We start from the raw sequence: 139,364 nt of genomic DNA, 5'->3' as shown, positions 1-139,364 counted from the left end.
TGAGGAACTCCTCTCTGATCATACCTGTCCTTGGTTCTTGAGGCCGAGTAAGGACTTACTTTTATGGTGTACTTACTTTTGAGGGGTGTGGGGTTACCTCAATCCTTGTAGTATTCACCTTGGACTCTGGAAAGCCTAGAAATCCTCCCACGACTGGCCTCAGGCCATACCTTTTAGACCAAGTCCCTCAGCCTCATTGTGACACCATAAGAGGTGGTGATTGCATCATCACATCATGCCAACAACACCCAGTGTCCCATGGCAGCAACAAGGGTGGGGTCTTCTGGTGCCCTCATTGTTCTTTGAGGAATGGATTCCCAACATTCTAATTCAGGATCCTCACCTTAACTTCTGGAATATGCTTAGAACTCCTTCCTTTCCTTATTTTGAGACCCTGCAGTACAAGCAAGGCCCTCACATCTCTGACACCCTTCATACAGTCTGTCTAAGGGCCCTGCCTAAGGAATCTCAGGGATGAGGGCTTTGGCAGTCTCTGTGCCACCTCATGGTCTTAGTGTCTACGTTCCCAAGAGCTGTAATTCGTGGTTCTGTCCTTGTTTCCTGGCAGGGCTTAGATTGCCTCCCTGTGCTCACCTAGGTCTCACAGCTGTAGGTCAATGCCCTCACCTCCTGATTTGCCATGAAAGGAGAAGTCAGAGAATGCACATGAGGCTCTCCTGCTAGTTCCCATCCAGGGTTGACATCAGGATTCAGGCTCCTTGGGGCCTGTCTGTTCAGGGTAAGGGTGTGCCCTTAGTGCTTACTCAGGATCCTTCCCTTGACTCCTGGCAGGCCCCTGGAACTCCTCTTTCTTTCACCTTAACATCACCCATGTATACCAAAGCTCTCATGTCCCTAAGAACCCTGAAATTTAGTGAGGGGATGCTAAATCTGACAGCCATTCCTGGGCCTTCTGGGTCTGAGAGGAGATACAAGTCAGTCTCTCTGTAGCTCCAGTTATTATGTGGTGTTTGTCTCCAGTCATCATTCATTAGAATCCTCCTCTTGACGCCAGTCTCTCCTGTGAAAACCTAGACTGACAGGAAAGCACCTTCGCTACATCTTCATGACTTCATTGCACATGCACTCATCTTCCTGTTTGATCCGGTTCCTTATTGGTTTGCAGGGAATGGACCAGTGGTTCCATGGGAACGTGAAACTTGCAGTTTCCTGATGACACTGCCCAGATGAACATGCTTATAATGTCTGCCTTCCCTTTGCTCTCTTCCTAATTTATTTTTTAAATATAAGTTTTTATTGATAGTATCTGAGAACATTTTATATTTATCTTTATTGTGTCCACTTTTTCCCCACTGACCCTCTCTAGACTATGCCCCCCCCCCCCCAGGCCTTCACTGCACTATTGTCTGTGTCCATGGATTATGTATATAGGTATATAAGTTCTTTGGTTGATCTCTTCCCTCCCACCCCTGTCTTCCCTCTGAGATTCCTCAGTCTGTTCCCTGATTCTATATCTCTGAATCTATTTTGTTTGTTAATTTATTTTGCTCATTACATTCTGCATATGAGTGAGATCATGTGATACTTGTCGTTCTCTGACTGGCTTACTTCAATTAGAATAATACTCTCTAGGACCCTTCATGATGTCTCAAAGGGCAAGAGAGGCTTCTCTTTTTACAGCTGCCATAGTTCTCCATGGTGTAAATGTAGCACTGTTTTTTCACCTACTCATCTATTGATGGGCAATGTGTTTCCGGATATTAGCTATTGTAAATTGTGCTGATTTGAACATAGGGTTGCATATATACTTTTTGATTGGTATTTCAAGATTCCTAGGGTTTATTCCTAGAAGTGTGCTCACTGGGACAGATGGCAGTTCCATTTTTAATTTTTTGAGGAAACTCCACACTGTTTTCCACAGTGGCTGCACCAGTCTGCAATCCCACTAGCAATTTAGTGGCATTCCCTTTTCTCCACATTCTCACCAAGACTTGTCCTTTGTAAATTTTTTGATGGTACCTATTCTGGCAGGTGGAACCTCACTGTGGTTTTAATTTGCATCTCTGTAATGATTAGTGACCGAGCATTTTTTCAAATGTTTCTTGTCATCTGTATGTCCTTTTTGGAGAAGTGTCTATTTAAGTCCTTTACCAATTTTTTAAGTGGATTGTCTTCTTTTGTTAAATTGTATGAGTTCCTTAAATATTTTGGATATTAACCCTTTATCAGATGTATCATTGCCATGGGGAGGACATCTTGTGACAATGTGGGGCGGCCATCTTGTGGTGGCCATCTTGCGACAATGTGAGGGTGGCCATCTTGTGATGACATGGGAGCACCCATCTTGTGAGGGTGTGAGGGTCAATTTGCATATTACCTCTTTATTATATAGGATTATTGACTATATTCCATATGCTGTAATTTACAATTTGTACTTAATTCCTTTCACCTTTTTGTTCATCCTCCCAACCCTTTTTCTAAAATCACATTTTCCTTTATTTATTTATTTATTTATTTATTTATTTATAAATATATTTTTATTGATTTTAAAGAGGAATAGAGAGATAGAAACATCAATAATGAGAGAGAATCATTGATCAGCTGCTTCCTGTATGCCCACACTGGGGATCGAACCTGAAATCCAGGCATGTGCCCTGACCAGGAATTGAACCATGACTTCCTGGTTCATAGATTGATGCTCAACCACTGAGCCAAGCCAGCCAGGCCACATTGTATTTTTAATCTCTAATGACTTTTGTTTCTGACTAGAAGAATTCTAGTATGAAGAAAAAAGTTCTACGGTGAAATATTTACAATTGCCATCTTGCTTTCTATAGTACTAAAGAGAAGGTTATAAAAATACCAAAGCACTATCTAATAATCCGTTAGAGCTGCAAATTTAGAATTCCCACTGGAGATGTGGAAAAACTATTATTTACTCCATCAGCATAACGGACAGAGAAAAAAGTGAAAGCATGAAACAATGATGCTTTAGAGGAAAAAAAACACCTGTCACTCCTAATTATTCATATAATCAGGGGAGAAAAAGAAGAATTTCCATTGGAGTTAATTTTTTCCTTTTTGTTTACTTTAATACAACCAACTCGAGGACACATGACTAGTAGAGTGAAGTCATGAAAGTCTGTAACATTTTTCTTTTTTTTTTTCTTTTCTTGAACCATGATGCTTTCCAAGGCATGTTTTCCTACACAATATCTGTTCTGACCTCATAGAGTTGCTATGGTGATTAAGTTAGAAGAATATCCAGAAAGTTATTTGGCAAAGAGTAAGCGTTGCATATGTTTGTGTATTTGTTTATTAAATACATACAGGAATTGGCAAAAGTAGGTTTATAGTTACTTGTATGGAAAAAGACACGAAGATCATAATTATTACAACAGCGTTTTTAACTCAAAAGAATGTCACAGTGCAACAAACTGTAAACCTACTTTTGCCCATGCCTGTGTTTTTAGAAGTCAGTTAACAATAGGTATATTTTTAACAAAATCTGCTACTTAGTACTTTATTAAAGTGAAATCAACTTTTTTGATTCATATAAATGAGTATATTCAAAACTACAGCAATGGTACTGTGGGGGAGGGGAAAATTAAGGCAAATTAACAGTTGAAAATAACCTAATTTAATTATGCATGTAGGTACAGGGGTTCTATATGAATATGAGACCAGAGGATGATTGGGAAGTTAGGCTTATATGCCAACTTGAGCTAAGAATAAGGGGTGGGATGTGGTTTGGGAGTTCAAAAGAGCGGAAGGCAATTCACATGGAGATGAAAAAAGCAATTGTTTGGCAAACGAATTTTTGTTGGGGCATCTTTAACAATGGGACACAGTCTCTGAGCAATTTTCCCTTCTTTCAGCAATTATTTCTGTTTTTTTGTGTCACAAAATTTGATTCAACAGCATTGATGACTTCAATGTTCCAAAGACTTAAAAAAACAACAACAGTTGCCCATTATTTATTTACAGCTCTTACACATGAATATTTTATCCAAATAATCAAAACCAAATTAAAACTGAGTTTCACAAATATTTGCGCAGAAATTATAGCACTGACTTCTGATGGTGTATGTGAATTCTGTTAGAAATTTCACCTGTTAAAGTGAAATTACTGAAGATTGAAATAACCAATGAAGCACCATTCTTATCTTTGCTGAATTCAATGAAATCAACTGCAAAATCAATTACATTTGATTCCAGGAAAAGGATTAAATATATAATATTTGTTCAAACAAAACTGACTTAGTAATAAATGATTACACATTAGGGTGACATGATACTGACAAATCTGTTTTTACTCAAAGGCAAACATTGATTCTTAGTGTTTTTTTTGTTTTGTTTTTTTTTTTTGTCAAGGACTAGCTCTTTCAGACATATCCAGGTGACCTTCCATCCAAACTTACTCTATTTTTTCCTGTCAAAATCTAAACCTCTCATACACTTCACCTAATTATACTTAAGATACTCTAATTAAATTCCCTTTCAATGCAATAGAATCTGAATCTACCAGTTCAAAGCAAAAAGTGTCAACATGGTGGGTCCTGTATATCTCACATCAAGAGAGTATACCATTATTGTCAGAAACTCCCTGGAGAGAGTGTGTATAGAATACCCATTTCTTTACTCTATTTTCTAGCAGAGAGATAATAGCAGAGACTGAGGGCTGAATTGTGTCCCCCAAAATTCATGTTGAGGTCATAACTCCTAGTACCACAGAATGTGACTGTAGTCGGAGATAATGTCTTTAAAGTGATGGTTCAGTTAAAATGAAGCCACTAGGATAGGCCATAATCCAAACTTAGTGGGGTCCTTATAAGACTTTAGGTCACCCAAGGAGACAGCAGGCTTGTAATCACACCAGGGAAAGCCATGAGAAGGGGATAGCCATTTGCAAACCAAGGATAGAGGGCTCAGAGCAAAGCAAACCTGCCAGTACCTTGACATTGGAATTTCAGCCTCCAGAACTGTGAGAAAATAAATTTCCATGGATTTAGCCATCCAGTCTGTGGTATATTGTTAGGGCAACCTGAGATGACTAATACACTGAACCAGATGCAGAGTTTTTTCTAGATTATCTGCCCTACCAAATTAATTCCTAAGAGCATGTTCAATGGCTCCCTACTTGCCCCATGAGGCGTGGATGGGATTTCTGCTTTATGGTTATGTGGTGTTCAAAACCACAACACTGGACCCTGTATAGATGAGCTAGACAGCAATTTCTCAATGATGCAAGCTCACAAGATGGAGGAGAGGGACACCACCTGCCTCACAGTGATAAGTGGGGAGTTGTACTCACGAACAGGGAATGTGCAAGTTCTATGGGAGGGAGGCTGTGGGGTATCAAGGGGATGAGCTGACCCATAATTTCCCTGTAGCCTGTAATCAAATGGTTTACGAAGTCCACAGAAGGGTAGGAAAGAGAAACCCACTACTTAAGAAAAAATAAGACCTGGGCCTTGTCCCCTTCAAAAAAATGGATTTGTGGTAGGGGACTTTATCTGCACATCAAGAATATGAAGGGGAACTTGTAGTTAGGCCATTTGAGGCCTTGCTGTTTTCCTGGCATGTCAACATAGCACATGTTATTGAGCCTTAATTTTAGACCTTACACCACAGAGCTGTTTTCCATGCAAATACTTTCTCAACTCAGACAACACATCTGAGTGTCTGGCTTGTCCCACTGACTCATCTTCTCCACCATGTGGCATAACTGAAAAGGACATCTCAGAGACTGACTTGTGGCATCCAAAATTCTGAACTGCCTTGACTCAGAGAATTTATACTCACTGCTTTCACCTAGAACATCTTCCAAATCACCTACCCTTTTTACTTTTCCTATAAGTCATAAAAAGTATCTCAATGTCCTCCTTATGTGATTGAAACTCCTTAGCTAGCAAAGTTCTATGAAGGAAGGCTGGGTCTTTAGCTTCCTTTCCCCAGTACTAACACAGTGCTTTCCTAAAGGCATATGCTCAATTAAAAGTGGGGAACAGAGGACAAAGGGTGTGAGAGATATAAGTGCTAATATGTACTATATTCTACATCTTTTGACAAGCATATCGAGGTATAAAACAATTTTACAAAAGAAAAGATGGACAAGAGGAAGGAAAATAACAGTTGAAGATAGCTTATTTTTTTTCTATTCTATTATTCCAACAATTTCACTCTGGGATTCTTTCCCATGTCCACACAATATTCTATTATGATGTCATATATTGTTTTCATGCCAAAAATTATTCCTCAGACTATACCATTAGTGGGACACAGGCAGACCAGGCCACAGAACATTTTCTGCCTGTAGTACCAGTGCCAGTCCTGGATGCCCATCTGTCTGTGTTCTTTCTACCTCCTCTCTCAAAGCTTCTTCATATTGTGATGTGAAGGGACTTGCAACCATATCATTGAGCTTGGTCCAAAATTCCAGGATTTTCATCTTGGTTGTTTCTGTGTAAGCTTTGGGACCCCAGAGGAACTCGTAGCATGCAGGATCAGTGTTGGGCACCTGGCGGTACTCCAGGTAGTCTAGCTTGACTAGATCTTTGGTGATAAGCTTCCTGGGTTCACCATAGATAGAGTGTTTCCTCCTACTCACATGGCCTTCATGAATGCCCAGGTCACTTCCTCGCTGGAATGGTTGCCATTCATGAAGATCACACCCAGGACATTCACCAGGAGACCAGTCTTGGGTAAGCCCCTAGCAGTACCCACACTCCCCTTATGGGGAAGTTTAAGTTTGTTTACATGTTTATAGGTGGGTTGGGGTGAGTCCACATCCTTCATGTCAACCACAAAGAGGTAATGCTGTCAGAGGCTTTCTTGAGGATCTCCACAAATTGTTGGAGTTACTTTTGGTCGACAATGGTTAGCATTTCTTCCTATAGATTGGGCTGCTTTGTGCTATACTTGTACAAAATAAACTTCTGAAAGATAGTCACCTCCATAGTTAGAGGATCACAGCATGAGTTCTCAGGAGATGGGACCTCAGAGGAACATGAATGTTCCTCATCTTGGCTGTTCTCAGATCTCATGTGAAAAGCACCTCAAGAGGTCATAGAGGAATTTGGAGCTCTCCAAGACACATGGGAAGTACTATTTGGATCAGTAGCTGATGAACTCAGGAGATTAGCCTCTAAACCAGAAGATGAGAAGGAGAGGGGCTCTTCTATTGTGGCAGCTGCTTCCAATATCCTGCAGCTTCATCTTGGGAATCTTGTTGATTCAGATTAATGCAGCTCTTACTCTTGTGTCTCTGAGGTATAATGACTATGGTCAGAGAAAACGGTCAGGAGGACACTAGAAGGATAGGTAATCAGAGTCCCTGGAGGATGAAGGTCAAGAGTGTACAAGTAGATGCAACTTTGGCATAGGAGTAACATCCTTTTTAAGGAAGTCTATATGTGCAGTTCTCCTCAGGGGAACCTCTCTAAAAACCCCCAGGTTTTCTGTGTCTTGGGTAAACTTTAGGCTGAATCCTGCCAGTCCTGCCTCAGGCATACTGAGGTGATAGTAGGAGCTGGCAGTCTTTGAGTTTGAGGAATCTGTTATTTCATATTCAAGAGTATAATTCAACTGATGGCATGCCATGGGACCAAAACGAATGAAGTGCAGGAGGCCCGCAACTCACCAACCCTGTCCAGGTATTCCTAGTGTTTATTGCTTAGTAGTGGGTTTTTGTTGTTGACTCTTTGGTGTCCTCAGTCCTTACCAAGGTTTATCATTTGGCTTCATATCTGGCCTTGTGCCACCACCCCCCACCTTTCCTTGAATAGTGGCTACACCTTCAAACTAAGGATTTCACCTCCAATAGACTAAATAAAAATAAGTGTTGGGGATCTTCAGTTTGCTAGCCCTGTCCTTGGTCTTCAAGTGCTGAAAGCCAGTGGGGAGTCAGATGAATTGTCATCCCTTCTACTTAGAGGCTTATGGACCCACAGGCCTTGCTTTGACCCAATGTTCTCATGTTCTATAATTCCTCCATCACCCTTATGCCTGTCCCTCATATTAAGGCCAGGTCCACTCTGAGGGCCATCAGGAATATGAGGATCTCCTGGTCTGACCATACCTGTCCTTGGATTCTTGAGGCTGAGTAAGGAATTATTATTATGGTGTGCTCACTGTTCAGGGGCTGTGGTTACCAGAGAACTCCTAGTATTCACCTTGGCCTCTGGAAAACTGGAAATATTCCCACTACTGGACTCAGGCCATACCCCTTAGACCAAGTTCCTCACCCCCCTTATGACACCATAGTAGGTGGTGATTATGTTACATCATGCCAACAATGCCCAGGTATCCCGTAGCAGTAACAAGGCTGGGGTAGTCTGGGGCCCTCACATTTCCGAAAGAAATGGATTCCTAAAATTCTCACTCAGGTTTCTCACCTTGACTGTTGGAAGATGCTTGGAAGTCCTTCCTTTACTTACCTGAGGACCCTACCCTCAGAGAAAGGCACTCACATCTTTAATACTATTATTATGGAGTCAATCTAATGGCCTTGCCTAAGGAATCTCAGGAATGAAGACTTGGGAAGATGCTGTGCCACCTCAGGGTCTTAGGGTCTTTGTTCCCCAGAGCTGTAATTCATGGTTCTGCCTTTGTTTCCAGCAGGGCCTAGATCAGCCATGGGCAAACTACAGCCTGAGGGCCGGATCTGGCCTTTCAGCTGTTCTATCCCACCCACAGAGATGAAAGAGCAGAGGGTTCTCTTGCTCTCCCCTCCGCTCCTTCATCAGCAGCAGTGTTAATATGGCAACATCAGGAAACACCACTGCAGCTCCTTCTTCTGAATGGGCGGATTTATATCCGCCCATTTAGTAGAAGGAACAACCTCTCAATCTTCCAGAGGCTCCTTGTAAAGCTCATGGATGCGTCTCTGGACATCACCCTCGGATGGGTAGACACGCCCCTGGAGAGCACGTATTAGAGCATTAGCTAAAAAGGAGACCAACAACACTGTTCCCACTGAAGTTGATGTTTTAAAGACCAAAAACCTTTCAACCCAGTCTACATTGCCATCTACATCTATGTCCTGGGCATAATTTGGAAGTTTCACTAAAGAAAATGTTTAATTTACTGTTTACACATTTTGTTCTTTTCTATTTGTTTTAGTTTTAAAGTATTTTATTATATTTAAGTTTAATTTGAAAGGCTTTTGTACCTTCCCTTTGTTAGGCAATTTTATTTTGCCTTTGCCATTTTCAATATAAGGTGTGTTATTGTGCTATGATTCCTCCATTTTTTAAAGTTTCAAATTATAATAATTAGTGTTTACATTCTTGTTAAAATGTTTGAAATGAATAAAACTATTGAAATAAAAAAAGGCCAAACCCTTTTATGTAATGATGTTTACTTTGAATTTATATTAGTTCACACAAACATTCCATGCATGCTTTTGTTCCGGCCCTCCGGTCCAGTTTAAGAACCCATTGTGGCCCTCGAGTCAAAAAGTTTGCCCACCCCTGGCCTAGATCCCCTCCCTGAACTCACCTAGGACTCACAGTTGCAGGACAAAGCCTTCATCTCCTGAGGTGCCAGAGAGCAAATGTCAGGGAATGCACATGAGGCTTTCCTGCTAGTGTCCATCCATGGGTGACATCAGATTTCAGGCTCCTTGGGGCCTGTCTAGGCTAAGGATGTGCCATTAGTCCTCACTCAGTATCCTTCCCTTGACTCTTGGCAGGTTCTTGGAGCTCTTATTTCTTTCAACTTGACATTACACATGCAGAATAAAAGTCTCATGTCCCCGAGAACCCTAAAAATTAGTGATGGGATGCTCACTCAATCTGACAGCACTTCCTGGGACTTCTGGGTATCACTGGAGATATAAGATAGTCTCTCTTTTTCCCTCAAGGTTTTGGGGCCCTATCGGAAGTGGAGTCAGCCTGGGGGGCAGGAACTGATTGAGACCCAGATCAGGATGGTTGACTGGTGCAGTGCATGTCATAGCCACCATTTGGTCTAGTTATTCTGGTTGTTCTGCTGTTCTGTTCCCTGGGCTTTTACATAGATAGATAGATAGATAGATAGATAGATAGATAGATAGATAGATAGATAGATACAGATTGATGTGGTGTTTTCCCCTGCCACAATACCTTGATGCATCTTATAGTTTCTAGCATTTAATCAAGGACCAAATCATTCAATCCTTTCCATCTGTCCTTCCATCCAAACCACCTCCATGCTCTTCTTTTTTCCTCACCAAAATTTAGCCCCCTTTTAGAACTCAAAAGTCCACTCAAGGTATTCTAGTTAAAATGCTCTTTTACTACAATGGAATCTGACACTACCACTTCAAGGCACAAAGAATCAACGCCCTGGCTTTTGTTCACCTTCACATCAAGGGAGTATACCATTATTTGTCAGAAACTCACTGAAGAGAGTGCATAGAACACCTCTTTGTGTACTCTATATTCCTGCATTGAGATCATAGAAGAGATACCTTTGATTCTTGATTTGGGGGTAGGGGGTTTCAAGGAAGGGCTTCTCATCATGGGCAGCCACCTTGTCTCTGGAGTAGCTTCCAGAATCACAACTCTAGTCACCCACCCACAGGAGGGCCCGCAACACGCCAGGCGAGTCTTTGAGAACCTGGAGTCAGAGTGGGTGAGAGGGAGTGAGGCCTAGGCCATGGAAAGTCAGGGGCTCCTCCCTGGACTCCAGGAAGCCATCATCACTCTATGGGGGTGTGGGTGTTCCTGGGACCACAGAGTTGGAAGATGCTGTGCCCGCTCAATGAAGCCCGTGGTGGAGCATTACTGGGCAGAAGATGAACAGGGCATGAACCCTTCTTAGTCACAGAGTCAAAAGGGTTTTAAAAGGTACAACAATGCACCCTGGCTGGTGGATTAGGGAGTGGTAGTGTCATCCTGTGCAGTGAATACTTGTAGGATCAATCCCTGCTCGGAGCACATACTGGAGGTAAGCGAACAATGTTTCTCTCTCCCTGTACCATTGTCTTTCTCTAGAAAAATCTATAAAGATATATTCTCAGATTCAGATTTAAAAAAAAAAGAATGACAGGGCAAGTGCTCTATGTGAACTATTCCACCTGAATTGGCAGCCTGGAGTCTGTGACATGAAGGTTGTGACAGGGAGAAGGAAAACCCAACTGTGGTGCTTAGGTACCCAGGGATGAGAGGGTGAAGACAGTAGCGCTGACTGTCAGTGATGAGAAGAGGTAGTCTGACACTAATCAGGGCAGGGGTCCATTGGAAAACAAAGGCAGGTGGAACATAGGCAGGGGCAGACACGGCAGTTTGAGCGAGCCTAACCACCAAAGTGGGCATGCAAGAATAACAGAACGTCTTTAGACTCAGAGGAGAAGGCAAGTGAAAATGGGGAGGACCTGCAGCAATAGGTGAACCGATACATAAGTTCAGGTCCTTTCCTGCGCAAGAACAATTGAGGGAATCAATAAGGTGCAAACAGGGGTAGATATAGATCAGGATTATAGCAAACACATACCCCTAGAGGACAGGGCTTCAATAGGCAACCCATAATTGAGCCTCCTCCCTATGTGGCGAGTCTGAATCTCCTTATAATAAATTTTTCACACTTTTGTTTCAATTTCGGGTCCTCCATGCTCATTCCTCAGCATCGCAAGGCACGACTCTGAGAAAACATCTTGGCTCACCGTTCTGATTATCACTGAGACTGTGAGAAAGGTTACAGGACTGTCAGGTACAGGATCAATGCCCCTGGGATCCCATGCAAGTCTGGTAATGTAAGGAGAGCCTGGTAAAGGAAGCTTAGAAAGTTGGGGGAGGGCAGGGTCTGCAGGGACTATAGTGTCTTCTTGGGAAGGAACAGCAGAAAGAGTTGTGAAGCTTACACCTCCTATTCCGCTCCCCCCTCTCCTGGTCTGAGGAAACAAGAGGAAGAGTTAATGGAATCTAGAGCCACAAAATGGACCTGGGTGGAGAACATTCCAAAAGCAGTGGGGTGCCTTGTTCAGGGTACAGCACCTTGGCATGGAGGAAGCCAGAAAACGAATACCCAGTTCACTCTCCTCCTGCCCTCCATTTCCTACTGATACTTCCCAAGATCCAGCCACCTCGTAGCCAGTGGGAGACAGAACATCCACCTCAACAGAGCTCATTCAGATGTACCTCCCAGGACACAGAGCAGATGCAGGATGAGGCCAGAGTATGGTACACCAGGGCAACCCAAGAGAAGCAGAGCAAGGAGCCAGCTGCAGAAGAAGCCCTCAAGGGCTCATGTTACAAATGCAGACACAGTTCTTCCAATTCCTTGACAAAGGAGCTGAGCAGGAACAGGAGCTCTGGGAGGCCAAATATTGCGGGGAAGTCAGCTTTGTTTTCTAAGACCTTCAAGCAAATCCCTGGGCACAGAAATAGAGTATTGGTTAGAATGAGGACAGTGAAGAAGAGGAGAGTGAGGAAGAGGAGAGTGAGGAAGAGGAGAATCTGGAAGAGGAGAGAGAGGATGAGCAGTGTAAGGATGAGAATGGTGAGGATGAGAAGGGTGAGGATGAGGACAGTGAATTTGAGGAGCATGTGGATGAGGGTGCAGCTACTAGATACAGCTGAAATCTGTGGATAAAGTGGAAGACTGGAGGACTAAGAACCAGGTACAGGGGGACTCCTATCTGGGTGGGGCATTGGGCCTGGGAGTAGATATTTAGGGGGCAGGTTTTCAGAGGCTTAAGGAACTGAGAATTGATGGGAACCAGTGTGCCCTATAATTGGTTGAAATGAATCCTGGGAAGGGTTGTGGGAGCCACTAAGTAAAGGATTGAGAGTCATCATAGTGATTGGGCAATCATGGAGATGTGACAACCTAATAACAGTCAGGGGTGGGAAGAATGATTCAGGAAAGGTTTAGGAGGTGGAGAGGCTGGTGAAGTGGGGAGGGGTATAGACTGAGGCCCAGAGTTTGGTGGCCACCCCCACAACCTGGACATGCAGGAACCAGAAATGTCTCTCTGAGACTTTTTGCACCCCTGTCTACATGGCTTCTGCTCCTTTTGTGGGTGGCAGATGTAGTCTGTGGGAGCAAATCATCCACCAATAGTCCATGGAAACCAAGGCCATAGGGAGCCAAGGGGCTGGGAAGTGGGAGGCATGTGAAGTTGGGACACGAATGTGTGGAGGTGGTGGCTTTGCTCATTTTCACTGTGCATTTGCTCACCGCTCACCATGTGGGTAATTATGGCCACCGGGAGCTCATTCAGATGTACTGGGATCCCATGAAAGTCTGGTCATGACAGGTGCCCACAGGAGGGAAAGGGTGCAATTGTGTCTCCAGAGAGTGTGGGCAACAAGGATTGGGGATCATGGGGACATGGGCTGGGTTGCTGAGGGCTGTCTGCAGAGGGTTTTGAGGGAATTTGGTGGTCCTGGGGTGCAGGGTGATATGGAGTTGAAATGGCACCACACAAGTGACTCTCTGTCAGGAGGGGAGAATATGGGTGGGTGGGAGCTAATTAGCTGCAGTCTGGTCTCTGGGCAGGGCCTGGACTCAAGCCCATGTCTGCCAGCCTCTTGTCAGCTGCACCAACAAAGCTCGTTTTTCCTGTAGCTTCACATCTTCCCCAGAACCCTCCAGCTGCCACCCAGTCTGTGTGATCAGGGTCCTCCCAGTGTTGTCAATGGGGTCAGGGCTGGAGTGGTGCACAGAGAAACATAGGGGAAGGCCAAAGAGGCGTCTCTTTTTTCTCTGGTTCCTGGGGCGGGAGAACAGAGAGCTTGGGGCTCCTGACTCAGCCTAGGAAGGTCCTTCCATGCAGCCCAGTCCATGGTGACTGGTGATAGAACGTGTCAGAGAGAGGATCCAGCTTTCCAGCCCAGCCCTCCAAACCCCAGGACTCTGGCTTAGGCTCCTCTGAGTCTCATATGCCTGAAAAGCCTGGGGCAGTGGCTGGGCTCTCTACCTCTTGATGGTCCCAGGCTTCTCACAGCTTATGCATTCCACAGCCTCAGGACCAGCCCCCAAAGAGCACCCAGCCTACCAGAATTTTATGACAATTAGAAACGGAAAACCATTAGAGAAGGAGTTGGGGCAATCCCAAACCCAGCACAGTGGCAAGAAGGCCTCTCTTTTCTGGCTGGTGTGTCGAATGATTGAGCGTTGACCCATGAACCAGGAAGTCATGGGTTTGATTCCCACTCAGGGCACATGCCTGAGATGAGGACCCAATCCCAAGTGGGGGATGTACAGGAGGCAACCAAACAATGGTTCTCTCTCATGGATGTTTCTCTCTCCCCTCATATCTCTCTCTCTCCCCTCCTCCCTCCCCCTCTCTCTCTTAAGAAAATTAATGATGGAATTTTTTTTAGAGTCCACTGTCGGGACTGGGGTGGGGACCAAGCAAGCGAGCAGGTAGGACTATGGGCACAGACCTGAGAAGGTGAAAAGAGAGCCCTCCCAGGGTCTGAGACTCAGAAATGATTCAGTTAATGGACTAGAATAGGGATGAAAGCTGGCAGCACTGGTAATTTTGAAAAGGGCTGCAAAACAAGAAAAGTGCTCCATACCTGAGAAAATTGGTGACACCCCACAGGAGCCTGGCAAAGGAGCTAAACACAAGGGAAGCCCTGGTAGCATTCCCTAGGCACCTATGGAAGCCTGTTTCCACCCAGGCCTAACTCTCCTGGGGCTAGAGGCATCTGAATTCAAACCATTCACTTTCTTCCTGTGATGAAAGTAGGCAAGCCCTTTGTTTGAGGGTCTGGAGAGAAACCTGAATGGCCTAGGACTGTTGCCCTAGAGACTGAGACAGCCTAGTCTCCTTGCACTGCTGGGATGGCCTGCTCAGCTAAGCTCTTGCTGGGGGCAGCCTGCCCAAATGCCTGTGTGGAGACCTGCTCAGAAGAGACCTCCAATGTCCCCTTGTTCACACATTCTTCAGCAAGCAATGAATCACCTCTTGTGTGCAGGTCCCAGTGTGCCAGGGCCAGAGAATTCCACCGTGGCTGGCAGAGTGAAAGGCTGGGGTGCTGATGCCAGGCCCTGATGCCCAGAGTCTGCGAATATTCCTACTTATGGCAGTCTCCAAGGAGGATGAGGACCCTGAGTTGAGTATGACCCTGGATCGTTTGGGTGAACTCTAAATAACATCACCATGTCCCTGTCAGAGAGAGGCAGGTGAGCATAGACAGAGGAGAAAGAGATGTGGAGACAGAAGCAGAGATGGAAGGGATGCAGCCACAAGCCAAGGTCACCAGCCACCGCAAGAATCTGCCAGAGGCCCCCAGTTGATGCTCCCCAACTTCTGGAGGGTGCCCAGTCTGATCACATTTCCATTTCAGTCCCTTGAGGGTCATGTAGGACTCTGGCTGGCAGACTACAAGTGTGTACATTTATGTCATTTTAAGTCCCTAATCCTGAAACAATATATGTACAGCAGCCGAAGAGTTGGGGTTCTTCAGAGAAACTGAAGCAATAGGATGAAGAGACAAAGAGAGGTTGGTTCACATGATTACAGGTACTGGTTAGTCTCAGGATCTGCAGGGTGAGTCAGCCAGCTGGAGGCCCTGGGGAGCCAAGGGTTTCATTTTCAACTCTCTTGATCATTTCGGCTGCTATGACAAAATATCAGAGACTGGGTGGCATATAAACAACAGATATTGATTTCTCACAGTTCTAAAGCCTGGAAGTCTAAGATCAGGTGCAATGGTTGACTGAGGACTTCTCCTTGTGTCCTTACATGGCCAGAGATACTATGTCTTTAAAGTGATGGTTAAGAAAGAAGGAGGCCATTAGGATAGGACATAATCTAAATTTATGGGGTCCTTATAAGAGTGTAGGTCACCCAAGGAGACAGCAGGCTCACACAAGGGACAGCCAGGAGAAGATGGAACCATTTGCAAGCTAAGGAGAGAGGGCTCAGAACAGACCAAAAACTGCCATTACCTTGACATTGGAATTCCAGCCTCTAAAACTGTGAGAAAATCAATGTCGGCGGTTTTATGCAACCACTCTGTGGCATATAGTTAGGGCAGCCTGAGGTAACTAATACTCTGTCCTGGATGCATATTGTTTTTTGGATTATCTGCCCTACTAAATTAATTCCTAAGTGCATGTTCAGTGGTCCCCTATTAAACCCATGAGATGAGGATGGCATTTCTGCACTATGGTGATGTGTAGTCCAGAACCACAACACTGGGCCCTGAAGGGAGGAACTAGACAGGAATTGATCAATGATGCATGCTCACAAGATGGGGGAGAGGGACACCACACACCCCACAGTGGCACTCGGGTATGTTAAACTCAGGATCAGTGAATGAGCAAATTCTGTGGGAGGCAGGCCATGGGATAGCAACAGGATGAGGTGACCCCTGATTCCCCTGCAGTATGCAACCAGATGGTTTGCAAAGTCTACAGGACGGTAGGGTAGAGAAACACACCATTTAGGAATGCATAAGATGTGGGCTTTGTCCCCTCCAAAAGGATGGATTTTGGTAGGGACTTTATCTGCAAATGAAAAATATGGTGGGGAACTTGCAGTTAGGCCATTTGAGGCCCTGCTGTTTTCACAGCGTGTCAAGGAGCACATATTATTAGGCATTTATTTTGGACCATACACTGCAGTGCAGGTTTCCATGTAAATATTTTCTCTCTCAAATCAGACATCTCATTGGAGTGTGTGGTTCACCAGTCCCTCAGCCTCATCTCCTTCACCATGTAGCCTAACAGACAAGGACGTCTCAGAGACTGACTTGCTGTGTCCCCAAATCTAAACTGCCTTGACTCAGACAATTTACACTTACTCCTTTAACCTGGAACACCTCCGTAATCACCTACCCTTTTAATTTTCCTATAAGGCAGAGAGTACCTCAATATCCTCTATAAGTGATTGAAGCTCCCAGCTAGCAAAGTTCAATGAAGGGAGGCTGGGTCTTTATCTTGCCATCCTCAGTACTGGCAATGAACTGTCCTAAAGGCATATACTCAATTAATTTTTTGGAATAGAGGAGAAAGGGTGTAAGAGATCTATTGTGTTAAGATTTACTATATCTTACAACATTTAGTAAGCTGAGAATATGTATCTATGTATATAAAACCTAAGTGACCCTTACATTGGAACGACCAGAACATCCAGAAGACAGGTCACTATGAAGTGCACTGAGCAGGCAGGCAGGCAAGAAGGTGAGCGGTTAGGGGTGAGCAGGCAGGCAGGCAGGCAAGTTTTTTGAGGTGAGCAGGCAGGAATCTGAGCAGATAAAGGCAAGCAGGCATGTGAGAAGTTAAGGGTAAGTGGTCCCGGCTTGCGAGAGGGATGTCCGACTGCAGGGATTGGGCCTAAACCTGAAGTCAGACACCCCCCAAGGGGTCCCAGATTGTGAGAGGCTGCAGGCTGGCCTGAGGGGAAACCTCCCCGCCGCTGTGCACAAATTTCCTGCACAAGTCCTCTAGTAGAGGTATAAAACAATTAAGTTTGCAAAAGAAAGGATGGTAAAGACAAAGGAGAATCAAGGTGGATGAAATTTTATTTTTTTCTATTCTATTGTTTCAACTATCTTACTGTGCGATTCCTTCCTATGTCAAGGCAATATTCTATTATGAAGTCAGATATTTTCTTCATGACAAAAATTAACCCTTAGATTTCACTAGTGATAGAGAAACTCCTGAATCAGGCCATGGAAAATTTCCTGCCTGTGGTATCAGTGTCAGCCCCAGCTGCCCATCTGGTTTGTATACTTTCTACCTCCTCTGTCAAAGATCCTTTGTATTGTGATGTGAAGGAACTTGGAAACATACTGTTGAAATTCACAAAAAATTCCAGGATTATCATCTTGGTTGTTTCTGTTTAAGCCTTGGGACCCCAGAGGAACTCATAGCATGGAGGATCAGTGTCAGGCACCTAGAGGTACACCAGGTACTCCACCTTCCCTAGATCATTGGTGATAATCTTCTAGATTCCCCTTTGATGTAGTGTTTCCTCCCAGGGTACACTCACATGCCTCCACTCTAAACACCCACAGGGCTCCTGTGCCTTAGGAAAACTTCAGGCTGTATCCTGCCAGTCCTTCCTCAGGCATACTGAGGTGACAGTAGAGGCTGGCAGTGTTTGAGTTTGAGCAGTCTGTAATTTCACATTCAAGAGGACCATTCAACCGGTGGCAAGCTATGGGACCAAAAAGAATGAAGTTAAGGGGGCCCTCAACTCATTCACCCAGTCCATGTATTCCATCCTTTGACTGTTCAGTGATGGGTTTTCTGTCCTGGTTTCTTTGGGGCTCGCAGTCTTCACTAAGGGTCCTTATTTGATTTCATATCTGTCCTTGTGTCCCCACCCTTTTAGTTGAAGAGTGGCTACACCTTCAAACTAAGGATTTCCCTTCCTTAGACCAGGTAAAATAAGTGTTGGGGAAGCTGAAGCTTGCTAGCCCTGTCCTGGGTCTTCAAGTTCTGAAAGCCAGTGTGGGGTCAGATGCATTGTCATCTCTTCTATTTAAGGATGGATGCACCCTCTGCCCTTGCCTTGACCCACTGCTCTCTTGTTCTATGATTTCTCCCTGACACTTGGGCTTGCCCTTCATATTAAAGCCAGGTCCACCCTGAGGGCCCTAGAGGAATGTGAGGATCTCCTGATCTGAACATACCTGTCCTTGGATTCTTGAGGCTGAGTAAGGACTTACTTTTATGGTATACTGACTATTGTGGGGTGAGTGGTTACCTCAGACCTCCTAGTATTCACCTTGGCCTCTGGAAAGCCTAGAAATCCTCTGACTACTGGCCTCAGGCATACCTTTTAGAACAAGTCCCTCACCCCCATTGTGACACCATAAGAGGTGGTGATTGCATCATCACATCATGCCAACAATGCCCAGTGTCCCATGGCAACAGCAAGGGCATGTTACTCTGGGGCCCTCACAGTTCTTAGAGGAGTGGGTTCCCAACATTACCACTCAGGGTCCTCACCTTGACTCCTGGAAGATACGTGGAACTCCTTCCTTTCCTTACCTGAGGATCTCACCTCAGAGCAAGGCCCTCACATCTCTGACACCCTCCACACAGTCAGTCTAAGGGCCCTGTCTTAGGAATCTCACGGATGAGGGTTTTGGCAGTCTCTGTGCCACCTCATGGTCTTAGTGTCTACGTTCCCCAGAGCTGTAATTCATGGTTCTGTCCTTGTTTCCTGGCAGGGCATAGATTCCCTTCCTGTGCTCACCTAGGTCTCACAGCTGTAGGTCAATGCCCTCACCTCCTGAGTTGCCAGAGAGGAAAAGTCAGAGAATGCACATTGGGCTCTTCTGCCAGTGCCCATCCAGGGTTGACATCAGCATTCAGGCTCCTTCGGGCCTGTCTGTTCAGAGTAAGGGTTTGCCCTTAGTCCTCACTCAGGATCCTTCCCTTGACTCCTGGCAGGCCCCTGGAACTCCTCTTTCTTTCACCTTAACACCACCCATGTAAACAAAAGCTCTCATGTCCCTGAGAACCCTGAAAATTAGTGAATGGATTCTCAATCTGACAGCCATTCCTGGGCCTTCTGGTTCTGAGTGGAGACACATGACAGTCTCTCTGTGCCTCCCCTGTCTACATTCATTAGAATCCCGCTCTTCACTCCTAACTGTTCTGTGAAATGCTTCCTTGGAAATGCCATATTCTTGAGAACTCTTGATTAGTTTTCTAAGAAATGCAGTCAATGTGTCAAGACATTGTTTCCCTTTAGTATCCACCACTCCATCGTTGCATTTTAAGGGGCAGCATGAGCATGGTGACCTCAATCTTCTGTTGGGGCTAAGAAGCCTTCTCAATTTTTATTTCAGTCTATTTTTTGTTGGAAGAATCAGAGTGACCATTGAAGCTCCTTACCTGCAGGCTTGGAAACCGCATGTGACCAAGAATACTCGACTTTCAAGCTCACTCAGTTTGTTGGACAGAATTCATTTCCTTTTGCCTATAGCATTTAGAGTTATTTCCTGATGTGCTTAAAAACTAATCTTCATACCTACACACAGCCTGCACTTTCATACCACATTTTGTACTCCCTGACCCAATCAAATATGGTTGATTATTTCTTCACAACATGTAGGATAGTAATATCACTCCTGATAGCAAAATGGTGTCTTATATAATGTCTGTTAGCAGGGGAGTGACATCCAGCACCTTTGTCATAAACGATTCCTTTCAATCAATTCACAGGTCTACCCTACCCTTGAGGATGGGAGTACACAAAGGCAAAATCACCAGGACGTAAAGATCATGTGTCCCCAATAAAATTCTAGGTGCCACAGTCTTCCCTGGAGACCCTATCGTTTCATATTCCTCTTTTGTACAAATATGTGTCACCCTCCCAAGATCCAACTATGTTACTCTTGGCACTTGGCAACAATGAATGCAATCTTCTAAGTAAGTAAGAACATCCAGACATTCAACATTAACATCTCAAACCATTAAAGGTAATTTACATTTGGTTGTAGATATTGCAAAGGCTCTGGAAATGGACAGTAAATGTCATTTTTAAAAATTTTCATATTTTAAAAATCACAGTGGTTACAGTAAGACCATTTGTGGGATGCAAATAAGGAAAACGAAGAACCTAGCCTAGTGACCTTGAGATGCTGAAAACATTTATAAAACTACTAGAGGCCCAGTGCATGAAATTTGTGCATGGGTAGGGTCCCTAGGCCTGGCCGATGATCAGGCTGATTAGGGCCTTCTGGCTGCCAGCAGGGGCTGCCCTTCTCCACTGCCAGCTGCTGGCTGGGGCCTACTTAACCTGGCTGCCAGCTGCCGACCTGGGTCTTCCTTCATTCTATGCCGCCCCCTGGTGGTCAGCACACATCATAGCGAGCGATCGAACTCCTGGTCTCCTGGTCGAACTCCCGAGGGGACAATTGGCATATTGAGCTTTTATACATTTATAGGTAGGATCAGAAAGGGACTCGGGTATTAGAAGATACTTCAAGTTTACCTCTCCCAAAATAGAGAATAATGGGGCTAAGGCAGGAGGACACCGGAAGAAGAAAATTGAAGCAAAAGAGAGACATTAGGAGTGAAGGAGGGTCGGTTCCAAAGCCCAACAGAGCAGAAAAAAGGTACCACAGGGAGAGAGGTTGTCTGGAAAAGTATTAAGTCCATGCCATCTTGTGAGTCACTGCAGCCACCAGCACAGCAGAGAGCAGTGCACCTGGGATAGCCCTGAAACACTTTGCTGTACTCACTAGAATGCTGAGGTGAGAACAGGGTGTGTCAGTTACCATGTTCCCTGTTCACATGTTTAAAGAGCCAAGAGAGGGCTCTCTGAGTCTCCCAAGCTTCCCTCAGTCGGGCAAGCTCCCCTCTGTCTCCCATGCTCACCTCCATCTGGCAAGCTCTCTTCTCCAGAGCTCTCTTCTTGTGCACTCTTGCTCTCCCATGCTCTGACTCTCTGTTGTGCTCTCCACCTGGTTCTCAGGCTCCCACGCCCTAGCTCTCTGGCTCTCCACCTCTACTCCTAGCACTTGGGCTCCTCTACTGTTGTTGGCATGCTCTGGACCAGTAATGCTATTGCCCTCTTGTACTTCTTGTGTTAGGAAAAAGAGCTGTGCCAGGCAATGGCACTTGTTTTCGGTTTATGGTCCTCAATACGTAAATAACCTCACATTTGTATGTTAGAATGGGTAGGAACAAGTTTCAGATCCAAGCAGATCAGGCTAGACAACTAAAATTTTGAGTACTACCTCCTTGTTCAGTTCTACTTGCCATTTCTAATCTCATTTTTAAAAATCTTATTTTAATCATTTACATTTTTAATTATTATGTTACCTTAATTTAAAGTCTTTTTCATGTAAACATAGTTAAATTGTTTCTGGGACAACTAGAAGAAAACTAATTTAATTAATAAATAAAGTAATATTTTAAATGGAAGAGAAAAGGTATAAGGAATGGCACGGACATATTTTTGTATAGTATTAAAATCACTGTATTGGACACCTGAAACTATGTATATATTATATGCTAACTATACTTAAATAAAAATTAGTTAAAAAGTAACATTTGTCAAAACGGGAGATATAAAAGAGAGAAATGTAATTTTAGATGGTGTGGGGATTGTTATACTTCGATGCTCAAACCAGAATAAAATGCAGAAGGGGTAGGAAATTTGCTTGTTAACTGCCAGAGGTTCAGGGACACAGAATCTCAATAACTAGTGTGTGCCTGAGAAATTCACAAAACAGAATATGGAGCAGCTAAAAGTATAGGAAACTGTGCATGTTCAGCAAGGAATATATAATACAAGGTTGTGGAAAGCTAAAATGCAGAACATATAATTGTGGAGAATACTAACGACTTCCTTATAATCCAGTAGTAATGTGTAAATATTTGAAGAAAAATAAAAGAAAAAATGGACAACGAGTTTTGTAGATGTTCTGCAAATGCAAAATAAAAATAAAAAAAGATGATGAAATGGAAAAAGAAAGAAGGGTTATTATTTTCAGGAATGAAATGCTGATTGAAATAATAAATATTGCATAATCTCACTCATTTATGGAATATAACGAACAACATAAGCTGATGAACAAAAACAGATCAAGAGAGAGAGAAGCATAGATCAGATGCTCAAACCTCAGAAGGAAGGTAGGGGAGGGTGGGAGTTGGGGGAGAGATCAAGCAAAGGACTTGTATGCATGCATATAAGCAAAACCAATGAACACAGATCCCAGGGAGTTGAGGGCATGAGTGCGGGGGGAGGGGGAATGGGGGGATAAAGACACATATATAATACCTTAATCAATAAAGAAAAATTATTATAAAAAATACTGGTGTTTATTCATTACTTTTAAACTTCTATTGTAAATACCGACACATTTTTAAGAAGAGGTAAAAATATTATGAGAATTACATTGCAAAGTAATATGTACATGTCACCTATGACAGAAAATTATCTTTGGTTAAACTTGGAGATCAATGAGGCACTGAAAATGGGTCACGGTTGGAAAAGACAAAAAAATAAAAATACTCAGTGGGTAAGAGTGAATATAACTATTGGTTATGCTACAGGGAAAAAATCATGAGGTATCAAAGAATATGAGATTGTATCAACATGAGCAAAATCATTCATGCCTTTGATTGGAGGACAATTTTTGAATGAGAACTTTAAGATTCAAGGACGTTGAGACCAGAAAATAAGTATAAGAGATGTAATTACCAAGTGGGAAGTAACAATATTTACAGGAGAAAAGAATTAAGAAATCATGAATAACGATAACTGCTCGGCGCCGCAAGGGCAGGATTGCTTTCTTGGGCTCCCCAGCACCAAGGGGCTCAGAGCTGCTTGAACACACGGGAAGCATTGCCAGTTCAAGCAGCAAAGCCCAGGCACAGGCCCAGGGCACTGCAACCACGTGAACAGCAGACACGTGAGCAGCCCGCCCCTGTCCAAGGAGCAGCAGCCCTGCAAGCAAGCCGCAACAGGCCTAAGAGCAGCAGTTTCATGTGGCCTGCCCTGTTCAAGGAGCAGAAGCTGTGTGTGCAGCCAGTTCCCCCATCTGAGGAGCAGCAACCACATGAGCAGCTCGCCCCATCCAAGGAACAGCAGGGGCTTGAGAAGCACACCCACTACTGAGGAGCAGCAGCCCCACACAGCCGGCCCCCCTCTGAGGAAGAGCAGCTGCATGCAGCCCACATCCTGCACCTGTCCGAAGAGCAGCAGCTGTGCCACATGAGCAGCCAGCCCCCTTCCATGAGCAGCAGCTGTGCAAGGAGCCCACCCCCTTCCGAGGAGCAGCAGTTGTGTGAGTAGACCATCCCTTTCTGAGGAGCAGCAGCTGCACGAACCGCCTGACCCCATCCGAGGAGCAGCAGTTGTGTGAGCAGCCTACCCTCTTCTGAGGAGTAACAGATGCACAAGTCGCCGGCCCACATCCCAGGAGCAGCAGCTGTGTCAGCAGCCCACCCACTTCCGAGGAGCAGCTGCTGTGTGAGCAGCCCACCGCCTTCTGAGGAGCAGCAGCCACATAAGCAGACCGCCCATGACCAAGGAGCAGCAGCCCTGTGCACTCCGCACTGGTCTGAGGAGCAGCTCCTTCTATGAAGCCAGCATCACCCTAATACCAAAACCAGATAAAGACAACACAATGAAAGAGAATTACAGTCCAATATCCCTCATGAACATAGATGCCAAAATCTTCAACAAAATTCCAGCAAATTGGATCCAGCAGTACATCAAAAAGATCATACACCATGATCAAGTAGGATTTATCCGGGGGATGCAAGGATGGTACAATATTTGCAAATCAATAAACATGATACATCACATAAACATATTGAGAGCTAAAAATCACATAGTCATATCAATTGATGCAGAAAAAGCATTTGACAAAATGCAACACCCTTTCTTGATAAAAACTCTGAGCAAGGTGGGAATAGAAGGATCATACCTCAACATAATAAAAGCCATATATGACAAACACACAGCCAACATCATACTCAATGGGCAAAAACTAAAACCATTTCCCCTAAGATCAGGAACAAGACAGGGATGCCCACTCTCACCACTCCTGTTCAACATAGTGCTGGAAGTAATAGCCATTGCAATCAGACAAGAAGAAGAAATAAAAGGCATCCAAATTGGAAAAGAAGAAGTAAAGCTGCCCTTATTTGCAAATGACATGATACTGTACATAGAAAACCCTAAAGACTCCATCAAAAAATTTTTAGACTTAATAAATGAATTTGGCAATGTAGCAGGATACAAAATTAATGCCAAGAAATCTATGGCATTTCTATACACCAATAATGAACTTACAGAAAGAAAGACTAAAAAAGCAATCCCATTTACCATTGCACCAAAAAAAATTAAGATACCTAGGAATAAACATAAATAAGGAGGTAAAAGACATATACGTGGAAAACTACATGACACTGAAAAAAGAGATAGAGGAAGACATAAAAAGATGGAAGAACATACCATGTTCTTGGATTGGTAGAATCAACATCATCAAAATGTCCATACTACCCAAAGCAATCTATAAATTCAATGCACTTCCCATTAAAATACCAACAGCATATTTCACAGACCTAGAACGAACTTTCCAAAAATTCATCTGGGATTTAAAAAAAAGACCCCAAATACCTACAGCAATCCTGAGAAAGAAGAATAAAGTAGGTGGGACCTCAATACCAGATATCAAGCTGTATTACAAAGCCACTGTTCTCAAAACTGCCTGGTATTGGCACAAGAACAGTCATATAGATCAATGGAATAGAAAGGAGAACCCAGAAATCGAACCAAATCACTATGCTCAATTAATATTTGACAAAGGAGGCATGAACATACAATGGAGTTAAGACAGTCCCTTCAATAAATGGTGTTGGGAAAATTGGACAGATACATGCAAAAAAAAATGAAACTAAACCACCAACTTACACCATAAACAAAAATCAACTCAAAATGGATCAAGGACTTAAACATACAATGGGAAACCATAAAAATACTAGAGGAATCCACAGGCAGAAAAATCTCTGACATATGCCAAAGCAATTTCTTCACTAATATTGCACCTAGGGCAATAAAAACTAAAGAGAAAATAACCACATGGGATTACATCAAAATAAAAAGCTTTTGCACAGCAAAGGAAACCATCAATAAAACAACAAGAAAGCCCACTGCATGGGAGAACATAATTGCCAATGATATCAATGATAATGGTTTAATCCCCAACATTTACAGGGAACTCATGCAGCTTAACAAAAAGAAGATAAACAACCCAATCAAAAAATGGGCTACTGATCTAAATTGACACTTTTCAAAAGAAGACAGAGGGAAGGGCAAGAGACATATGAAAACCTGCTCAAAGTCACTAATCATCAGAGAAATGCAAATCAAAACAACAATGCTGTACCATCTCACACTGGTCAGAATGGCTATTATCAACAAGTCAACAAATGACAAGTGCTGTCGAGGATGCGGAGAAAAAGGAACCCTCGTGCACTGCTGGTGGGAATGCAGACTGGTGCAGCCACTGTGGAGAACAGTATGGAGTTTCCTCAAAAAATTAAAAATGGAACTCCCATTTGACCCAGTGATCCCACTTCTAGGAATATATCCCAGGAAACTAGAAACAAGAATCAGAAAGGATATATGCAATCCTATGTTCATAGCAGCACAATTCACCATAGCTAAGATTTGGAAACAGCCTAAGTGCCCATCAGCAGATGAGTGGATTAAAAAACTGTGGTACATCTACACAATGGAATACTATGCTGCAGCAAAAAAGAAGTTCTTACCATTTGCAACAACATGGATGGAGATGGAGAGCATTATGCTAAGTGAAATAAGCCAGGCAGAGAAAGATAAATATCACATGATCTCACTCATTTGTGGAATATAATGAACAACATAAACTGATAACCAAAAATAGATCCAGAGACAGAGAAACATCAGTCAGAACGTCAAATCTCAGGGAAGGCAGGGGACAGTGGGGGTACGGGGGAGAGATCAACCAAAGGACTTACATGCATGCCTATAAGCCTAATCAATGGACACAGACTACAGGGGGGTGAGGACATGAATGGGAGGTGTGGGGTAATGGAGGAATAAAGACACATATGTAATACCTTAATCAATAAAGAAATTTAAAAAAAAAGAAATCATGAATCCCAATCCTCTTTACCTGGTATTTATTTTGTGAAAGGTACATTTTAGCTCAAGAAATTTTGTGTTAAATAAGAGCCTATGAAGGAAAATCTGTTTCTTTTTGCATTGTTTGCCTACAAATCAATTACATTTTAAAAATTACATTGTCAATCACTACTTGGAATTAGTGGCAGCAAGGAAAAATTACAATGTTTTAAGTAGCACAGTTGCTTTATATGAGCTTGAACAACAAGCACATAAACACAAGCTTTTTCAATAGTGACAGCATTCTATGTCACTTACTGCTGCCAATATTAGTTGCATACTGTCCTTCATGCACAAATTGAATCCAATTATGTCAGGGAGAATTTTCTTTAGATATATCCCCAGGTGTTGGCTTAGCTTGGAAAACAAACATAAACCACATGGCAAGATCGCTACCAAATATTGCCCCATATTTTTAAAATGGCAGCTAAGAGTATTATTTTGATTGCAGATGATGTCCCCACCTACTCTGGAATTTGTTTGAGTCCAGGACATGTCATAGAAGACATAATTATCTCAGACAAAGAACACTCAGTAAACCAAAAATGGTCCTACCTAAGGAAACTAAGTAAAGTTTCCACATTAGAGTGCCTGTCATTTAATTCAGGTGAGCAGTTGCCTTCCCCAGCTGGATGCACCTCAAGCTTCTAGAATTGCTGTCAAGGAGCAAGTCCTTCCATCCTTGGCAGTGACCCTTCCATCCACACCACCTCGGTTCACATTCATTATACCATGGACAAAAGCTAGCCCTCACTTAGAGTTTGCCAAACTCCCTCAAGATAACCTGAGTGAAATACCCATTTAAGGGAGCAGGTTCTCCTTTCCAACTCAGGGTAAAGCACATCAGCACAGTGGCTTCTTGGCATCTCACCTCAAGGGAATGTCATCTCTATTTCTCAGCAACTGCCAGGAGATGATGAGCATAGAACACCGAGTTTGCACATTGTGTCCACCTGCACTATGACAAGTACAAAGGGTACCTTCCTATCCTGACCCAGGAGAATTCTCTCTGGTTTACCCACAGTGCCAGAGTAACTTGTAGCAGCAGTTGTCATTTAGAGACAAATGGTGGTGTCCCCCTTCTGCATCACCCCAATTAACATGCTGCAGCCCTAACCCCGAGTGTGATGGATGGTGTTTGGAGGTGGAGATTTTGGGAGGTACTTAGGTTTAGTTGCTGTCATGAGGATGGGGTGGCCAAGATGACATTAGTGTTCTTCTAAGAAGCACAAGAGAGAAAGAGAGATGAAAACCTTCTGTCTACCTGGCCAGGGCACTGGGAGAAGAAGGCCATCTGCTAGCAAGGAAGAGAGCTCTCACGGGAAACAGAATCCACAGGCACATTGATTGTGGATTCCCCAGGCCACAAAGTGTGAAACGTTTCAGCCACCCAGGCTGTGGTATTTTGTTAGAGCAGCCAGAGCAGACTAACTCACACTTTGTCTCCCAATTCTCCAGCACAACATAGGAGGGTCAGGCCTCTGCTCACCATTTCCACAACCTCCATTGGCCCAGCACATAGTATAAATGAAAATTACAACCCACTAAGGACTGACAGTTGCCTAAATTCCCAAACTGCCTTGCTCAGGAAATTTCTGCCTAACTGCTCTCATAATGAACACCCTCTTCCTCACCCATTCTTTTTACTTTACCTTTAGGTCCTACGGGGTGCTTCAACATCTTCCTCATGTGAGTGCAACTTGCAGGTGACAAAATTATATGAGAAGAGGCTGCATTTACTTTAATATCCCCAGTCCTAACAATGAGACTCCCCAAGAGCAGATAAAGAGCCAGTGGTGGATAAAAGAGTCAGCAAACACAACTTCTAATTTATTAAGCTTTAATTTATCCTACTTCTTCAATTAACTTAAAACATCATAACTCAGTTAATTTTACAAAACTGGAGACTAAAAGGAACAAGGAAAACTAAGAATAATCAAGTTTTTTTTTTAATCTCTATTCCATTATCCCAACAACTAGAATAGGGATCCTTGTACCCTTCCAAGAATATTATTCCTATTGTGATGTTAGATATTCTGGTGTGAAGGAAGAAAAGCTTTAGATTTCTCCATGGGTGGAAGGGTTGTGCTGGCCATGGCCCTGAAAGATGCTCTGACTTGGGCAGTAGTGGCAGCCCTGGCTGCATCTCTGGCTTGGGCTCTCTCTTCCTTATCTCTCAAAGCTTCTTCATAACACAATGGGTAGGCACTGGGGTGGGTACCATTGACCTTTGCAATAATCACCAGCACTTCCATCTTGCTGGTTTCAAGGTGTGCTTTTGGACCCCACAGAAACTCAGAGCGTGGAGGATCACTGTCGGGCACCTGGTGGCACTCCAGGTACTTCAGCCTCACAAAATCTCCGATGAGCTTCCTGGGCTCCCCAAAGACGAAGTGCTTCCTCCCAGGGTACACTTGCTTCAGACGCAAATCTCTCCAGATCACTTCCTCAGAGACACAGTTGCCATTCATGAAGATCAAACCCAGGATATGCATCAGGAAACCGGTCTTCGGGAACCCCCTGCCAGGACGCACCCTCCCACTATTGGGGAGTTTCAGTTTGCTGACAAGGGCATAGGAGTGATTGCTTGAGTTGACTTCATTGATGTGTAATGCAAAGAAGGTTTCCATTTCATCAGATGCTTTCTTGAGCATCTCACAAAATCGGTCTTGGTAATCTTCCCCGACAATACACAGCAGGTCTTTCTTCATAATGGGTTGTTTCAGCTTATACTTTGACAGAAGGAATAGCTCCAAAGCCTCAGTCCTCTTTTTGAAATCATCCACCACTGAGACCCCAGTGAAGAGTGTGGTCGCAGAGGAGACAGCCTCATCCTCTTCTTGGCTGCTGGAAGCTTTATCAGATCCAGGGCAAGAAATAGCTACAAAAGAGGTTGGGGTGGTTGGTGAGCTTTGAGGGCCCTGGGAAGTGTTAAATGACCCACCCACAGGCAGACCCTGGCTAATACCTTCACACTGAGTAGAGGAGGAGGGAGGGAACTCTTTTGCTGCTGCTGCAGTGGCCTGAGAATTGCCACAACTCTGAGGGTCAATTTTGGCACGGTGGTGTTTTTTGCTCTTGTGACCAAGTGGCATGATGTCACTATAGTCAGGGACAGCAGGCAGAAGTCTGGACAGGAAATCAGGAGATGGAGATACCTGGATAAAGGAGAAACAGATCATGTGAGTGCCTTCAGTCAGTGGTGAGATGGATTCTACCTTGGCTTTAGCTAAGGCTGCCTCTCCGGGTTTCCTAGAGGGCACTGCTCTAGCAACCCACAGTGCTTCCATTCTGATCCATGTGTTCCTTGAGAAACCTGGAGAGGCACTTGCAGGGATCCTTAGACTACATCCTGGCAGCCCTTCCGAGGGGGTACTGGGCTGACAGCAGAGGGATTTCCAGTGGGGAGCCTGTGTTCTAGGGTGTCAGATTCTTCTCAGTTAACTACCAGAATCATCATGTCAAATATTGGCAGGTCCTGGGCCCCCTCTGTTCTGCTCCTCTGAAATGGACACCTCAAACCAAACCTAGCAGATCTCTGTGACCAAAAGGTCTCCTTCATGTGCTGCTTGGGTCCTTGAGTACTCATGCAGGGTTCTCACCTGGTCTCTGGGTAGTAGCTGGAATCCCGCTCTTCTGCTGACTGGTGGCTGCACTTTCCCTGAAGGCCTCTTTTCTGTTACATTGGATGGAAATAAGTGAGGGTGAGTCTAAGCATGGCAAGCCTACGCTGAGCTGAATGCAAAGGTGGGGCTCAGGATTCTTATCTTATACCATTACAGGCCCTGGGCACAAATTCTTGCACGAGGGGAGTCCGGTCGGCCCACCCTAAGATCAGTTAGGGCTCCCTGGGGGGAGAGGCCAAGGGCAGTTGGGTGGCAGACCTCAGCCTGGATCAGAAAGTGGGTGGCAATTGGGGTTGGGGCCAGCCAGGGGGAGGGCCCATAGTGGGTCAGGGGGAGGGGCTGAGAGCAATTGGCAGGTTACCTCTACCCCTGATCAGGGTGGGATTGGCACATCAGGGGCAGGAGTGGCTGGGGGTGGGGCATGGCATTTTCAGGCCAGCCCTGTCCTCTGGGCAAATTCCCTGTGAAACTCCCAGTGAAGGGGACAATTTGCATATTAGCCTCTTATTATATAGAATGATGGGTGGGCCCCTCAATCTTTCATTTGACTTTTGGTGTAGTAACCTGGGACTCCTCTCTCCTTCCAGCATTTCCTCAGACTGGGCTTCCATGAGGATGAGAGTCACCAAACCTGCCCAGGTTCTCAAGGCTGAGAATAGGGGTTCTCTTACTATGGTCATGGGTATGATATGATGGCCCAGGGAGATGTCCCCTTAACTTCTGGAAAGTCCTGGATATCCTCCTACGGTGAGGGCAAACCGTCCCTCATAAATGAAAGCTCCCAATCCCCGTACCCAGCACCCACCATCCCCTGACCCCCCAACCAGCTTGCAGGACACCCAAGGAGAAAAGGAGTGTCAGCCATCTTTTCCGGAAACCTCCTGGCATCCTAGTACAGCAGCGGGATGGGGACTCCCTGGGTCCTCACAGAGGCCTGCCCCCTGCCCCACCTGGGATGCTTCCTCACTTGAGGGCCCTCCCTCTCGCCAAGGCCTCACACCCTGTGACTTGCTCCCAGAGGCGGCCTGACAGCCTCGCTGCCCGGGCCTCCCAGGGTGGAGGGCAGCGGCAAGGTCCCGGCCTCCTCACTGAGGGGGTGGGCCGTCCCCGGGGGACCCTCCCACTTCCCACCCTGACTTCCTTCAGGACGGGGTCCCCTCCTCTCACACCAAGGCCATCACCCCTCTCTGTCTTGCTAAAGAGGTGGCCTGACAGCGGCAAGGTCCCGGCCTACTCACTGAGGGGGTGGGCCGGCCCCGGGGGACCCTCAGACTTCCCACAGTGACATCCTTCAGAACGGGGTCCCCTCCCCTCAGACCAAGGCCCTCAGTGTCCGATCCACCGAGGGGGGCAGGAAGGCCCACCCCACGGGCCCGCCATGTTTGGGTCCTCAGGGAGCCATGAGCAGGCCCGGGGCGGATTTCTCCCACGTTCCCTCACCTTGGCTCCGGTGGGGGTGTCACTCACTCTCCCCTGCGGAACTGGGCCGCCCCCGCATCCCAGGGCCCACACCTTCCCGAGACCCTTCCAGGGGATCGCCCTCAGCCCCAGCGCTGTGCCCAGGGTCCCCCAGGCCTGAGAGCAGGGGCAGGGCTGGAGGGTGGGGGAGGGGCGGGACAACCGGGGAGGGGCGGGGCCCCGCACAGAGGGGGTTTGCTCACTCCTCTTTCCTTCCTCCTTGACCTGAGCTACAGCCTGTGCCTTCTCTCCTTCTGCCCTCAGGGTGCTGTCCCCTCAGGTAAAGTCTCCCTTCCAAGGCGCCCCAGGAGGGAGCTGGCGTGGTGCCCCTCAGTTAAAGAGACAGGGCCTCTCCACAGCAACAGTTGGTGGGATCTCTGGCGCCCCCTGTGTTGTAGCGTGGAAGCACCCTCCCTCTCACAGGGATTGTCACCTGCACTCCTCTCAGGACCTGGGACACTTCCCTGGGCCCCAGCCCTTAGGCAAGGCCCTCACCTCCCAGGGGAGTCCCTGTCCTAGTCAGCCCCCAGGGAGATCTAAGAGCAGATGAGGGAAGGGTCTGCAGGACTGGCTCGGTGATTGGGTCATTCATCTGGGTCCTCATCTGGGCTGCTGTCTCTTTAAGAAAAGGCTTCCCCAAGAATGCCACATCCCTGACAACTCTTGACTAACCTGCCTACTGCAAGGTCTCACAAAAAACAGGTCTGTGTCCAGGAGTGATGTGAGATGGGGAGGCTGAGATCTTGGATATCCTCCTATGGTGAGGGTAAACCGTCCCTCAAAATGAAAGCTCCCAATCCCCGTACCCAGCAGCCCCATCCCCTGACCCCCCAACCCAGCTTGCAGGACACCCAAGGAGAAAAGGAGTGTCAGCCATCTTTTCCGGAAACCTCCTGGCATCCTAGTCCAGCAGCGGGATGGGGACTCCCTGGGTCCTCACAGAGGCCTGCCCCCTGCCCCCTGGGATGCTTCCTCACTTGAGGGCCCTCCCTCTCGCCAAGGCCTCACACCCTGTGACTTGCTCCCAGAGGCGGCCTGACAGCCTCCCTGCCCGGGCCTCCCAGGGTGGAGGGCAGCGGCAAGGTCCCGGCCTCCTCACTGAGGGGGTGGGGTGGCCCCTGGGGACCCTCAGACTTCAGAGCCTGGTTTCCAAGAGGGCGGGGTCCCCTCCTCTCAGACCAAGGCCATCACCCCTCTCTGTCTTGCTAAAGGGGGGCCTGACAGCCTCCCTGCCCGGGCCTCCCAGGGTGGAGGACAGCGGCAAGGTCCCGGCCTCCTCGCTGAGGGGGTGGGCCGGCCCCGGGGGACCCTCAGACTTCCCACCCTGACTTCCTTCAGAACGGGGTCCCCTCCTCTCACACCAAGGCCATCACCCCTCTCTGTCTTGCTAAAGAGGTGGCCTGACAGCCTCCCTGCCCGGGCCTCCCAGGGTGGAGGACAGCAGCAAGGTCCCGGCCTACTCACTGAGGGGGTGGGCCGTCCCCGGGGGACCCTCAGACTTCTCACCCTGACTTCCTTCAGATAGGGGTCCCCTCCTCTCAGACCAAGGCCTCACACCCTGTGACTTGCTCCCAGAGGCGGCCTGACAGCCTCGCTGCCCGGGCTTCCCAGGGTGGAGGGCAGAGGCAAGGTCCCGGCCTCCTCGCTGAGGGGGTGGGCCGGCCCCGGGGGACCCTCAGACTTCCCACCCTGACATCCTTCAGGACGCTGTGCCCTTCCCTCAGACCAAGGCCCTCAGTGTCCGATCCACCGAGGGGGGCAGGAAGGCCCACCGCACCGGCCCGCCATGTTTGGGTCCTCAGGGAGCCATGAGCAGGCCCGGGGCGGATTTCTCCCACGTTCCCTCACCTTGGCTCCGGTGGGGGTGTCACTCACTCTCCCCTGCGGAACTGGGCCGCCCCAGCATCCCAGGGCCCACACCTTCCCGAGACCCTTCCAGGGGATCGCCCTCAGCCCCAGCGCTGTGCCCAGGGTCCCCCAGGCCTGAGAGCAGGGGCAGGGCTGGAGGGTGGGGGAGGGGCGGGACAACCGGGGAGGGGCGGGGCCCCGCACAGAGGGGGTTTGCTCACTCCTCTTTCCTTCCTCCTTGACCTGAGCTACAGCCTGTGCCTTCTCTCCTTCTGCCCTCAGGGTGCTGTCCCCTCAGGTAAAGTCTCCCTTCCAAGGCGCCCCAGGAGGGAGCTGGCGCGGTGGCCCTCAGTTAAAGAGACAGGGCCTCTCCACAGCAACAGTTGGTGGGATCTCTGGCGCCCCCTGTGTTGTAGCGTGGAAGCACCCTCCCTCTCACAGGGATTGTCACCTGCACTCCTCTCAGGACCTGGGACACTTCCCTGGGCCCCAGCCCTTAGGCAAGGCCCTCACCTCCCAGGGGAGTCCCTGTCCTAGTCAGCCCCCAGGGAGATCTAAGAGCAGATGAGGGAAGGGTCTGCAGGACTGGCTAGGTGATTGCGTCATTCATCTGGGTCCTCATCTGGGCTGCTGTCTCTTTAAGAAAAGGCTTCCCCAGGAATGCCACATCCCTGAAAACTCTTGAGTAACCTGCCTACTGCAAGGTCTCACAAAAAACAGGTCTGTGTCCAGGAGTGATGTGAGATGGGGAGGCTCAGGGACCAGGCAGAGGACCCAGGGCAGATGGCAGGTTCCAGACAAAAACAAAAACACACACATACAACCAGGATCTTGTCTTGCTTCTCTATAGGACCCAGACTTGGCCATTTATGAACTCCTGTTCCTAAAGATTAACTTACCATAAGAGACAGGCTGAGCCAGGTAATCTGGTAACGTCCCATCTCACATGATCATATTATCACTGGATATTATCTCCTGCCTTTCATTATTCACCTTTCTCAATGGTCTCTTATGTTTAGTGCTCTGACTATGCATTCCAGTCCACCACATGCAGCACAAAATTTTTAATTAATTGTCTGAGATGTATTTTGGATCACTGAGAATAAAAGTGAATGCAGACATACAACATCTGTGTCAGAGTGGCAGAGGTAGGACAGTGTGTGCCCTGGGTGAATTCAGACCAGGGGTCTTGTCTACTTCTGTCACTTACCTGCTTGTGAGTATCAGCATTTGCTACGTTCACACACTGAAAACTGAGTGTGATAAACCCTATCTTTTTAAGACTGTGGGAATAGCCCTAACCAGTTTGGCTCAGTGGATAGAGCGTCGGCCTGCGGACTGAAAGGTCCCAAGTTCGATTCCGGTCAAGGGCATGTACCTTGGTTGCGGGCACATTCCCAGTAGGAGGTGTGCAGGAGGCAGCTGATCGATGATTCTCTCTCATCGATGTTTCTAACTCTCTATCCCTCTCTCTTCCTCTCTGTAAAAAATCAATAAAATATATTTAAAAAAAAAAAAAAAGACTGTGGGAATAAGTGCTGTATGTGAAGCATCTGTCAAGATGACTAGCAAACAATGTGTTTTTTTTTGTTATTGTAGTTTTTAAAAATATTTTTATTGATTTCAGGTAGAAAAGGAGAGGGAGAGAGAGATAGGAGCATCAATGATGAGACAGAACCACTTATCCGCTGTGCGGATTAAGCCCACAACACAGGCATGTGCCCTTGACCAGAATCAAAGTCTGGACCCTTCAGTCCTTAGGGCGACTCTCTATCCACTGAGCCAAACCTGCTAGGACAACACTGGGTTTTTAATGAATGGCACTTACTATTTTTACCTACACAGTGTCATTGTGCATTTTTTAAGTCCAGGATATGTCGGATAAAATGTAATGTTCTCAGATACAACAATACCAAATCATCCAACACTTCACTTTGAAATGTAAATTTAAATAGCTTTTCTCCATTAGAGCGTTTATTATTTAACATTGGTTTGGTGCTGTTTCCCCCTGCCCCCACATCTTGCTTCAACTTATACTTCCTAGAATTCAATCAAGGACCAAATCATTCAATCCTTTCCATCCGGCCTTCCATCCAAACCACTTCCACTAGCTTTTGCTTCCTTTCCCACCAAAATGTAGCCCTCTCTTAGAACTTGCAAATTACACTCAAGGTATTCTAGTTAAAATGCTCTTCTAATATAGTGGGATATAACTCTACCATTTCAAGGCACAGAGACTCAACACCCTGGCTTCTGTTCATCTTCACTTCAAGGCAATTTACCATTATTTGTCAGACACTCCCTGCAGAGAGTGCATAGCACACCCCTTTGTGGACTCTATATTCCTGCATTGAGATCATAGAAGAGACACCTTTGATTCCTGCCTGGAGGGTGGGGAGAGGCTGCAGGGAAGGGATGCTGGGTCCTGGGCAGCCATCTTCTCTCTGGAGTAGCTTCCAGAATCACATCTCCAGCCCTGCCACCCACAAGAGGGCCAGCAACACCAGCGTGGTTTCTATGAGAAATGGAGTTCCGAATGGGTGAGGAGGGGTGAGACCTAAGCCATGGAAAGCTAGGGGCTCCTCCCTGGAACCCAGGTAGCCTTCACCACTCTATGGGGTGTAGGCTTTCCTGGGACCACATGGGTGCAAGGTGCTATGTCCCCTGAGAGCCGTCCCTGGTGGAGCATTACAGAGTAGAGGAGGGAGGGAACCAGACCCTTTCTTAGTTATGGTGGCAAAAAGGGCTTAAAAGGAACAACAGTGCACCCTGGCCAGGTGGATCAGGGGGTTGTAGTGTTTTCCTGTGCACTGAAAAGTTGTGGCTTAGATCCCTGGTCGGGACACATAATGGAGGCAAGTGATCAATGTTCCTCTTCCTCTCCATTTGTCCCTTTAAAAACACACAATAGAAACATATTCTTGGGTGCGGATTTAAAAAAAGAAAAAGAATGACAGGACAAGTGCTCTGTGTGAGCTATGCCACCTGAATTGGCATCCTGGAGTCTGTGACATGAAGGAAGAAGGGAAGCCCCACTGTGGTGCTTAGGTGCCCAGAGAAGAGAGGTGAGGACTGTAGTGCTGACTGCGCTGATGAGAGGAGGTAGTTTGACACCCAGGAAGTCAGGGCAGGGGTCCAGTGGAAAACAAAGGCAGGTGGAACATAGGCAGGGGCAGACACAGCAGATTGAGTGAGTCTAACCACTGAAAGCAAGCATGCAGGAATAACAGAACATTTTTTGACTCAGAGCAGGACGCATGTGAACATAGGGAGGACATGCAGCAATAAGGTGAACAGACACTTAAGTTCAGGTCCTTTCCTGGGCAAGAACAATTGAGAGAATCAATCAGGTGGCAACTGGGGTAGATAGAGAGCAGGCATGTTGCAAATATATACCCCTAATGAACAGGGCTTCAATGGGCAACCCATAATTGGTCGCTCTCCCTGTGTGGGGAGTCTGAATCTGCTCATAACAAATTTTTCACGCTTTTGCCTAAATCTTATGGTCCAAGGTACCCAATCCTCATCATCCCGAGGCACGGCCCTGGAAAATAACCTTGGCTCACTGTTCTGGTTATCATGGTGACTGTGAAAAGAGTTCCTGGACTGCAGGATGCAGGAACTTGCCCCTCATGTCCCAGCAGGAGACTACTGGCCATGCAAGTCATGTGATGTAATGGGAGCCTAGTAAAGGAGGCTTAGAGAGTTGGGGAAGGGAAGGGGCTGCAGGGACTGTAGAGTCTTCTTGTGAAGGAACAGCAAAAAAGTTGTGCAAAGTACACCTTGCATTCTGCTCCCCCCTCCCCTGGTCTGAGGAATCAAGGGGAGGAGTTACTGGAATCTAGAGCCACAAAGTGGACCTGGGTGGAGAACATTCCAAAAGCAGTGGGGTGCTTTGTTCAGGGTACAGCTAGAACCCAGCACCCTGGCGGGGAGGAAGCCGGAAAACCAATACCCAGTTCACTCTCATCCTGCCCTCTATTTCCTACTGATACTTCCCAAGATCCAGCCAACTAGTAGCCAGTGGGAGCCAGAACATCCACCTCAACAGAGCGCATTCAGATGTACCTCCCAGGACACAGAGCAGATGCAGGGTGAGGTCAGAGCATGGTACACCAGGGCAACCCAAGGGAAGCAGAGCAAGGAGCCAGCTCCAGAAGAAGCCCTCAGGGGCTCATGGTACAAATGCAGACACAGTTCTTCCAATTCCTTGACAAAGGAGCTGAGCAGGAACAGGAGTTGTGGGAGGCCAAATATTGAGGGAAAGTCAGCTTTGTTTTCTAAGACCTTCATGCAAATCCCTGGGTACAGAAATAGAGTATTGGTTACGTCCTAACCATTAGGAGAAGGACAGTGAAAAAGAGGAGAGTGAGGAACAGTAGGGTGAGGAAGAGGAGAGTGAGGATGCGAGTTCAGCCACTTGACACAGTTGAAATGTGTAGGCAACTTTGAGGAATGGAGGCCTCAGAACCAGGTACAGGGTGACCTCTGTTTGGGTGGGGCATTGGACCTGGGAGTAGATATTTGGGGTGCAGGTTTTCAGAGGCTGGAGGAGATAGTTGATGGATACATGTTTGCCCTGTGGTGGGTTGAAATGAATCCTGGTAAGGGTTGTGGGAGAGACAGAGTCCAGGATGTAGAGTGATAGTGGTGACTGAGCACTCATAGGGATGTGACAATCTAAGTGGCAATGAGCCTATGGGGTGGGAAGAATGATTCAGGAAGGGTTTTGGAGGTGAAGGTGGGAGAGGGCACAAACAGGCACCTGAATTGGAGTAGAGGGGCCAGGTCTACCTCAGTAGGAGAAGGGGAGGAGGATATGCAGCTGTTGGCACGCAACCCCAGGCTCCTCGGTATCATCCGCCTACTGCACAGATGGGGAGACTGAGGGCCACAGTGGGCTGTCCACACCACAGCCTGGATCTGCAGGAACCAGAAAAGTCTCTCTGAGACTTTTGTAGCCCCGTCTACATGGCTTCTGCTCCATATAAGGGTGGGGAATAGAGTCTGTGGGGGCAGAGCTTCCACCGATGGTCCATGGAAACCAAGACCACAGGGATCCAAGGGGCTGGGAAGTGGGAGGCATGTGAAGTTGGGACACAAATGTGTGGAGGTGGTGGATTTGCTCAACACTCACTGTTCATTTGCTCACCCCTTACCATGTGGGTAATTATGGCCACCAGGTAGGAAAGGGTGCAATTGTGTCTCCAGAGAGTGTGGATAACAAGGATTGGGAATCATGGGGACATGGGCTGGGTTGCTGAAGGCTGTCTGCAGAGGATTTTGAGGGATTTTGGTGGATCTGGGGTGCAGGATGATATGGGGGTGTATCGGCAGGACACATGTGACCATGTGTGTGGCAGGAGAGGAGGATGTGGGTGGGTGGGAGCTAATTAGCTGCAGTCTGGTCTCTGGGCAGGGCCTGGACTCAAGCCCATGTCTGCCAGCCTCTTGTCAGCTGCACCAACAAAGCTCGTTTTTCCTGTGGCTTCCCATCTTCCCCAGAACCCTCCAGCTGCCACCCAGTAAGTGTGACCAGGGTCCCCTCAGTGCTGTCAATGGGGTCAGGGCTGGAGTGGTGCACAGAAGACCATAGGGGAAGGCCAAAGAGGGGTCTCTTTATTCTCTGGTTCCTGGGGCGGGAGAACAGGGAGCTTGGGGCTCCTGACTCAGCCTAGGAAGGTCCTTCCATGCAGCCCAGTCCATGGTGGCTGGTGATAGAACGTGTCAGAGAGAAGATCCAGCTCCCCAGCCCAGCCTTCCAAACCCCGGGACTCTGGCTAAGGCTCCTCTGAGTCTCCATAAGCTTGGGAAAGCCTGGGGCAATGGCTGGGCTCTCTACCTCTTGATGGTCCCAGGCTTCTCACAGCTTATGCATTCCACAGCCTCAGGACCAGCCCCAATGAGCACCCAGCCTACCAGAATTTTATGACAATTAGAAACGGAAAACCATTAGAGAAGGAGGTGGGACAACACAAAACCCAGCACAGTGGCAAGAAGGCCTCTCTTTTCTGGCTGGTGTGTCTAATGGCTGAGCGTTGACCCATGAACCACGAAGTCATGGGTTTGATTACCATTCAGGGCACATGCCTGAGATGAGGACCCAATCCCAAGTGGGGGATGTACAGGAGGCAACCAAACAATGGTTCTCTCTCATGGATGTTTCTATCTGCCCTCATATCTCTCTCTCTCTCTCTCTCTCTCTCTCTCTCTCTCTCTCTCTCTATCTCCCTTTTCTCTGTCTCTCTTTCATCGCTCTCCCTCTCCCTCTCTCATAAAAAATTTAATAAAAGTATATTTTAGAGTCCACTGTTGAGACTGGGGTGGGGACCAAGCCAGGGTGCAGGTTGCACTATGGGCACAGACCTGAGAAGAGAGCCCTCCCAGGGTCTGAGACTCAGAAATAATAGAGTAAATGGTCTAGAACAAGGGTGAAAGCCGGCAGCACTGGTACTTTTGAAAAGGGCTGCAAAGCAAGAAAAGTGCTCCATACCTGAGAAAAATGATGAGGTTCCACAGCAGCTTGGCCAAGGAGCTAAACACAAGGGAAGCCCTGGTAGCATTGCCTAGGCGCCTATGGAAGCCTGTTTCCACCCAGGCCTAACTCTCCCGGGGCTAGAGGCATCTGAATTCAAACCATTCACTTTCTTCCTGTGATGAAAGTAGGCAAGCCCTTTGAGGGTCTGGAGAGAAACCTCAATGGCCTAGGACTGTAGGCCTAGAGACTGAGACAGCAAAGTATCCTTGCACTGCTGGGAGGGCCTGCTCAGCTAAGCTCTTCCTGGGGGCAGCCTGCCCAGATGCCTGTGTGGAGACCTGCTCAGAAGAGACTTCCAGTGTCCCCTTGTTCACACATTCCTCAGCAAGCAATGAATCACCTCTTGTGTGCAGGTCCCTTTGTGCCAGGGCCAGAGAAGTCCACTGTGGCTGGCAGAGTGAAAGGCTGGTGTGCTGACGCCAGGTCCTGATGCCCAGAGTCTTGGAGTGGTCCCACTAGGGCAGCCTCCTAGGAGGATGAGGACCTTGAGATGATGGTAACCAAGGATCGTTTGGGTGGATCCTAAATGCCATCACACATGTCCCTCTCAGAGAGAGGCAGGTGAGCGTAGATAGAGCAGAAAGAGATGTGAAGACAGAAGCAGAGATGGAAGGGATACAGCCACAAGCCAAGGTCACCAGCCACCACCAGAAACTGCCAGAGGCCTGGAGTTGATGCTTGCCCCAGTCTCTGGAAGGTACCCATCCTGATCACATTTTCATGCCTTTTAGAGTCCTGTAGGACTATGGCTGGCAGGCTACAAGTGTGTACATTTATGTCACTTTAATCCCCAAAGTCTGAGGTAATCTTTATATTAGCCATACATTTGGGGTTCTTCAGAGAAAAAGAACCAATAGGATGGAGAAAGAGAGGTTGGTTCACAGGATTACAGTAATGGCCAGTCCCACGATCTGCAGGGTGTGCAAGCCAGGTGGGAGTCCTGGGGAGCCAAGGGTTGTATATTCAACTCTCTTGATCATTTGTGCTGCTATGACAAAATATCAGAGACTGGGTGGCATGTAATCAACAGACATTGATTTCTCAGAGTTCTAAAGGCTGGAAGTTTGGTATTATGGTCAAACAAGGACTCATGGATGTGTCCTCACATGGCTAGAGATATTATGTCTTCAACGTGATGGTTAAGGTAGAATGAGGCCATTAGGATAGGCCAGTGGTTGGCAAACTGCAGTTTGCTGAACACCGGGATAGGCCATAATCCAAACTTATGAGAATTTAGGTCATCCATGGCGACATCAGGCTCAGACAAGGGATGGCCAGGAGAAGTGGGAAGCCATTTGCAAGCTAAGGAGAAAGCGCACAGAGCAAACCAAAACTGCCATTACCTGGACATTGGAATTCCAGCCTCCAGAACTGTGAGAAAATCAATTTCTGTTGATTAACCATCCACTCTGTTGCATATACTCTGGGCAGCCTGAGATAAACAATACTCTGCCTAGGATGCATATTGATTTACTGGATTATCTGCCCTACTAAATTAATTCCTAAAAACATGTTCAGTGGTCCCCTATTTACCCTGTGAGATAAGGATGGCATTTCTGCACTATGGTGATGTGCTCTCCAGAACCACAACACTGGACCCTAAATAGATGATCTAGACAGGAATCTATCAATGATGCATGCTTCCAAGTTGGGAGAGAGGGACACCACACCCCCTACAATGGCACAGTGGTGGGGGGTTTACACTAAGGAACAGTGAATGAGCAAGTTCTGTGGGAGGCAGTCTGTGGGGTATCAAGAGGTTGAGGTGACCCCTGATTCCCCTACAGTATATAATCACATGGTTTGCCAAGTCCAGAGGATGGTAGGGAAAAGAAACCCATTACTTGAGAATAAATGTGATATGGGCCTTATCCCCTTCAAAAAGATCAATTTGGGGTACGGGACTTTATCAACAAATGAAGAATATACAGGGGAATTTGCTGTTAGGAAATCTGACAACCTGTTGGTTTTAAGGCATAGCAAGGCAGAACATATTATCAGGCCTTCATTTTGGACCTTTCACCACAGTGCAGTTTTCTATGCAAATATTTTCTCTCTCAACTCAGACATCTCATCTGAGTTTCTGTCTTCTGCTCACCACCTCGTAGCCTAACTGACAAGGATGTCTCAGAGGCTGACTTTCAGTGTCCCCAAATCTAAACTGCCTTGATTCAGACAGTTCACACTTACTCCTGTCACCTGGAACACCTCCGGAATCACCTACCCTTTTAAGTTTCCTATGAGGCATAGAGAGTATCTGAACGTCCTCTTTAGGTGATTGAGACTCCTAGCTAACAAAGTTCTATGAAGGGAGGCTGGGTCTTTATCTCACCATCTTCAGTACTGATACATGGCTTTCCTAAAAACATATGTTCAGTTAGGTTTGTGGAATAGAAGAGAAAAGGTATAAGATCTTTTATATTAAGATTTATTATATCCTACACCCTTGAGTAAGCTAATCATATAGAGGTATGAAAGGAGTTTACAACAGAAATGATGGTAAAGACAAAGGAGAATCAAGGTGGATGAAATTATATCTTTTTCCTATTCTATTGTTTCAACTACATTATTTTGGGATTGTTTCCCCTGATGTCAGATATTTTTTTCAAGACAAAAATGAATCCTTAGATTTACTAGTTGTGGAGACACCCCTGGACCAGGCCATGGAACATTTCCTGCCAGTGGTATCAGTGTCAGCCCCGGCTGCCCATCTGGCTTGTGCTCTTTCTACCTCCTCCCTCAAAGATGCTTCATATTGTGATGAGAAGGCACATGGAATCCTATTATTGAGCTTAGGTCAAAATTCCAGGATTTTCAACTTGGTTGTTTCTGTGTAAGTTTTGGGCCCCAGAGGAACTCATAGCATGGAGGATGACTGTGGGGAACCTGTCAGTATTCCATGTACTCCACCTTCACTAGATCTTTGGTGATAAGCTTCCTAGATTCCCAATTGATGTAGTGTTTCCTCCCAGGGTACACTCACATGCCTCCACTCTAAAAACCCACAGAGCTCCTGTGCCTTGGGAAAACTTCAGGCTGTATCCTGCCAGTCCTGCCTCAGGCATACGGAGGTGACCATAGGGGCTGGCAGTGTTTGAGTTTGAGGAGTCTGTTATTTCACATTCAAGAGCATCATTCAACTGGTGGCAAGCCATGGGACCAAAAAGAATAAAGTGAAGGATACCCCCAGCTCATCAACCCAGTGCAGGTATTCCCACTATTGACTGTTCAGTGGTGGGTTTTCTGTCCTGGTTTCTTTGGGGCCCGCAATCCTCACTAAGCATACACAATTGGCTTCATATCTGGCCTTGTGTCCCCACTCCTTCAGTTGAATAGTGGCTACAAATTCAAACTAAAGATTTCACCTCCACTAGACCACGTAAAATAAGTGTTGGGATAGTTAAAGCTTGCTATCCCTATCCTGGGTCTTTAAGCACCTAAAGCCAAAGCCGCTGTGGGTTCAGATGCATAGTCATCCCTTCTATTTAAGGGTGGATGTACCCTCTGCCCATGCTTTGAGCCACCACACCCATGTTCTAAGATTCCTCCATGACCCTTAGGCCTGCCCCTAATTTTAAGTCCAGGACCACTTTAATGGCACTACAGGAATATGAGGATCTCCTGATCTGGACATACCTGTTATTGGATTATTGAGGCCAAGTAGGAAATTACTTTATGGTGTACTCAATATTGGGGGGGTGTGGTTACTTAGGACCTCATAGTGTTCACCTTGGCTTGTGGAAAACCTAGAAATCCTCCCACTACTGGCCTCAGGCCATACCTTTAACACCAAGTCCCTCACCCTCTTTATGACACCATAGGAGGGTGTGATTGCATCATCACATCATGCCAACAATGCCAAGATATCTCATGGCAGCAGCAAGGGCAGGGTCCTCTGGGGACCTCAGAGTTCTGAAAAGAATAGGTTGCTCACCTTGACTACTGAAAGATGCTAGGAACTCCTTCCTTTCATTACCTGAGGACCCTCCCCTCAGAACAAGGCCCTCACATCTCTGACACCCTCTTTACAGAGTGAGTCTAAGGGCCCTGCCTAAGGAATGTTAGGAATAATGGCTTGGGCAATCTCTGTGCCACCTCATGGTCTTAGTGTCTATGTTCCCCAGAGATGTAATTCATGGATCTGCCCTTATTTCCTGACAAGGCCTTGATCTCCTTCCTGTGCTCACGCAGATCTCACAGCTGCAGGCCAATGCCCTCACCTCCTGAGGAGCCATAGAAGGAAAGGTCAGGGAATGCACATGAGGCTCTCCTGCTATTGCCCATGCAGGTGTGACATCAGGATTCAGGCTCTGTGGGGCCTCTCTGTTCAGGGTAAGGGTGTGCCCTTAGTCCTCACTCAGGATCCTTCCCTTGACTCCTGGCAGGCCCCTGGAACTCCTCTTTCTTTCACCTTAACATGACCCATGTACACCAAAGCTCTCATGTCCCTGAGAACCCTGAAAATTATTGAGTGGATTCTCAATCTGACAGCCATTCCATGGCTTTTTCGGTCTGAGAGGAGACATCAGCCATTATCTCTGTGGCTCCCCTGTACTCATTCATCAGAATCCTCCTCTTGATTCCCGTCTGTCCTGTGAAAAGCCTTTTTATAAATGCTATATCCTTGAGAATTATTTTCTAGTGTCCCTATTGTAAACCGAGAATAGGTTGGTTTCATACCAGGAGTGTTTTGGGATGGAGTTGCTGCAGCCAAGCTAGGGAGCAGAGGACAAGTGATGTGCTGTCAGAGAAAACACGCTGAACTCTTCCTCCCTTTCAGTAGCCATACTTAGCCTCTTAGCTAACTTCGCTTCTAAGAGTTTTACTCTCTACAGAGGGGCTGAGCCAAGTGACTGTGATCTCTGTGCTTTAGTGGTTTACTGATATTTGCCTTGTAGATTTTGATGTTATCCCTGAGTACCATCTTTTTCTTTCTTTATTCATATCTCACATATATTTAGGTCATTTTATTGCTTGTTCCTGGGGCTGTGGTTTTCAAATCAATATATTGAGTATGTAGTCCTGTTTTTTGACAGAAGTACATTTTGAAATCCAGAGCAGGAAAATGAATTAAGTGGCATGTGGTGTACCACAGACTTGAAGGAGTGCCAGAGGATGTGCTCTAGAGGAATTAAGTGCCATGCTTAAGTCCTACTATGTCAGTTATAGCCTTGAATGTGAGACTATTCTAAGTTCTTTATCTACAAAATGAATCTGGTAGTCTTTCACACAGGACTGTGGATATTCACTTGTGATGAATATAAACCATATGGCAAAGTATTAGGTGAATTTGGTGCTTGTAATCTATGGCAGTTATCTCTAAGATGCTTTGACCCCAGATGATAACCACCTTTCATCACAGAATTTAATTTCCATGCTCTATTACAGAACATGGAACTGTATAAAAGTTAGAAAACCACATCAGGCAAAATGTTGCTACCAAGTAGAACTAAGTAGAATTTCCCCTATAGAGCATTTGTTGTTTAATATGGATGTGGGGATATCTTCTCTGGCAAGATGCAACTCAATGTTCATTAGTCCCAAGGACCAACCACTTGTCTTCCAAACGAACCCTAATTTTATGAATTTCATTGCCACCATAAATAGAGCCTGCCCGTCCTTTTTGCCAAGTGAAACTCAAATTCTCTACATGAAGTGCCATTTTCATGGAGTGAGATCAGGCTCTGCCAGCCCATGAAAAGTCAGATTTTCCAGTGGCTCCGTGGCATGTCACTTCAAGGGCTATCACACTTATTTTTCAGAAACACTCTAGACATCCTATGCTCAAAACACCTAGTTTGAGCACTATGTTCTCCTGCCCTGGAGCAAGTGGATTAGACCCCTTCCAGTCTGGCTTGAGGTGAGGATTTCTCTCAGCTTTTCCCAGATCCAAAGGTAAAGTTTAAGATCTGTTTTCCATTCCAGACTTAGTCTCTCAACTCTTAAGACCCATTACCTGAGTGTTTGGCCCCTACTTCACAACTCCTCATCTTCATCCAGCCCATCATGCAGCCCAACTGAAAATTACCTGCCCCCCACACCCTCAAGGACTGGATATTTCCAAGGCCAAACCCTGCCTTGCTCACATGATGGACAATAAATTGCTCTCTTCCACACCTCTTATGTTACTTGTCATTTACTTATTTCTTACATTGGATGACACCATTTGCGATCTATGACCAATGCTGCTGATAGACTCTCTAAATTTTATGGACAGTGGCTATTAGGCTTTTTTTTTCTTATCATCACTAATAATTTTAGATATTTCCAAAGAGCAGATGGCCTAGTAATGCTGGAGGGTAAAAGAAAAGACATGAGCAAGAATTCAAATTTATTAGGATTTATTTTCTCAAAAACTCTGAAGAGATAAGCAAATCCAGGTATATGCTATTTAATTTTATAAGAAAAGAACAAGGAGAATAAAGAACACTAAAAATTAATCAGCCTTTACTTTGTTTGTCCATTTTGTTGTCCCAAATATTTTCATAAGCCCTGTAAAAATCCTATTCCTGTGCCTTGCACTGTAGGAAAAAAAAAAAAAAAACATATTGAAGGCTTTTCAATCAGCTTGTAATAAAAAAAACTCTTAATATTAAATTTCATCTTTAATAAGTGTGACATACATGACATTAAGAAAAATAGATTCTGAAGCAAATAAACCTTTACTTAGAAGGAACAACTTTTGAAAATACATACAACCCTAAAAATTAGTCATCTGCAGAAGAAAAAGAAACCCAACCGCATAAATGTTTTGTTCTCTCCTGAGCCCACTACTCTACTATTCAGAAGGGTGACTGCCCTCCTGAAACTCAAAGTGAAAAGGCTGCCTCAGATCTCCCTAGGTGTGGGAGCAGCTGCTGGACTTCGCCTGGGAAGGAGCCCTGTGCTTGGTAAAAGAGCCAACCATGGCTGCGGCTCTCAACCATGCTTTATCTTCCTCATCTCTCAAGGCCTCATCATACAGGATTGGGAAGGCAGTGGGTGCCTTGTTGAAGATCCTGGCCAGCACCTCCAGCACTTTCATCTTGCTGATATCAGTGTGTGCTCTTTGGCCCCACAGGAACACGTAGCTGGGAGGATTACTGTCAGGAACCTGGCGGCACTCGAGGTACATTTGCTGAACCAGATCCTCGGTGATGAATTGCCTGGGCTCCCCGAAGATGACATGCTTCTTCCCAGGGTGGACCCCGAACACATTCAGGAAATTCCAGATCTCCTCTTCAGTGGCAATGTTGCCATTCATGAAGATCACGCCCAGGATCACCATCACAATAGGGGTCTTGGGCAAGACCTCATCACTGCTCAGGTCTCCCTCAATCGGGAGGCCCAGCTTGCTAAAAAAGGCATAGGTGTGGTTGTTGGGGTTGACTTCCTTGAACTCAAGGCCAAAGACCAGCTCCATGCGCTCAGAGGCTCTCCTCAGGATCTCAGGGAAGTGCTCCTTGTACTTCCTGTTGACAAACTTCAGCAGTGCGTTCTGAGTGATGGGCTCCTTCCTTTTCAGCTTCTCCAGCAGGAACTGCACCACCTTGCTCACCTCCCTGCTTAGAGGATCTTTGCGAGCCTGCAGAGCTGAAATTGCTGCATGGAAGGCACTTGCACTTTCCTCACCTTGGCTCTGGGCAATGGCATCAGATATTGGGCAAGAGACACATGCCTCAGGAGAGCTAGTAGCTGCAGCTCCCTGTGGCTCCTCGGATAGGCCAGGTACAGGGGAGCTCTGGGGAGAATCATCATGTGGAGGAGAGGAGGGGTGCTCTTCAACCTCCCCTGCTGTGACCAGAGCACTCTTGAGACTCTGAGTCTCACTCAGGGCCTGCTGGCGTTTCTCTCGTCTCAGCTTACTCTTCTTTCCCCGAGGCATGAGGACACTGGTCAGGGACAGTGGGCACCCTTCGGGCAGGAGAGGAAGTGATGCTGGCACCTGGAGGAGGGAGAGTGAGATGGTGTGTGCACCCTCAGCAGGGAAATTGCACCTGAGCTTTATCCCAGTCCATGTCTGCAAGGTCTGAGGGCAGTGATCCAGCGACCCAGAGGGCGCCTGTTCTGCCCAGTCTCTGCCCTAAGACCCTGCAGAGGAAGTTAAAGTGTGCCTTAGTCAGAGCCACAGAATCTAACCTGGGTGTTCCCTAGGTGACTATGGGGCTGGCAGAGGGTATACAGGACCCTGGGTTTGGGGATTGCTCCCAGTTCACATTCAGGATCATCAAGTTAAATGTTGGCAAGACATGGGCCCCCACTTCCTTCACTTCTCTGGTGACACTCAAACCTCCATGCCACAAGTTTGTGTTGAGATGCTGCTTCTGGCAGGGGGCACCCAGAACTGACATCGCTATGAGCCTTCTCTGTGATGCATTTTTAGGGTCCTCAGTCCTCATTAGAACTCTCACCTTATCTCCAAGTAGGGCCTCAGAGCCCTACTTTATGCTCTTAGCTTTCCCTTTTCAACTGTTGAGGATGGGTCATTCCTCAGTGCACATGTGGTTTTCCTGCTTGGCACTGCCAGAGCTAGGGTCCTCTGTGTCGGTGCTTGTGGCCTATCTTCCACTGACATCTATAGGTACCCAGGAGCAAGAGGAGGAACTGAGATTGACACGGTCTAGCTGCATTTGCCTGTCTTCTCCCAAATGCAGGGTGCACCCATCCAATGGAGTCCCTGTTATGAGAGGTGCCACAGGATCTCACATCAATCCTGTTTGCCCACTAGATGTGTATCTAGCATGACTCCCTCTGCTGTGTCTTGATCACACTTATCAGGAGAAAGCATTCACCCGCCTGACCCTTGAGCAGGAATTAAGGGGCACTTCTTCTGACAAACCCTGGGCCTATTTGAATGGCAGTATTTAGGGAATCTGAGGTGTTCTCCATGTTAGGGGGTCACTGGTTTTCATACTCATCATGACTCTTCTCATAACCTGGATATCCTGCCTCTGCCAGCCCCTCCCACCAAGGACCTCCACCTCCTTCACTCTCCCTGAGCCTTCGCAGGACCTGCACACACTCCCTCTGCCAGCCCCTCCCACCAAGGCCCCAACCTCCTTTACTCTTCTTGAGTCTTCCCAGGACCTGGACATCCTGCCTGTTCCAGCCTCTCCCACCAAGGTCCCACCTGCCTCACTCTCCCTGAGTCTTCCCAGGACCTGGCAATCCTCCCTCTGTCAGCCCATCCAACCAAGTTCCCACCTCCCTCACTCTCCCTGAATCTTCCCAGGACCTGGACATCCTCCCTCTGCCAGCCCCTCCCAACAATGCCCCCACCACACTCACTCTCCCTGAGTCTACCCAGGACCAGGACATCCTCCCTCTGCTAGCCCCTCCCACCAATGCCCCCACCTCCCTCACTCTCCCTGAGTCTTCTTAGGACCTGCACATCCTCCCTCAGCCAGCCACTCCCACCAAGGCCCCCACCTCCCTCACTCTCCCTGAGTCTTCCCAGGACATGCACATCCTGCCTCTTCCAGCCCCTACCACCAAATCTGACAACTCCCTCACTCTCCCTGACTCTTCCTAGGACCTGGACATCCTCCCTCTGCCAGCACCTCCCACCAAGGCCCCCACCTCCCTCACTCTCCCTGAGTCTTCCCAGGACCTGGACATCCTCCCTCTAACAGCCCCTCCCACGAAGGCCCCCAAATCCCTCACTCTCCCTGGGTCCTCCCAGGACATGGACATCCTCCCTCTGTCAGCCCCTCCCACCAAGTCCCCCACCTCCCTCACTCTCCATGAGTCTTCCCAGGACCTGGACATCCTCCCTCTGCCAGTTCCTCCAACTAAGGCCCCACCTCCCTCACACTCCATGAGTCTTCCCAGGACCTGGAGAGCCTCCCTCTGCCAGCCCCTATAACCAAGGCCCCTACCTCCCACAACCTCCATGAGTCTTCCCAGGATCTGGACATCCTCCCTCTGCCAGCCCCTCTCAACAAGGCCCCTACCTCCCTCACTCTCCATGAGTCTTCCCAGGACCTGGACATCCTCCCTCTGCCAGCCCCTCTCACTAGGGACCCCATCTCCCTCACTCTCCATGAGTCTTCCCAGGACCTGGACATCCTCCCTCTGTCAGCCCCTCCCACAAAGGCCCCACCTCATTCACTCTCCCTGAGAGTTTGCAGGACCTAGACATCCTCCCTCTGCCAGCCCTCCCACGAAGGCCGCCACCTCCCTCACTCTCCCTGAATATTCCCAGTACCTGGACATCCTGCCATTTCCAGCCTCTCCCACCAAGGCCCCACCTCCCTCACTCTCCCTGAGCCTTCCCAGGACCTGGCAATCCTCCCTCTGTAAGCCCCTCCCACCAAGGCCCCACCTCCCTAACATTCCCTGAGTCTTCCCAGGACCTGGACATCCTCCCTCTGTCAGCCACTCTAACCAAGTTCCCACCTACCTAACTCTCGATGAGTCTTCCTAGGACCTGGACATCTTCCCTCTGCCAGCCCCTCCCACCAAGAGCCCACCTCCATCACTCTCCCTGAGTCTTCCCAGGACCTGGATATCCTCCCTCTGCCAGCCCCTCTCACTAGGGACCCCATCTCCCTCACTCTCCATGAGTCTTCCCAGGACCTGGACTTCCTCCCTCTACCAGCCCATCCCACCAAGGCCCCCACCTCCCTAACTCTCCATGAATCTTCCCAGGACATGGACATCCTCCCTCTGTCAGCCCCTCCCACCAAGGCCCCACCTCCTTAACTAACCCTGAGACTTCCCAGGACCTGGACATCCTCCCTCTGTCAGCCACTCTAACCAAGTTCCCACCTCCCTATCTCTTGAAGAGTCTTACTAGGACCTGGACATCTTCCCTCTGCCAGCCCCTCCCACCAAGAGCCCACCTCCATCACTCTCCCTGAGTCTTCCCAGGACGTGGACATCCTCCCTCTGCCAGTTCCTCCCACTAAGGCCCCCACCTCCCTCACCCTCCCTGAGTCTTCCCAGGACCTGGACATCCTCCCTCTGCCAACCCCTCTCACTAGGGACCCCATCTCCCTCACTCTCCATGAGTCTTCCCAGGACCTGGACTTCCTCCCTCTACCAGCCCATCCCACCAAGGCCCCCACCTCCCTAACTCTCCATGAATCTTCCCAGGACATGGACATCCTCCCTCTGCCAGCCCCTCCCACCAAGGCCCCCACCTCCCTCACACTTCCTGAGTCTTCCCAGGACCTGGACATCCTCCCTCTGCCAGCCCCTCCCACCAAGGCCCCCACCTCCCTCACACTTCCTGAGTCTTCCCAGGACCTGGACATCCTCCCTCTGCCAGCCCCTCCCACCAAGTTCCCCACCTCATTCACTCTCCCTGAGTCTTCCCAGGACCTGGACATCCTCCCTCTGCCAGCCCCTCCCACCAAGGCCCCCACCTCATTCACTCTCCCTAAGTCTATGCAGAACCTGGCCATCCTCCCTCTGCCAGCCCCTCCCACTAATGCCCACACTTTCCAGACTATCCTGGAGTCACAGGGACTCAGGAGCTGGGTTTTTAGACCTGAATGGAACCTCCTAGGCCCATGCCTCAACCAGGGCTATGGGAGGCCTGCGTCTGGGGTGCTCTCACTCTCTCAGAGCATCCCCATTTTCCCTGTCCATGGTCTGGGATGTGTCTGTCAACCCAAGCCAAGCCAGAGTCCAACAACTGGCCTTCATTTGCTGAGACCCCGCCCGCGGGAAGCCAGGGCCTTTGGGCCTGGAGGCCATGCTGGGGTCTCCGGGGCCGAGAGCAGGGGCAGTGGTTCAGCCCTTGGCGGCCCCCTCTTTCCAGGGAAAAGGGACTGGAGTTGCTGGGGAAGCATCCCCTGTCCGCACTCAGCACCCCTCGCACCTTGACACTGACTGGACTGGCTCTGCTCCCTCTGCTCGGCCTGGGCAGCAGCCGTTAGTCGGGCCTCGTCCTCGAGGGGGCTTCGATGGCAGCTGGGCCCGGCACTTCCGGTCAGCGGGGGCTGGGGGGGGGCACCGGAAGGGGCAGAGTCCCACAGATCCACGTGGGCCTTGCGTGGGCCCTGCGCAGGTGCGAGGCCTTCCCCGGGGCTCTCCTTCATCATCTGTCCTCAGAACCAGGCTCTCAGTTCCCTCAGAACCCAGTAGGAAGTCTTAGGGGCCTGAGCTCAGCCGCCAGGCCTGGCGCCTCCCAAGACTGACTGGCTGGGTGCTCCCCACAGTCCTCTCTTGATGTTGTCCCTTGACTCCTGGTGGGTGCTGGGCTACCTCCCCTCTGCTCCCCTGAGTCCAGCCCCTCACATCAATGACCTCAACTCCCTGCGACTCCTGATCTATTGCAGGTTCCTCTCTTCGGGCCTCTCCTGCCTGAGGCCTCCCAGACAAGGCTGCAGGGCAGGAGAATCCAGTGGGTTCCTGGGCCCGGGGGTAGACAACCTGCTCCCTTTCTGAACTTAACGCCCTGCTTCCCTGACCACGTTCCTCTAGCACCCAGTGGGAACGTGGGGTGCTCCTTAGCTTAACAGCTCAGACTGGGCCCTCTCTGGCCTGACATCATTTGTCATTGCCCACATTTTCTAAAATGCATGATGTGCAATTCCTGTGCTACTTGCTATTCTCCTTGAATCTGTGCTGACGGTCTATTAAGATGATCCTATAAAAGCCCAGTCCTCATCCACTAACAGCATTTCAGGTGCTTATAGCACAGACTCTGCACTCAGACCATCCCAAATGTTGGTCCTCATAGTGCCCCATGGTCGCTCCTGGCATATGGGCTCTGGGGTGCTGTCTCAGGTTCCTTCTGTGAAGCACTAGAAAGGCTTCCTCCCAGGGTATCCTGGAAGAATCAAGGGTTGAGCCTCAAAATCTTCCTCCAGTCGATCCTCTCTATCTGCCTTTATTGCTACCTACAGACCAGTCGACCAGTCTCAACCTAAAGTCTGTCCCCCCACCTGCCTGCACACACCTTCTAGTTCAACACTGAGCTAGGGTTCCCCAGCACTTTGTCATACTTGATGGTGCTTTCCTCCTATCCTCAAAATCATTTTTGTTATTTCTTCTTCAATTTTTTCCAGGGATGTTATGGGGTATGGGAAACAGCAGCCTGAGCTTGGTTGTCACCTTTGCAGTTATAGGTTAGGAAGTAAGACTGTAAATATCTTCAGGAGAATTAACATATTTACAATGCTCTCTTTCCCTCCATTAAACATAGTATTCTGCTCTGAGACGTCTTTTTCATAAGCGTATCAGTAAGGTTTTACAGTTGCTCTAAAAAAGACTTGTACATTTCTGCTTGTTTTTCTCTTAGATATGTTACATATAATATTGCTGTGAATGGTATATTTTGCATTACATGTTATTTGTTGGCAGTTTGGTTTGACCATGGTCCTGATTCTGCTTAATGATTTTCCATACATTAATTTTCCGAAGTTCCTTAAAATTTGCATTTTTGCACTATTTTCTTTGTAGTTTTTAATAAGGAGATAATAGTTTTTCCATTATTATCTCTTCCTATGCACTATTCTTACCTTTTATTTACTTTGATGTTTGTACTCTTTTATAATAGCTGTGTAATACCCATGTATTTTTATTGAGTTCTAAACTGTGTATTAAATGCCAAGCATCTTTGTCCTCCTCTGAACTCTATTGGTTATGTTCATAATGATTCACCATGTAGAGCTTGAAAAATGGAAATGCTGTCATAATGAAACCTTGCTAAAAGATATCATGAACTGGTGTGAATTTTTGCCAATGACTGTTTCTTTACTCCTACAAATTGTCACATGTTTTTTTAAAACTATTTTCTTTGGCAAATGGAGTGATTTGTAATTTATGGTATTTTCTAATGTATATTAACTGCTATGTTGGAAATACTGTGAATGTATGTACAGTATTTGTGACTATTTGATGTTGGCTTAGGTGATGTTTTATTGAGGCATCCTCATCTGGTCTTTGTATGCAGCGTGGTAGCCTGGTAAATTGGTTGAATAACTCCCAATCTTTTGTAAGGTTGAGAAGAGTTTATTTGAGATGGTAATTCATTTTTCCTTTGCCATTTTGTGTTATCAAGTACCTAAACCTGGATGGTCTTGCAGTATTTTTATGTAGCCTTGGGTAAGAGTGTAGTTTCTGTTTTTGACATATTGTTGGAGATTTCTATTTTTCTGTGGACCTATGTAACCATTTATTTTTTGCCTAAAATGGTCCATTTGAATCTTCAAATAAAAGGCATGACATTTAAATAAAATCCTCTTATTGCAGATATTCTCAAACATATACCACAGTACAGAGAATAGAATAATTAACCCAGTTACCTGGCATACATCTACAACAATCTTCCACTTTTATAGGAAGAATCTTGTTCATATTAAGGTTAAGTATTTGTTTGGTTATTGACAAGCACACTCTAGAGATAACAATATGCACTTCCATTAGGAGATATATGATGTCTGTTTTCTCCCTTGTGGTGATGGGGATCATCGTCTTTATCCATAAACCCACTAGGGACTGCTAGTTCTATAATTATAAAATTCCTTTGAGTTTATTACCTGAAATTGTCCTTTAGGTATAACTTTGTCTTTGTGCACCTTCCATTATCTTGAGATATTGGTAGCACTACTTTAAAGAGTTCTCTTATAAGTGCTCATTAACTTCCACACTTAATGTTCTCACAATTTATTTTTTCTAGAATCACTTATTTCTGCTTATTCCATATATGATTGTAATAGTTATAAATTTGTCATATGAATCCTCTTAAAGTACTAGCTTTCACTAGTTGTTGGCTCTGCTGTCTTCTAATTCATGGTTTCACATTTATCTCTATTTTCTCCTACCTTCTACTTCTTTGTGTTCAATATGCTATGCTTATGCTAGCTTCTTGAATAGTTTTAATGTTTTAAACATTTTTCTAATGAATCTACTTAATGTAATTACTATCACTATACCGTAGGTACCACCGGGGCTGTTTCCAACAACAGTGCTACAGAGCTTTATGTGTAGTGCTCACATTTTTACAAGTTGAATAAATGTATCTCTCTTAATGCTCTTATAAGTTTTCATTTTTTTTCTAGGACAGCAACAGTTTTGTGTTGTTTTTTATGTTTCAGGTTTCAGGTTGTTGGGGTGTATTGTTTTGTTATATTTTACATATTAATGACTGAAGAAATTTGAACAACCTTTACTGCTAGTAACAGAGTTGATTTTTCATAAATAAATGCAAGTTGTCACGTGAAAAATTTAATTATGATAATTGGCCAACTACAGAATTCAGATTATCCAGGAAAACAGAAACTACTCTAAATATGTAACAGTGAGAGGAGTTTTTTCCACAGTCATTATTTATGTATTTTTATTATCCATTAAACAATCATGGTGAAATTGGGCAGAAATATAGTGAGTTTCCACATACCCTTTCCATCCCTTAACCACAGAGTTTCTCCTATGGTAAACGTCTCCTCCTGGCATTAGTATAGTATACATGTTACAATGAAACAGGTACCATTGATACATTATTTTAAGCTAAAGTACACAGCCTACAATAGGGTTTACTCTTTGTGTTGTATGTTCTGTGGGATTTGACAAATGTATATTGACATGTCTCCCTCACATAGAGTAGTTTCACTGCACTAAAACTCCTTGTCCTTTACTTATTCATCCCTCCCTCTAACCATTGGAACTCCTGATCTTTTATACTGTCTCTCCATAGTTTAGCCTTTTAAGGATGTCAAGTAGGTGAAATTATATAGTATATAGCATTTTCAGATGGGCTACTGTCACATAGTAATATGCATGTAGGGGTCCTCTATCTTTTCATGACTTGTTAGATCATTTCTTTTTATTTATTGTTGAACCATATCTCATTGTACACAGATACCACAGTTTATTGATCCATTCCTCTACTGAAGGACATGTTGGTTGTTTTCTAGTTTGGGCACTTATAAATAAAGCTGCTAAAGCATTTGTGTGCAAGCTTTTGCATGGACATAACTTTTTATCTCTGTTGCATAGACACAAAGGAGTGCATTTGGTGCATTGTATGGTAATATTATGTTTACTTTTGTGAGATTCCACTAAACTGTCTTTCCATGAGACTGTACCATTCTGCAATCCCGCCAGCAGTGAGAGAGAGTTCTTGAAGCTCAGCACCTTCTCCAGCATTTGTCCTTGTCAGTGTTTTAGATGTTAGCACTTTTAGTAGATGTGCACTAATGTCTTTTTGTTTTAATTTGCAATTCCCTAATGATATATTATGCTAAGCATCCTTTCATATGCTCATATGTAGAACATTGCTATCATTTCTTCCTAAGGCAGTGGTCGGCAAACTGTGGCTGGCGAGCCACATGAGGCTTGGGAGCAGCGGTTTGCCGCTCTGTTGACTAATGAGTTTGCCAACCACTGGACTAGACTAAACGTTGCTGCGGAAGGTGGAAGCTGTGAGGATTAGGCAATTGTGGCACATTGTGTGCAAAGAGGTAAAGGGTAGTATATGACAGTGGTCAGCAAACTCATTAGTCAACAGAGCAGCAAACCGCTGCTCCCAAGCCTCATGTGGCTGGGGAGCCGTGATTAACCGACCACTGTCCTAAGGATTTGATCAAATTCATCAGTGAGCCCATCTGAAAATGTTGCTTTCATTTTGGGAGGATTTATTAATTACTGATTCAATTTGTTTAATAGAGGTAGGTCTATTGAGATATCTATTTTCCTTGTGTAAGCTTTGGTCAATTGTGTATTTTGAAAATTGGTCCATTTCATGTAGTTTATCAAATTGTGGGCATAGGAATGGTCGTAAGATTTCTTTTTTAAAAAAATATATTTTATTCATTTTTTACAGAGAGGAAGGGAGAGGGATAGAGAGTCAGAAACATCGATAAGAGAAAAACATTGATCAGCTGCCTCCTGAACACCCACTACTAGGGATGTGCCCGCAACCAAGGTACATGCCCTTGACTGGAATTAAACCTGGGACCCTTCAGTCCTCAGGCTGATGCTCTATCCACTGAGTCAAACCAGTTAGGGCCATAAGATTTCTTTAGTATCATTTTAATGCCCATGGAATCATTAGCTATGGCCTCTGTTTATTTTTGATATTAGTAATTTCTGTCTTCTCTCTCTTAGTTAACCAGGCTAGTGGTTTATCAATTTTATTATCAACTAGAGGCCTAATGCATGAATTCATGCACAGGTGGGGTCTGGCAGCCCTCCCCAATTGGGGCCGATCAGGCCTGGCTGGCCAGTGGGAGAGGCTGTGGGCATTTGGCCAGCTACCCCTGGCCCCTGGTCAAACTCCTGGTTGAACTCCTGGTCGAACTCCCAGTCGAGGGGACAGTTTGCATATTAGCCTTTATTAAATAGGATTAATATTACCAAAGTATTGGCTTCTGCTTTTACTGATTTCTTCTCTTCACATTTTCATTGTTATGGATTTCTGCTCTAATATTTATTATTTTGCTTCTTCTGTTTACTTAGGAATTGATTTGGTGTTCTTTCTCTAGTTTTATGGTTACTGTTCAGATCGTTAGATTAGAACTTTCCTCTTTTCTAGTATAGGCATTCAATGCTATAACTGTCCCTTCAAATATTGCTTTTGCTCCACCCAAAAATTTTTATAAGTGTGTTTGCATTTCATTGAGTTCAGAATAACGTTTTACATTTCCCTTCTGTGTTCTTCTTTCAGCCATGTGTTATTTAGAAGTATTTTGCTTAGTCTCCAACTATTTGGAGAATTTTTGGCTATGTTTTTGTTATTGATTTAAAATTTGATTCCATTGTGGTCTTAGAGAATACTTTGTGTAATTTATGTTATTTAAATTAAATGATGTTTGTTTTATAGCACAGAATGTTGTGCATCTTGATGTGTCCCCATGTGAGCTTGAAAAAAATGTGTTTTCTGCTGTTGTGCTTCCTAAAAATGTCATTTCAACCCAGTTATCCTGATGATGGTGTTCAAGTCACTTTTATCTCTACTGCTTTTCTGAGTGCTGGATCTGTGAATTACTAAGAGAGTTGTGGTGAAGTATACAATTGTAACAGTGGGTTTGTGCCATCGGTGGTTTTCTCATGTATTTTGACACTGTGTTATTGGTGCACACACATTAAGGAGTGTTACATCTTCTTGGATAATTGGCTCCTTTATGATTACATAATACCCCACTTTAACACTGATACTTTTACTGGATCTGAATTTGATTTTTGTGTGTGTGAAATAAATGTTACTATTCCAGCTTCCTGTTCATTTGCATTAGAATGGTGTATATTTTTCCATCTCTTTACTGTAATCTACCTGTATCTTTTCATTTAGGGTGGGTTTCTCAAAGGGACTATATAATACGGTCTTGTGTTTTTTGTTTTTTGTTTTTTATCTCCTCTGACAAGTTCTATCTTTTTTTTTTAAGAAGGAAAGACAGGATTTTTTAAAAATATATTTTATTGATTTTTTACAAAAAGGAAAGGAAAGGCATAGAGAGTTAGAAAGATCGATGAGAGAGAAACATCGATCAGCTGCCTCCTGCACACCCCCCACTGGGGATGTGCCGCAACCAAGGTACATGCCCTTGACCTGAATCGAACCTGGGACCCTTCAGTCCACAGGCTGACACTCTATCTACTGAGCCAAACCGGTTAGGGCAAGTTCTGTCTTTTAATGTGTATACTTAGATTACTGACTTTTAAAGTAATCATTGCCATATTTAGATTATCATCAACACTACATGTTACTGTTTTTTTATTTCTTGACCTTATTCTTCCTGTGTGGGGGGGTGTTTTTGTCTCCCATTCTTTTGCTACCTTCTCTGGTTTTAACTGAGCAGTTTACATGATTCCATCTTCTATACACTTTACCATATCAATTATACTAATTTATTTACTTTTTAAAGTGAATTCCCTAGAGTTTGCAGTACATATTTATGTGGGAGCTAAAAAATAGTAAGACAATACTTCCCACTTTCTATGTTCCTCTTGGTGGGCTAATTATCAAGTTGACACAGACAGATTAACAGGAGAAAATCCAATTCTGAATATATTTACATGGGAATTCACATAGGCATGAATATTCCAAGGACAGCAAGGCAAAATTGGGTCTATAAGACATTTTTGGACGAAGACGAAAGGGAGTAACCTCGTCTTAGAGTTCAGAAGTAAGAATGGGTTATGTACAGGTAGTTGGGGGAGGGGGAACACGCAAGCAGGAAAATCCCTGCTAGGCAACTGGGAAACAGGGGCACGGGAATCCAGCTAACAGGCACCTGTCTAAAGAACTAGTTTTTTGTTTGTTTGTTTGTTTGTTTGTTGTTTTTTTGGTTGTTTTTTACCACACATCATTCTGGTTTACCATACATCATTCACATTAGGCTAAGGTGGAACCCAGGTCTTCTTCCCAAAGCAGGTTTCTCTGTCTGAGTTTCTTGGGCAGGAAAGGGGAAGGTAAAAGTTTCTGAGTCCTGTTTGTTGATACACAGCTTAAAATCAATATACCAAAAGGCAGCTTCAGGGTGACAAAACTTTGGTCCCTTCACAGTATACATTTGCAGCTAATCCAAGTCCACTTTCAAATAAAGCACTATTAACTCACAGGCTGGGCCAGTTCTTCCATCCTGTTTCTTTCATTTCAATTATTCATAAGGTTATCCTCACTGAGTACATTGCTGCTGCCATCATCCTCCACTGTTCGCTGTTAGATCAAATAAAAAAATAAACTATTTATTTTATCTTCATTAACAATCTTCCTGTTTTTATGTAGATTGGAGTTTCTGACTTTTATCATTTTCCTGCTCTCTGAAGTACTTCTTCGACCAATTCTTGCAAGGCATTTCTGTTGACAAATTACCTCATTTTATGTTTGTCTGAGAAAGTCTTTTATCCTCCTTCACTTTAAATTATAATATCACTGTATATAGAATTTTAGGGTTTTGGTGGTGTGTGTGTGTGTGTGTGTGTGTTTGCTTTAAACACTTTAAAGATTTAAGTTAACTGTCTTCTTACTTTCATGTTTTGTGAAGAATAGGCTAATGTAATTTTTAGCTTTGTATCTCCAGAGATAAGGTTCCTTCTTCACTGGCCCTTTTCACAAGTATATGTACAAATATTTTTTAATCAGAAAAGATTTTTTGAATTAGACAAATATATTTCTTCACTGTATTCCACTACCAAACAGATATTCTATTTTGTTTCGAAAGATGAGCTGTGGCCAGTGATTTCTTCCTCCCATGATGAAAAATTCTATATATGCAAGGTAATTCTCAGGGACTCAGCCCAACATACCATTTTGCTACTGTTTCAAAAACTAGTTATTTAATAGTAATGTGTTTCTGTTGTGGCAACAACCAAGGTGAACAGCTAAAGAAAACAGTTTCTCTTCTTGTTTGGTTTTCTAAGGTGTGGGTAGGATATTTCTAGGTAAAGATTTTTTGGTATATATACTGCTTGTGTTATTAATAGGGTGCCCACTGTGTCCGCACTGTTGCTGGTCAAGGTGGAATACTTCTGATGTCACAAGAAAAAGAATTTTCTGGGACTCACACATGAGGACGAGTGATATTTATTTGTGTGGAAGTAAAGTGATATTTATTTGTGTGGTTTTCCAAGGTCCCATTTTGCTCTGTCCCGCCATGTAAAAAGTCCAGGTGTGTCTTCAGCATGGCTAAGATGAAAGACACTGCCCAATTGCCGCTCCATATCAAAGCACATTGCAGTGCAACATCTGGCTAGTTTAGCTCTGTTCCCAGATGCAGTTCATTGTGTGTCGGGCAAGCATGTCAAACTCGTGGCCTGCAGGCCACATGTGGTCCACAATAAATATTTTTGCGGCCCAGCCAATATAATGGTATGTAAAGAATGTTTTAATAAAATTTCATAACCTAATTTTTACAATATTCTGTTATACACAATCCTATATAATAAAAGCATAATATGCTAAGAGTCCGACCCATCTGTCAACCAGTCATTTGACTGCTTGGTCAGTAGCTATGATGTGCATTGACCACCAGGGGACAGATGGTCCGACCAGTAGGTTATCTTGCTGCTGAGTTCCAGCGAATCAGGACTAGGTGAGAGGGCTGGACATGCCCTTGAGCCCTTCTGCCATCCCTCCCCTGCTGGCTGACCCCAATCAGCCCCTAATCAGGACCGGGGTAGATGGCCTCTATTGGTCCTGATCACCAGCCAGAGTGAGGGACTGCACCCATGCACGAATTCGTGTATTGGGTCTCTAGTTATTAATAACGAACTCTAGTGTTCACTGATGACTGATTACTATAATCGTGTTGTATTCGTTTCCCTTACATGCCTTACATGCAGGTGCACCATTTCTCTCCACTAATACTAGCAGCGAATAGTGGCAGATCACCACATCAGTAGTCTTAGACCGACTTGTTTTGTGTGCCTAACAGGAAATACTTTGCTTTTGGAGAACAAGAAAAATAGGTTTATTTGTGTTATGTTTATTAATTTGTGCAGTTCTTCAGTATCTGGTAAGTTAATGTTCAAGAAAAAATATTAATTTTCATTAAAATGTTCTATTCTTTTATGTTAACAATTACTCATTTATTTTAGCCCTTTGTATTCTGCAGGTCTCTATCAAAAAAAAAAACACCCATATTTCCATGAAAATTGAAGGGTTTTTTTTGCAGCCCACATGAACTTAAAGCTTGTTTATGTGGCCCATGTTAGCCTTTGAGTTTGACATGCTTGGTGTAGGGTCTGCCTGGCCATGGGCCATGTAGCTGCTTAGACCACTTGGCAGGTGAGTGCGTGTCAAGAACCACGCAAGTAAGAGGAAGCAGGAGCAAGGCAAGAAGAACAAGAGGGTGAGAAATCTTTGCCTCAGGTGTACAGCTAGGACCTTAACCAAGTAAGCCTTCAGGATTTGGTGTGCTTTCAGTGGCTCTGCCCTCCTAGGCAACTTCACTGAGCAATTGCCCATCTTGCTCTTTTATTTATTTACTAGAGTCCCGGGACACAAAATTCGTGCACAGAGGTGGCCCCTCAGCCCAGCCTGCACCCTCTCCAAACTGGGACTCCCCGGAAAATGTCCGACTGATGGTTTAGGCCTGACCACATGGGCTCGGGCCTAAACCAACAGTTGGGCATCCCTCTAGCAATCCGGGACCACTTGCTCCTAACCACTCAACTGCTCGCCTGCCTAATCGCCCCTAACCACTCTGTGTGCCTGCCTGATTGCCCCTAATGAGAAGGCTTAAAAGGGCTAATTCCAATGTAACCCTGATATTTGGGGCTAGTGATCTGAATCCAAGCCAGAAAGCTCAGTGTACATTCCTGATAACCTATAATTAAGTCACTACCTCCTTCCCAGATACTGGTCTTGCAGAACGTGTCACTGTGAACAGTGCACTGCCCTGGAGGATGGGTTATTAACGCTGGCACCAGGCCACACCATCAGATATGGCCTGGAGACTCCCAAAACCAGGGGTCCCTCTTGCAAGGCCCCCGAAATGATCCAGAAGCATAATCCATATTTGTGGGACAAAGACCACAGGAGGATATGAAGGAAAGCCCCATGCACATTTCTTCACTCAGATTTGGAAGGCTGTTCCCTGAGTCTGCTGGTGTATTAAACAGTGTCCCTCCTCTTTTTTGAAGAGTCCTTGGTTTTCTTTAGTCTTCTGCAACACTAACTGCTCTCCCCTGCCAGCCTGATCACCCCTAACTGCTCTCCCCTGCTGGTCTGATCCCCTTAACTGCCTAACTGCTCTCCCCTGACAGCTTGATCCCACTAACTTCTCTCCCCTGCTGGCCTGATCGCCCCTAACCACCTATGCCTCAGCCCTGCCACTGTGTCTTTGTCTGCAAATTAGCATATTACCCTTTTATTATTATACATTTTTTATCCCTTTTCCCATTGATTTGCAGAAAATGGACCAGTGGTTCTGTGGGGAGTGTGAAACTTGCTGCTACCTTGTGAAGCTGCCCAGAAGACCATGCTTATAATATCTGTCCTTCCCTTTGTCCTCTTCTATTTTAATATGAGCTACCTAATTGCAATGATAATTCTTGGAAGTCTCCAAACTTCTTGGATCTGTGGTTTTTTGTTTGTCATTACTTTTGGAAAATTCTCAGTCATTGCTATTACACGTATATCTGCTGTTTCTTTGCTTCTTTGTCCTTCTAGTATTTCTATCACACAAATGGTATATCTTTCACTATGATCCCACAGTTCTTCACTCTTCTCTCTTGTCTGTTTTGTTCTTTGCATTTCTGTTGTAGGTTTCTATTAATATTTATTCTTGTTCATTGTTTTTCCCCCTCATCCATGTTTAGTCTATTGATGAGCCAATCAAAGACTTTCTCTTCTTTTACTGTGTTGAATTTCTAACATTGCTTTTTTATTCTTTCTTATAGTTTACATCTCTCTATTTACAATGTGTACCAATTTTTGCATTTTGTCTACTTTTTGTTATATTTGTGAGCATAATAATCATAGTTATTTTAAATTTCTTGTATGATAATTCTAATATATCTTATTCTTGATTTGATGTTTCATTTGTCTCTGCTAACTGTTTCTTGTTTTTTGTTATATGTAGGGATTTTTTGTAGAAAACTAAAAATGTACTGGGTAAACGTTGCTGAGGTTAGTAGACTTTTAGTGTGAAGTGTTTTGTTTTCCTAGCCAGGATTCAGGCTCTGTTTACTGTTTGGTGTAGCCTTGCATGTCATAAACTAAATTTCCCATGGTGTCCTCATTTTCATCACCCCTGTTCTTTTAAATAAGATCTCAGAGTCTGAGATGTGTAGCTCTTTCAGTCTTAATCCTGCTGATGGAGTGATAAGGTGTGGGGTGAGGGGAGTGTCCTATAATGTGATGATTGGGGCTCAGATTTTTAGTGAGCCTGTGCCCTTGGGCTATGACTTCACAAGTACCTTTCAGGTTTTAACCTCTTCAGTAAAATAGGAAGTGGAGCTGAGCAAGCTTAGAGATAGGCATGACTCTCCACCTCATGGAAGGAGGAGGGGGCTACAGATGGGGTTTTTACCTCTCAGATTGTTTAGACTAGTAAAACCAAGTCAGTTAGGTTCTGGTGAATAGTTGCTCTTTAGACAGACCTTGTTATGAAGGAAGAATTGCATGGGACATTTTTCCAAACGGCTACTGAAAGGAATTTTAGATACAGGACAGGCAGTTCAAGGAATAAGGGGGGTCCATGGATGAGGAATGCATAGGTGAGGGCTTGGAGTCACCAAATGCTTATCTTACTTTCATGGAGGATAGAGAAATGTTACAAGAGGAAGGCATACATTTACAGAGGATAAAGGAATGTTGCAAGAAGAGGTGACATGAAATAGGGGCACACCGTGTGGGCTTTGGACTTTGAAACTGATACTTTGCAGAAGAATGACCAATTAGGAAAGCACAGGGGTCATAAAGTAAGTAGGGTCCAACTGGAAAGGGTCATGAAGTGACAAAGAGCTACAGCCTTTGCAAATCTGGAGACAAAGAGACTCAAAAGATTTTTTAGGATTGTTTTTTTTCCGATTAGAGATAGAGTGAGCAGGTTTTTCCCTATTTGGGGACCCCTCCTGTGGAGGTCCCCTTTGGCGACCCTTGCCCAAGAAAAGTTTGTATATGTTTCCAATAAACTTCCACATTTTTTACTAAAGAAGCCTTTAGTCCGTGACTTTATCCTTCAAACTTCATAGGGCAAGAGCCCACAAGGAGGAGGGTCTACACCCCGCACCCCATGTAAACCTAGTTGTCCCTACGTCTTGCTGGAAGTAGTAGGACATTTTTATCTGATTTTTATTCTTCTCTGAGAGAATGAGATAGTGCTCCTACAAGTAAAGTTCATATAAATTTAGGAGTCCCTGTTAGACTAGACCCACCAGGGAATTTTTAACTTTCAGGCTATGACACTGAGCCTCCAGCAACTTGTCAAATACATATTGGAGCCAGTAGCAAGTTGTCCCATCCTGGTACTGGCTCTTAGCACCGGTTTCTGCTCTTGGACTCCTATTCCACTGAGCTGTGACTCTCTGTACTGTGGAGACTAAAAAAATATAAATTCGTTCCACCCACCTTCCAAGTGCTTTAGGCTGGGCTAATCATCAAATTAACACAGATTAACAGGAGGAAATCAACATTTAATACATGTGCATGGCGAATTCACATAAGCATGAACAGGCCAAAGACAGTGAGGTGAGATAGCATATATAAGACATTTTTGGACAAAAGGGAAAATGGTTGGAAGATGAGGTCTTAGATATCAGAAACTAGAATGGGCAATATTCTGGTAGTAGAGGAAGGGCAGAAAATACATTGCAGGAATATTCTCTCTAGGCAACTCAGAATCCATAGCACACAGGGGGTCTAGCTGTCAGCCATGGAGTCTTTCTAACTAATGCAAGGGTGAAGATTCCTAAAGTGATTAAGCCAACACTCCCTTCCCAAAGCAGGCCTTACTTTCTGAATTTCTTAGTCAGAAGAGGGGGCTAGGGTCAAAGTTCCTTCTGAGTCTTGTTCTGAAGGAACAGCATAAAATCAATATCCCTAAGAAAGTTAAGCCAGGGGAGACAAACTTTGGCTCCCTTCAGTACCCACTACTCCATCTTTTCATTTTGAGGGACAGCATGTAGCCTTGTGACCACAATTCTCTGTTGAGTCTAAGAAGAGTTCTCCATTTTCAATTTAGCCTATTTTTTTGTTAGAAGAATGGGAGAGAGCATTTAAGCTCCTTACATGTTGGGCTGGAAACTGCTTGTAACCAAGGCAAATCCACTTTCAAGCTCACACAGTTTGTTGGACAGAATGCATTTCCTTTTGCCTGTAGGATTTAGAGTTGTTTTTATTTCCTGACATGCTTAGAGACTAATCTCCATACCTAAACAGAGCCTGCACTTTCATGCCACATTGCCCTCTCCTGAGCCATTCAAACATGGCTGATTTCTTCTTCAAGACAAGCAGGATAGGAAGATCACTCCTGATCGCAAAATGGTGTCTTATATAATGTCTATTATCAAGAGCATGACACCCAGCATCTTTGTCATAATCTATTATTTTCAATCAAGCCATAGCTTCAACCTACACTTGAAGATAGGAATACACAAAGGCATAATCACCAGGACCTAAAGATCCTCTTGGCTCAATAAAACTCTGTCTGCCACAGTCTTCCTTGGAGACCCTATTTTTTCATATCCCTGGTTTCTGGAAATATCTGTCACCCTCCCAAGATCGAACTATGTTATTCTTCGCATATGGTAGCAATAAATGCACTACAGTTAGTAAGGAAGGACATCTAGACAATCAAGAGGAACATCTAAAAACTTTGATTCTTACCATTTGGGGCTGCATTCTGTCCATCAAAATTCATGTTGAGGTCATATCCCCAGTACCTCAGAATGGAACTCTAGTAGGATATAATGTTTTTAAAGTGATGGTTAAGTTAAAATATGGACATTAGGATAATCCATAATCCCAACTTAGTGGGGTCCTTATAAGGGTTTAGGTCACACAAGGAGACAGCAGGCATGTGCTCACACCAGGGAAAGCCATGAGAAGGGGATAGCCATTTGAAACCAAGGAGAGAGGGCTCAGAGCAAACCAAACCTGCCAGCACCTTGACATTGGAATTCCAGCCTCCAGAACTGTGAGAAAGTAAATTTCCATGGATTAAGCTATCCAGTCTGTGGTATGTTGTTAGCGCAGCCTCTGAAATAACCAAAATACTGCCCCAGACAGAGATTGTTTTTTCTGGATTATCTTCCCTACTAAATTAATTCCCAAGAGCATGTTCAATGCCCCCCTATTTACCGTGTGAAATGAGGAAGGGATTTCTGCATTATGGTTATGTTGTGTTCAAAACCACAACACTGGACCCTGTATGGATGAGCTAGACAGCAATTTCTCAATGGCAAGCTCACAAGATGGGGGAGAGGGACACCACATGCCCCATGGTGGCAGGAGGGGGGTTACATTCAGGAAAAAATGATGAGAAAGTTTTGGGGGGGGCTACCTGGGTCATATAAAGAGGATGAGGTGACCCCTACTTCCCCTGCAGCATATAAACAGGTGGTTTGCAAAGTCCACAGGACAGTAGGGAAGAGAACCCCACTACTTAGGAACAAATAATATCTGGGCCTTGTCCCCTTCTAAAAGATCGACTTTTATAGGGCCTTTATCTGCAAGTGAAGAGTATGGAGGGGAATATGCAGTTAGCCCATTTGAGTCCCTAATGGTATGGGTCTTCATTTTAGACCTTACACAACAATGCTGTTTTCCATGCAAATATTTTCTCTCTCAACGCAGACATCTCATCTGGGTGTCTGGCTTCTGCTCACCAGTCCCACAGCCTCATCTACTCCACAATGTAGCACAACTGAAAGAGACGTCTCACAGACTGACTTGCAGTGTCCCCAAATCTAAACTGCTTTGTCTCAGAGAATTTACACTTACTGCTTTCACCTGGAATACCTCCCAAATCACCCACCCTTTTAAGTTTCCTATAAGGCACAGAGAGTACCTCAACATCCTCTTTAAGTGGTTGAAGCTCCTAACTAGCAAAGTTCTATGAAGGGAGGATGGGCCTTTATCTTACCATCCCACATACTAACACAGGGCATTCCTAAAGACATATGCTCAATAAATTTGGGGAATAGACGATTATGTGTGAAAGAGATCTAACGTGTTAAGATTTACTATAACCTACATCCTTTATTAAGCTAAGCATATAGAGGTATAAAACAATTTTACAAAAGAAAAGATGGAAAGGAGGGAGAAAAATCAAAGTGAATGATACTTTATTTTTTATTCTATTATTCCAACAGATTTACTGTGGGTTCTTTCCCATGCCCATGCAAGATTCTATTATGTTGTCATATATTTTGTTCATGACAAAAATGAATCCTCATATTTTACTAGTTGTGGAGACACTGGTCAACCAGGACATGGAACATTTCTGGCCCGTGGTACCAGTGCCAATCCTGGCTGCCAATCTGGCTTTTACTTTTTCTATCTCATCTCTCAAAGCTTCTTCATATTGTAATGGGAAGGCACTTGGAACTTTTTCATTGAGCTTGGCCCAAAATTCCAGGATTTTCATCTTGGTTGTTTCTGTGTAAGCTTTGGGACCCCAGAGGAACTCGTAGCATGGAGGATCAGTGTTGGGCACCTGGCGGTACTCCAGGTAGTCTAGCTTGACTAGATCTTTGGTGATAAGCTTCCTGGGTTCCCCATAGATGTAGTGTTTCCTCCCAGGGAACACTCGCATGGAATTCAGGAAGTTCCAGACTTCTTCCTCACTGGCACAGTTGCCATTCATGAAGATCACACCCAGGACATACATCAGGAGACCAGTCTTGGGTAACCCCCTGCCAGCACGCACCCTCCCCTTATTGGGGAGTTTCAGTTTGCTGACAAGTTCATAGGCCGGTTTGATTGAGTCTGCTTCCTTCAGGTCAACTGCAAAGAGATCCTCAAGACTCTCACAGGCTCTCTTGAAGATCTCTGGAAATTGGCGGTGGTACTTTCGGTCAATAATATTTATCATGTCTTCCCGCAGAATGAGCTGCTTCACTCTGTACCTGTACAAAATAAACTTCTGCAAGATCGTCACCTCCATAGTCAGAGGATCACAGCATTTGTTCTCTAGAGATAGGACCTCAGAGGAACATGAATGCTCCTCATCTTGGCTGTTCTCAGATTTTGTGTGAAAAGCATCTGAAGAGGTCAAAGAGGTATTTGGAGCTCTGCAAGATGCCTGGGAAGTACCAGTTGGATCACTAGCTGATGAACTCTTGGGATTACTCTCCAAACCAGAAGATGAGAAGGAGGGGGGCTTTTCTGTTGTGGCAGCTGCCTGTGACATCTTGCAGCTATCATCTCCATCTTGGGTAGCTTGTTGATTCTGCTTTTTGCAGCGCTTACTCTTGTGCCTCCGAGGCATGATGACTATGGTCAGAAAAATCGGTCAGGAGGGTATTAGGAGGATAGGTAATGAGAGTCCCTGGAGGATGAAGGTCAAGAGTGTATGGGCACCTTTGGCATACGAATAGCACCTTGATTGTAAGGAAGTCTGCATTTGCAGTTCTCCCCAAGGGCACTTCTCTAAAAACCCTCAGTGTTCCAGATCTAATCTTGTGCTTTGGGTAACTTTAGAATGTATCTTGCCAGTCCTGCCTCAAGCATACTGAGATAACAGTAGGGGCTGGTAGTCTTGGTGTTTGAGGAATCTGTTATTTCACATTCAAGAGCATCATTCAACTGGTGGAATGCCATGGGACAATAAAGAATGAAGTGAATGAAGCTCTCAACACATCAAGCCTATCCAGTTATTCCCAGTGTTTACTTCTTAGTGGTTCTTTGGGGTCCTCAGTCATCACTAAGGATCTGCATTTGGCTTCATATCTGGCCTTGTACCCCTTTAGCTGAATAGTGGCTACACCATCAAACTAAGGATTTCACTTCCCATAGACCACATAAAATAAGTGTTGAGAGAGCTTCAGCCTGATACCACTGTCCTGGGTTTTCAAGTGCTGAAAGTGGTGTGGGGTAATGCTAAGTGAAATAAGCCAGTCAGAGAAAGATAAATATCACATGATCTCACTCATTTATGGAATATAATGAACAACATAAACTGATGAACAAAAACAGATCCAGAGACGGAGAAACAGATCAGACCGTCAAACCTCAGAGGGAAGGTACGGGAAGGTGGAGGTAAGGGGGAGAGATCAACCAAAGGACTTGTATGCATGCATATAAGCCTAACCAATGGACACAGACAACAGGGGGATGGGGGGATAAGGGGAGATAATGGGGGAATAAGGACACATATGTAACAATCAATAAAGAAATTTTTAAAAATCCCTTTTATCCCTTCTATTTAGAGTGGATGGACCTCAACTTTTGCTTTGACCCACTGTTCTCATGTTCTATGATTCCTCCATAACCTTTGGGCCTGCCCCTCTGATTAAGGCCAGGTCCACCCTGAGGACCCTAGGGTAATGTGAGGAACTCCTCTCTGATCATACCTGTCCTTGGTTCTTGAGGCTGAGTAAGGACTTACTTTTATGGTGTACTCACTTTTGAGGGGTGTGGGGTTACCTCAATCCTCGTAGTATTCACCTTGGCCTCTGGAAAGCCTAGAAATCCTCCCACGACTGGCCTCAGGCCATACCTTTTAGACCAAGTCCCTCAGCCTCATTGTGACACCATAAGAGGTTGTAATTGCATCATCACATCATGCCAACAACACCCAGTGTCCCATGGCAGAAACAAGGGTGGGGTCCTCTGAGGCCCTCATTGTTCTATGAGGAATGGATTCCCAACATTCTAATTCAGGATCCTCATCTTAACTTCTGAAATATGCTTAGAACTCCTTCCATCCCTATTTTGAGACCCTGCAGTACAAGCAAGGCCCTCACATCTCTGACACCCTCCATACAGTGTGTCTAAAGGCCCTGCCTAAGGAATCTCAGGGATGAGGGCTTTGGCAGTCTCTGTGCCACCTCATGGTCTTAGTGTCTACGTTCCCCAGAGCTGTAATTCGTGGTTCTGTCCTTGTTTCCTGGCAGGGCTTAGATTGCCTCCCTGTACTCACCTAGGTCTCACAGCTGTAGGTCAATGCCCTCACCTCCTGATTTGCCATGAAAGGAGAAGTCAGAGAATGCACATGAGGCTCTCCTGCTAGTTCCCATCCAGGGTTGACATCAGGATTCAGGCTCCTTGGGGCCTGTCTGTTCAGGGTAAGGGTGTGCCCTTAGTGCTTACTCAGGATCCTTCCCTTGATTCCTGGCAGGCCCCTGGAACTCCTCTTTCTTTCACCTTAACATCACCCATGTACACCAAAGCTCTCATGTCCCTAAGAACCCTGAAATTTAGTGAGAGGATGCTAAATCTGACAGCCATTCCTGGGCCTTCTGGGTCTGAGAGGAGATACAAGTCAGTCTCTCTGTGGCTCCAGTTATTATGTGGTGTTTGTCTCCAGTCATCATTCATCAGAATCCTCCTCTTGACTCCTGTCTCTCCTGTGAAAACCTAGACTGACAGGAAAGCACCTTTGCTACATCTTCATGACTTCATTGCACATGCACTCATCTTCCTGTTTGATCCGGTTCCTTATTGGTTTGCAGGGAATGGACCAGTGGTTCCTTGGGAACTTGAAACTTGCAGTTTCCTGATGACACTGCCCTGATGAACATGCTTATAATGTCTGCCTTCCCTTTGCTCTCTTCCTAATTTATTTTTTAAATATAAGTTATTTTTGATAGTATCTGAGAACATTTTATATTTATCTTTATTGTGTCCACTTTTCCCCCACTGACCCTCTCTAGACTATGCCCCCCCCCAGGCCTTCACTGCACTATTGTCTGTGTCCATGGATTATGTATATAGGTATATAAGTTCTTTGGTTGATCTCTTCCCTCCCACCCCTGCCTTCCCTCTGAGATTCCTCAGTCTGTTCCCTGATTCTATATCTCTGAATCTATTTTGTTTGTTAGTTTATTTTGCTCATTACATTCTGCATATGAGTGAGATCATGTGATACTTGTCGTTCTCTGACTGGCTTACTTCAATTAGAATAATACCCTCTAGGACCCTTCATGATGTCTCAAAGGGCAAGAGAGGCTTCTCTTTTTACAGCTGCCATAGTTCTCCATGGTGTAAATGTAGCACTGTTTTTTCACCTACTCATCTATTGATGGGCAATGTGTTTCCGGATATTAGCTATTGTAAATTGTGCTGATTTGAACATAGGGTTGCATATATACTTTTTGATTGGTATTTCAAGATTCCTAGGGTTTATTCCTAGAAGTGTGCTCACTGGGACAGATGGCAGTTCCATTTTTAATTTTTTGAGGAAACTCCACACTGTTTTCCACAGTGGCTGCACCAGTCTGCAATCCCACTAGCAATTTAGTGGCATTCCCTTTTCTCCACATTCTCACCAAGACTTGTCCTTTGTAAATTTTTTGATGGTACCTATTCTGGCAGGTGGAACCTCACTGTGGTTTTAATTTGCATCTCTGTAATGATTAGTGACCGAGCATTTTTTCAAATGTTTCTTGTCATCTGTATGTCCTTTTTGGAGAAGTGTCTATTTAAGTCCTTTACCAATTTTTTAAGTGGATTGTCTTCTTTTGTTAAATTGTATGAGTTCCTTAAATATTTTGGATATTAACCCTTTATCAGATGTATCATTGCCATGGGGAGGACATCTTGTGACAATGTGGGGCGGCCATCTTGTGGTGGCCATCTTGCGACAATGTGAGGGTGGCCATCTTGTGATGACATGGGAGCACCCATCTTGTGAGGGTGTGAGGGTCAATTTGCATATTACCTCTTTATTATATAGGATTATTGACTATATTCCATATGCTGTAATTTACAATTTGTACTTAATTCTTTTCACCTTTTTGTTCATCCTCCCAACCCTTTTTCTAAAATCACATTTACCTTTATTTATTTATTTATTTACTTATTTATTTATAAATATATTTTTATTGATTTCAAAGAGGAAGAGAGAGATAGAAACATCAATGATGAGAGAGAATCATTGATCAGCTGCTTCCTGCATGCCCACACTGGGGATCGAACCCGAAATCCAGGCATGTGCCCTGACCAGGAATTGAACCATGACTTCCTGGTTCATAGATTGATGCTCAACCACTGAGCCAAGCCAGCCAGGCCACATTGTATTTTTAATCTCTAATGACTTTTGTTTCTGACTAGAAGAATTCTAGTATGAAGAAAAAAGTTCTACGGTGAAATATTTACAATTGCCATCTTGCTTTCTATAGTACTAAAGAGAAGGTTATAAAAATACCAAAGCACTATCTAATAATCCGTTAGAGCTGCAAATTTAGAATTCCCACTGGAGATGTGGAAAAACTATTATTTACTCCATCAGCATAAGGGACAGAGAAGAAAGTGAAAGCGTGAAACAATGATGCTTTAGAGGAAAAAAACACCTGTCACTCCTAATTATTCATATAATCAGGGGAGAAAAAGAAGAATTTCCATTGGAATTAATTTTTTCCTTTTTGTTTACCTTAATACAACCAACTCGAGGACACATGACTAGTAGAGTGAAGTCATGAAAGTCTGTGACATTTTTCTTTTTTTTTTTTTTCTTTTCTTGAACCATGATGCTTTCCAAGGCATGTTTTCCTACACAATATCTGTTCTGACCTCATAGAGTTGCTATGGTGATTAAGTTAGAAGAATATCCAGAAAGTTATTTGGCAAAGAGTAAGTGTTGTATATGTTTGTGTATTTGTTTATTAAATACATACAGGAATTGGCAAAAGTAGGTTTATAGTTACTTGTATGGAAAAAGACATGAAGATCATAATTATTACAACAGCGTTTTTAACTCAAAACAATGTCACAGTTCAACAAACTGTAAACCTACTTTTGCCCATGTCTGTGTTTTTAGAAGTCAGTTAACAATAGGTATATTTTTAACAAAATCTGATACTTAGTACTTTATTAAAGTGAAATAAAAAAAAAGTGAAATCAACTTTTTTGATTCATATAAATGAGTATATTCAAAACTACAGCAATGGTACTGTGGGGGAGGGGAAAATTAAGGCAAATTAACAGTTGAAAATAACCTAATTTAATTATGCATGTAGGTACAGGGGTTCTATAGGAATATGAGACCAGAAGATAATTGGGAAGTTAGGCTTATATGCCAACTTGAGCTAAGAATAAGGGGTGGGATGTGGTTTGGGAGTTCAAAAGAGAGGAAGGCAATTCACATGGAGATGAAAAAAGCAATTGTTTGGCAAACGAATTTTTGTTGGGGCATCTTTAACAATGGGACACAGTCTCTGAGCAATTTTCCCTTCTTTCAGCAATTATTTCTGTTTTTTTGTGTCACAAAATTTGATTCAACAGCATTGATGACTTCAATGTTCCAAAGACTTAAAAAAACAACAACAGTTGCCCATTATTTATTTACAGCTCTTACACATGAATATTTTATCCAAATAATCAAAACCAAATTAAAACTGAGTTTCACAAATATTTGCGCAGAAATTATAGCACTGACTTCTGATGGTGTATGTGAATTCTGTTAGAAATTTCACCTGTTAAAGTGAAAGTACTGAAGATTGAAATAACCAATGAAGCACCATTCTTATCTTTGCTGAATTCAATGAAATCAACTGCAAAATCAATTACATTTGATTCCAGGAAAAGGATTAAATATATAATATTTGTTCAAACAAAACTGACTTAGTAATAAATGATTACACATTAGGGTGACATGATACTGACAAATCTGTTTTTACTCAAAGGCAAACATTGATTCTTAGTGTGTGGTTTTTTTTTTGTTTGTTTGTTTTTTGTCAAGGACTAGCTCTTTCAGACATATCCAGGTGACCTTCCATCCAAACTTACTCTATTTTTTCCTGTCAAAATCTAACCCTCTCATACACTTCACCTAATTATACTTAAGATACTCTAATTAAATTCCCTTTCAATGCAATAGAATCTGAATCTACCAGTTCAAAGCAAAAAGTGTCAACATGGTGGGTCCTGTATATCTCACATCAAGAGAGTATACCATTATTGTCAGAAACTCCCTGGAGAGAGTGTGTATAGAATACCCATTTCTTTACTCTATTTTCTAGCAGAGAGATAATAGCAGAGACTGAGGGCTGAATTGTGTCCCCCAAAATTCATGTTGAGGTCATAACTCCTAGTACCACAGAATGTGACTGTAGTCGGAGATAATGTCTTTAAAGTGATGGTTCAGTTAAAATGAAGCCACTAGGATAGGCCATAATCCAAACTTAGTGGGGTCCTTATAAGACTTTAGGTCACCCAAGGAGACAGCAGGCTTGTAATCACACCAGGGAAAGCCATGAGAAGGGGATAGCCATTTGCAAACCAAGGATAGAGGGCTCAGAGCAAACCAAACCTGCCAGCACTTTGACATTGGAATTCCAGCCTCCAGAACTGTGAGAAAATAAATTTCCATGGATTAAGCTATTCAGTCTGTGGTATATTGTTAGGGCAACCTGAGATGACTAATACACTGACCCAGACGCAGAGTTTTTTCTAGATTATCTGCCCTACCAAATTAATTCCTAAGAGCATGTTCAATGGCTCCCTACTTGTCCCATGAGGCGTGGATGGGATTTCTGCTTTATGGTTATGTGGTGTTCAAAACCACAACACTGGACCCTGTATAGATGAGCTAGACAGCAATTTCTCAATGATGCAAGCTCACAAGATGGAGGAGAGGGACACCACCTGCCTCAGAGTGATAAGCGGGGAGTTGTACTCAAGAACAGGGAATGTGCAAGTTCTATGGGAGGGAGGCTGTGGGGTATCAAGGGGATGAGCTGACCCATAATTTCCCTGTAGCCTGTAATCAAATGGTTTACGAAGTCCACAGAAGGGTAGGAAAGAGAAACCCACTACTTAAGAAAAAATAAGACCTGGGCCTTGTCCCCTTCAAAAAAATGGATTTGTGGTAGGGGACTTTATCTGCACATCAAGAATATGAAGGGGAACTTGTAGTTAGGCCATTTGAGGCCGTGCTGTTTTCCTGGCATGTCAACATAGCACATGTTATTGAGCCTTAATTTTAGACCTTACACCACAGAGCTGTTTTCCATGCAAATACTTTCTCAACTCAGACAACACATCTGAGTGTCTGGCTTGTCCCACTGACTCATCTTCTCCACCATGTGGCATAACTGAAAAGGACATCTCAAAGACTGACTTGTGGCATCCAAAATTCTGAACTGCCTTGACTCAGAGAATTTATACTCACTGCTTTCACCTAGAACATCTTCCAAATCACCTACCCTTTTTACTTTTCCTATAAGTCATAAAAAGTATCTCAATGTCCTCCTTATGTGATTGAAACTCCTTAGCTAGCAAAGTTCTATGAAGGAAGGCTGGGTCTTTAGCTTCCTTTCCCCAGTACTAACACAGTGCTTTCCTAAAGGCATATGCTCAATTAAAAGTGGGGAACAGAGGACAAAGGGTGTGAGAGATATAAGTGCTAATATGTACTATATTCTACATCTTTTGACAAGCATATCAAGGTATAAAACAATTTTACAAAAGAAAAGATGGACAAGAGGAAGGAGAATAACAGTTGAAGATAGCTTCTTTTTTTTCTATTCTATTATTCCAACAATATCACTCTGGGATTCTTTCCCATGTCCACACAATATTCTATTATGATGTCATATATTGTTTTCATGCCAAAAATTATTCCTCAGACTATACCATTAGTGGGACACAGGCAGACCAGGCCACAGAACATTTTCTGCCTGTAGTACCAGTGCCAGTCCTGGATGCCCATCTGTCTGTGTTCTTTCTACCTCCTCTCTCAAAGCTTCTTCATATTGTGATGTGAAGGGACTTGCAACCATATCATTGAGCCTGGTCCAAAATTCCAGGATTTTCATCTTGGTTGTTTCTGTGTAAGCTTTGGGATCCCAGAGGAACTTGTAGCATGGAGGATCAATGTTGGTCACCTGGGGGTACTCCAGGTACTCTAGCTTGACTAGATCTTTGGTGATAAGCTTCCTGGGTTCCCCATAGATAGAGTGTTTCCTCCTACTCACATGGCCTTCAGGAATTCCCAGGTCACTTCCTCACTGGAATGGTTGCCATTCATGAAGATCACACCCAGGACATTCACCAGGAGACCAGTCTTGGGTAAGCCCCTAGCAGCACCCACACTCCCCTTATGGGGAAGTTTAAGTTTGTTTACATGTTCATAGGTAGGTTGGGGTGAGTCCACATCCTTCATGTCAACCACAAAGAGGTAATGCTGTCAGAGGCTTTCTTGAGGATCTCCACGAATTGTTGGAGTTACTTTTGGTCGACAATGGTTAGCATTTCTTCCTGCAGATTGGGCTGCTTTGTGCTATACTTGTACAAAATAAACTTCTGAAAGATAGTCACCTCCATAGTTAGAGGATCACAGCATGAGTTCTCAGGAGATGGGACCTCAGAGGAACATGAATGTTCCTCATCTTGGCTGTTCTCAGATCTCATGTGAAAAGCACCTCAAGAGGTCATAGAGGTATTTGGAGCTCTCCAAGACACATGGAAAGTACTAGTTGGATCAGTAGCTGATGAACTCAGGAGATTAGCCTCTAAACCAGAAGATGAGAAGGAGAGGGTCTCTTCTATTGTGGCAGCTGCTTCCAATATCCTGCAGCTTCATCTTGGGAATCTTGTTGATTCAGATTAATGCAGCTCTTACTCTTGTGTCTCTGAGGTATAATGACTATGGTCAGAGAAAACGGTCAGGAGGACACTAGAAGGATAGGTAATCAGAGTTCCTGGAGGATGAAGGTCAAGAGTGTACAAGTAGATGCACCTTTGGCATAGGAGTAACATCCTTTGTAAGGAAGTCTACATGTGCAGTTCTCCTCAGGGGAACCTCTCTAAAAACCCCCAGGTTTCCTGTGTCTTGGGTAAACTTTAGGCTGAATCCTGCCAGTCCTGCCTCAGGCATACTGAGGTGATAGTAGGAGCTGGCAGTCTTTGAGTTTGAGGAATCTGTTATTTCATATTCAAGAGTATAATTCAACTGATGGCATGCCATGGGACCAAAAAGAATGAAGTGCAGGAGGCCCTCAACTCACCAACCCTGTCCAGGTATTCCTAGTGTTTATTGCTTAGTAGTGGGTTTTTGTTGTTGACTCTTTGGTGTCCTCAGTCCTTACCAAGGGTTATCATTTGGCTTCATATCTGGCCTTGTGCCACCACCCCCCCCCCATTTCCTTGAATAGTGGCTACACCTTCAAACTAAGGATTTCACCTCCAATAGACTAAATAAAAATAAGTGTTGGGGATCTTCAGTTTGCTAGCCCTGTCCTTGGTCTTCAAGTGCCGAAAGCCAGTGGGGAGTCAGATGAATTGTCATCCCTTCTACTTAGAGGCTTATGGACCCACAGGCCTTGCTTTGACCCAATGTTCTCATGTTCTATAATTCCTCCATCACCCTTGGCCCTGTCCCTCATATTAAGGCCAGGTCCACCCTGAGGGCCATGGGGAATATGAGGATCTCCTGGTCTGACCATACCTGTCCTTGGATTCTTGAGGCTGAGTAAGGAATTATTATTATGGTGTACTCACTGTTCGGGGGCTGTGGTTACCAGAGTACTCCTAGTATTCACCTTGGCCTCTGGAAAACTGGAAATATTCCCACTACTGGACTCAGGCCATACCCCTTAGACCAAGTCCCTCACCCCCCTTATGACACCATAGTAGGTGGTGATTATGTTACATCATGCCAACAATGCCCAGGTATCCCGTAGCAGTAACAAGGCTGGGGTAGTCTGGGGCCCTCACATTTCTGAAAGAAATGGATTCCTAAAATTCTCACTCAGGTTTCTCACCTTGACTGTTGGAAGATGCTTGGAAGTCCTTCCTTTACTTACCTGAGGACCCTACCCTCAGAGAAAGGCACTCACATCTTTAATACTATTATTATGGAGTCAATCTAATGGCCTTGCCTAAGGAATCTCAGGAATGAAGACTTGGGAAGATGCTGTGCCACCTCAGGGTCTTAGGGTCTTTGTTCCCCAGAGCTGTAATTCATGGTTCTGCCTTTGTTTCCAGCAGGGCCTAGATCAGCCATGGGCAAACTACAGCCTGAGGGCTGGATCCGGCCCTTTTGGCTGTTCTATCCAGCCCACAGAGCTGAAAGAGCAGAGGGTTCTCTTGCTCTCCCCACCGCTCCTTCACCAGCAGCAGTGTTAATATGGCAACATCAGGAAACACCACCGCAGCTCCTTCTTCTGAATGGGCGGATTTATATCCGCCCATTTAGTAGAAGGAACAACCTGTCAATCTTCCAGAGGCTCCTTGTAACGCCCAGGGACGCGTCTCGGGACATCACCCTGGGGATGGGTAGACACATTATCGTGGTGATGTAGGGAGACACGCCCCTGGAGAGCACATATCAGAGCATTAGCTAAAAAGGAGACCAACAACACTGTTCCCACTGAAGTTGATGTTTTAAAGACCAAAAACCTTTCAACCCAGTCTACATTGCCATCTACATCTATGTCCCGGGCATAATTTGGAAGTTGCACTAAAGAAAATGTTTAATTTACTGTTTACACATTTTGTTCTTTTCTATTTGTTTTAGTTTTAAAGTATTTTATTATATTTAAGTTTAATTTGAAAGGCTTTTGTACCTTCCCTTTGTTAGGCAATTTTATTTTGCCTTTGCCATTTTCAATATAAGGTGTGTCATTGTGCTATGATTTCTCCATTTTTTGAAGTTTCAAATTATAATAATTAGTGTTTACATTCTTGTTAAAATGTTTGAAATGAATAAAACTATTGAAATAAAAAAAGGCCAAACCCTTTTATGTAATGATGTTTACTTTGAATTTATATTAGTTCACACAAACATTCCATGCATGCTTTTGTTCCGGCCCTCCGGTCCAGTTTAAGAACCCATTGTGGCCCTCGAGTCAAAAAGTTTGCCCACCCCTGGCCTAGATCCCCTCCCTGAACTCACCTAGGACTCACAGTTGCAGGACAAAGCCCTCATCTTCTGAGGTGCCAGAGAGCAAATGTCAGGGAATGCACATGAGGCTTTCCTGCTAGTGCCCATCCATGGGTGACATCAGGATTCAGGCTCCTTGGGGCCTGTCTAGGCTAAGGATGTGCCATTATTCCTCACTCAGTATCCTTCCCTTGACTCTGGGCAGGTTCTTGGAGCTCTTATTTCTTTCAACTTGACATTACACATGCAGAATAAAGGTCTCATGTCCCTGAGAACCCTAAAAATTAGTGATGGGATTCTCACTCAATCTGACAGCACTTCCTGGGACTTCTGGGTATCATTGGAGATATAAGATAGTCTCTCTTTCTCCCTCAAGGTTTTGGGGCCCTATCGGAAGTGGAGTCAGCCTGGGGGGGAAGGAACTGATTGAGACCCAGATCAGGATGGTTGACTGGCGCAGTGTGTGTCATAGCCACCATTTGGTCTAGTTATTCTGGTTGGTCTGCTGTTCTGTTCGCTGGGCTTTTACATAGATAGATAGATAGATAGATAGATAGATAGATAGATAGATAGATAGATACAGATTGATGTGGTGTTTTCCCCTGCCACAATACCTTGATGCATCTTATAGTTTCTAGCATTTAATCAAGGACCAAATCTCTCAATCCTTTCCATCTGTCCTTCCATCCAAACCACCTCCACGCTCTTCTTCTTTTTTCCTCACCAAAATTTAGCCCCCTTTTAGAACTCAAAAGTCCACTCAAGGTATTCTAGTTAAAATGCTCTTTTACTACAATGGAATCTGACACTACCACTTCAAGGCACAAAGAATCAACGCCCTGGCTTTTGTTCACCTTCACATCAAGGGAGTATACCATTATTTGTCAGAAACTCACTGAAGAGAGTGCATAGAACACCTCTTTGTGTACTCTATATTCCTGCATTGAGATCATAGAAGAGATACCTTTGATTCTTGATTTGGGGGTAGGGGGTTTCAAGGAAGGGCTTCTCATCATGGGCAGCCACCTTGTCTCTGGAGTAGCTTCCAGAATCACAACTCTAGTCACCCACCCACAGGAGGGCCAGCAACACGCCAGGCGAGTCTTTGAGAACCTGGAGTCAGAGTGGGTGAGAGGGAGTGAGGCCTAGGCCATGGAAAGTCAGGGGCTCCTCCCTGGACTCCAGGAAGCCATCATCACTCTATTGGGGTGTGGGTGTTCCTGGGACCACAGAGTTGGAAGATGCTGTGCCCGCTCAATGAAGCCCGTGGTGGAGCATTACTGGGCAGAAGATGAACAGGGCATGAACCCTTCTTAGTCACAGAGTCAAAAGGGGTTTAAAAGGTACAACAATGCACCCTGGCTGGTGGATTAGGGAGTGGTAGTGTCATCCTGTGCAGTGAATAGTTGTAGGATCAATCCCTGCTCGGAGCACATACTGGAGGTAAGCGATCAATGTTTCTCTCTTCCTGTACCATTGTCTTTCTCTAGAAAAATCTATAAAGATATATTCTCAGATTCAGATTTAAAAAAAAAAGAATGACAGGGCAAGTGCTCTATGTGAACTATTCCACCTGAATTGGCAGCCTGGAGTCTGTGACATGAAGGTTGTGACAGGGAGAAGGAAAACCCAACTGTGGTGCTTAGGTACCCAGGGATGAGAGGGTGAAGACAGTAGCGCTGACTGTCAGTGATGAGAAGAGGTAGTCTGACACTAATCAGGGCAGGGGTCCATTGGAAAACAAAGGCAGGTGGAACATAGGCAGGGGCAGACACGGCAGTTTGAGCGAGCCTAACCACCAAAGTGGGCATGCAAGAATAACAGAACGTCTTTAGACTCAGAGGAGAAGGCAAGTGAAAATGGGGAGGACCTGCAGCAATAGGTGAACCGATACATAAGTTCAGGTCCTTTCCTGCGCAAGAACAATTGAGGGAATCAATAAGGTGCAAACAGGGGTAGATATAGATCAGGATTATAGCAAACACATACCCCTAGAGGACAGGGCTTCAATAGGCAACCCATAATTGAGCCTCCTCCCTATGTGGCGAGTCTGAATCTCCTTATAATAAATTTTTCACACTTTTGTTTCAATTTTGGGTCCTCCATGCTCATTCCTCAGCATCGCAAGGCACGACTCTGAGAAAACATCTTGGCTCACCGTTCTGATTATCACTGAGACTGTGAGAAAGGTTACAGGACTGTCAGGTACAGGATCAATGCCCCTGGGATCCCATGCAAGTCTGGTAATGTAAGGAGAGCCTGGTAAAGGAAGCTTAGAAAGTTGGGGGAGGGCAGGGTCTGCAGGGACTATAGTGTCTTCTTGGGAAGGAACAGCAGAAAGAGTTGTGAAGCTTACACCTCCTATTCCGCTCCCCCCTCTCCTGGTCTGAGGAAACAAGAGGAAGAGTTAATGGAATCTAGAGCCACAAAGTGGACCTGGGTGGAGAACATTCCAAAAGCAGTGGGGTGCCTTGTTCAGGGTACAGCACCTTGGCATGGAGGAAGCCAGAAAACGAATACCCAGTTCACTCTCCTCCTGCCCTCCATTTCCTACTGATACTTCCCAAGATCCAGCCACCTCGTAGCCAGTGGGAGACAGAACATCCACCTCAACAGAGCTCATTCAGATGTACCTCCCAGGACACAGAGCAGATGCAGGATGAGGCCAGAGTATGGTACACCAGGGCAACCCAAGAGAAGCAGAGCAAGGAGCCAGCTGCAGAAGAAGCCCTCAAGGGCTCATGTTACAAATGCAGACACAGTTCTTCCAATTCCTTGACAAAGGAACTGAGCAGGAACAGGAGCTGTGGGAGGCCAAATATTGAGGGGAAGTCAGCTTTGTTTTCTAAGACCTTCAAGCAAATCCCTGGGCACAGAAATAGAGTATTGGTTAGAATGAGGACAGTGAAGAAGAGGAGAGTGAGGAAGAGGAGAGTGAGGAAGAGGAGAATCTGGAAGAGGAGAGAGAGGATGAGCAGAGTAAGGATGAGAATGGTGAGGATGAGAAGGGTGAGGATGAGGACAGTGAATTTGAGGAGCATGTGGATGAGGGTGCAGCTACTAGATACAGCTGAAATCTGTGGATAAAGTGGAAGACTGGAGGACTAAGAACCAGGTACAGGGGGACTCCTATCTGGGTGGGGCATTGGGCCTGGGAGTAGATATTTAGGGGGCAGGTTTTCAGAGGCTTAAGGAACTGAGAATTGATGGGAACCAGTGTGCCCTATAATTGGTTGAAATGAATCCTGGGAAAGGTTGTGGGAGCCACTAAGTAAAGGATTGAGAGTCATCATAGTGATTGGGCAATCATGGAGATGTGACAACCTAATAACAGTCAGGGGTGGGAAGAATGATTCAGGAAAGGTTTAGGAGGTGGAGAGGCTGGTGAAGTGGGGAGGGGTATAGACTGAGGCCCAGAGTTTGATGGCCACCCCCACAACCTGGACATGCAGGAACCAGAAATGTCTCTCTGAGACTTTTTGCACCCGTGTCTACATGGCTTCTGCTCCTTTTGTGGGTGGCAGATGTAGTCTGTGGGAGCAAATCATCCACCAATAGTCCATGGAAACCAAGGCCATAGGGAGCCAAGGGGCTGGGAAGTGGGAGGCATGTGAAGTTGGGACACGAATGTGTGGAGGTGGTGGCTTTGCTCATTTTCACTGTGCATTTGCTCACCGCTCACCATGTGGGTAATTATGGCCACCGGGAGCTCATTCAGATGTACTGGGATCCCATGAAAGTCTGGTCATGACAGGTGCCCACAGGAGGGAAAGGGTGCAATTGTGTCTCCAGAGAGTGTGGGCAACAAGGATTGGGGATCATGGGGACATGGGCTGGGTTGCTGAGGGCTGTCTGCAGAGGGTTTTGAGGGAATTTGGTGGTCCTGGGGTGCAGGGTGATATGGAGTTGAAATGGCACCACACAAGTGACTCTCTGTCAGGAGGGGAGAATATGGGTGGGTGGGAGCTAATTAGCTGCAGTCTGGTCTCTGGGCAGGGCCTGGACTCAAGCCCATGTCTGCCAGCCTCTTGTCAGCTGCACCAACAAAGCTCGTTTTTCCTGTAGCTTCACATCTTCCCCAGAACCCTCCAGCTGCCACCCAGTCTGTGTGATCAGGGTCCTCCCAGTGTTGTCAATGGGGTCAGGGCTGGAGTGGTGCACAGAGAAACATAGGGGAAGGCCAAAGAGGCGTCTCTTTTTTCTCTGGTTCCTGGGGCGGGAGAACAGAGAGCTTGGGGCTCCTGACTCAGCCTAGGAAGGTCCTTCCATGCAGCCCAGTCCATGGTGACTGGTGATAGAACGTGTCAGAGAGAGGATCCAGCTTTCCAGCCCAGCCCTCCAAACCCCAGGACTCTGGCTTAGGCTCCTCTGAGTCTCATATGCCTGAAAAGCCTGGGGCAGTGGCTGGGCTCTCTACCTCTTGATGGTCCCAGGCTTCTCACAGCTTATGCATTCCACAGCCTCAGGACCAGCCCCCAATGAGCACCCAGCCTACCAGAATTTTATGACAATTAGAAACGGATAACCATTAGAGAAGGAGGTGGGGCAATCCCAAACCCAGCACAGTGGCAAGAAGGCCTCTCTTTTCTGGCTAGTGTGTCGAATGACTGAGCGTTGACCCATGAACCAGGAAGTCATGGGTTTGATTCCCACTCAGGGCACATGCCTGAGATGAGGACCCAATCCCAAGTGGGGGATGTACAGGAGGCAACCAAACAATGGTTCTCTCTCATGGATGTTTCTCTCTCCCCTCATATCTCTCTCTCTCCCCTCCTCCCTCCCCCTCTCTCTCTTAAGAAAATTAATGAAAGAATTTTTTTTAGAGTCCACTGTCGGGACTGGGGTGGGGACCAAGCAAGCGAGCAGGTAGGACTATGGGCACAGACCTGAGAAGGTGAAAAGAGAGCCCTCCCAGGGTCTGAGACTCAGAAATGATTCAGTTAATGGACTAGAATAGGGATGAAAGCTGGCAGCACTTGAAATTTTGAAAAGGGCTGCAAAACAAGAAAAGTGCTCCATACCTGAGAAAATTGGTGACACCCCACAGGAGCCTGGCAAAGGAGCTAAACACAAGGGAAGCCCTGGTAGCATTCCCTAGGCGCCTATGGAAGCCTGTTTCCACCCAGGCCTAACTCTCCTGGGGCTAGAGGCATCTGAATTCAAACCATTCATTTTCTTCCTGTGATGAAAGTAGGCAAGCCCTTTGTTTGAGGGTCTGGAGAGAAACCTGAATGGCCTAGGACTGTAGCCCTAGAGACTGAGACAGCAAAGTCTCCTTGCACTGCTGGGATGGCCTGCTCAGCTAAGCTCTTGCTGGGGGCAGCCTGCCCAGATGCCTGTGTGGAGACCTGCTCAGAAGAGACCTCCAATGTCCCCTTGTTCACACATTCTTCAGCAAGCAATGAATCACCTCTTGTGTGCAGGTCCCAGTGTGCCAGGGCCAGAGAATTCCACCGTGGCTGGCAGAGTGAAAGGCTGGGGTGCTGATGCCAGGCCCTGATGCCCAGAGTCTGCGAATATTCCTACTTATGGCAGTCTCCAAGGAGGATGAGGACCCTGAGTTGAGTATGACCCTGGATCATTTGGGTGAACTCTAAATAACATCACCATGTCCCTGTCAGAGAGAGGCAGGTGAGCATAGACAGAGGAGAAAGAGATGTGGAGACAGAAGCAGAGATAGAAGGGATGCAGCCACAAGCCAAGGTCACCAGCCACCGCAAGAATCTGCCAGAGGCCCCCAGTTGATGCTCCCCAACTTCTGGAGGGTGCCCAGTCTGATCACATTTCCATTTCAGTCCCTTGAGGGTCATGTAGGACTCTGGCTGGCAGACTACAAGTGTGTACATTTATGTCATTTTAAGTCCCTAATCCTGAAACAATATATGTACAGCAGCCGAAGAGTTGGGGTTCTTCAGAGAAACTGAAGCAATAGGATGAAGAGACAAAGAGAGGTTGGTTCACATGATTACAGGTACTGGTTAATCTCAGGATCTGTAGGGTGAGTCAGCCAGCTGGAGACCCTGGGGAGCCAAGGGTTTCATTTTCAACTCTCTTGATCATTTCGGCTGCTATGACAAAATATCAGAGACTGGGTGGCATATAAACAACAGATATTGATTTCTCACAGTTCCAAAGCCTGGAAGTCTAAGATCAGGTGCAATGGTTGACTGAGGACTTCTCCTTGTGTCCTTACATGGCCAGAGATACTATGTCTTTAAAGTGATGGTTAAGAAAGAAGGAGGCCATTAGGATAGGACATAATCTAAATTTATGGGGTCCTTATAAGAGTGTAGGTCACCCAAGGAGACAGCAGGCTCACACAAGGGACAGCCAGGAGAAGATGGAACCATTTGCAAGCTAAGGAGAGAGGGCTCAGAACAGACCAAAAACTGCCATTACCTTGACATTGGAATTCCAGCCTCTAAAACTGTGAGAAAATCAATGTCGGCGGTTTTATGCAACCACTCTGTGGCATATAGTTAGGGCAGCCTGAGGTAACTAATACTCTGTCCTGGATGCATATTGTTTTTTGGATTATCTGCCCTACTAAATTAATTCCTAAGTGCATGTTCAGTGGTCCCCTATTTAACCCATGAGATGAGGATGGCATTTCTGCACTATGGTGATGTGTAGTCCAGAACCACAACACTGGGCCCTGAAGGGAGGAACTAGACAGGAATTGATCAATGATGCATGCTCACAAGATGGGGGAGAGGGACACCACACACCCCACAGTGGCACTCGGGTATGTTAAACTCAGGATCAGTGAATGAGCAAATTCTGTGGGAGGCAGGCCATGGGATAGCAACAGGATGAGGTGACCCCTGATTCCCCTGCAGTATGCAACCAGATGGTTTGCAAAGTCTACAGGACGGTAGGGTAGAGAAACACACCATTTAGGAATGCATAGGATGTGGGCTTTGTCCCCTCCAAAAGGATGGATTTTGGTAGGGACTTTATCTGCAAATGAAAAATATGGTGGGGAACTTGCAGTTAGGCCATTTGAGGCCCTGCTGTTTTCACAGCGTGTCAAGGAGCACATATTATTAGGCATTTATTTTGGACCATACACTGCAGTGCAGGTTTCCATGTAAATATTTTCTCTCTCAAATCAGACATCTCATTGGAGTGTGTGGTTCACCAGTCCCTCAGCCTCATCTCCTTCACCATGTAGCCTAACAGACAAGGACGTCTCAGAGACTGACTTGCTGTGTCCCCAAATCTAAACTGCCTTGACTCAGACAATTTACACTTACTCCTTTAACCTGGAACACCTCCGTAATCACCTACCCTTTTAATTTTCCTATAAGGCAGAGAGTACCTCAATATCCTCTATAAGTGATTGAAGCTCCCAGCTAGCAAAGTTCAATGAAGGGAGGCTGGGTCTTTATCTTGCCATCCTCAGTACTGGCAATGAACTGTCCTAAAGGCATATACTCAATTAATTTTTTTGGAATAGAGGAGAAAGGGTGTAAGAGATCTATTGTGTTAAGATTTACTATATCTTACAACATTTAGTAAGCTGAGAATATGTATCTATGTATATAAAACCTAAGTGACCCTTACATTGGAACGACCAGAACATCCAGAAGACAGGTCACTATGAAGTGCACTGAGCAGGCAGGCAGGCAAGAAGGTGAGCGGTTAGGGGTGAGCAGGCAGGCAGGCAGGCAAGTTTTTTGAGGCGAGCAGGCAGGAATCTGAGCAGATAAAGGCAAGCAGGCATGTGAGAAGTTAAGGGTAAGTGGTCTCTGCTTGCGAGAGGGATGTCCGACTGCAGGGATTGGGCCTAAACCTGAAGTCAGACACCCCCCAAGGGGTCCCAGATTGTGAGAGGCTGCAGGCTGGCCTGAGGGGAAACCTCCCCGCCACTGTGCACAAATTTCCTGCACAAGTCCTCTAGTAGAGGTATAAAACAATTAAGTTTGCAAAAGAAAGGATGGTAAAGACAAAGGAGAATCAAGGTGGATGAAATTTTATTTTTTTCTATTCTATTGTTTCAACTATCTTACTGTGCGATTCCTTCCTATGTCAAGGCAATATTCTATTATGAAGTCAGATATTTTCTTCATGACAAAAATTAACCCTTAGATTTCACTAGTGATAGAGAAACTCCTGAATCAGGCCATGGAAAATTTCCTGCCTGTGGTATCAGTGTCAGCCCCAGCTGCCCATCTGGTTTGTATACTTTCTACCTCCTCTGTCAAAGATCCTTTGTATTGTGATGTGAAGGAACTTGGAAACATACTGTTGAAATTCACAAAAAATTCCAGGATTATCATCTTGGTTGTTTCTGTTTAAGCCTTGGGACCCCAGAGGAACTCATAGCATGGAGGATCAGTGTCAGGCACCTAGAGGTACACCAGGTACTCCACCTTCCCTAGATCATTGGTGATAATCTTCTAGATTCCCCTTTGATGTAGTGTTTCCTCCCAGGGTACACTCACATGCCTCCACTCTAAACACCCACAGGGCTCCTGTGCCTTAGGAAAACTTCAGGCTGTATCCTGCCAGTCCTTCCTCAGGCATACTGAGGTGACAGTAGAGGCTGGCAGTGTTTGAGTTTGAGCAGTCTGTAATTTCACATTCAAGAGGACCATTCAACCGGTGGCAAGCTATGGGACCAAAAAGAATGAAGTTAAGGGGGCCCTCAACTCATTCACCCAGTCCATGTATTCCATCCTTTGACTGTTCAGTGATGGGTTTTCTGTCCTGGTTTCTTTGGGGCTCGCAGTCTTCACTAAGGGTCCTTATTTGATTTCATATCTGTCCTTGTGTCCCCACCCTTTTAGTTGAATAGTGGCTACACCTTCAAACTAAGGATTTCCCTTCCATAGACCAGGTAAAATAAGTGTTGGGGAAGCTGAAGCTTGCTAGCCCTGTCCTGGGTCTTCAAGTTCTGAAAGCCAGTGTGGGGTCAGATGCATTGTCATCTCTTCTATTTAAGGATGGATGCACCCTCTGCCCTTGCCTTGACCCACTGCTCTCTTGTTCTATGATTTCTCCCTGACCCTTGGGCTTGCCCTTCATATTAAAGCCAGGTCCACCCTGAGGGCCCTAGAGGAATGTGAGGATCTCCTGATCTGAACATACCTGTCCTTGGATTCTTGAGGCTGAGTAAGGACTTACTTTTATGGTATACTGACTATTGTGGGGTGAGTGGTTACCTCAGACCTCCTAGTATTCACCTTGGCCTCTGGAAAGCCTAGAAATCCTCTGACTACTGGCCTCAGGCATACCTTTTAGAACAAGTCCCTCACCCCCATTGTGACACCATAAGAGGTGGTGATTGCATCATCACATCATGCCAACAATGCCCAGTGTCCCATGGCAACAGCAAGGGCATGTTACTCTGGGACCCTCACAGTTCTTAGAGGAGTGGGTTCCCAACATTACCACTCAGGGTCCTCACCTTGACTCCTGGAAGATACTTGGAACTCCTTCCTTTCCTTACCTGAGGATCTCACCTCAGAGCAAGGCCCTCACATCTCTGACACCCTCCACACAGTCAGTCTAAGGGCCCTGTCTTAGGAATCTCACGGATGAGGGTTTTGGCAGTCTCTGTGCCACCTCATGGTCTTAGTGTCTACGTTCCCCAGAGCTGTAATTCATGGTTCTGTCCTTGTTTCCTGGCAGGGCATAGATTCCCTTCCTGTGCTCACCTAGGTCTCACAGCTGTAGGTCAATGCCCTCACCTCCTGAGTTGCCAGAGAGGAAAAGTCAGAGAATGCACATTGGGCTCTTCTGCCAGTGCCCATCCAGGGTTGACATCAGCATTCAGGCTCCTTCGGGCCTGTCTGTTCAGAGTAAGGGTTTGCCCTTAGTCCTCACTCAGGATCCTTCCCTTGACTCCTGGCAGGCCCCTGGAACTCCTCTTTCTTTCACCTTAACACCACCCATGTAAACAAAAGCTCTCACCTCCCTGAGAACTCTGGTAATTAGAGAGGGAATGCTCATTCTTACAGCCATTCCTGGGCCTTCTGGTTCTGAGTGAAGACACATGACAGTCTCTCTGTGCCTTCCCTGTCTACATTCATTAGAATCCCGCTCTTCACTCCTAACTGTTCTGTGAAATGCTTCCTTGGAAATGCCATATTCTTGAGAACTCTTGATTAGTTTTCTAAGAAATGCAGTCAATGTGTCAAGACATTGTTTCCCTTTAGTATCCACCACTCCATCGTTGCATTTTAAGGGGCAGCATGAGCATGGTGACCTCAATCTTCTGTTGGGGCTAAGAAGCCTTCTCAATTTTCATTTCAGTCTATTTTTTGTTGGAAGAATCAGAGTGACCATTGAAGCTCCTTACCTGCAGGCTTGGAAACTGCATGTGACCAAGAATACTCGACTTTCAAGCTCACTCAGTTTGTTGGACAGAATTCATTTCCTTTTGCCTATAGCATTTAGAGTTATTTCCTGATGTGCCTAAAAACTAATCTTCATACCCACACACAGCCTGCACTTTCATACCACATTTTGTACTCCCTGACCCAATCAAATATGGTTGATTATTTCTTCACAACATGTAGGATAGTAATATCACTCCTGATAGCAAAATGGTGTCTTTTATAATGTCTGTTAGCAGGGGAGTGACATCCAGCACCTTTATCATAAACGATTCCTTTCAATCAATTCACAGGTCTACCCTACCCTTGAGGATGGGAGTACACAAAGGCAAAATCACCAGGACGTAAAGATCATGTGTCCCCAATAAAATTCTAGGTGCCACAGTCTTCCCTGGAGACCCTATCGTTTCATATTCCTCTTTTGTACAAATATGTGTCACCCTCCCAAGATCCAACTATGTTACTCTTGGCACTTGGCAACAATGAATGCAATCTTCTAAGTAAGTAAGAACATCCAGACATTCAACATTAACATCTCAAACCATTAAAGGTAATTTACATTTGGTTGTAGATATTGCAAAGGCTCTGGAAATGGACAGTAAATGTCATTTTTAAAAATTTTCATATTTTAAAAATCACAGTGGTTACAGTAAGACCATTTGTGGGATGCAAATAAGGAAAACGAAGAACCTAGCCTAGTGACCTTGAGATGCTGAAAACATTTATAAAACTACTAGAGGCCCAGTGCATGAAATTTGTGCATGGGTAGGGTCCCTAGGCCTGGCCGATGATCAGGCTGATTAGGGCCTTCTGGCTGCCAGCAGGGGCTGCCCTTCTCCACTGCCAGCTGCTGGCTGGGGCCTACTTAACCTGGCTGCCAGCTGCCGAACTGGGTCTTCCTTCATTCTATGCCGCCCCCTGGTGGTCAGCACACATCATAGCGAGCGATCGAACTCCTGGTCTCCTGGTCGAACTCCCGAGGGGACAATTGGCATATTGAGCTTTTATACATTTATAGGTAGGATCAGAAAGGGACTCGGGTATTAGAAGATACTTCAAGTTTACCTCTCCCAAAATAGAGAATAATGGGGCTAAGGCAGGAGGACACCGGAAGAAGAAAATTGAAGCAAAAGAGAGACATTAGGAGTGAAGGAGGGTCGGTTCCAAAGCCCAACAGAGCAGAAAAAAGGTACCACAGGGAGAGAGGTTGTCTGGAAAAGTATTAAGTCCATGCCATCTTGTGAGTCACTGCAGCCACCAGCACAGCAGAGAGCAGTGCACCTGGGATAGCCCTGAAACACTTTGCTGTACTCACTAGAATGCTGAGGTGAGAACAGGGTGTGTCAGTTACCATGTTCCCTGTTCACATGTTTAAAGAGCCAAGAGAGGGCTCTCTGAGTCTCCCAAGCTTCCCTCAGTCAGGCAAGCTCCCCTCTGTCTCCCACGCTCACCTCCATCTGGCAAGCTCTCTTCTCCAGAGCTCTCTTCTTGTGCACTCTTGCTCTCCCATGCTCTGACTCTCTGTTGTGCTCTCCACCTGGTTCTCAGGCTCCCACGCCCTAGCTCTCTGGCTCTCCACCTCTACTCCTAGCACTTGGGCTCCTCTACTGTTGTTGGCATGCTCTGGACCAGTAATGCTATTGCCCTCTTGTACTTCTTGTGTTAGGAAAAAGAGCTGTGCCAGGCAATGGCACTTGTTTTCGGTTTATGGTCCTCAATACGTAAATAACGTCACATTTGTATGTTAGAATGGGTAGGAACAAGTTTCAGATCCAAGCAGATGAGGCTGGACAACTAAAATTTTGAGTACTACCTCCTTGTTCAGTTCTACTTGCCATTTCTAATCTCATTTTTAAAAATCTTATTTTAATCATTTACATTTTTAATTATTATGTTACCTTAATTTAAAGTCTTTTTCATGTAAACATAGTTAAATTGTTTCTGGGACAACTAGAAGAAAACTAATTTAATTAATAAATAAAGTAATATTTTAAATGGAAGAGAAAAGGTATAAGGAATGGCACGGACATATTTTTGTATAGTATTAAAATCACTGTATTGGACACCTGAAACTATGTATATATTATATGCTAACTATACTTAAATAAAAATTAGTTAAAAAGTAACATTTGTCAAAACTGGAGATATAAAAGAGAGAAATGTAATTTTAGATGGTGTGGGGATTGTTATACTTCGATGCTCAAACCAGAATAAAATGCAGAAGGGGTAGGAAATTTGCTTGTTAACTGCCAGAGGTTCAGGGACACAGAATCTCAATAACTAGTGTGTGCCTGAGAAATTCACAAAACAGAATATGGAGCAGCTAAAAGTATAGGAAACTGTGCATGTTCAGCAAGGAATATATAATACAAGGTTGTGGAAAGCTAAAATGCAGAACATATAATTGTGGAGAATACTAACGACTTCCTTATAATCCAGTAGTAATGTGTAAATATTTGAAGAAAAATAAAAGAAAAAATGGACAACGAGTTTTTTAGATGTTCTGCAAATGCAAAATAAAAATAAAAAAGATGATAAAATGGAAAAAGAAAGAAGGGTTATTATTTTCAGGAATGAAATGCTGATTGAAATAATAAATATTGCATAATCTCACTCATTTATGGAATATAATGAACAACATAAGCTGATGAACAAAAACAGATCAAGAGAGAGAGAAGCATCGATCAGATGCTCAAACCTCAGAAGGAAGGTAGGGGAGGGTGGGAGTTCGGGGAGAGATCAAGCAAAGGACTTGTATGCATGCATATAAGCAAAACCAATGAACACAGATCCCAGGGAGTTGAGGGCATGAGTGCGGGGGGAGGGGGAATGGGGGGATAAAGACACATATATAATACCTTAATCAATAAAGAAAAATTATTATAAAAAATACTGGTGTTTATTCATTACTTTTAAACTTCTGTTGTAAATACCGACACATTTTTAAGAAGAGGTAAAAATATTATGAGAATTACATTGCAAAGTAATATGTACATGTCACCTATGACAGAAAATTATCTTTGGTTAAACTTGGAGATCAATGAGGCACTGAAAATGGGCCACGGTTGGAAAAGACAAAGAACTAAAAATACTCAGTGGGTAAGAGTGAATATAACTATTGGTTATGCTACAGGGAAAAAATCATGAGGTATCAAAGAATATGAGATTGTATCAACATGAGCAAAATCATTCATGCCTTTGATTGGAGGACAATTTTTGAATGAGAACTTTAAGATTCAAGGACGTTGAGACCAGAAAATAAGTATAAGAGATGTAATTACCAAGTGGGAAGTAACAATATTTACAGGAGAAAAGAATTAAGAAATCATGAATAACGATAACTGCTCGGTGCCGCAAGGGCAGGATTGCTTTCTTGGGCTCCCCAGCACCAAGGGGCTCAGAGCTGCTTGAACACACGGGAAGCATTGCCAGTTCAAGCAGCAAAGCCCAGTCACAGGCCCAGGGCACTGCAACCACGTGAACAGCAGACACGTGAGCAGCCCGCCCCTGTCCAAGGAGCAGCAGCCCCGCGAGCAACCGGCAACAGGCCTAAGAGCAGCAGTTTCATGTGGCCTGCCCTGTTCAAGGAGCAGAAGCTGTGTGTGCAGGCAGTTCCCCCGTCTGAGGAGCAGCAACCACATGAGCAGCTCGCCCCATCCGAGGAACAGCAGCGGCTTGAGAAGCACACCCACCACTGAGGAGCGGCAGCCCCACACAGCCGGACCCCTCTGAGGAACAGCAGCTGCATGCAGCCCACATCCTGTACCTGTCTGAAGAGCAGCAGCTGTGCCACATGAGCAGCCAGCCCCCTTCCATGAGCAGCAGCTGTGCAAGGAGCCCACCCCCTTCCGAGGAGCAGCAGCTGTGTGAGCAGCCCACCCTCTTCTGAGGAGTAACAGATGCACAAGTCGCCGGCCCACATCCGAGGAGCAGCAGCTGTGTCAGCAGCCCACCCACATCCGAGGAGCAGCAGCTGTGTGAGCAGCCCACCGCCTTCTGAGGAGCAGCAGCCACATAAGCAGACCGCCCATGACCAAGGAGCAGCAGCCCTGTGCACTCTGCACTGGTCTGAGGAGCAGCTCCTTCTATGAAGCCAGCATCACCCTAATACCAAAACCAGATAAAGACAACACAATGAAAGAGAATTACAGTCCAATATCCCTCATGAACATAGATGCCAAAATCTTCAACAAAATTCCAGCAAATTGGATCCAGCAGTACATCAAAAAGATCATACACCATGATCAAGTAGGATTTATCCGGGGGATGCAAGGATGGTACAATATTTGCAAATCAATAAACATGATACATCACATAAACATATTGAGAGCTAAAAATCACATAGTCATATCAATTGATGCAGAAAAAGCATTTGACAAAATGCAACACCCTTTCTTGATAAAAACTCTGAGCAAGGTGGGAATAGAAGGATCATACCTCAACATAATAAAAGCCATATATGAAAAACACACAGCCAACATCATACTCAATGGGCAAAAACTAAAACCATTTCCCCTAAGAACAGGAACAAGACAGGGATGCCCACTCTCACCACTCCTGTTCAACATAGTGCTGGAAGTAATAGCCATTGCAATCAGACAAGAAGAAGAAATAAAAGGCATCCAAATTGGAAAAGAAGAAGTAAAGCTGCCCTTATTTGCAAATGACATGATACTGTACATAGAAAACCCTAAAGACTCCATCAAAAAATTTTTAGACTTAATAAATGAATTTGGCAATGTAGCAGGATACAAAATTAATGCCAAGAAATCTATGGCATTTCTATACACCAATAATGAACTTACAGAAAGAAAGACTAAAAAAGCAATCCCATTTACCATTGCACCAAAAAAAATTAAGATACCTAGGAATAAACATAAATAAGGAGGTAAAAGACATATACGTGGAAAACTACATGACACTGAAAAAAGAGATAGAGGAAGACATAAAAAGATGGAAGAACATACCATGTTCTTGGATTGGTAGAATCAACATCATCAAAATGTCCATACTACCCAAAGCAATCTATAAATTCAATGCACTTCCCATTAAAATACCAACAGCATATTTCACAGACCTAGAACGAACTTTCCAAAAATTCATCTGGGATTTAAAAAAAAGACCCCAAATACCTACAGCAATCCTGAGAAAGAAGAATAAAGTAGGTGGGACCTAAATACCAGATATCAAGCTGTATTACAAAGCCACTGTTCTCAAAACTGCCTGGTATTGGCACAAGAACAGTCATATAGATCAATGGAATAGAAAGGAGAACCCAGAAATCGAACCAAATCACTATGCTCAATTAATATTTGACAAAGGAGGCATCAACATACAATGGAGTTAAGACAGTCCCTTCAATAAATGGTGTTGGGAAAATTGGACAGATACATGCAAAAAAAATGAAACTAAACCACCAACTTACACCATAAACAAAAATCAACTCAAAATGGATCAAGGACTTAAACATACAATGGGAAACCATAAAAATACTAGAGGAATCCACAGGCAGAAAAATCTCTGACATATGCCAAAGCAATTTCTTCACTAATATTGCTCCTAGGGCAATAAAAACTAAAGAGAAAATAACCACATGGGATTACATCAAAATAAAAAGCTTTTGCACAGCAAAGGAAACCATCAATAAAACAACAAGAAAGCCCACTGCATGGGAGAACATAATTGCCAATGATATCAATGATAATGGTTTAATCCCCAACATTTACAGGGAACTCATGCAGCTTAACAAAAAGAAGATAAACAACCCAATCAAAAAATGGGCTACTGATCTAAATTGACACTTTTCAAAAGAAGACAGAGGGAAGGGCAAGAGACATATGAAAACGTGCTCAAAGTCACTAATCATCAGAGAAATGCAAATCAAAACAACAATGCTGTACCATCTCACACTGGTCAGAATGGCTATTATCAACAAGTCAACAAATGACAAGTGTTGGCGAGGATGCGGAGAAAAAGGAACCCTCGTGCACTGCTGGTGGGAATGCAGACTGGTGCAGCCACTGTAGAGAACAGTATGGAGTTTCCTCAAAAAATTAAAAATGGAACTCCCATTTGACCCAGTGATCCCACTTCTAGGAATATATCCCAGGAAACTAGAAACAAGAATCAGAAAGGATATATGCAATCCTATGTTCATAGCCGCACAATTCACCATAGCTAAGATTTGGAAACAGCCTAAGTGCCCATCAGCAGATGAGTGGATTAAAAAACTGTGGTACATCTACACAATGGAATACTATGCTGCAGCAAAAAAGAAGTTCTTACCATTTGCAACAACATGGATGGAGATGGAGAGCATTATGCTAAGTGAAATAAGCCAGGCAGAGAAAGATAAATATCACATGATCTCACTCATTTGTGGAATATAATGAACAACATAAACTGATAACCAAAAATAGATCCAGAGACAGAGAAACATCAGTCAGAACGTCAAATCTCAGGGAAGGCAGGGGACAGTGGGGGTACGGGGGAGAGATCAACCAAAGGACTTACATGCATGCCTATAAGCCTAATCAATGGACACAGACTACAGGGGGGTGAGGACATGAATGGGAGGTGTGGGGTAATGGAGGAATAAAGACACATATGTAATACCTTAATCAATAAAGAAATTTAAAAAAAAAGAAATCATGAATCCCAATCCTCTTTACCTGGTATTTATTTTGTGAAAGGTACATTTTAGCTCAAGAAATTTTGTGTTAAATAAGAGCCTATGAAGGAAAATCTGTTTCATTTTGCATTGTTTGCCTACAAATCAATTACATTTTAAAAATTACATTGTCAATCACTACTTGGAATTAGTGGCAGCAAGGAAAAATTACAATGTTTTAAGTAGCACAGTTGCTTTATATGAGCTTGAACAACAAGCACATAAACACAAGCTTTTTCAATAGTGACAGCATTCTATGTCACTTACTGCTGCCAATATTAGTTGCATACTGTCCTTCATGCACAAATTGAATCCAATTATGTCAGGGAGAATTTTCTTTAGATATATCCCCAGGTGTTGGCTTATCTTGGAAAACAAACATAAACCACATGGCAAGATCGCTACCAAATATTGCCCCATATTTTTAAAATGGCAGCTAAGAGTATTATTTTGATTGCAGATGATGTCCCCACCTACTCTGGAATTTGTTTGAGTCCAGGACATGTCATAGAAGATATAATTATCTCAGACAAAGAACACTCAGTAAACCAAAAATGGTCCTACCTAAGGAAACTAAGTAAAGTTTCCACATTAGAGTGCCTGTCATTTAATTCAGGTGAGCAGTTGCCTTCCCCAGCTGGATGCACCTCAAGCTTCTAGAATTGCTGTCAAGGAGCAAGTCCTTCCATCCTTGGCAGTGGCCCTTCCATCCACACCACCTCGGTTCACATTCATTACACCATGGACAAAAGCTAGCCCTCACTTAGAGTTTGCCAAACTCCCTCAAGATAACCTGAGTGAAATACCCATTTAAGGGAGCAGGTTCTCCTTTCCAACTCAGGGTAAAGCACATCAGCACAGTGGCTTCTTGGCATCTCACCTCAAGGGAATGTCATCTCTATTTCTCAGCAACTGCCAGGAGATGATGAGCATAGAACACCGAGTTTGCACATTGTGTCCACCTGCACTATGACAAGTACAAAGGGTAACTTCCTATCCTGACCCAGGAGAATTCTCTCTGGTTTACCCACAGTGCCAGAGTAACTTGTAGCAGCAGTTGTCATTTAGAGACAAATGGTGGTGTCCCCCTTCTGCATCACCCCAATTAACATGCTGCAGCCCTAACCCCGAGTGTGATGGATGGTGTTTGGAGGTGGAGATTTTGGGAGGTACTTAGGTTTAGTTGCTGTCATGAGGATGGGGTGGCCAAGATGACATTAGTGTTCTTCTAAGAAGCACAAGAGAGAAAGAGAGATGAAAACCTTCTGTCTACCTGGCCAGGGCAATGGGAGAAGAAGGCCATCTGCTAGCAAGGAAGAGAGCTCTCACGGGAAACCGAATCCACAGGCACATTGATTGTGGATTCCCCAGGCCACAAAGTGTGAAACGTTTCAGCCACCCAGGCTGTGGTATTTTGTTAGAGCAGCCAGAGCAGACTAACTCACACTTTGTCTCCCAATTCTCCAGCACAACATAGGAGGGTCAGGCCTCTGCTCACCATTTACACAACCTCCATTGGCACAGCACATAGTATAAATGAAAATTACAACCCACTAAGGACTGACAGTTGCCTAAATTCCCAAACTGCCTTGCTCAGGAAATTTCTGCCTAACTGCTCTCATAATGAACACCCTCTTCCTCACCCATTCTTTTTACTTTACCTCTAGGTCCTACGGGGTGCTTCAACATCTTCCTCATGTGAGTGCAACTTGCAGGTGACAAAATTATATGAAAAGAGGCTGCATTTACTTTAATATCCCCAGTCCTAACAATGAGACTCCCCAAGAGCAGATAAAGAGCCAGTGGTGGATAAAAGAGTCAGCAAACACAACTTCTAATTTATTAAGCTTTAATTTATCCTACTTCTTCAATTAACTTAAAACATCATAACTCAGTTAATTTTACAAAACTGGAGACTAAAAGGAACAAGGAAAACTAAGAATAATCAAGTTTTTTTTTTAATCTCTATTCCATTATCCCAACAACTAGAATAGGGATCCTTGTACCCTTCCAAGAATATTATTCCTATTGTGATGTTAGATATTCTGGTGTGAAGGAAGAAAAGCTTTAGATTACTCCATGGGTGGAAGGGTTGTGCTGGCCATGGCCCTGAAAGATGCTCTGACTTGGGCAGTAGTGGCAGCCCTGGCTGCATCTCTGGCTTGGGCTCTCTCTTCCTTATCTCTCAAAGCTTCTTCATAACACAATGGGTAGGCACTGGGGTGGGTACCATTGACCTTTGCAATAATCACCAGCACTTCCATCTTGCTGGTTTCAAGGTGTGCTTTTGGACCCCACAGAAACTCAGAGCGTGGAGGATCACTGTCGGGCACCTGGTGGCACTCCAGGTACTTCAGCCTCACAAAATCTCCGATGAGCTTCCTGGGCTCCCCAAAGACGAAGTGCTTCCTCCCAGGGTACACTTGCTTCAGACGCAAATCTCTCCAGATCACTTCCTCAGAGACACAGTTGCCATTCATGAAGATCAAACCCAGGATATGCATCAGGAAACCGGTCTTCGGGAACCCCCTGCCAGGACGCACCCTCCCATTATTGGGGAGTTTCAGTTTGCTGACAAGGGCATAGGAGTGATTGCTTGAGTTGACTTCATTGATGTGTAATGCAAAGAAGGTTTCCATTTCATCAGATGCTTTCTTGAGCATCTCACAAAATCGGTCTTGGTATTCTTCCCCGACAATACGCAGCAGGTCTTTCTTCATAATGGGTTGTTTCAGCTTATACTTTGACAGAAGGAATAGCTCCAAAGCCTCAGTCCTCTTTTTGAAATCATCCACCACTGAGACCCCAGTGAAGAGTGTGGTCGCAGAGGAGACAGCCTCATCCTCTTCTTGGCTGCTGGAAGCTTTATCAGATCCAGGGCAAGAAATAGCTACAAAAGAGGTTGGGGTGGTTGGTGAGCTTTGAGGGCCCTGGGAAGTGTTAAATGACCCACCCACAGGCAGACCCTGGCTAATACCTTCACACTGAGTAGAGGAGGAGGGAGGGAACTCTTTTGCTGCTGCTGCAGTGGCCTGAGAATTGCCACAACTCTGAGGGTCAATTTTGGCACGGTGGTGTTTTTTGCTCTTGTGACCAAGTGGCATGATGTCACTATAGTCAGGGACAGCAGGCAGAAGTCTGGACAGGAAATCAGGAGATGGAGATACCTGGATAAAGGAGAAACAGATCATGTGAGTGCCTTCAGTTAGTGGTGAGATGGATTCTACCTTGGCTTTAGCTAAGGCTGCCTCTCCGGGTTTCCTAGAGGGCACTGCTCTAGCAACCCACAGTGCTTCCATTCTGATCCATGTGTTCCTTGAGAAACCTGGAGAGGCACTTGCAGGGATCCTTAGACTACATCCTGGCAGCCCTTCCGAGGGGGTACTGGGCTGACAGCAGAGGGATTTCCAGTGGGGAGCCTGTGTTCTAGGGTGTCAGATTCTTCTCAGTTAACTACCAGAATCATCATGTCAAATATTGGCAGGTCCTGGGCCCCCTCTGTTCTGCTCCTCTGAAATGGACACCTCAAACCAAACCTAGCAGATCTCTGTGACCAAAAGGTCTCCTTCATGGGCTGCTTGGGTCCTTTAGTACTCATGCAGGGTTCTCACCTGGTCTCTGGGTAGTAGCTGGAATCCCGCTCTTCTGCTGACTGGTGGCTGCACTTTCCCTGAAGGCCTCTTTTCTGTTACATTGGATGGAAATAAGTGAGGGTGAGTCTAAGCATGGCAAGCCTACGCTGAGCTGAATGCAAAGGTGGGGCTCAGGATTCTTATCTTATACCATTACAGGCCCTGGGCACAAATTCTTGCACGAGGGGAGTCCGGTCGGCCCACCCTAAGATCAGTTAGGGCTCCCTGGGGGGAGAGGCCAAGGGCAGTTGGGTGGCAGACCTCAGCCTGGATCAGAAAGTGGGTGGCAATTGGGGTTGGGGCCAGCCAGGGGGAGGGCCCATAGTGGGTCAGGGGGAGGGGCTGAGAGCAATTGGCAGGTTACCTCTACCCCTGATCAGGGTGGGATTGGCACATCAGGGGCAGGAGTGGCTGGGGGTGGGGCATGGCATTTTCAGGCCAGCCCTGTCCTCTGGGCAAATTCCCTGTGAAACTCCCAGTGAAGGGGACAATTTGCATATTAGCCTCTTATTATATAGAATGATGGGTGGGCCCCTCAATCTTTCATTTGACTTTTGGTGTAGTAACCTGGGACTCCTCTCTCCTTCCAGCATTTCCTGAGACTGGGCTTCCATGAGGATGAGAGTCACCAAACCTGCCCAGGTTCTCAAGGCTGAGAATAGGGGTTCTCTTACTATGGTCATGGGTATGATATGATGGCCCAGGGAGATGTCCCCTTAACTTCTGGAAAGTCCTGGATATCCTCCTACGGTGAGGGCAAACCGTCCCTCATAAATGAAAGCTCCCAATCCCCGTACCCAGCACCCACCATCCCCTGACCCCCCAACCAGCTTGCAGGACACCCAAGGAGAAAAGGAGTGTCAGCCATCTTTTCCGGAAACCTCCTGGCATCCTAGTCCAGCAGCGGGATGGGGACTCCCTGGGTCCTCACAGAGGCCTGCCCCCTGCCCCCTGGGATGCTTCCTCACTTGAGGGCCCTCCCTCTCGCCAAGGCCTCACACCCTGTGACTTGCTCCCAGAGGCGGCCTGACAGCCTCCCTGCCCGGGCCTCCCAGGGTGGAGGGCAGCGGCAAGGTCCCGGCCTCCTCACTGAGGGGGTGGGCCGTCCCCGTGGGACCCTCTCACTTCCCACCCTGACTTCCTTCAGAACGGGGTCCCCTCCTCTCACACCAAGGCCATCACCCCTCTCTGTCTTGCTAAAGAGGTGGCCTGACAGCCTCGCTGCCCGGGCCTCCCAAGATGGAGGGTAGCGGCAAGGTCCCGGCCTACTCACTGAGGGGGTGGGCCGGCCCCGGGGGACCCTCAGACTTCTCACCCTGACATCCTTCAGGACGCGGTCCCCTCCCCTCAGACCAAGGCCCTCAGTGTCCGATCCACCGAGGGGGGCAGGAAGGCCCACCCCACCGGCCCGCCATGTTTGGGTCCTCAGGGAGCCATGAGCAGGCCTGGGGCGGATTTCTCCCACGTTCCCTCACCTTGGCTCCGGTGGGGGTGTCACTCACTCTCCCCTGCGGAACTGGGCCACCCCCGCATCCCAGGGCCCACACCTTCCCGAGACCCTTCCAGGGGATCGCCCTCAGCCCCAGCGCTGCGCCCAGGGTCCCCCAGGCCTGAGAGCAGGGGCAAGGCTGGATGGTGGGGGAGGGGCGGGACAACCGGGGAGGGGCGGGGCCCCGCACAGAGGGGATTTGCTCACTCCTCTTTCCTTCCTCCTTGACCAGAGCTACAGCCTGTGCCTTCTCTCCTTCTGCCCTCAGGGTGCTGTCCCCTCAGGTAAAGTCTCCCTTCCAAGGCGCCCCAGGAGGGAGCTGGCGCGGTGGCCCTCAGTTAAAGAGACAGGGCCTCTCCACAGCAACAGTTGGTGGGATCTCTGGCGCCCCCTGTGTTGTAGCGTGGAAGCACCCTCCCTCTCACAAGGAATGTCACCTGCACTCCTCTCAGGACCTGGGACACTTCCCTGGGCCCCAGCCCTTAGGCAAGGCCCTCACCTCCCAGGGGAGTCCCTGTCCTAGTCAGCCCCCAGGGAGATCTAAGAGCAGATGAGGGAAGGGTCTGCAGGACTTGCTCGGTGATTGCGTCATTCATCTGGGTCCTCATCTGGGCTGCTGTCTCTTTAAGAAAAGGCTTCCCCAGGAATGCCACATCCCTGACAACTCTTGACTAACCTGCCTACTGCAAGGTCTCACAAAAAACAGGTCTGTGTCCAGGAGTGATGTGAGATGGGGAGGCTGAGATCTTGGATATCCTCCTATGGTGAGGGTAAACCGTCCCTCATAAATGAAAGCTCCCAATCCCCGTACCCAGCACCCACCATCCCCTGACCCCCCAACCAGCTTGCAGGACACCCAAGGAGAAAAGGAGTGTCAGCCATCTTTTCCGGAAACCTCCTGGCATCCTAGTCCAGCAGCGGGATGGGGACTCCCTGGGTCCTCACAGAGGCCTGCCCCCTGCCCCACCTGGGATGCTTCCTCACTTGAGGGCCCTCCCTCTCGCCAAGGCCTCACACCCTGTGACTTGCTCCCAGAGGCGGCTTGACAGCCTCGCTGCCTGGGCCTCCCAGGGTGGAGGACAGCGGCAAGGTCCCGGCCTCCTCACTGAGGGGGTGGTGTGGCCCCTGGGGACCCTCAGACTTCAGAGCCTGGTTTCCAAGAGGGCGGGGTCCCCTCCTCTCAGACCAAGGCCTTCACCCCTCTCTGTCTTGCTAAAGGGGGGCCTGACAGCCTCCCTGCCTGGGCCTCCCAGGGTGGAGGGCAGCGGCAAGGTCCAGGCCTCCTGGCTGAGGGGGTGGGCGGGCCGCGGGGGACCCTCCCACTTCCCACCCTGACTTCCTTCAGAACCGGGTCCCCTCCCCTCAGACCAAGGCCCTCAGTGTCCGATCCACCGATGGGGGCAGGAAGGCCCACCCCACGGGCCCACCATGTTTGGGTCCTCAGGGAGCCATGAGCAGGCCCGGGGCGGATTTCTCGCACGTTCCCTCACCTTGGCTCCGGTGGGGGTGTCACTCACTCTCCCCTGCGGAACTGGGCCGCCCCCGCATCCCAGGGCCCACACCTTCCGGAGACCCTTCCAGGGGATCGCCCTCAGCCCCAGCGCTGTGCCCAGGGTCCCCCAGGCCTGAGAGCAGGGGCAGGGCTGGAGGGTGGGGGAGGGGCGGGACAACCGGGGAGGGGCGGGGCCCCGCACAGAGGGGGTTTGCTCACTCCTCTTTCCTTCCTCCTTGACCAGAGCTACAGCCTGTGCCTTCTCTCCTTCTGCCCTCAGGGTGCTGTCCCCTCAGGTAAAGTCTCCCTTCCAAGGCGCCCCAGGAGGGAGCTGGCGCGGTGGCCCTCAGTTAAAGAGACAGGGCCTCTCCACAGCAACAGTTGGTGGGATCTCTGGCGCCCCCTGTGTTGTAGCGTGGAAGCACCCTCCCTCTCACAGGGATTGTCACCTGCACTCCTCTCAGGACCTGGGACACTTCCCTGGGCCCCAGCCCTTAGGCAAGGCCCTCACCTCCCAGGGGAGTCCCTGTCCTAGTCAGCCCCCAGGGAGATCTAAGAGCAGATGAGGGAAGGGTCTGCAGGACTCGCTCGGTGATTGCGTCATTCATCTGGGTCCTCATCTGGGCTGCTGTCTCTTTAAGAAAAGGCTTCCCCAGGAATGCCACATCCCTGAAAACTCTTTTCTTTTTCATTAAAAATTTATATATATTATGTATATATACATAATATATAAATTAGCAAGACAGGCATATGAACTCTACATTTAAATTTTAAAGGATATTTTCTCTCAATTTATGTGTTAATCATTGAGGCAAACAATAAGCTTTTTTGTGATAGAATATACTGGGGTTTTGTTTGTTTAATTTTATTGGGGTGACATGTCGACAGAAGACTGGATAAGGAAGAAGTGGTAGATATACACAATAGAATACTACTCAGCCATAAAAAGGATGAAATACAATGGAATACTACACTGCAGTAAAAAAGAAGGCATTCTTACCATTTGCAACAGCATGGATGGAACTGGAGAGCATTATGCTAAGCAAAATAAGCCAGTTGGAGAAAGGTAAATATCACATGATCTCACTCATATGTGGGATATAATGATCAACGTAAGTTGATGAACAAGAATAGATCCAGAGACAAATGGCAGGGGAGGGGGTTTTAGAGAGCAACCAAAGGACTTGTATGCATGCATATTAGCATAACCAATGGACACAGACACTTGGGCAGTGGGATCTTGCCCGGCGTGGGAATGGCTGGGGGGATGGGGCCAATCGGGGGAAAAGGAGACATATGTAAAACTTTAGACAATAAATTTAAAAATAAATAAATGAATAAATACATAAAAGATTTTTAAAAAAGGATGATATAGCATCATCTGCAACAACATGGATGGACCTTGAAAACATTATGCTAAGTGAATTAAGTCAGACAGAAAAGGTAGGAACCGTATGATTTAATTCATATGTGGGATTTAAAACTTAAACTTATAAATGCAAATAGCAGTGTTGTGGTTGCCAGAGGGAAGGGGGTGAGGGGAAGGGTGTCAGAATATGAGATGACAGGAGATTTAACTTTGGGTGGTGGGCACATGGTGCTATATACAGATCTTGTAACATAGAAACACACACATGAAACCTGTATGTTCATGTTGACCAATGTCACTTTAATAAAATTTAATTTAAAAAAATGCAAACTCTTGACTAACCTGCCTACTGCAAGGTCTCACAGAAAACAGGTCTGTGTCCAGGAGTGATGTGAGATGGGGAGGCTGAGGGACCAGGCAGAGGACCCAGGGTAGATGGCAGGTTCCAGACAAAAACAAAAACAAACACACACATACAACCCAGATCTTCTATTTCTTCTCTTTAGGACCCCAACTTGGCTCTTTATGAACTCCTGTTCTTAAAGATTTCCCTACTATAAGAGACAGGCTGACCCAGATAATTTTATAAGGCCCCATCTCACATGATAATATTATCACTGGATATTATCTCCTGCCTTTCATTATTCACCTTTCTCAATGGTCTCTTATGCTTAGTGCTCTGGATATGCATTCCAGTCCACCACATGCAGCACAAAATTTTTAATTAATTGTCTGAGATGTATTTTGGATCACTGAGAATAAAAGTGAATGCAGACATACAACATCTGTGTCAGAGTGGCAGAGGTAGGACAGTGTGTGCCCTGGGTGAATTCAGACCACGGGTCTTGTCTACTTCTGTCACTTACCTGCTTGTGAGTATCAGCATTTGCTACGTTCACACACTGAAAACTGAGTGTGATAAACCCTATCTTTTTAAGACTGTGGGAATAGCCCTAACCAGTTTGGCTCAGTGGATAGAGCGTCGGCCTGCGGACTGAAAGGTCCCAAGTTCGATTCCGGTCAAGGGCATGTACCTTGGTTGCGGGCACATTCCCAGTAGGAGGTGTGCAGGAGGCAGCTGATCGATGATTCTCTCTCATCGATGTTTCTAACTCTCTATCCCTCTCTCTTCCTCTCTGTAAAAAATCAATAAAATATATTTTAAAAAAAAAAAGACTGTGGGAATAAGTGCTGTATGTGAAGCATCTGTCAAGATGACTAGCAAACAATGTGTTTTTTTTGTTATTGTAGTTTTTAAAAATATTTTTATTGATTTCAGGTAGAAAAGGAGAGGGAGAGAGAGATAGGAGCATCAATGATGAGACAGAACCACTTATCCGCTGTGCGGATTAAGCCCACAACACAGGCATGTGCCCTTGACCAGAATCAAAGTCTGGACCCTTCAGTCCTTAGGGCGACTCTCTATCCACTGAGCCAAACCTGCTAGGACAACACTGGGTTTTTAATGAATGGCACTTACTATTTTTACCTACACAGTGTCATTGTGCATTTTTTAAGTCCAGGATATGTCGGATAAAATGTAATGTTCTCAGATACAACAATACCAAATCATCCAACACTTCACTTTGAAATGTAAATTTAAATAGCTTTTCTCCATTAGAGCGTTTATTATTTAACATTGGTTTGGTGCTGTTTCCCCCTGCCCCCACATCTTGCTTCAACTTATACTTCCTAGAATTCAATCAAGGACCAAATCATTCAATCCTTTCCATCCGGCCTTCCATCCAAACCACTTCCACTAGCTTTTGCTTCCTTTCCCACCAAAATGTAGCCCTCTCTTAGAACTTGCAAAGTACACTCAAGGTATTCTAGTTAAAATGCTCTTCTAATATAGTGGGATATAACTCTACCATTTCAAGGCACAGAGACTCAACACCCTGGCTTCTGTTCATCTTCACTTCAAGGCAATTTACCATTATTTCTCAGACACTCCCTGCAGAGAGTGCATAGCACACCCCTTTGTGGACTCTATATTCCTGCATTGATATCATAGAAGAGACACCTTTGATTCCTGCCTGGAGGGTGGGGAGAGGCTGCAGGGAAGGGATGCTGGGTCCTGGGCAGCCATCTTCTCTCTGGAGTAGCTTCCAGAATCACATCTCCAGCCCTGCCACCCACAAGAGGGCCAGCAACACCAGCGTGGTTTCTATGAGAAATGGAGTTCCGAATGGGTGAGGAGGGGTGAGACCTAAGCCATGGAAAGCTAGGGGCTCCTCCCTGGAACCCAGGTAGCCTTCACCACTCTATGGGGTGTGGGCTTTCCTGGGACCACATGGGTGCAAGGTGCTATGTCCCCTGAGAGCCGTCCCTGGTGGAGCATTACAGAGTAGAGGAGGGAGGGAACCAGACCCTTTCTTAGTTATGGTGGCAAAAAGGGCTTAAAAGGAACAACAGTGCACCCTGGCCAGGTGGATCAGGGGGTTGTAGTGTTTTCCTGTGCACTGAAAAGTTGTGGCTTAGATCCCTGGTCGGGACACATAATGGAGGCAAGTGATCAATGTTCCTCTACCTCTCCATTTGTCCCTTTAAAAACACACAATAGAAACATATTCTTGGGTGCGGATTTAAAAAAAGAAAAAGAATGACAGGACAAGTGCTCTGTGTGAGCTATGCCACCTGAATTGGCATCCTGGAGTCTGTGACATGAAGGGAGAAGGGAAGCCCCACTGTGGTGCTTAGGTGCCCAGAGAAGAGAGGTGAGGACTGTAGTGCTGACTGCGCTGATGAGAGGAGGTAGTTTGACACCCAGGAAGTCAGGGCAGGGGTCCAGTGGAAAACAAAGGCAGGTGGAACATAGGCAGGGGCAGACACAGCAGATTGAGTGAGTCTAACCACTGAAAGCAAGCATGCAGGAATAACAGAACATTTTTTGACTCAGAGCAGGACGCATGTGAACATAGGGAGGACATGCAGCAATAAGGTGAACAGACACTTAAGTTCAGGTCCTTTCCTGGGCAAGAACAATTGAGAGAATCAATCAGGTGGCAACTGGGGTAGATAGAGAGCAGGCATGTTGCAAATATATACCCCTAATGAACAGGGCTACAATGGGCAACCCATAATTGGTCGCTCTCCCTGTGTGGGGAGTCTGAATCTGCTCATAACAAATTTTTCACGCTTTTGCCTAAATCTTATGGTCCAAGGTGCCCAATCCTCATCATCCCGAGGCACGGCCCTGGAAAATAACCTTGGCTCACTGTTCTGGTTATCATGGTGACTGTGAAAAGGGTTCCTGGACTGCAGGATGCAGGAACTTGCCCCTCATGTCCCAGCAGGAGACTACTGGCCATGCAAGTCATGTGATGTAATGGGAGCCTAGTAAAGGAGGCTTAGAGAGATGGGGGAGAGAAGGGGCTGCAGGGACTGTAGAGTCTTCTTGTGAAGGAACAGCAAAAAAGTTGTGCAAAGTACACCTTGCATTCTGCTCCCCTCTCCCCTGGTCTGAGGAATCAAGGGGAGGAGTTACTGGAATCTAGAGCCACAAAGTGGACCTGGGTGGAGAACATTCCAAAAGCAGTGGGGTGCTTTGTTCAGGGTACAGCTAGAACCCAGCACCCTGGCGGGGAGGAAGCCGGAAAACCAATACCCAGTTCACTCTCATCCTGCCCTCTATTTCCTACTGATACTTCCCAAGATCCAGCCAACTAGTAGCCAGTGGGAGCCAGAACATCCACCTCAACAGAGCGCATTCAGATGTACCTCCCAGGACACAGAGCAGATGCAGGGTGAGGTCAGAGCATGGTACACCAGGGCAACCCAAGGGAAGCAGAGCAAGGAGCCAGCTCCAGAAGAAGCCCTCAGGGGCTCATGGTACAAATGCAGACACAGTTCTTCCAATTCCTTGACAAAGGAGCTGAGCAGGAACAGGAGTTGTGGGAGGCCAAATATTGAGGGAAAGTCAGCTTTGTTTTCTAAGACCTTCATGCAAATCCCTGGGTACAGAAATAGAGTATTGGTTACGTCCTAACCATTAGGAGAAGGACAGTAAAAAAGAGGAGAGTGAGGAACAGTAGGGTGAGGAAGAGGAGAGTGAGGATGCGAGTTCAGCCACTTGACACAGTTGAAATGTGTAGGCAACTTTGAGGAATGGAGGCCTCAGAACCTGGTACAGGGTGACCTCTGTTTGGGTGGGGCATTGGACCTGGGAGTAGATATTTGGGGTGCAGGTTTTCAGAGGCTGGAGGAGATAGTTGATGGATACAGGTTTGCCCTGTGGTGGGTTGAAATGAATCCTGGTAAGGGTTGTGGGAGAGACAGAGTCCAGGATGTAGAGTGATAGTGGTGACTGAGCACTCATAGGGATGTGACAATCTAAGTGGCAATGAGCCTATGGGGTGGGAAGAATGATTCAGGAAGGGTTTTGGAGGTGAAGGTGGGAGAGGGCACAAACAGGCACCTGAATTGGAGTAGAGGGGCCAGGTCTACCTCAGTAGGAGAAGGGGAGGAGGATATGCAGCTGTTGGCACGCAACCCCAGGCTCCTCGGTATCATCCGCCTACTGCACAGATGGGGAGACTGAGGGCCACAGTGGGCTGTCCACACCACAGCCTGGATCTGCAGGAACCAGAAAAGTCTCTGAGACTTTTGTAGCCCCGTCTACATGGCTTCTGCTCCATATAAGGGTGGGGAATAGAGTCTGAGGGGGCAGAGCTTCCACCGATGATCCATGGAAACCAAGACCACAGGGATCCAAGGGGCTGGGAAGTGGGAGGCATGTGAAGTTGGGACACAAATGTGTGGAGGTGGTGGATTTGCTCAACACTCACTGTTCATTTGCTCACCCCTTACCATGTGGGTAATTATGGCCACCAGGAAGGAAAGGGTGCAATTGTGTCTCCAGAGAGTGTGGATAACAAGGATTGGGAATCATGGGGACATGGGCTGGGTTGCTGAAGGCTGTCTGCAGAGGATTTTGAGGGATTTTGGTGGATCTGGGGTGCAGGATGATATGGGGGTGTATCGGCAGGACACATGTGACCATGTGTGTGGCAGGAGAGGAGGATGTGGGTGGGTGGGAGCTAATTAGCTGCAGTCTGGTCTCTGGGCAGGGCCTGGACTCAAGCCCATGTCTGCCAGCCTCTTGTCAGCTGCACCAACAAAGCTCGTTTTTCCTGTGGCTTCCCATCTTCCCCAGAACCCTCCAGCTGCCACCCAGTAAGTGTGACCAGGGTCCCCTCAGTGCTGTCAATGGAGTCAGGGCTGGAGTGGTGCACAGAAGACCATAGGGGAAGGCCAAAGAGGGGTCTCTTTTTTCTCTGGTTCCTGGGGCGGGAGAACAGGGAGCTTGGGGCTCCTGACTCAGCCTAGGAAGGTCCTTCCATGCAGCCCAGTCCATGGTGGCTGGTGATAGAATGTGTCAGAGAGAAGATCCAGCTCCCCAGCCCAGCCTTCCAAACCCCGGGACTCTGGCTAAGGCTCCTCTGAGTCTCCATAAGCTTGGGAAAGCCTGGGGCAATGGCTGGGCTCTCTACCTCTTGATGGTCCCAGGCTTCTCACAGCTTATGCATTCCACAGCCTCAGGACCAGCCCCAATGAGCACCCAGCCTACCAGAATTTTATGACAATTAGAAACGGAAAACCATTAGAGAAGGAGGTGGGACAACACAAAACCCAGCACAGTGGCAAGAAGGCCTCTCTTTTCTGGCTGGTGTGTCTAATGGCTGAGCGTTGACCCATGAACCACGAAGTCATGGGTTTGATTACCATTCAGGGCACATGCCTGAGATGAGGACCCAATCCCAAGTGGGGGATGTACAGGAGGCAACCAAACAATGGTTCTCTCTCATGGATGTTTCTATCTGCCCTCATATCTCTCTCTCTCTCTCTCTCTCTCTCTCTCTCTCTCTCTCTCTCTCTATCTCTATCTCCCTTTCCTCTGTCTCTCTTTCATCGCTCTCCCTCTCCCTCTCTCATAAAAAATTTAATAAAAGTATATTTTAGAGTCCACTGTTGAGACTGGGGTGGGGACCAAGCCAGGGAGCAGGTTGCACTATGGGCACAGACCTGAGAAGAGAGCCCTCCCAGGGTCTGAGACTCAGAAATAATAGAGTAAATGGTCTAGAACAAGGGTGAAAGCCGGCAGCACTGGTACTTTTGAAAAGGGCTGCAAAGCAAGAAAAGTGCTCCATACCTGAGAAAAATGATGAGGTTCCACAGCAGCTTGGCCAAGGAGCTAAACACAAGGGAAGCCCTGGTAGCATTGCCTAGGCGCCTATGGAAGCCTGTTTCCACCCAGGCCTAACTCTCCCGGAGCTAGAGGCATCTGAATTCAAACCATTCACTTTCTTCTTGTGATGAAAGTAGGCAAGCCCTTTGTTTGAGGGTCTGGAGAGAAACCTGAATGGCCTAGGACTGTAGGCCTAGAGACTGAGACAGCAAAGTCTCCTTGCACTGCTGGGATGGCCTGCTCAGCTAAGCTCTTCCTGGGGGCAGCCTGCCCAGATGCCTGTGTGGAGACCTGCTCAGAAGAGACTTCCAGTGTCCCCTTGTTCACACATTCCTCAGCAAGCAATGAATCACCTCTTGTGTGCAGGTCCCTTTGTGCCAGGGCCAGAGAAGTCCACCGTGGCTGGCAGAGTGAAAGGCTGGTGTGCTGACGCCAGGTCCTGATGCCCAGAGTCTTGGAGTGTTCCCACTAGGGCAGCCTCCTAGGAGGATTAGGACCTTGAGATGATGGTAACCAAGGATCGTTTGGGTGGATCCTAAATGCCATCACACATGTCCCTCTCAGAGAGAGGCAGGTGAGCGTAGATAGAGCAGAAAGAGATGTGAAGACAGCAGCAGAGATGGAAGGGATACAGCCACAAGCCAAGGTCACCAGCCACCGCCAGAAACTGCCAGAGGCCTGGAGTTGATGCTTGCCCCAGTCTCTGGAAGGTACCCATCCTGATCACATTTTCATGCCTTTTAGAGTCCTGTAGGACTATGGCTGGCAGGCTACAAGTGTGTACATTTATGTCACTTTAATCCCCAAAGTCTGAGGTAATCTTTATATTAGCCATACATTTGGGGTTCTTCAGAGAAAAAGAACCAATAGGATGGAGAAAGAGAGGTTGGTTCACAGGATTACAGTAATGGCCAGTCCCACGATCTGCAGGGTGTGCAAGCCAGGTGGGAGTCCTGGGGAGCCAAGGGTTGTATATTCAACTCTCTTGATCATTTGTGCTGCTATGACAAAATATCAGAGACTGGGTGGCATGTAATCAACAGACATTGATTTCTCAGAGTTCTAAAGGCTGGAAGTTTGGTATTATGGTCAAACAAGGACTCATGGATGTGTCCTCACATGGCTAGAGATATTATGTCTTCAACGTGATGGTTAAGGTAGAATGAGGCCATTAGGATAGGCCAGTGGTTGGCAAACTGCAGTTTGCTGAACACCGGGATAGGCCATAATCCAAACTTATGAGATTTTAGGTCATCCATGGCGACATCAGGCTCAGACAAGGGATGGCCAGGAGAAGTGGGAAGCCATTTGCAAGCTAAGGAGAAAGCGCACAGAGCAAACCAAAACTGCCCTTACCTGGACATTGGAATTCCAGCCTCCAGAACTGTGAGAAAATCAATTTCTGTTGATTAACCATCCACTCTGTTGCATATACTCTGGGCAGCCTGAGATAAACAATACTCTGCCTAGGATGCATATTGATTTACTGTATTATCTGCCCTACTAAATTAATTCCTAAAAACATGTTCAGTGGTCCCCTATTTACCCTGTGAGATAAGGATGGCATTTCTGCACTATGGTGATGTGCTCTCCAGAACCACAACAGTGGACCCTAAATAGATGATCTAGACAGGAATCTATCAATGATGCATGCTTCCAAGTTGGGAGAGAGGGACACCACACCCCCTACAATGGCACAGTGGTGGGGGGTTTACACTAAGGAACAGTGAATGAGCAAGTTCTGTGGGAGGCAGTCTGTGGGGTATCAAGAGGTTGAGGTGACCCCTGATTCCCCTACAGTATATAATCACATGGTTTGCCAAGTCCAGAGGATGGTAGGGAAAAGAAACCCATTACTTGAGAATAAATGTGATATGGGCCTTATCCCCTTCAAAAAGATCAATTTGGGGTACGGGACTTTATCAACAAATGAAGAATATACAGGGGAATTTGCTGTTAGGAAATCTGACAACCTGTTGGTTTTAAGGCATAGCAAGGCAGAACATATTATCAGGCCTTCATTTTGGACCTTTCACCACAGTGCAGTTTTCTATGCAAATATTTTCTCTCTCAACTCAGACATCTCATCTGAGTTTCTGTCTTCTGCTCACCACCTCGTAGCCTAACTGACAAGGATGTCTCAGAGGCTGACTTTCAGTGTCCCCAAATCTAAACTGCCTTGATTCAGACAGTTCACACTTACTCCTGTCACCTGGAACACCTCCGGAATCACCTACCCTTTTAAGTTTCCTATGAGGCATACAGAGTATCTGAACGTCCTCTTTAGGTGATTGAGACTCCTAGCTAACAAAGTTCTATGAAGGGAGGCTGGGTCTTTATCTCACCATCTTCAGTACTGATACATGGCTTTCCTAAAAACATATGTTCAGTTAGGTTTGTGGAATAGAAGAGAAAAGGTATAAGAGATCTTTTATATTAAGATTTATTATATCCTACACCCTTGAGTAAGCTAATCATATAGAGGTATGAAAGGAGTTTACAACAGAAATGATGGTAAAGACAAAGGAGAATCAAGGTGGATGAAATTATATCTTTTTCCTATTCTATTGTTTCAACTACATTATTTTGGGATTGTTTCCCCTGATGTCAGATATTTTTTTCAAGACAAAAATGAATCCTTAGATTTACTAGTTGTGGAGACACCCCTGGACCAGGCCATGGAACATTTCCTGCCAGTGGTATCAGTGTCAGCCCCGGCTGCCCATCTGGCTTGTGCTCTTTCTACCTCCTCCCTCAAAGATGCTTCATATTGTGATGAGAAGGCACATGGAATCCTATTATTGAGCTTAGGTCAAAATTCCAGGATTTTCAACTTTGTTGTTTCTGTGTAAGTTTTGGGCCCCGGAGGAACTCATAGCATGGAGGATGACTGTGGGGAACCTGTCAGTATTCCATGTACTCCACCTTCACTAGATCTTTGGTGATAAGCTTCCTAGATTCCCAATTGATGTAGTGTTTCCTCCCAGGGTACACTCACATGCCTCCACTCTAAAAACCCACAGAGCTCCTGTGCCTTGGGAAAACTTCAGGCTGTATCCTGCCAGTCCTGCCTCAGGCATACGGAGGTGACCATAGGGGCTGGCAGTGTTTGAGTTTGAGGAGTCTGTTATTTCACATTCAAGAGCATCATTCAACTGGTGGCAAGCCATGGGACCAAAAAGAATAAAGTGAAGGATACCCTCAGCTCATCAACCCAGTGCAGGTATTCCCACTATTGACTGTTCAGTGGTGGGTTTTCTGTCCTGGTTTCTTTGGGGCCCGCAATCCTCACTAAGCATACACAATTGGCTTCATATCTGGCCTTGTGTCCCCACTCCTTCAGTTGAATAGTGGCTACAAATTCAAACTAAAGATTTCACCTCCACTAGACCACGTAAAATAAGTGTTGGGATAGTTAAAGCTTGCTATCCCTATCCTGGGTCTTTAAGCACCTAAAGCCAAAGCCGCTGTGGGGTCAGATGCATAGTCATCCCTTCTATTTAAGGGTGGATGTACCCTCTGCCCATGCTTTGAGCCACCACACCCATGTTCTAAGATTCCTCCATGACCCTTAGGCCTGCCCCTAATTTTAAGTCCAGGACCACTTTAATGGCACTACAGGAATATGAGGATCTCCTGATCTGGACATACCTGTTATTGGATTATTGAGGCCGAGTAGGAAATTACTTTATGGTGTACTCAATATTGGGGGGGTGTGGTTGCTTAGGACCTCATAGTGTTCACCTTGGCTTGTGGAAAACCTAGAAATCCTCCCACTACTGGCCTCAGGCCATACCTTTAACACCAAGTCCCTCACCCTCTTTATGACACCATAGGAGGGTGTGATTGCATCATCACATCATGCCAACAATGCCAAGATATCTCATGGCAGCAGCAAGGGCAGGGTCCTCTGGGGACCTCAGAGTTCTGAAAAGAATAGGTTGCTCACCTTGACTACTGAAAGATGCTAGGAACTCCTTCCTTTCATTACCTGAGGACCCTCCCCTCAGAACAAGGCCCTCACATCTCTGACACCCTCTTTACAGAGTGAGTCTAAGGGCCCTGCCTAAGGAATGTTAGGAATAATGGCTTGGGCAATCTCTGTGCCACCTCATGGTCTTAGTGTCTATGTTCCCCAGAGATGTAATTCATGGATCTGCCCTTATTTCCTGACAAGGCCTTGATCTCCTTCCTGTGCTCACGCAGGTCTCACAGCTGCAGGCCAATGCCCTCACCTCCTGAGGAGCCATAGAAGGAAAGGTCAGGGAATGCACATGAGGCTCTCCTGCTATTGCCCATGCAGGTGTGACATCAGGATTCAGGCTCTGTGGGGCCTCTCTGTTCAGGGTAAGGGTGTGCCCTTAGTCCTCACTCAGGATCCTTCCCTTGACTCCTGGCAGGCCCCTGGAACTCCTCTTTCTTTCACCTTAACATGACCCATGTACACCAAAGCTCTCATGTCCCTGAGAACCCTGAAATTTATTGAGTGGATTCTCAATCTGACAGCCATTCCATGGCTTTTTCGGTCTGAGAGGAGACATCAGCCATTATCTCTGTGGCTCCCCTGTACTCATTCATCAGAATCCTCCTCTTGATTCCCGTCTGTCCTGTGAAAAGCCTTTTTATAAATGCTATATCCTTGAGAATTATTTTCTAGTGTCCCTATTGTAAACCGAGAATAGGTTGGTTTCATACCAGGAGTGTTTTGGGATGGAGTTGCTGCAGCCAAGCTAGGGAGCAGAGGACAAGTGATGTGCTGTCAGAGAAAACACGCTGAACTCTTCCTCCCTTTCAGTAGCCATACTTAGCCTCTTAGCTAACTTCGCTTCTAAGAGTTTTACTCTCTACAGAGGGGCTGAGCCAAGTGACTGTGATCTCTGTGCTTTAGTGGTTTACTGATATTTGCCTTGTAGATTTTGATGTTATCCCTGAGTACCATCTTTTTCTTTCTTTATTCATATCTCACATATATTTAGGTCATTTTATTGCTTGTTCCTGGGGCTGTGGTTTTCAAATCAATATATTGAGTATGAAGTCCTGCTTTTTGACAGAAGTACATTTTGAAATCCAGAGCAGGAAAATGAATTAAGTGGCATGTGGTGTACCACAGACTTGAAGGAGTGCCAGAGGATGTGCTCTAGAGGAATTAAGTGCCATGCTTAAGTCCTACTATGTCAGTTATAGCCTTGAATGTGAGACTATTCTAAGTTCTTTATCTACAAAATGAATCTGGTAGTCTTTCACACAGGACTGTGGATATTCACTTGTGATGAATATAAACCATATGGCAAAGTATTAGGTGAATTTGGTGCTTGTAATCTATGGCAGTTATCTCTAAGATGCTTTGACCCCAGATGATAACCACCTTTCATCACAGAATTTAATTTCCATGCTCTATTACAGAACATGGAACTGTATAAAAGTTAGAAAACCACATCAGGCAAAATGTTGCTACCAAGTAGAACTAAGTAGAATTTCCCCTATAGAGCATTTGTTGTTTAATATGGATGTGGGGATATCTTCTCTGGCAAGATGCAACTCAATGTTCATTAGTCCCAAGGACCAACCACTTGTCTTCCAAACGAACCCTAATTTTATGAATTTCATTGCCATCATAAATAGAGCCTGCCCGTCCTTTTTGCCAAGTGAAACTCAAATTCTCTACATGAAGTGCCATTTTCATGGAGTGAGATCAGGCTCTGCTAGCCCATGAAAAGTCAGATTTTCCAGTGGCTCGGTGGCATTTCACTTCAAGGGCTATCACACTTATTTTTCAGAAACACTCTAGACATCCTGTGCTCAAAACACCTAGTTTGAGCACTATGTTCTCCTTCCCTGGAGCAAGTGGATTGGACCCCTTCCAGTCTGGCCTCAGGTGAAGATTGCACTCAGCTTTTTCCAGATCCCCAGGTAAAGCTTAAGATCTGTTTTTCATTCCAGGCTTAGTCTCTCAACTCTAAGACCCATTACCTGAGTGTTTGGCCCCTACTTCACAACTCCTCATCTTCATCCAGCCCATCATGCAGCCCAACTGAAAATTACCTGCCCTCCACACCCTCAGGGACTGGATATTTCCAAGGCCAAACCCTGCCTTGCTCACATGATGGACAATAAATTGCTCTCTTCCACACCTCTTCTGTTACTTGTCATTTACTTATTTCTTACATTGGATGACACCATTTGCGATCTATGACCAATGCTGCTGATAGACTCTCTAAATTTTATGGACAGTGGCTATTAGGCTTTTTTTTTCTTATCATCACTAATAATTTTAGATATTTCCAAAGAGCAGATGGCCTAGTAATGCTGGAGGGTAAAAGAAAAGACATGAGCAAGAATTCAAATTTATTAGGATTTATTTTCTCAAAAACTCTGAAGAGATAAGCAAATCCAGGTATATGCTATTTAATTTTATAAGAAAAGAACAAGGAGAATAAAGAACACTAAAAATTAATCAGCCTTTACTTTGTTTGTCCATTTTGTTGTCCCAAATATTTTCATAAGCCCTGTAAAAATCCTATTCCTGTGCCTTGCACTGTAGGAAAAAAAAAAAAAAAACATATTGAAGGCTTTTCAATCAGCTTGTAATAAAAAAAACTCTTAATATTAAATTTCATCTTTAATAAGTGTGACATACATGACATTAAGAAAAATAGATTCTGAAGCAAATAAACCTTTACTTAGAAGGAACAACTTTTGAAAATACATACAACCCTAAAAATTAGTCATCTGCAGAAGAAAAAGAAACCCAACCGCATAAATGTTTTGTTCTCTCCTGAGCCCACTACTCTACTATTCAGAAGGGTGACTGCCCTCCTGAAACTAAAAGTGAAAAGGCTGCCTCAGATCTCCCTAGGTGTGGGAGCAGCTGCTGGACTTCGCCTGGGAAGGAGCCCTGTGCTTGGTAAAAGAGCCAACCATGGCTGCGGCTCTCAACCATGCTTTATCTTCCTCATCTCTCAAGGCCTCATCATACAGGATTGGGAAGGCAGTGGGTGCCTTGTTGAAGATCCTGGCCAGCACCTCCAGCACTTTCATCTTGCTGATATCAGTGTGTGCTCTTTGGCCCCACAGGAACACGTAGCTGGGAGGATTACTGTCAGGAACCTGGCGGCACTCGAGGTACATTTGCTGAACCAGATCCTCGGTGATGAATTGCCTGGGCTCCCCGAAGATGACATGCTTCTTCCCAGGGTGGACCCCGAACACATTCAGGAAATTCCAGATCTCCTCTTCAGTGGCAATGTTGCCATTCATGAAGATCACGCCCAGGATCACCATCACAATAGGGGTCTTGGGCAAGACCTCATCACTGCTCAGGTCTCCCTCAATCGGGAGGCCCAGCTTGCTGAAAAAGGCATAGGTGTGGTTGTTGGGGTTGACTTCCTTGAACTCAAGGCCAAAGACCAGCTCCATGTGCTCAGAAGCTCTCCTCAGGATCTCAGAGAAGTGCTCCTTGTACTTCCTGTTGACAAACTTCAGCAGTGCGTTCTGAGTGATGGGCTCCTTCCTTTTCAGCTTCTCCAGCAGGAACTGCACCACCTTGCTCACCTCCCTGCTTAGAGGATCTTTGCGAGCCTGCAGAGCTGAAATTGCTGCATGGAAGGCACTTGCACTTTCCTCACCTTGGCTCTGGGCAATGGCATCAGATATTGGGCAAGAGACACATGCCTCAGGAGAGCTAGTAGCTGCAGCTCCCTGTGGCTCCTCGGATAGGCCAGGTACAGGGGAGCTCTGGGGAGAATCATCATGTGGAGGAGAGGAGGGGTGCTCTTCAACCTCCCCTGCTGTGACCAGAGCACTCTTGAGACTCTGAGTCTCACTCAGGGCCTGCTGGCGTTTCTCTCGTCTCAGCTTACTCTTCTTTCCCCGAGGCATGAGGACACTGGTCAGGGACAGTGGGCACCCTTCGGGCAGGAGAGGAAGTGATGCTGGCACCTGGAGGAGGGAGAGTGAGATGGTGTGTGCACCCTCAGCAGGGAAATTGCACCTGAGCTTTATCCCAGTCCATGTCTGCAAGGTCTGAGGGCAGTGATCCAGCGACCCAGAGGGCGCCTGTTCTGCCCAGTCTCTGCCCTAAGACCCTGCAGAGGAAGTTAAAGTGTGCCTTAGTCAGAGCCACAGAATCTAACCTGGGTGTTCCCTAGGTGACTATGGGGCTGGCAGAGGGTATACAGGACCCTGGGTTTGGGGATTGCTCCCAGTTCACATTCAGGATCATCAAGTTAAATGTTGGCAAGACATGGGCCCCCACTTCCTTCACTTCTCTGGTGACACTCAAACCTCCATGCTACAAGTTTGTGTTGAGATGCTGCTTCTGGCAGGGGGCACCCAGAACTGACATCGCTATGAGCCTTCTCTGTGATGCATTTTTAGGGTCCTCAGTCCTCATTAGAACTCTCACCTTATCTCCAAGTAGGGCCTCAGAGCCCTACTTTATGCTCTTAGCTTTCCCTTTTCAACTGTTGAGGATGGGTCATTCCTCAGTGCACATGTGGTTTTCCTGCTTGGCACTGCCAGAGCTAGGGTCCTCTGTGTCGGTGCTTGTGGCCTATCTTCCACTGACATCTATAGGTACCCAGGAGCAAGAGGAGGAACTGAGATTGACACGGTCTAGCTGCATTTGCCTGTCTTCTCCCAAATGCAGGGTGCACCCATCCAATGGAGTCCCTGTTATGAGAGGTGCCACAGGATCTCACATCAATCCTGTTTGCCCACTAGATGTGTATCTAGCATGACTCCCTCTGCTGTGTCGTGATCACACTTATCAGGAGAAAGCATTCACCCGCCTGACCCTTGAGCAGGAATTAAGGGGCACTTCTTCTGACAAACCCTGGGCCTATTTGAATGGCAGTATTTAGGGAATCTGAGGTGTTCTCCATGTTAGGGGGTCACTGGTTTTCATACTCATCATGACTCTTCCCATAACCTGGATATCCTGCCTCTGCCAGCCCCTCCCACCAAGGACCTCCACCTCCTTCACTCTCCCTGAGCCTTCGCAGGACCTGCACACACTCCCTCTGCCAGCCCCTCCCACCAAGGCCCCAACCTCCTTTACTCTTCTTGAGTCTTCCCAGGACCTGGACATCCTGCCTGTTCCAGCCTCTCCCACCAAGGTCCCATCTGCCTCACTCTCCCTGAGTCTTCCCAGGACCTGGCAATCCTCCCTCTGTCAGCCCATCCAACCAAGTTCCCACCTCCCTCACTCTCCCTGAATCTTCCCAGGACCTGGACATCCTCCCTCTGCCAGCCCCTCCCAACAATGCCCCCACCACACTCACTCTCCCTGAGTCTACCCAGGACCAGGACATCCTCCCTCTGCTAGCCCCTCCCACCAATGCCCCCACCTCCCTCACTCTCCCTGAGTCTTCTTAGGACCTGCACATCCTCCCTCAGCCAGCCACTCCCACCAAGGCCCCCACCTCCCTCACTCTCCCTGAGTCTTCCCAGGACATGCACATCCTGCCTCTTCCAGCCCCTACCACCAAATCTGACAACTCCCTCACTCTCCCTGACTCTTCCTAGGACCTGGACATCCTCCCTCTGCCAGCACCTCCCACCAAGGCCCCCACCTCCCTCACTCTCCCTGAGTCTTCCCAGGACCTGGACATCCTCCCTCTAACAGCCCCTCCCACGAAGGCCCCCAAATCCCTCACTCTCCCTGGGTCCTCCCAGGACATGGACATCCTCCCTCTGTCAGCCCCTCCCACCAAGTCCCCCACCTCCCTCACACTCCATGAGTCTTCCCAGGACCTGGAGAGCCTCCCTCTGCCAGCCCCTATAACCAAGGCCCCTACCTCCCACAACCTCCATGAGTCTTCCCAGGATCTGGACATCCTCCCTCTGCCAGCCCCTCTCACCAAGGCCCCTACCTCCCTCACTCTCCATGAGTCTTCCCAGGACCTGGACATCCTCCCTCTGCCAGCCCCTCTCACTAGGGACCCCATCTCCCTCACTCTCCATGAGTCTTCCCAGGACCTGGACATCCTCCCTCTGTCAGCCCCTCCCACAAAGGCCCCACCTCACTCACTCTCCCTGAGAGTTTGCAGGACCTAGACATCCTCCCTCTGCCAGCCCTCCCACGAAGGCCGCCACCTCCCTCACTCTCCCTGAATATTCCCAGTACCTGGACATCCTGCCATTTCCAGCCTCTCCCACCAAGGCCCCACCTCCCTCACTCTCCCTGAGCCTTCCCAGGACCTGGACATCCTCCCTCTGTCAGCCCCTCCCACAAAGGCCCCACCTCACTCACTCTCCCTGAGAGTTTGCAGGACCTAGACATCCTCCCTCTGCCAGCCCTCCCACGAAGGCCGCCACCTCCCTCACTCTCCCTGAATATTCCCAGGACCTGGACATCCTCCCTCTGTCAGCCACTCTAACCAAGTTCCCACCTACCTAACTCTCGATGAGTCTTCCTAGGACCTGGACATCTTCCCTCTGCCAGCCCCTCCCACCAAGAGCCCACCTCCATCACTCTCCCTGAGTCTTCCCAGGACCTGGATATCCTCCCTCTGCCAGCCCCTCTCACTAGGGACCCCATCTCCCTCACTCTCCATGAGTCTTCCCAGGACCTGGACTTCCTCCCTCTACCAGCCCATCCCACCAAGGCCCCCACCTCCCTAACTCTCCATGAATCTTCCCAGGACATGGACATCCTCCCTCTGTCAGCCCCTCCCACCAAGGCCCCACCTCCCTAACTCTCGATGAGTCTTCCTAGGACCTGGACATCTTCCCTCTGCCAGCCCCTCCCACCAAGAGCCCACCTCCATCACTCTCCCTGAGTCTTCCCAGGACGTGGACATCCTCCCTCTGCCAGTTCCTCCCACTAAGGCCCCCACCTCCCTCACCCTCCCTGAGTCTTCCCAGGACCTGGACATCCTCCCTCTGCCAACCCCTCTCACTAGGGACCCCATCTCCCTCACTCTCCATGAGTCTTCCCAGGACCTGGACTTCCTCCCTCTACCAGCCCATCCCACCAAGGCCCCCACCTCCCTAACTCTCCATGAATCTTCCCAGGACATGGACATCCTCCCTCTGTCAGCCCCTCCCACCAAGGCCCCACCTCCTTAACTAACCCTGAGACTTCCCAGGACCTGGACATCCTCCCACTGTCAGCCCCTCCCAACAAGGCCCCACCTCCCTCACACTCCATGAGTCTTCCCAGGACCTGGAGAGCCTCCCTCTGCCAGCCCCTATCAACAAGACCCCTACCTCCCTCACTCTCCATGAGTCTTCCCAGGACCTGGACATCCTCCCTCTGCTATCCCCTCTAACTAGGGACCCCATCTCCCTCACTCTCCATGAGTCTTCCCAGGACCTGGACATCCTCCCTCTGCCAGCCCATCCCACCAAGGCCCCACCTCCTTAACTCTCCCTGAGACTTCCCAGGACCTGGACATCCTCCCTCTGCCAGCCCCTCCCACCAAGGCCGCCACCTCCCTCACTCTCCCTGAATCTTCCCAGGACCTGAACATCCTTCAATTTCCAGCCCCTCCCACCAAGGCCCAACCTCCCTCACTCTCCCTGAGCCTTCCCAGGACCTGCACACACTCCCTCTGCCAGCCCCTCCCACCAAGGCCCCCACCTACCTCACTCTCCCTGAGCCTTCCCAGGACCTGGCAATCCTCCCTCTGTCAGCCCCTCCCACCACATTCCCACCTCCCTAAGATTCCCTGAGTCTTCCCAGGACCTGGACATCCTCCCTCTGTCAGCCACTCTAACCAAGTTCCCACCTCCCTATCTCTTGAAGAGTCTTCCTAGGACCTGGACATCTTCCCTCTGCCAGCCCCTCCCACCAAGAGCCCACCTCCATCACTCTCCCTGAGTCTTCCCAGGACGTGGACATCCTCCCTCTGCCAGTTCCTCCCACTAAGGCCCCCACCTGCCTCACCCTCCCTGAGTCTTCCCAGGACCTGGACATCCTCCCTCTGCCAGCCCCACTCACTAGGGACCCCATCTCCCTCACTCTCCATGAGTCTTCCCAGGACCTGGACATCCTCCCTCTGCCAGCCCATCCCACCAAGACCCCCACCTCCCTAACTCTCCATGAATCTTCCCAGGACCTGGACAACCTCCCTCTGTCAGCCCCTCGTACCAAGGCCCCACCTCCCTCACTCTCCTTGAGACTTCCCAGGACCTGGACATCCTCCTTCTGCCACCCACTCCCACCAAGGCCCCCACCTCCCTCACTCTCCCTGAATCTTCCCAGTACCTGGACATCTTGCCATTTCCAGCCTCTCCCACCAAGGCCCCACCTCCCTAAGATTCCCTGAGTCTTCCCAGGACCTGGACATCCTCCCTCTGTCAGCCACTCTAACCAAGTTCCCACCTCCCTAACTCTCGATGAGTCTTCCTAGGACCTGGACATCTTCCCTCTGCCAGCCCCTCCTACCAAGAGCCCACCTCCATCACTCTCCCTGAGTCTTCCCAGGACCTGGACATCCTCCCTCTGCCAGACACTCTCACCAAGGCCCCTACCTCCCTCACTCTCCATGAGTCTTCCCAGGACCTGGACATCCTCCCTCTGCCAGCCCCTCTCACTAGGGACCCCATCTCCCTCACTCTCCATGAGTCTTCCCAGGACCTGGACATCCTTCCTCTGCCAGCCATCCCACCAAGGCCCCCACCTCCCTAACTCTCCATGAGTCTTCCCAGGACCTGGACATCCTCCCTCTGCCAGCCCCTCCCACCAAGGCCCCACCTCCCTTACTGTCCCTTAGTCTTCCCAGGATATGCACATCCAGCCTAACCCAGCCCCTCCCACCAAGGCCCCCACCTCCCTCACTCTCCCTGGATCTTCCAGGACCTGGACATCCTCCCTCCTCCAGTCCCTCCCAACAAGGCCCCACCTCCCTCAATCTCCCTGAATCTTCCCAGGACATGCACATCCTGCCTCTTCAAGCCTCTCCCACCAAGGCCCAACCTCCCTCACTCTCCCTGAGCCTTCCAAGGACCTGGACATCCTCCCTCTGCCAGCCCCTCCCACCAAGGTCCTCACCTCCCTCACTCTCCCTGAGACTTCCCAGGACCTGGCAATCCTCCCTCCAAGCCCCTCCCACCAAGTTCCCACCTCCCTAAGATTCCCTGAGTCTTCCCATGACATGGACATCCTCCCTCTGTCAGCCACTCTAACCAAGTTCCCACCTCCCTAACTCTCGATGAGTCTTCCTAGGACCTGGACATCTTCCCTCTGCCAGCCCCTCCCACCAAGAGCCCACCTCCCTCACTCTCCCTGAGTCTTCCCAGGACCTGGACATCCTCCCACTGCCAGCCCCTCACACCAAGGCCCCCACCTCCCTAACTCTCCATGAGTCTTCAAAGGACCTTGACATCCTCCCTCTGCCAGCCCCACCCACCAAGGCCCCACCTCCCTTACTCTCCCTGAGTCTTCCCAGGACATGCACATCCTGCCTCTTTCACCCTCTCCCACCAAGGCCCCCACCTCCCTCACTCTCCCTGAGTCTTCCCAGGACCTGGACATCCTGCCTCTTTCACCCTCTCCCACCAAGGCCCCCACCTCCCTCACTCTCCCTAAGTCTTCCCAGGACATGCACATCCTGCCTCTTTCACCCTCTCCCACCAAGACCCCCACCTCCCTCACACTTCCTGAGTCTTCCCAGGACCTGGACATCCTCCCTCTGCCAGCCCCTCCCACCAAGTTCCCCACCTCCCTCACTCTCCCTGAGTCTTCCCAGGACCTGGACATCCTCCCTCTGCCAGCCCCTCCCACCAAGGCCCCCACCTCCCTCACACTTCCTGAGTCTTCCCAGGACCTGGACATCCTCCCTCTGCCAGCCCCTCCCACCAAGTTCCCCACCTCATTCACTCTCCCTAAGTCTATGCAGAACCTGGACATCCTCCCTCTGCCAGCCCCTCCCACTAATGCCCACACTTTCCAGACTCTCCTGGAGTCACAGGGACTCAGGAGCTGGGTTTTTAGACCTGAATGGAACCTCCTAGGCCCATGCCTCAACCAGGGCTATGGGAGCCCTCCGTCTGGGGTGCTCTCACTCCCCCAAAGGATCCTTCTTTTCCCTGTCCATGGTCTGAGATGTCTCTGTCAACCCGAGCCAAGCCAGAGTCCAACAACTGGCCTTCATTTGCTGAGACCCCGCCCGCGGGAAGCCAGGGCCTTTGGGCCTGGAGGCCATGCTGGGGTCTCCGGGGCCGAGAGCAGGGGCAGTGGTTCAGCCCTTGGCGGCCCCCTCTTTCCAGGGAAAAGGGACTGGAGTTGCTGGGGAAGCGTCCCCTGTCCGCACTCAGCACCCCTCGCACCTTGACACTGACTGGACTGGCTCTGCTCCCTCTGCTCGGCCTGGGCAGCAGCCGTTAGTCGGGCCTCGTCCTCGAGCGGGCTTCGATGGCAGCTGGGCCCGGCACTTCCGGTCAGCGGGGGCTGGGGGGGGGCACCGGAAGGGGCAGAGTCCCACAGATCCACGTGGGCCTTGCGTGGGCCCTGCGCAGGTGCGAGGCCTTCCCCGGGGCTCTCCTTCATCATCTGTCCTCAGAACCAGGCTCTCAGTTCCCTCAGAACCCAGTAGGAAGTCTTAGGGGCCTGAGCTCAGCCGCCAGGCCTGGCGCCTCCCAAGACTGACTGGCTGGGTGCTCCCCACAGTCCTCTCTTGATGTCGTCCCTTGACTCCTGGTCGGTGCTGGGCTACCTCCCCTCTGCTCCCCTGAGTCCAGCCCCTCACATCAATGACCTCAACTCCCTGCGACTCCTGATCTATTGCAGGTTCCTCTCTTCGGGCCTCTCCTGCCTGAGGCCTCCCAGACAAGGCTGCAGGGCAGGAGAATCCAGTGGGTTCCTGGGCCCGGGGGTAGACAACCTGCTCCCTTTCTGAACTTAACGCCCTGCTTTCCTGACCACGTTCCTCTAGCACCCAGTGGGAACGTGGGGTGCTCCTTAGCTTGACAGCTCAGACTGGGCCCTCTCTGGCCTGACATCATTTGTCATTGCCCACATTTTCTAAAATGCATGATGTGCAATTCCTGTGCTACTTGCTATTCTCCTTGAATCTGTGCTGACGGTCTATTAAGATGATCCTATAAAAGCCCAGTCCTCATCCACTAACAGCATTTCAGGTGCTTATAGCACAGACTCTGCACTCAGACCATCCCAAATGTTGGTCCTCATAGTGCCCCATGGTCGCTCCTGGCATATGGGCTCTGGGGTGCTGTCTCAGGTTCCTTCTGTGAAGCACTAGAAAGGCTTCCTCCCAGGGTATCCTGGAAGAATCAAGGGTTGAGCCTCAAAATCTTCCTCCAGTCGATCCTCTCTATCTGCCTTTATTGCTACCTACAGACCAGTCGACCAGTCTCAACCTCAAGTCTGTCCCCCCACCTGCCTGCACACACGTTCTAGTTAAACACTGAGCTAGGGTTCCCCAGCACTTTGTCATACTTGATGGTGCTTTCCTCCTATCCTCAAAATCATTTTTGTTATTTCTTCTTCAATTTTTTCCAGGGATGTTATGGGGTATGGGAAACAGCAGCCTGAGCTTGGTTGTCACCTTTGCAGTTATAGGTTAGGAAGTAAGTCTGTAAATATCTTCAGGAGAATTAACATATTTACAATGCTCTCTTTCCCTCCATTAAACATAGTATTCTGCTCTGAGACGTCTTTTTCATAAGCGTATCAGTAAGGTTTTACAGTTGCTCTAAAAAAGACTTGTACATTTCTGCTCGGTTTTCTCTTAGATATGTTACATATAATATTGCTGTGAATGGTATATTTTGCATTACATGTTATTTGTTGGCAGTTTGGTTTGACCATGGTCCTGATTCTGCTTAATGATTTTCCATACATTAATTTTCCGAAGTTCCTTAAAATTTGCATTTTTGCACTATTTTCTTTGTAGTTTTTAATAAGGAGATAATAGTTTTTCCATTATTATCTCTTCCTATGCACTATTCTTACCTTTTATTTACTTTGATGTTTGTACTCTTTTATAATAGCTGTGTAATACCCATGTATTTTTATTGAGTTCTAAACTGTGTATTAAATGCCAAGCATCTTTGTCCTCCTCTGAACTCTATTGGTTATGTTCATAATGATTCACCATGTAGAGCTTGAAAAATGGAAATTCTGTCATAATGAAACCTTGCTAAAAGATATCATGAACTGGTGTGAATTTTTGCCAATGACTGTTTCTTTACTCCTACAAATTGTCACATGTTTTTTTAAAACTATTTTCTTTGGCAAATGGAGTGATTTGTAATTTATGGTATTTTCTAATGTATATTAACTGCTATGTTGGAAATACTGTGAATGTATGTACAGTATTTGTGACTATTTGATGTTGGCTTAGGTGATGTTTTATTGAGGCATCCTCATCTGGTCTTTGTATGCAGCGTGGTAGCCTGGTAAATTGGTTGAATAACTCCCAATCTTTTGTAAGGTTGAGAAAAGTTTATCTGAGATGGTAATTCATTTTTCCTTTGCCGTTTTGTGTTATCAAGTACCTAAACCTGGCTGGTCTTGCAGTATTTTTATGTAGCCTTGGGTAAGAGTGTAGTTTCTGTTTTTGACATATTGTTGGAGATTTCTATTTTTCTGTGGACCTATGTAACCATTTATTTTTTGCCTAAAATGGTCCATTTGAATCTTCAAATAAAAGGCATGACATTTAAATAAAATCCTCTTATTGCAGATATTCTCAAACATATACCACAGTACAGAGAATAGAATAATTAACCCAGTTACCTGGCATACATCTACAACAATCTTCCACTTTTATAGGAAGAATCTTGTTCATATTAAGGTTAAGTATTTGTTTGGTTATTGACAAGCACACTCTAGAGATAACAATATGCACTTCCATTAGGAGATATATGATGTCTGTTTTCTCCCTTGTGGTGATGGGGATCATCGTCTTTATCCATAAACCCACTAGGGACTGCTAGTTCTATAATTATAAAATTCCTTTGAGTTTATTACCTGAAATTGTCCTTTAGGTATAACTTTGTCCTTGTGCACCTTCCATTATCTTGAGATATTGGTAGCACTACTTTAAAGAGTTCTCTTATAAGTGCTCATTAACTTCCACACTTAATGTTCTCACAATTTATTTTTTCTAGAATCACTTATTTCTGCTTATTCCATATATGATTGTAATAGTTATAAATTTGTCATATGAATCCTCTTAAAGTACTAGCTTTCACTAGTTGTTGGCTCTGCTGTCTTCTAATTCATGGTTTCACATTTATCTCTATTTTCTCCTACCTTCTACTTCTTTGTGTTCAATATGCTATGCTTATGCTAGCTTCTTGAATAGTTTTAATGTTTTAAACATTTTTCTAATGAATCTACTTAATGTAATTACTATCACTATACCGTAGGTACCACCGGGGCTGTTTCCAACAACAGTGCTACAGAGCTTTATGTGTAGTGCTCACATTTTTACAAGTTGAATAAATGTATCTCTCTTAATGCTCTTATAAGTTTTCATTTTTTTCTAGGACAGCAACAGTTTTGTGTTGTTTTTTATGTTTCAGGTTTCAGGTTGTTGGGGTGTATTGTTTTGTTATATTTTACATATTAATGGCTGAAGAAATTTGAACAAACTTACTGCTAGTAACAGAGTTGATTTTTCATAAATAAATGCAAGTTGTCACGTGAAAAATTTAATTATGATAATTGGCCAACTACAGAATTCAGATTATCCAGGAAAACAGAAACTACTCTAAATATGTAACAGTGAGAGGAGTTTTTTCCACAGTCATTATTTATGTATTTTTATTATCCATTAAACAATCATGGTGAAATTGGGCAGAAATATAGTGAGTTTCCACATACCCTTTCCATCCCTTAACCACAGAGTTTCTCCTATGGTAAACGTCTCCTCCTGGCATTAGTATAGTATACATGTTACAATGAAACAGGTACCATTGATACATTATTTTAAGCTAAAGTACACAGCCTACAATAGGGTTTACTCTTTGTGTTGTATGTTCTGTGGGATTTGACAAATGTATATTGACATGTCTCCCTCACATAGAGTAGTTTCACTGCACTAAAACTCCTTGTCCTTTACTTATTCATCCCTCCCTCTAACCATTGGAACTCCTGATCTTTTATACTGTCTCTCCATAGTTTAGCCTTTTAAGGATGTCAAGTAGGTGAAATTATATAGTATATAGCATTTTCAGATGGGCTACTGTCACATAGTAATATGCATGTAGGGGTCCTCTATCTTTTCATGACTTGTTAGATCATTTCTTTTTATTTATTGTTGAACCATATCCCATTGTACACAGATACCACAGTTTATTGATCCATTCCTCTACTGAAGGACATGTTGGTTGTTTTCTAGTTTGGGCACTTATAAATAAAGCTGCTAAAGCATTTGTGTGCAAGCTTTTGCATGGACATAACTTTTTATCTCTGTTGCATAGACACAAAGGAGTGCATTTGGTGCATTGTATGGTAATATTATGTTTACTTTTGTGAGATTCCACTAAACTGTCTTTCCATGAGACTGTACCATTCTGCAATCCCGCCAGCAGTGAGAGAGAGTTCTTGAAGCTCAGCACCTTCTCCAGCATTTGTCCTTGTCAGTGTTTTAGATGTTAGCACTTTTAGTAGATGTGCACTAATGTCTTTTTGTTTTAATTTGCAATTCCCTAATGATATATTATGCTAAGCATCCTTTCATATGCTCATATGTAGAACATTGCTATCATTTCTTCCTAAGGCAGTGGTCGGCAAACCGTGGCTCGCGAGCCACATGAGGCTTGGGAGCAGCGGTTTGCCGCTCTGTTGACTAATGAGTTTGCCAACCACTGGACTAGACTAAACGTTGCTGCGGAAGGTGGAAGCTGTGAGGATTAGGCAATTGTGGCACATTGTGTGCAAAGAGGTAAAGGGTAGTATATGACAGTGGTCGGCAAACTCATTAGTCAACAGAGCAGCAAACCGCTGCTCCCAAGCCTCATGTGGCTCGCGAGCCGTGATTTGCCGACCACTGTCCTAAGGATTTGATCAAATTCATCAGTGAGCCCATCTGAAAATGTTGCTTTCATTTTGGGAGGATTTATTAATTACTGATTCAATTTGTTTAATAGAGGTAGGTCTATTGAGATATCTATTTTCCTTGTGTAAGCTTTGGTCAATTGTGTATTTTGAAAATTGGTCCATTTCATGTAGTTTATCAAATTGTGGGCATAGGAATGGTCGTAAGATTTCTTTTTTAAAAAAATATATTTTATTCATTTTTTACAGAGAGGAAGGGAGAGGGATAGAGAGTCAGAAACATCGATAAGAGAAAAACATTGATCAGCTGCCTCCTGAACACCCACTACTGGGGATGTGCCCGCAACCAAGGTACATGCCCTTGACTGGAATTAAACCTGGGACCCTTCAGTCCTCAGGCTGATGCTCTATCCACTGAGTCAAACCAGTTAGGGCCATAAGATTTCTTTAGTATCATTTTAATGCCCATGGAATCATTAGCTATGGCCTCTGTTTTTTTTTGATATTAGTAATTTCTGTCTTCTCTCTCTTAGTTAACCAGGCTAGTGGTTTATCAATTTTATTATCAACTAGAGGCCTAATGCATGAATTCATGCACAGGTGGGGTCTGGCAGCCCTCCCCAATTGGGGCCAATCAGGCCTGGCTGGCCAGTGGGAGAGGCTGTGGGCATTTGGCCAGCTACCCCTGGCCCCTGGTCAAACTCCTGGTTGAACTCCTGGTCGAACTCCCAGTCGAGGGGACAGTTTGCATATTAGCCTTTATTAAATAGGATTAATATTACCAAAGTATTGGCTTCTGCTTTTACTGATTTCTTCTCTTCACATTTTCATTGTTATGGATTTCTGCTCTAATATTTATTATTTTGCTTCTTCTGTTTACTTAGGAATTGATTTGGTGTTCTTTCTCTAGTTTTATGGTTACTGTTCAGATCGTTAGATTAGAACTTTCCTCTTTTCTAGTATAGGCATTCAATGCTATAACTGTCCCTTCAAATATTGCTTTTGCTCCACCCAAAAATTTTTATAAGTGTGTTTGCATTTCATTGAGTTCAGAATAACGTTTTACATTTCCCTTCTGTGTTCTTCTTTCAGCCATGTGTTATTTAGAAGTATTTTGCTTAGTCTCCAACTATTTGGAGAATTTTTGGCTATGTTTTTGTTATTGATTTAAAATTTGATTCCATTGTGGTCTTAGAGAATACTTTGTGTAATTTATGTTATTTAAATTAAATGATGTTTGTTTTATAGCACAGAATGTTGTGCATCTTGATGTGTTCCCATGTGAGCTTGAAAAAAATGTGTTTTCTGCTGTTGTGCTTCCTAAAAATGTCATTTCAACCCAGTTATCCTGATGATGCTGTTCAAGTCACTTTTATCTCTACTGCTTTTCTGAGTGCTGGATCTGTGAATTACTAAGAGAGTTGTGGTGAAGTATACAATTGTAACAGTGGGTTTGTGCCATCGGTGGTTTTCTCATGTATTTTGACACTGTGTTATTGGTGCACACACATTAAGGAGTGTTACATCTTCTTGGATAATTGGCTCCTTTATGATTACATAATACCCCACTTTAACACTGATACTTTTACTGGATCTGAATTTGATTTTTTGTGTGTGAAATAAATGTTACTATTCCAGCTTCCTGTTCATTTGCATTAGAATGGTGTATATTTTTCCATCTCTTTACTGTAATCTACCTGTATCTTTTCATTTAGGGTGGGTTTCTCAAAGGGACTATATAATAGGGTCTTGTGTTTTTTGTTTTTTGTTTTTTATCTCCTCTGACAAGTTCTATCTTTTTTTTTTAAGAAGGAAAGACAGGATTTTTTAAAAATATATTTTATTGATTTTTTACAAAAAGGAAAGGAAAGGCATAGAGAGTTAGAAAGATCGATGAGAGAGAAACATCGATCAGCTGCCTCCTGCACACCCCCCACTGGGGATGTGCCGCAACCAAGGTACATGCCCTTGACCTGAATCGAACCTGGGACCCTTCAGTCCACAGGCTGACACTCTATCTACTGAGCCAAACCGGTTAGGGCAAGTTCTGTCTTTTAATGTGTATACTTAGATTACTGACTTTTAAAGTAATCATTGCCATATTTAGATTATCATCAACACTACATGTTACTGTTTTTTTATTTCTTGACCTTATTCTTCCTGTGTGGGGGGGTGTTTTTGTCTCCCATTCTTTTGCTACCTTCTCTGGTTTTAACTGAGCAGTTTACATGATTCCATCTTCTATACACTTTACCATATCAATTATACTAATTTATTTACTTTTTAAAGTGAATTGCCTAGAGTTTGCAGTACATATTTATGTGGGAGCTAAAAAATAGTAAGACAATACTTCCCACTTTCTATGTTCCTCTTGGTGGGCTAATTATCAAGTTGACACAGACAGATTAACAGGAGAAAATCCAATTCTGAATATATTTACATGGGAATTCACATAGGCATGAATATTCCAAGGACAGCAAGGCAAAATTGGGTCTATAAGACATTTTTGGACGAAGACGAAAGGGAGTAACCTCGTCTTAGAGTTCAGAAGTAAGAATGGGTTATGTACAGGTAGTTGGGGGAGGGGGAACACGCAAGCAGGAAAATCCCTGCTAGGCAACTGGGAAACAGGGGCACGGGAATCCAGCTAACAGGCACCTGTCTAAAGAACTAGTTTTTTGTTTGTTTGTTTGTTTGTTTGTTGTTTTTTTTGTTTGTTTTTTACCACACATCATTCTGGTTTACCATACATCATTCACATTAGGCTAAGGTGGAACCCAGGTCTTCTTCCCAAAGCAGGTTTCTCTGTCTGAGTTTCTTGGGCAGGAAAGGGGAGGGTCAAAGTTTCTGAGTCGTGTTTGTTGATACACAGCTTAAAATCAATATGCCAAAAGGCAGCTTCAGGGTGACAAAACTTTGTTCCCGTCACAGTATACATTTGCAGCTAATCCAAGTCCACTTTCAAATAAAGCACTATTAACTCACAGGATGGGCCAGTTCTTCCATCCTGTTTCTTTCATTTCAATTATTCATAAGGTTATCCTCACTGAGTACATTGCTGCTGCCATCATCCTCCACTGTTCGCTGTTAGATCAAATAAAAAAATAAACTATTTATTTTATCTTCATTAACAATCTTCCTGTTTTTATGTAGATTGGAGTTTCTGACTTTTATCATTTTCCTGCTCTCTGAAGTACTTCTTCGACCAATTCTTGCAAGGCATTTCTGTTGACAAATTACCTCATTTTATGTTTGTCTGAGAAAGTCTTTTATCCTCCTTCACTTTAAATTATAATATCACTGTATATAGAATTTTAGGGTTTTGGTGGTGTGTGTGTGTGTGTGTGTGTGTGTTTGCTTTCAACACTTTAAAGATTTAAGTTAACTGTCTTCTTACTTTCATGTTTTGTGAAGAGTAGGCTAATGTAATTTTTTGCTTTTGTATCTCCAGAGATAAGGTTCCTTCTTCACTGGACCTTTTCACAAGTATATGTACAAATATTTTTTAATCAGAAAAGATTTTTTGAATTAGACAAATATTTTTCTTCACTGTATTCCACTACCAAACAGGTATTCTATTTTCTTTAGAAAGATGAGCTGTGGCCAGTGATTTCTTCCTCCCATGATGAAAAATTCTATATATGCAAGGTAATTCTCAGGGACTCAGCCCAACATACCATTTTGCTACTGTTTCAAAAACTAGTTATTTAATAGTAATGTGTTTCTGTTGTGGCAACAACCAAGGTGAACAGCTAAAGAAAACAGTTTCTCTTCTTGTTTGGTTTTCTAAGGTGTGGGTAGGATATTTCTAGGTAGAGATTTTTTGGTATATATACTGCTTGTGTTATTAATAGGGTGCCCACTGTGTCCGCACTGTTGCTGGTCAAGGTGGAATACTTCTGATGTCACAAGAAAAAGAATTTTCTGGGACTCACACATGAGGACGAGTGATATTTATTTGTGTGGAAGTAAAGTGATATTTATTTGTGTGGTTTTCCAAGGTCCCATTTTGCTCTGTCCCGCCATGTAAAAAGTCCAGGTGTGTCTTCAGCATGGCTAAGATGAAAGACACTGCCCAATTGCCGCTCCATATCAAAGCACATTGCAGTGCAACATCTGGCTAGTTTAGCTCTGTTCCCAGATGCAGTTCATTGTGTGTCGGGCAAGCATGTCAAACTCTTGGCCTGCAGGCCACATGTGGTCCACAATAAATATTTTTGCGGCCCAGCCAATATAATGGTATGTAAAGAATGTTTTAATAAAATTTCATAACCTAATTTTTACAATATTCTGTTATACACAATCCTATATAATAAAAGCATAATATGCTAAGAGTCCGACCCATCTGTCAACCAGTCATTTGACTGCTTGGTCAGTAGCTATGATGTGCATTGACCACCAGGGGACAGATGGTCCGACCAGTAGGTTATCTTGCTGCTGAGGTCCAGCGAATCAGGACTAGGTGAGAGGGCTGGACATGCCCTTGAGCCCTTCTGCCGTCCCTCCCCTGCTGGCTGACCCCAATCAGCCCCTAATCAGGACCGGGGTAGATGGCCTCTATTGGCCCTGATCACCAGCCAGAGTGAGGGACTGCACCCATGCACGAATTCGTGTATTGGGTCTCTAGTTATTAATAACGAACTCTAGTGTTCACTGATGACTGATTACTATAATCGTGTTGTATTCGTTTCCCTTACATGCCTTACATGCAGGTGCACCATTTCTCTCCACTAATACTAGCAGCGAATAGTGGCAGATCACCACATCAGTAGTCTTAGACCGACTTGTTTGGTGTGCCTAACAGGAAATACTTTGCTTTTGGAGAACAAGAAAAATAGGTTTATTTGTGTTATGTTTATTAATTTGTGCAGTTCTTCAGTATCTGGTAAGTTAATGTTCAAGAAAAAATATTAATTTTCATTAAAATGTTCTATTCTTTTATGTTAACAATTACTCATTTATTTTAGCCCTTTGTATTCTGCAGGTGTCTATCAAAAAAAAAAAACACCCATATTTCCATGAAAATTGAAGGTTTTTTTTTGCAGCCCACATGAACTTAAAGCTTGTTTATGTGGCCCATGTTAGCCTTTGAGTTTGACATGCTTGGTGTAGGGTCTGCCTGGCCATGGGCCATGTAGCTGCTTAGACCACTTGGCAGGTGAGTGCGTGTCAAGAACCACGCAAGTAAGAGGAAGCAGGAGCAAGGCAAGAAGAACAAGAGGGTGAGAAATCTTTGCCTCAGGTGTACAGCTAGGACCTTAACCAAGTAAGCCTTCAGGATTTGGTGTGCTTTCAGTGGCTCTGCCCTCCTAGGCAACTTCACTGAGCAATTGCCCATCTTGCTCTTTTATTTATTTACTAGAGTCCCGGGACACAAAATTCGTGCACAGAGGTGGCCCCTCAGCCCAGCCTGCACCCTCTCCAATCTGGGACTCCTCAGGGGATATCCGACTGATGGTTTAGGCCTGACCACATGGGCTTGGGCCTAAACCAACAGTTGGGCATCCCTCTAGCAATCCGGGACCACTTGCTCCTAAACACTCAACTGCTCGCCTGCCTAATCGCCCCTAACCACTCTGTGTGCCTGCCTGATTGCCCCTAATGAGAAGGCTAAAAAGGGCTAATTCCAATGTAACCCTGATATTTGGGGCTAGTGATCTGAATCCAAGCCAGAAAGCTCAGTGTACATTCCTGATAACCTATAATTAAGTCACTACCTCCTTCCCAGATACTGGTCTTGCAGAACGTGTCACTGTGAACAGTGCACTGCCCTGGAGGATGGGTTATTAACGCTGGCACCAGGCCACACCATCAGATATGGCCTGGAGACTCCCAAAACCAGGGGTCCCTCTTGCAAGGCCCCCGAAATGATCCAGAAGCATAATCCATATTTGTGGGACAAAGACCACAGGAGGATATAAAGGAAAGCCCCATGCACATTTCTTCACTCAGATTTGGAAGGCTGTTCCCTGAGTCTGCTGGTGTATTAAACAGTGTCCCTCCTCTTTTTTGAAGAGTCCTTGGTTTTCTTTAGTCTTCTGCAACACTAACTGCTCTCCCCTGCCAGCCTGATCACCCCTAACTGCTCTCCCCTGCTGGTCTGATCCCCTTAACTGCCTAACTGCTCTCCCCTGACAGCTTGATCCCACTAACTTCTCTCCCCTGCTGGCCTGATCGCCCCTAACCACCTATGCCTCAGCCCTGCCACTGTGTCTTTGTCTGCAAATTAGCATATTACCCTTTTATTATTATACATTTTTTATCCCTTTTCCCATTGATTTGCAGAAAATGGACCAGTGGTTCTGTGGGGAGTGTGAAACTTGCTGCTACCTTGTGAAGCTGCCCAGAAGACCATGCTTATAATATCTGTCCTTCCCTTTGTCCTCTTCTATTTTAATATGAGCTACCTAATTGCAATGATAATTCTTGGAAGTCTCCAAACTTCTTGGATCTGTGGTTTTTTGTTTGTCATTACTTTTGGAAAATTCTCAGTCATTGCTATTACACGTATATCTGCTGTTTCTTTGCTTCTTTGTCCTTCTAGTATTTCTATCACACAAATGGTATATCTTTCACTATGATCCCACAGTTCTTCACTCTTCTCTCTTGTCTGTTTTGTTCTTTGCATTTCTGTTGTAGGTTTCTATTAATATTTATTCTTGTTCACTGTTTTTCCCCCCTCATCCATGTTTAGTCTATTGATGAGCCAATCAAAGACTTTCTCTTCTTCTTTTACTGTGTTGAATTTCTAACATTGCTTTTTTATTCTTTCTTATAGTTTACATCTCTCTATTTACAATGTGTACCAATTTTTGCATTTTGTCTACTTTTTGTTATATTTGTGAGCATAATAATCATAGTTATTTTAAATTTCTTGTGTACGAATGCTAATATATCTTATTCTTGATTTGATGTTTCATTTGTCTCTGCTAACTGTTTCTTGTTTTTTGTTATATGTAGGGATTTTTTGTAGAAAACTAAAAATGTACTGGGTAAACGTTGCTGAGGTTAGTAGACCTTTAGTGTGAAGTGTTTTGTTTTCCTAGCCAGGATTCAGGCTCTGTTTACTGTTTGGTGTAGCCTTGCATGTCATAAACTAAATTTCCCATGGTGTCCTCATTTTCATCACCCCTGTTCTTTTAAATAAGATCTCAGAGTCTGAGATGTGTAGCTCTTTCAGTCTTAATCCTGCTGATGGAGTGATAAGGTGTGGGGTGAGGGGAGTGTCCTATAATGTGATGATTGGGGCTCAGATTTTTAGTGAGCCTGTGCCCTTGGGCTATGACTTCACAAGTACCTTTCAGGTTTTAACCTCTTCAGTAAAATAGGAAGTGGAGCTGAGCAAGCTTAGAGATAGGCATGACTCTCCACCTCATGGAAGGAGGAGGGGGCTACAGATGGGGTTTTTACCTCTCAGATTGTTTAGACTAGTAAAACCAAGTCAGTTAGGTTCTGGTGAATAGTTGCTCTTTAGACAGATCTTGTTATGAAGGAAGAATTGCATGGGACATTTTTCCAAACGGCTACTGAAAGGAATTTTAGATACAGGACAGGCAGTTCAAGGAATAAGGGGGGTCCATGGATGAGGAATGCATAGGTGAGGGCTTGGAGTCACCAAATGCTTATCTTACTTTCATGGAGGATAGAGAAATGTTACAAGAGGAAGGCATACATTTACAGAGGATAAAGGAATGTTGCAAGAAGAGGTGACATGAAATAGGGGCACACCATGTGGGCTTTGAACTTTGAAACTGATACTTTGCAGAAGAATGACCAATTAGGAAAGCACAGGGGTCATAAAGTAAGTAGGGTCCAACTGGAAAGGGTCATGAAGTGACAAAGAGCTACAGCCTTTGCAATTCTGGAGACAAAGAGACTCAAAAGATTTTTTAGGATTGATTTTTTTTTCCATTAGAGATAGAGTGAGCAGGTTTTTCCCTATTTGGGGACCCCTCCTGTGGAGGTCCCCTTTGGCGACCCTTGCCCAAGAAAAGTTTGTATATGTTTCCAATAAACTTCCACATTTTTTACTAAAGAAGCCTTTAGTCCGTGACTTTATCCTTCAAACTTCATAGGGCAAGAGCCCAAAAGGAGGACAGTCTACACCCCGCACCCCATGTAAACCTAGTTGTCCCTACGTCTTGCTGGAAGTAGTAGGACATTTTTATCTGATTTTTATTCTTCTCTGAGAGGATGAGATAGTGCTCCTACAAGTGAAGTTCATATAAATTTAGGAGTCCCTGTTAGACTAGACCCACCTGGAATTTTTAACTTTCAGGCTATGACACTGAGCCTCCAGCAACTTGTCAAATACATATTGGAGCCAGTAGCAAGTTGTCCCATCCTGGTACTGGCTCTTGGCACCGGTTTCTGCTCTTGGACTCCTATTCCACTGAGCTGTGACTCTCTGTACTGTGCAGACTAAAAAAATATAAATTCGTTCCACCCACCTTCCAAGTGCTTTTGGCTGGGCTAATCATCAAATTAACACAGATTAACAGGAGGAAATCAACATTTAATACATGTGCATGGGGAATTCACATAAGCAAGAACAGGCCAAAGACAGTGAGGTGAGATAGCATATATAAGACATTTTTGGACAAAAGGGAAAATGGTTGGAAGATGAGGTCTTAGATATCAGAAATTAGAATGGGCAATATTCTGGTAGTAGAGGAAGGGCAGAAAATACATTGCAGGAATATTCTCTCTAGGCAACTCAGAATCCATAGCACTCACGGGGTCTAGCTGTCAGCCATGGAGTCTTTCTAACTAATGCAAGGGTGAAGATTCCTAAAGTGATTAAGCCAACACTCCCTTCCCAAAGCAGGCCTTACTTTCTGAATTTCTTAGTCAGAAGAGGGGGTAGGGTCAAAGTTCCTTCTGAGTCTTGTTCTGAAGGAACAGCTTAAAATCAATATCCCTAAGAAAGGTAAGCCAGGGGAGTCAAACTTTGGCTCCCTTCAGTACCCACTACTCCATCTTTTCATTTTGAGGGACAGCATGTAGCCTTGTGACCACAATTCTCTGTTGAGTCTAAGAAGAGTTCTCCATTTTCAATTTAGCCTATTTTTTTGTTAGAAGAATGGGAGAGAGCATTTAAGCTCCTTACATGTTGGGCTGGAAACTGCTTGTAACCAAGGCAAATCCACTTTCAAGCTCACACAGTTTGTTGGACAGAATGCATTTCCTTTTGCCTGTAGGATTTAGAGTTGTTTTTATTTCCTGACATGCTTAGAGACTAATCTCCATACCTAAACAGAGCCTGCACTTTCATGCCACATTGCCCTCTCCTGAGCCATTCAAACATGGCTGATTTCTTCTTCAAGACAAGCAGGATAGGAAGATCACTCCTGATCGCAAAATGGTGTGTTATATAATGTCTATTATCAAGAGCATGACACCCAGCATCTTTGTCATAATCTATTATTTTCAATCAAGCCATAGCTTCAACCTACACTTGAAGATAGGAATACACAAAAGCATAATGACCAGGACCTAAAGATCCTCTTGGCTCAATAAAACTCTGTCTGCCACAGTCTTCCCTGGAGACCCTATTTTTTCATATCCCTGTTTTCTGGAAATACCTGTCACCCTCCCAAGATCGAACTATGTTATTCTTCGCATATGGTAGCAATAAATGCACTACAGTTAGTAAGGAAGGACATCTAGACAATCAAGAGGAACATCTAAAAACTTTGATTCTTACCATTTGGGGCTGCATTCTGTCCATCAAAATTCATGTTGAGGTCATATCCCCAGTACCTCAGAATGGAACTCTAGTAGGATATAATGTTTTTAAAGTGATGGTTAAGTTAAAATATGG

The 139,364-nt window shown here is 45.8% G+C and overlaps 3 protein-coding genes across 3 annotated transcripts; all 3 read right to left on the bottom strand.

Annotated features, from left to right (window-relative positions):
• Window positions 1-28,575: 28,575 nt before the first annotated feature.
• LOC308239524 (melanoma-associated antigen B4-like) lies at window positions 28,576-29,838 on the bottom strand (the record flags this gene model as incomplete). The annotated part of the gene is made up of 1 exon (XM_080652307.1): window positions 28,576-29,838. One exon carries the CDS (start codon window positions 29,836-29,838, stop codon window positions 28,576-28,578), a length of 1,263 nt encoding a protein of 420 aa, XP_080508433.1.
• Window positions 29,839-46,856: 17,018 nt separating this feature from the next.
• Window positions 46,857-47,882, bottom strand: LOC308239523 (melanoma-associated antigen B1-like; the record flags this gene model as incomplete). Its single annotated transcript, XM_080652306.1, has 1 exon — window positions 46,857-47,882. One exon carries the CDS (start codon window positions 47,880-47,882, stop codon window positions 46,857-46,859), a length of 1,026 nt encoding a protein of 341 aa, XP_080508432.1.
• A 19,116-nt stretch (window positions 47,883-66,998) lies between these two features.
• On the bottom strand, window positions 66,999-118,446 carry LOC308239522 (melanoma-associated antigen B1-like; the record flags this gene model as incomplete). Its single annotated transcript, XM_080652305.1, has 3 exons — window positions 66,999-67,066; window positions 67,857-68,107; window positions 117,728-118,446. The coding sequence occupies 3 exons, from the start codon at window positions 118,444-118,446 to the stop codon at window positions 66,999-67,001; spliced, it is 1,038 nt and encodes a 345-aa protein (XP_080508431.1).
• Between the last annotated feature and the right edge of the window lie 20,918 nt (window positions 118,447-139,364).

Source organism: Plecotus auritus (assembly GCF_963455305.1).
Source record: "Plecotus auritus genome assembly, chromosome: X".
Classification (NCBI taxonomy): domain Eukaryota; kingdom Metazoa; phylum Chordata; class Mammalia; order Chiroptera; family Vespertilionidae; genus Plecotus; species Plecotus auritus.
The sequence above is the reverse complement of the archived record's forward strand: the minus strand, read 5'-3'. Positions and strand labels throughout refer to the sequence as shown.